The sequence below is a fragment of the Physella acuta genome, unplaced genomic scaffold (assembly GCF_028476545.2).
Source record: "Physella acuta isolate Inbredline_101_S28 unplaced genomic scaffold, ASM2847654v3 ptg000115l, whole genome shotgun sequence".
In the NCBI taxonomy this organism is placed as follows: Eukaryota; Metazoa; Mollusca; class Gastropoda; family Physidae; genus Physella; species Physella acuta.
The window spans coordinates 461,818-575,282 of record NW_026731635.1 but is presented as its reverse complement, the minus strand read 5'-3'; the positions used below and the strand labels follow the sequence as shown (position 1 = coordinate 575,282).

The 113,465-nt window shown below is 35.4% G+C and overlaps 3 protein-coding genes across 9 annotated transcripts in view; 2 read left to right on the top strand and 1 right to left on the bottom strand.

Annotated features, from left to right (window-relative positions):
- Window positions 1-2,661: 2,661 nt before the first annotated feature.
- LOC131934658 (uncharacterized) lies at window positions 2,662-6,406 on the bottom strand. 4 transcript variants are annotated; one of them, XM_059290733.1, is made up of 4 exons: window positions 6,242-6,406; window positions 5,736-5,818; window positions 4,893-4,955; window positions 2,662-4,125 (listed from the first exon to the last, which is right to left on the bottom strand). In XM_059290733.1, the coding sequence occupies exon 4, from the start codon at window positions 3,869-3,871 to the stop codon at window positions 2,942-2,944; it is 930 nt and encodes a 309-aa protein (XP_059146716.1). In that variant the 5' UTR covers window positions 3,872-4,125; window positions 4,893-4,955; window positions 5,736-5,818; window positions 6,242-6,406; the 3' UTR covers window positions 2,662-2,941. The 4 variants fall into 3 exon arrangements, with proteins under 4 accessions (XP_059146716.1, XP_059146719.1, XP_059146718.1 ...); XM_059290735.1 differs by having other exon boundaries at window positions 2,662-3,954; XM_059290734.1 differs by having other exon boundaries at window positions 4,893-5,818.
- Window positions 6,407-11,172: 4,766 nt separating this feature from the next.
- Window positions 11,173-92,946, top strand: LOC131934657 (cadherin-23). Of its 4 annotated transcripts, XM_059290729.1 has the most exons (93): window positions 11,173-11,259; window positions 24,727-24,955; window positions 25,171-25,379; window positions 25,834-25,947; window positions 26,407-26,529; window positions 26,769-26,874; window positions 27,313-27,448; window positions 27,814-27,994; window positions 32,321-32,439; window positions 33,101-33,244; window positions 33,419-33,497; window positions 33,851-33,951; window positions 34,270-34,386; window positions 34,881-34,977; window positions 35,584-35,713; window positions 35,897-36,011; window positions 36,433-36,547; window positions 37,230-37,478; window positions 37,604-37,749; window positions 38,142-38,238; window positions 38,566-38,700; window positions 39,298-39,489; window positions 39,670-39,842; window positions 45,547-45,768; window positions 46,114-46,273; window positions 46,740-46,900; window positions 47,518-47,672; window positions 48,679-48,788; window positions 49,068-49,184; window positions 49,829-49,980; window positions 50,303-50,477; window positions 50,780-50,963; window positions 51,200-51,305; window positions 51,467-51,698; window positions 51,925-52,081; window positions 52,395-52,553; window positions 52,819-53,041; window positions 53,166-53,241; window positions 53,547-53,687; window positions 53,942-54,106; window positions 54,661-54,834; window positions 55,128-55,247; window positions 56,312-56,448; window positions 57,135-57,330; window positions 57,870-58,018; window positions 58,304-58,516; window positions 59,015-59,227; window positions 59,598-59,676; window positions 59,828-60,022; window positions 60,199-60,423; window positions 60,762-60,834; window positions 61,251-61,360; window positions 62,000-62,122; window positions 62,467-62,618; window positions 63,098-63,272; window positions 63,637-63,820; window positions 63,985-64,090; window positions 64,280-64,517; window positions 64,828-64,984; window positions 65,567-65,728; window positions 66,459-66,684; window positions 67,035-67,095; window positions 67,268-67,408; window positions 67,556-67,723; window positions 68,055-68,231; window positions 68,879-68,998; window positions 69,495-69,631; window positions 70,205-70,400; window positions 70,808-70,956; window positions 71,281-71,493; window positions 72,380-72,592; window positions 72,911-72,989; window positions 73,216-73,419; window positions 73,876-74,100; window positions 74,849-75,067; window positions 75,538-75,768; window positions 76,402-76,728; window positions 76,857-76,981; window positions 77,183-77,422; window positions 78,176-78,237; window positions 78,560-78,848; window positions 79,197-79,571; window positions 79,936-80,184; window positions 83,477-83,643; window positions 84,242-84,399; window positions 84,719-84,881; window positions 85,358-85,501; window positions 85,806-85,951; window positions 86,417-86,597; window positions 87,114-87,199; window positions 88,324-88,397; window positions 91,187-91,251; window positions 91,503-92,946. In XM_059290729.1, exons 1-92 carry the CDS (start codon window positions 11,214-11,216, stop codon window positions 91,229-91,231), a joined length of 14,619 nt encoding a protein of 4,872 aa, XP_059146712.1. In that variant the 5' UTR covers window positions 11,173-11,213; the 3' UTR covers window positions 91,232-91,251; window positions 91,503-92,946. The 4 variants fall into 4 exon arrangements, with proteins under 4 accessions (XP_059146712.1, XP_059146714.1, XP_059146713.1 ...); XM_059290731.1 differs by lacking the exons at window positions 11,173-11,259; window positions 24,727-24,955; window positions 25,171-25,379; ... (1 more) ...; window positions 26,407-26,529; window positions 26,769-26,874 and adding an exon at window positions 27,031-27,045; XM_059290730.1 differs by lacking the exons at window positions 11,173-11,259; window positions 24,727-24,955; window positions 25,171-25,379; ... (3 more) ...; window positions 27,313-27,448; window positions 27,814-27,994 and adding an exon at window positions 29,480-29,495.
- A 19,227-nt stretch (window positions 92,947-112,173) lies between these two features.
- LOC131934663 (U3 small nucleolar ribonucleoprotein IMP4) overlaps window positions 112,174-113,465 on the top strand; it is a 3,943-nt gene continuing 2,651 nt past the window's right edge. Inside the window, exons 1-3 of the mRNA XM_059290741.1 lie at window positions 112,174-112,319; window positions 113,052-113,160; window positions 113,322-113,405. Of these exons, the coding sequence (XP_059146724.1) occupies window positions 112,317-112,319; window positions 113,052-113,160; window positions 113,322-113,405 (196 nt within the window). The 5' untranslated portion in view covers window positions 112,174-112,316. The remainder of the gene's footprint in view (window positions 112,320-113,051; window positions 113,161-113,321; window positions 113,406-113,465) is intronic.

The window sequence follows — 113,465 nt, the reverse complement described above, 5'->3', positions numbered from 1 at the left end:
CTACGCCCCTGCTATCTAGTTACTGATCTTGAAAGCTGGGTACTAGACTAGATCTACTAAAGCTAAAAGGTGAAATATGTGTATACTTCCCTTGTCGACTAGGAAGTACCGTCTTCGACAGTCAATTGTACTAAGGCTGCTGGGGACGGTTGAATAGTTGACATCATTCGGATTCTGCGAGGACTTAATAGTTTAACGGCGTCGACAAAGTTGGGGGACATCGTAATATTGAATTCCGTATTGAGAGTTAATACACCTTTGAATTGGCCTTTCCTGATGCCTTCAGTGTTATCTTCTTGTATGCATCGAGGTATAATTATGCAGTCCCCAGGATTGGTCTCGTTTAAAGGTATACATGCAATCGAATGTGTTGATAATCTGTTAGGGCAGTGGTTCCCAACCCCGTGCCCGCGGGCGCCATGGCGCCACCGAACGATTCGTATGTGCCCGCCTCTCACTATTCGACAGAGACAGAATTATTTTCAGAAACATTATTGAAAGATTGAAGGGGATGGAAATCGAAAGTTTGAGGGGGGGGGGATGCGGGTGGAAATAAAAAATTTGAGGGGGGGGGTGCAAATCGAAAATTTGAGGGGGGGGGGGGGTGCAAATCGAAAGTTTTGTCCCCGGGTGACGGAAAAAGTCGCTACGCCTCTGGAAGGAGTTTGTCGATTTAAAATAGGTGGTGCCCGCCACCCTACCGATCTTTTAGAATGTGCTCTAGAGTAAAAAAAAAAAAAGGTTGGGAACCCCTGTGTTAGGGTGTCCTCATCTATTGCGTGAGCCTCAGAACGAATGTTTTAAGTTACACTCAAATTCGAGGGTGTTAACTGTTCACGCATACAACCATCTGGGCCCAGGTGAGTTTCTGTTTAGTTTAAAAAGGTATTACATCTTAGAGTGTGCTGAAAAACATTCAAGCATGCTCAGAATAACTCCACCAAAGCCTGTCCCAAGCCAGGTTGGAAGAGGAGGAGGGCTATTGAGCATGGGGGCCACGGCCACCCGTCTACATTGTACAGAACACCATAACACACCAACCCGGTGCCAGCACATTTCACAAGGATAACCCGGACCACTAGTCCCGACATCGTACAAGAACACCACAACACACCAACCCGGGGCTAGTAGTCCCACATTGTACAGAACACCACAACCAACCAACCAGGGGCCAACAGTCCCACATTGTACAGAACACCACAACCAACCAACCAGGGGCCAACAGTCCCACATTGTACAGAACGACACAACCAACCAACCCGGGGCTAGCAGTCCCACATTGTACAGAACACCACAACCAACCAACCCGGGGCCAGTAGTCCCACATTGTACAGAACACCACAACCAACCAACCCGGGGCTAGCAGTCCCACATTGTACAGAACACCACAACCAACCAACCCGGGGCCAGTAGTCCCACATTGTACAGAACACCACAACCAACCAACCAGGGGCTAGCAGTCCCACATTGTACAACCAACCAACCCGGGGCTAGCAGTCCCACGTTGTACAGAACACCACAACCAACCAACCCGGGGCCAGTAGTCCCACATTGTACAACCAACCAACCCGGGGCAATTGATTTTCAACACACTTCTAACGCAGCAATTTCATTTTACCTTTGAGATATATTATTATAAAGTTGTTTTTAATTAATATTTTACTTCTCATTTAAGGAGTACAGGAAGTAGTGCAATTGCGCAAAAAAAAAAAAGAAATCGAGATTTTCACAAATTTTATTTCACACCTTCAAAAGTAGGTAAACCCAGTTTTGCAATCTTGTCTGTCTCTCTACCAACCTTCTATCTCTATCTCTCCGTATGTGTGTGTTTGTGAGCACGGTAGCGTCAGTACTGTTTCAGTAAGGTGGGCAAAGATTTTTATTCTATTTATAGTTAGGTAAACACAATTGTATATACAAGTATTAGATTGTATCAACTTTTGAACAATTTCCGATAATCGGAAGTGATTCTTTGCTCTATTTTCGTGAGAACACCATAATTTGAAAATTGTTTTAGTTACTTAGACGAAATTTCATATATAATTAAAAGATCTTATATTTGGATCACTTTCAATTTTTGAGTGACTTCCAATATCCGGGAGTGGTACTTTACTTTATTTCTAGTTTTTAAAAATACTAAAATGCCAAATAACTTGAGTACTGTTTCAGTTAGCTAGATGAAACTTCATGCATATGATTATGTTCTCCGTTTCCATTTTCTTTAAAATTTTGAGTGATTTTTGGTAAATGAGTAGTACTTTAAGGGGGTAGGCTCCAGTAAAAAAAAACTTTTTTAATACTCGTTAGGAAACAATTGTTTCTCTATAGCTTTCTATAAGGCACAAATTGGTAGAAAAATCTTGATAACTATGACAACGGCGGCCATCTTGAAAAATTAATACCTTCGTAGATTTCCACCATTTATAAAAGCTCAAATCATAATCTTCTACCATATTTTGGGGTACTAAGCTAAACATTTTAAGTGCATGTCCTCAACCTAATTTATTATGAATTTTCAAATTGTGGGTCCGTTAAAAACATTGGTCTTAATGTCCTGAAATTCCCCCAAATTTTGTGTTTTTATATATCTAATACATTCAGACGATTCATTCACACTATATTCTGCTAAACTTTTCAAAAGAAAACAAATCCAGGATACACTTTATATAATACGAAATTACTTTAATTACCATTTATACAATATAACACATTGATTATTTTAACACAGTTTTGGGATTAACATTTCCCACAAATTAACCTGGTGTCATTCCCATTAGTCTGTTATACTTTTCATCCTGTTAATTTAGAAGCATTTTACCGCGAACAATGTATAAATAGAAGCCACTTTAGACCTAGTTATTAAAATAGAAACGTTATTATTTACAGCTTCCCACAATTAAAATTGTGAACCAAGTTGTAATCTACCCGAAATGCGTGTTTATTAATTTTGGACTATAGCCACGCCTGCTCCGAAAATCTGGCCACGTCCAAGCTCTGATACTATGGAGTTACATCCTGAGGCGTTACTCAGCACCCTAGGGGAGTGACACCCTTCGTTAGCTGAGGATCTCTGATTAAAATTGTAATCGACATTTTCCCATTCCGTTCCACTTTCACCGATACCATCGGGATGATATCCTTTGTGTACGTGAGTGGTCCAAGTATTTTCTTTCCCGACAAAATATACGGGCGCGCCACTGCTTCCTCCACATGTCTTGGCTGAGTACTTGTAATACGTGTAACGCCTATAGTTATTTATAGGTATCTCAACAGTCTCGACTCTATATCCAAATGTCACATGCTTATCATACCCGTGTGGGTGAGACACGATTATAAAAACCTTCTTTCTCTCACTAGGACCGTACATGTTCTTAGCCTGCTGGTCTAAGCTTCTGAAACTATAAATCTTACCAATAATGGCGTTAACCAAAGACATATCATGTGTTACACAAATCAATTCAGCTCTGTCATGTTCAACGTTGACAGAGTACAAGGAGTAGCCTTTGAGGGTTCCCTTGAAGTGACCAAAATGGTATTCACAAGTTGTTCCTGCCACTTCTTCATAGTTGTTTACGACGTGTGCTGCCGTTAAAATTTTTATCTCAGCCCATTCGTACACATAGTTACCGGTAGACAGACAATCAGGACATTGGCATTGACCTCTGAATTTCTTGGCGAAAATTATTCTCCCACTACCATTTATCTTAGAATTTCTAGGGTAGGGATCATCCGTCCCGGGGAAAACTTTGGGTCTTAGTGTATGTGTTACGACCGACAAACGCACCACTAAATCGGAAATGGCCCAAACCAAATTATACATTGTGTTATTTTGGTAATTTTCAGGCAAATAATCTCTTTTGAAAACAGACATGGGAATGAAATCTTTGTGCTTAGAATGTTTACGACACCCAGTAAAGTTGCTGAGATCTTGCTTGTCATTCGTCGCTGGGAAGCCTAATTGTAAGAAACAAACATTGAAAAAAGTATGATTCAGTTGTTAGCAATGTGGTAAAAATTTAATGACAATGTAATGGACCGCAGCAAGTGGCCAGATTTTCCTCACTCGACATACTGCAGTAAAATTGCGATCGAAGTCTCTCCGGTTAAAGTGTGTATTAGCCAACACTGCAATAATGATACTCAAAAACATATCTATTGTAGTGTTTTTAAATAGAGGCCCTGATTTTGTCATTGATAGCAAAGAAAGAAATAATTAAGCTAATCATTAAAATTGGCTTAATAAATCTTATTCTATTTCTTATACCTACACAACAGTTAATGTTTCAAGTTAACAGTTGACAATTTAAAAATCTAATTAGCTTCGCTGTTTTAATATTTGTAGGCTATTTATGAACAATGATAAAAATACTAAAAACAGTGAAAGACATGGATGGTAGTTTTATTTGAACTAGTGTGTGCTAAAACAATAAAAAAAGAACATATACATTTACCTTTCTTTTATACTGGAGAATTTCAGTAAGAGAATAATTCGAATTTTTAAAAATAAAAATATAACAAAATAATAGATAAAAATAATCTATAACCAGTAAAGCAAAAAAAAATAAATAATATAAAACTAAATAAAAATAAACAAATGCAAAAAATGAAAAGAAATAAAAACAACGCATTAACAAAAGTACTTGCCGCTGCTATGCTTGTTATAAAAAGAAAATTCAGTCATTGTAATTCGTATAGTTAGATAATATATATATATATATATATATATATATATATATATATATATATATATATATATATATATATATATATATATATATATATATATATATATATATTTATATATATGTATGTGTGTGTATGTATGTATACTTTTATATTCTATTATACAGTGAACTAAAAACAAGAACTAAAACGAGACTGTGTGTACTTACCGTCAGTAACATCGAATGTAAAATTTTCTCATTTTCGTTTTCTTGATTTGAGACATCCTTCATCTACAATACAACTTATAAAAATAAGGGTAAGGGTCGTCCATAAATGCTGGTTCCCCCTTCCCCCTCCCACTTCGACCACATTAGCTTTAGCCCTTCCCAACAGAGTTTCGTTTCTTTCAGGCATCTCTTCGAAAGGGCCGAAATTTCCAAGTTTCACCCCCCCCCCCTACCCCGGAGAAAAAAGTTTGAAAGAAACACTGCTTCCCACTCACCCAACACCAGCAAACTGGCTTTTTTCAAACTACTATTCGTTTGTTAAAACCATGAACCAAGTTTGACAATGTTAGGTACATAGCTAAAGTTGTATCCTACTTCACAACAATGTTAGGTACATAGCTAAAGTTGTATCCTACTTCACAACAATGTTAGGTACATAGCTAAAGTTGTTTCCTACTTCACAACAATGTTAGGTACATAGCTAAAGTTGTATCCTACTTGACAACAATGTTATGTAAATAGCTAAAGTTTTATCCTACTTGACAACAATGTTAGGTACATACCTAAAGTTGTATCCTACTTCACAATAATGTTAGGTACATAGCTAAAGCTGTATCCTACTTCACAATAATGTTAGGTACATAGCTAAAGCTGTATCCTACTTCACAACAATAAATTGAGCTAACCCGAAACGACCACAACATTCCCAGCATTCGGCGCCTTCAAAGTGACAGTTAACAATTACAGTTGGTCCCATATTCGCACTTTTGATTTTAGTTTTAAGCCACAAAATGTAAACAAAGATACTAACGAATTTAATAGATATTTGTAAATTTGACACACCTTTGCCTTGTTATTATTCAATGATTCAATGTAGGCGACCTTTTTAGGCTTGACGTCTGCATCATAGGGATTGTCATCCACGGCTGTTAGAGTAAGATAAGTTAAATCACTTTGAAATTTGTAGACCATACAAATACACGTACAAGTATTCATATTTTTTTTATTATAAAAAAAAAACAGTAGAATGACCAGCTTCATTGCTCAATGCACCTAATCTTGATTTGCTAAAATGTTAAGAGTTTAATAACCCTTAGATCTAGAGTAAAAATTTCCATTTTTTTATTTTTGTTTTAAATCTTAGACGCGAAGAGGGTGTGCATATCATCTGCCAAAAAGCGTAAAATTAAATAAAGAGCACCTAGTTAAACGAGGGATCCATGCTGATTTACATGTAAAGAACAATTCATGACTAACATCATCCTCTTCCATCTCGGCTAGACCGTAATCACACATGTAATAATTTCACTCGGCATGTTATGAAATAAAATTAAACAACCCAGTCTTACCTTTACGTTTGTGACTAGCACTTTTCCTTGTATTATAAAAATCATTTACGACTTGTGACGACATTTTTAATGTTTTTAAAACTTGTTTTGTTTGCAAGACACAAACACGTAGCTATCGATCAACCGCTAATCGACGATATGACTCCAATGAAGTAGAACTTTCTACACCTGCGGTTCTAGAAAATCTATATTTAGAAACAAGATTTCCATTTCGTTATTGGAAAATACCGAAATCGGAAATTCCACAAATGAATTATTAAACAGGTCGCACTCTCGAAATTTATTTTATTATTTTTTTTTTGTTTGTAAAAAATGATTTGCTTTCTGTAAGACTTTTGTTTTAAACTGAAGTATCTTTTGTTTATTAATAATTTAGGTAAAAGAGGTGGGTGTGGGGGGGGGGGGGCGATGTTTTCTTTAAGAAAATGAAACAAAAGATTTGTGGAAATTCCGCAAAACTGCGCGCATAAATATTGTTTTAAGTAGAATTTTTATTATTACTCCGACAAGGAGTATACAAACAATACATTCAAAAGCCATGAATCAACCACTTTATCTTTAAAATATAGCACAAAAATATTGGTGGTCTGGATTAAATAGCAACTCAAAGTTTGTATTTCAAAGGTGATTAGACCAAGATAAGACCAAACAGTCACAGCTATATAGCTACTCTTCTGGGATGGTAAAAAGTAAACAGAAATTTAGCTGCTAATCAATCTCATCGTGAAAAGTCTTGACTGTCCCATTAAAAATATTTTAAACATCATGTGTCGTGTAATTTTCGGATTTAACTATTTAACCTCTTCTACAAGCTTTTATTTAACTTGAATCCTCGTTCTTTTGTCGGTCTACCTATCCTTCACCACAACACTCCTACACTACAACACCCCTACACTACAGCACCCCTACACTACAACACCCCTACACTACAACACCCCTACACTACAACACCCCTACACTACAACACCCCTACACTACAACACCCCTACACTACAACACCCCTACAATACAACACCCTTACACTACAACACCCTTACACTCCAACACCCGCACACTACAACTACAACTACAGCACCCCTACACTAAAACACCCCTACACTCCAACACCCCTACACTACAACACCCCTACACTACAACACCCCCTACACTACAACACCCTTACACTACAACACCCTTACACTCCAACACCCGCACACTACAACTACAACTACAACACCCCTACACTAAAACACCCCTACACTAAAACACCCCTACACTCCAACACCCCTACACTACAACACCCCTACACTACAACACCCCTACACTACAACACCCTTACACTACAACACCCCTACACTACAACACCCCTACACTACAACACCCTTACACTACAACACCCTTACACTCCAACACCCGCACACTACAACTACAACTACAACACTCCTACACTAAAACACCCTACACTACAACACCCCTACACTACAACACCCCTACCCTACAACACCCCTACACTACAACACCCCTACACTAAAACACCCCTACACTACAACACCCCTACACTACAACACCCCTACACTACAACACCCCTACACTACAACATCCTACACTACAACACCCCTACACTACAACACCCCTACAATACAACACCCCTACACTACAACACCCCTACACTACAACACCCCTACACTACAACACCCCTACACTACAACACCTGCACACTACAACTACAACACCCTTACACTTCAACACCCCTACACTCCAACACCCCTACACTACAACACCCCTACACTACAACACCCCTACACTACAACACCCCTACACTACAACACCCTTACACTTCAACACCCTTACACTACAACTACAACACTCCTACACTACAACACCCCTACACTACAAGGTCGCGTTTGCTATTTTGTTAACATGTTTCCTTCTAGTTTGAAAAATAGCATAATACTTTATCTACACGCTGTATTCATTATCTTTTTTCTAATGCAAAGTTGGTAAAATGTCTCGTTTTTAGATACCAAAGTTAGATAATAAATAAAAAAGATAACAGTACAAAAAATATTAATTTGAGTAGCTTCCCTTAAACTTCTTGGTTTCAGGTTAAATTTGCTGATTTCTTTTTAAATCTGAAATGATAAATATTAATAAATTCCGCGACTAAGTATATTAAAAATGTGAGATGGTAGTCAAATTTTTTTTCCAGGCATCTCCATATAAATTGAATTTATATAGATAATATATACTTTTAACAGTGTCCTCCCCCAGAAAATTTTAGTCCGACCCCCTCCGTCCCGAAAATTTCAAGTGCCCCCCCCCCCCCCCCCCCCTGGAGAAAAAAGTCTGTAAGAAACAATGATGGGTGTTCATATCACGAGCCTATTTTAAACTTTGCACCGGCGGACTTTTAAAGGTGTTATGGTGTCATTAAAAAATAAGAATCAAAGTGTTTATATTTTATAATTTACTCTGTAACCGCTTGTCAAATATTTCATAACTAGTACGCATGTACAATATTTTATTTAAAAAAATTATAATAACCTTTGTGTGTGTGTGTGTGTGTGTGTTGTGCGAGAGGATGACGTGATGATTCATTATATCGTCACAGAAATGTGCACTTATATATTATGCTTAGGGGATCGATCAAATTAACGAGACTGACATGATACTAGCGGAATCAATAATAACTTAAACTAGCAAAACTGGCGTCATCATGTTGTGGTTTTTCATTTACTATTAGTAAAACATTTAAAATATAAGTCTTAAAACAATGAAGGGACATAACCGATGAATAGTGACCGTGGTCACGCTAATATTTAAAATTGAGCGGCCCGATAACCACAAGTTAAATTCAAGATTTACTACCGCCAAGTGGAGACTTTAAAAAGTTGCACACAACTCTTTTACTGTTGTCAATTTTATGTTGCAAGTAACTTGTTCCAAGTCGTTACTTTTATTGCATTCAACTTGTCCTCTATCACCACTCGCAGTATGAGTGTCCTCAGCCCCATACCATTAACAATCAAATAACTGCACTACAGAGAAACCAGCGAAACATCAAGGCATTCAACTGCACGTTATGGCTATGAAATATCTGTATAAAATCGCCCTAGTGGCTCGGCTATACACTAGTCATAATGAAAAGGGTGCTCGTATTCTTTATGGCCATCACTGGAACGACCCAGTTTTTTTTCCCTCTTTGATAAAGATGACATGACAGGGGAGGGGGGGGTGTGGAGTAATAAAGGAACCGGTTAGAGGAATTTTCATGCATGAAAAACTTGTAGAACCCGACCTAACAGCATCATCGGCCATATTTTTTAGGCTTACATAACGATACATCGTTAATAATTTAAGTTGATAGTTTTTAAATCTCTTATTGCTTTGATTGTTCCTGAGCTTAACTTTAAGCTAAGCCCACGTTTGCGTTATTTTTGTATAAATTAATGCTTATTTGCTTAATAACCCATACACGGATAGAATCCGTTTAGGAATCGGTCTAAAGCCAGAACAGGATTCATAGAAATACTATTTTACGTTGCAATAAAAGCGGGTAGGGGTGGGATTCGAAAATGTCGCATAGTTTATATCAAAAGAATGGCGGGTGGGGGATAAATTATTGCCCTTGGTTTATGAAAAGGGTGCAGTCATAACTCTATAGTGAACCACTTAACGTATATGGCGCTTCTTTACTGGGCGTTACTGGGTCGTGACTATAGAAAAAATAAACCAGTCCAATTAGTTGTTACGACTTCCGGGTCAGTCATGAATGGACACTTCCTGGTTAACAGTTGGGTTACAAGGTCAAAGTTGTGGTCAACTTTAGTTTGGATGACGTTGTGGTCAACTTTAAATTGGGTGACGTTGTGGTCAATTTTTATCTTTGGTAACGTTGTGGTCAATTTTTATCTTTGGTGACGTTGTGGTCAATTTTTATCTTTGGTGACGTCGTAGTCAATTTTTATCTTGGGTGATGTTGTGGTCAACTTTAGTTTGGGTGACGTTGTGGTCAACTTTAGTTTGGGTGACGTGTTGACAACTTTAGTTTGGGTGAAGTGTAGTCAACTTTAGTTTGAGTGCCTTTTTGTCAACATTTTCGGGAACTCCCCTGTTCAAATGTTAGTTAACAGCAGCTTTAGCCCCTAAAACCTCAGAAGTTGGAACCATCTAGCCAAGCTATGTTTGGGAATACCAACACTGAACATTGTACATGTTGTCCGTTTATGGTGCATGAGAATACCAACACCGAACATTGTAGAATTGTCCCATGTTGTGCAAGGCCCACTTTAATTTGACGCTCGTGTATCTTTGCGTCCTCCCCACATAACAGGCCTGTTTCACGGTAGCTGCACAAAGTTCCCTTTGTAGTCCGCTTGTGTTCCACCCTGCCCTCTAACAGCTTATCGCGGGGCATTCATTGAAATCAGGAGCACAATTAAATCTGAATGAGTTACTGCGAAACATTTTAATATATGTGGCGTTTTTGAAATAAAACAAGTTTCTTACTTCACGTCCAAGTTCTTTAAAAAGGGCGGGGTTCTTATTTAGTAGGTGAAACTAAACACCATAAAAGTACCGTCGTATTTTTTTTCTCAAAGAGCTTGAAAGATTTTTAAAATTTCAGACCAAGGGAGAGAACCGCATTTGTCTTCTTCCCCTTGCGAGGACTCGCTTTGGTTAAAGTTTTAGTGGGGCGCGGAACTGTTGAATATTCAAACACTGAAATAATTTAATATACCGATGCACCGCAAGTCTGGAGACAGTATTGCTTGAAGGAAATATTTACTATTTAGAAAAACTCATTTTCCGAGGTATTTTAACTGCGAGCATCGATAATTTTAAACATATTTCCCGTTTGCAAACATTTAACCTCGAAAATTTGGATGAATTAAAATTTTTCGACAATGGTACCTTTGTAGCTGTACTTCAGTTTAAAGTTAGATAAAGGCGTTGGTGTAAATTAGCAAAGACGTTTCGTGGACAATTGACCATGTGGGTCCTAGGACTGCTGCTGTTGGTGGTGACATGTGCTCAAGGTAAGATGGCCAGCATTTTTTAAATTAAAGACATAATTATGTACTCGCCTTTAACTGATTTGGCTTTCAATAGAATATCTGGCATAATATTGTATGCACTTGATTAAATCTGCCACTATTCAACTAAATCACCAACTAATTCTTAATCTTCTTTGCTTGTGTCTGTGTACTGTTAAACTCAGCTATTCCTATAATCCCGTTCTAAAGTTGGTGTAATGACCGTTTTCTGATATTCTTTGTTGATAAGAAGTAAAAGGAGTAATGATACCACAGCAAAAAATTGATAATGACGAGATTTATTGTGTGTAATATTTGCGTGATGTTCTTATAGACTTCTATACATGACGTTACTTTCTTAGGGGAGTGTAGGAGGAGAATGTTCAAACTTTTGTGACGATGTGTTGCGATGGGCAGGGGGTGAAGAGTGTGACGATGTGTGACGATGGGCAGGGGGTGAAGAGTGTGACGATGTGTGACGATGGGCAGGGGGTGAAGAGTGTGACGATGTGTGACAATGGGCAGGGGGGGGTGAAGAATGTGACGCTTTGTGACGATGGGCAGGGGGTGAAGAATGTGACGTTTTGTGACGATAAGCAGGGGTGAAGAGTGTGACGCTTTGTGACGATGGGCAGAGGGTGAAGAATGTGATGCTTTGTGACGATGAGCAGGGGTGAAGAGTGTGACGCTTTGTGACGATGGGCAGGGGGTGAAGAATGTGACGCTTTGTGACTATGGGCAGGGGGGTGAAGATTGTGACGCTTTGTGACGATGGGCACGGGGGTGAAGAATGTGACGCTTTGTGACGATGGGCGGGGGGAGGCGTGAAGAATGTGACGCTTTGTGACGATGGGCAGAGGGTGAAGAATATGACGCTTTGTGACGATGGGCAGGGGGGTGAAGATTGTGACGCTTTGTGACGATGGGCAGAGGGTGAAGAGTGTGACAATGTGTGATGATGGGCGGGGGGTGAAGAGTGTTAGCATGAAAAAACTCGATTCATGATTGATCTTTGGAGAATATGTTCAGTATTAGGACTTTATTATACATAATTTTTTTATGAATGCGTTCGTTTCTAAACACATTAAAAAAGTGTTCGGTATTCCTATAAAAATAAATAAATAAGTGAACGAGTCATTAGATTAACTTCTTGATAGAAATTAGATAAGTTTTATTTTTTTTTTTTTATTCAGTTATATCTTTTAAAAATATTTTAAAAAATAACTAAACAATGGACATAAGGTTTAATTTTCTGAAGCTCTGCCGATTAGAAAGTCGGGTTTCTAAGAGGGAAAGGAAAAAAAAAAAAAAAAAGAAAGAAAAAAAAAGAAAGAAAAAAATGTGTAGAGGGAAAGTTAGCTCATATTTTAGTGAATTATTTCTTTATTCTAAATGACTCAATTAGGATTGATGTTAAAAATAATAAGTATAAAAATACATAAATAGTATTATATCACGTGAAGATGATATATTAAAAATGTAATCATTAAATTATTAAGTAGAAAAAAAAACTGCTAATTTTACAAGACAATCTTCACATACTAACAGATGAAGATGTGCAGGACGGCTTTAAAAATTGAAAATCATCATCATCATCATCATCATCATCATCATCATCATCATCATCATCGTCATCATTATTATCATCATTATCATCATCAATCACTGCCCGTCCCCCCAGCTGGGGTATGGGCCGCCAACCAAAGATCTCCAGAGTCCTCTGTCCTGCTGGGGTATGGGCCGCCAACCAAAGATCTCCAGAGTCCTCTGTCCTGCTGGGGTATGGGCCGCCAACCAAAGATCTCCAGAGTCCTCTGTCATGCTGGGGTATGGGCCGCCAACCAAAGATCTCCAGAGTCCTCTGTCCTGCTGGGGTATGGGCCGCCAACCAAAGATCTCTAGTCCTCTGTCCTGCTGGGGTATGGGCCGCCAACCAAAGATCTCTAGTCCTCTGTCCTGCTGGGGTAAGGGCCGCCAACCAAAGATCTCTAGAGTCTTGGTAGTAAGTTTTGGTTAAGTTTTGTCTAGTTATGTGAGCTTTGGTGCTGTTTTATCAAGTTATGTAAGCTTTGGTGCAGTTTTATCTAGTTATGTAAGATTTGGTATAGTTTTATCTAGTTATGTAAGATTTGGTGCAGTTTTATCTAGTTACGTAAGATTTGGTGCAGTTTTATCTAGCTATGTGAGCTTTGGTGCTGTTTTATCTAGTTATGTGACATTTGGTGCAGTTTTATCTAGTTACGTAAGATTTGGTGCAGTTTTATCTAGTTATGTGAGCTTTGGTGCTGTTTTATCTAGTTATGTGACATTTGGTGCAGTTTTATCTAGTTATGTAAGATTTGGTGCAGTTTTATCTAGTTATGTAAGATTTGGTGCAGTTTTATCTAGTTACGTAAGATTTGGTGCAGTTTTATCTAGCTATGTGAGCTTTGGTGCTGTTTTATCTAGTTATGTGACATTTGGTGCAGTTTTATCTAGTTACGTAAGATTTGGTGCAGTTTTATCTAGTTATGTGAGCTTTGGTGCTGTTTTATCTAGTTATGTGACATTTGGTGCAGTTTTATCTAGTTATGTAAGATTTGGTGCAGTTTTATCTAGTTATGTAAGATTTGGTGCAGTTTTATCTAGTTAAGTAAGATTTGGTGCAGTTTTATCTAGTTATGTAAGATTTGGTGCAGTTTTATCTAGTTATGTAAGATTTGGTGCAGTTTTATCTAGTTATGTAAGATTTGGTGCAGTTTTATCTAGTTATGTAAGTTTTGGTTAAGTTTTATCTAGTTATGTGAGCTTTGGTGCTGTTTTATCTAGTTATGTAAGATTTGGTGCAGTTTTATCTAGTTATGTGACATTTGGTGCAGTCTTATCTAGTTATGTAAGTTAAAGTTCTAATTCTCTACCTTCTATCAAATTTTGAGTAATTTCCGTTGACCGGAAGTACTAATTTTCGCTATTTCCGATTTCTCAAAAAACGCATGTAAATTTATAAAGAACTAATAATATTGCGCACTATTATGCGCTTTTTGCTTTGGCGTTCACTTGGTGCGCAATTCTTTTTTCTACTAGATTTTATTCTATTTTTAAAAGTTTAAGTAAACAAAAATCATGTCTATATTCCGAGTTGCCATCCCACGTAGTGTTATATTAGAATATTCGAGAAAGTTTAGGGGAGATCACTCCCGGTTTATTTTGTTTTATCGTTAAGTTTTTGTACTTGAACTCCTAACCATTGCTCAATAACCATAACTCTACCAACAATCCTAACAGAGAACTCCAGATCAGCCAACACCCAAAAATACCACGCAGATTATGGCACATGTTACTTTTAAACTTAAAACGCATTAAGAAAAAATTCTGTCACGTTTGGCATTCACTTTCACAACGGTAGACGCGTCACTAAAACCGGTTCAAAAGACGACGGAAAAACGGCTTGACAAAGCTCCGAAACAATTATTGGAGAGTTTTCTTTTGGTCGCATATCTGTCGGGTGGAGACTGAAATCTTTTGTCGTGGGTGGGTGGTGTTAGATTAGATTTTTTCTGTGGGACACAGATGGTATCTTCTAAACTGTGATTGTAGTACAGTGGTGGTGTCGTGTTGGTGATTGTAATACATTGGTGGTGTCATGTTGGTGATTAGAGTACATTGGTGGTGTCGTGTTGGTGATTGTAATACAGTGGTGGTGTCGTGTTGGTGATTGTAGTACAGTGGTGGTGTCATGTTGGTGATTGTAGTACAGTGGTGGTGTCGTGTTGGTGATTGTAGTACATTTGTGGTGTCGTGTTGGTGATTGTAATACATTGGTGGTGTCATGTTGGTGATTAGAGTACATTGGTGGTGTCGTGTTGGTGATTGTAGTACAGTGGTGGTGTCGTGTTGGTGATTGTAGTACAGTGGTGGTGTCGTGTTGGTGATTGTAGTACAGTGGTGGTGTCATGTTGGTGATTGTAGTACAGTGATGGTGTCATGTTGGTGGTTGATTGAAGTACAGTGGTGGTGTCGTGTTGGTGATTGTAGTACAGTGGTGGTGTTATGTTGGTGATTGTAGTACATTTGTGGTGTCGTGTTGGTGATTGTAGTACAGCGGTGGTGTCGTGTTGGTGATTGTAGTACAGTGGTGGTGTTATGTTGGTGATTGTACTACAGTGGTGGTGTCGTGTTGGTGATTGTAGTACATTTGTGGTGTCGTGTTGGTGATTGTAGTACATTGGTGGTGTCGTGTTGGTGATTGTAGTACAGTGGTGGTGTCGTGTTGGTGATTGTAATACATTGGTGGTGTCATGTTGGTGATTAGAGTACATTGGTGGTGTCGTGTTGGTGATTGTAATACAGTGGTGGTGTCGTGTTGGTGATTGTAGTACAGTGGTGGTGTCATGTTGGTGATTGTAGTACAGTGGTGGTGTCGTGTTGGTGATTGTAGTACATTTGTGGTGTCGTGTTGGTGATTGTAATACATTGGTGGTGTCATGTTGGTGATTAGAGTACATTGGTGGTGTCGTGTTGGTGATTGTAGTACAGTGGTGGTGTCGTGTTGGTGATTGTAGTACAGTGGTGGTGTCGTGTTGGTGATTGTAGTACAGTGGTGGTGTCATGTTGGTGATTGTAGTACAGTGATGGTGTCATGTTGGTGGTTGATTGAAGTACAGTGGTGGTGTCGTGTTGGTGATTGTAGTACAGTGGTGGTGTTATGTTGGTGATTGTAGTACATTTGTGGTGTCGTGTTGGTGATTGTAGTACAGCGGTGGTGTCGTGTTGGTGATTGTAGTACAGTGGTGGTGTTATGTTGGTGATTGTACTACAGTGGTGGTGTCGTGTTGGTGATTGTAGTACATTTGTGGTGTCGTGTTGGTGATTGTAGTACAGTGGTGGTGTCGTGTTGGTGATTGTAGTACAGTGGTGGTGTCGTTTTGGTGATTGTAGTACATTGGTGATGTCGTGTTGGTGATTGTAGTACAGTGGTGGTGTCATGTTGGTGATTGTAGTACATTGGTGGTGTGTTTGTAATTGTAGTACATTTGTGGTGTCGTGTTGGTGATTGTAGTACAGTGGTGGTGTCGTGTTGGTGATTGTAGTACATTGGTGGTGTCATGTTGGTGATTGTAGTACAGTGGTGGTGTGTTGGTGATTGTAGTACAGTGGTGGTGTCGTGTTTGTGATTGTAGTACATTGGTGGTGTCGTGTTGGTGATTGTAGTACATTGGTGGTGTCGTGTTGGTGATTGTAGTACATTGGTGGTGTCAAGTTGGTGATTGTAGTAGATGGGTGGTGTCATGTTGGTGATTGTAGTACATTGGTGGTGTCGTGTTGGTGATTGTAGTACATTGGTGGTGTCGTGTTGGTGATTGTAGTACATTGGTGGTGTCGTGTTGGTGATTGTAGTACATTGGTGGTGTCGTGTTGGTGATTGTAGTACATTGGTGGTGTCGTGTTGGTGATTGTAGTACAGTGGTGGTGTCGTGTTCGTGATTGTAGTACATTGGTGGTGTCAAGTTGGTGATTGTAGTAGATGGGTGGTGTCATGTTGGTGATTGTAGTACAGTGGTGGTGTGTTGGTGATTGTAGTACAGTGGTGGTGTCGTGTTTGTGATTGTAGTACATTGGTGGTGTCGTGTTGGTGATTGTAGTACATTGGTGGTGTCGTGTTGGTGATTGTAGTACATTGGTGGTGTCGTGTTGGTGATTGTAGTACATTGGTGGTGTCGTGTTGGTGATTGTAGTATTTTGGTGGTGTCGTGTTGGTGATTGTAGTACATTGGCGGTGTCGTGTTGGTGATTGTAGTACATTGGTGGTGTCGTGTTGGTGATTGTAGTACATTGGCGGTGTCGTGTTGGTGATTGTAGTACATTGGTGGTGTCGTGTTGGTGATTGTAGTACAGTGGTGGTGTCATGTTGGTGATTGTAGTACAGTGGCGGTGTGTTGGTGATTGTAGTACAGTGGTGGTGTTATGTTGGTGGTTGATTGTAGTACATTGGTGGTGTTATGTTGGTGATTGTAGTAGATGGGTGGTGTCAAGTTGGTGATTGTAGTCCATTGGTGGTGTCATGTCAGTGATTGTAGTATATTGGTGGTGTCGAGTAGTACAGTGATGGTGTCGTGTTGTTGATTGTATTTACTATTTATCTGAAGGTAAATGCTACATTTTCTAAAAAAAGTAGTACCAATATTGTGTTTCTTTCTTTGTCGCGCGCGCTTTGATAGGGTACCACACTTGTGGGTGGGGGGAAGGGTGGCACTCGTGTCTGATGACGTTACGAAGCACGAGCCTCTCCCATACTTAGGCCACGCCCTGTATAATTTTTGCTGTAATCTCTACCAGATCAATCAAACCCAGGACTTTGACAATGGTAAATGCGTTTTATGTCACTGGTTTTAATACGGGATGTTACACATCTTACCCTTGACCTGATTGATCGTGCACATATTAAGGACAATAACACCAAGTAGGTAGATTAAGGAGTTGTGTAGAAGACATTCTGGGATGGGGGACCAGAAATGTCTCTGTTGTCTTAAATAATGTGTAGTACACCTTATTTCAGACCCTTGCCAACAGCGATCCTTTATAAAAATAAAAATAAAAAACTAACGCTAGGCCTCAGCTGCATACATCATACCCGCAGTCTATCCAATTACTTGCCGACTGGTTAACATTTTTCTTTTACAAAAACTTTTCATATCCTGTTTTTTTTTTCCTTTGTATGAAATGTAGCCGACAAAACTTTATTATGTACACTCATTTTTCACCACAATACCGGCAACCCAGTTTGCTTTAATAACTCGCTAGTCGTCTCCCTTAGATCAGCGCAGTGAACGATTCAATATTTTGAAACGTGAAGAGCTAAAGAATACAACAATAGAAGTGAAATGAAGTTAAAAGTAAACAGAAGTGGCACCCGGACTGTTGACATTAAAAAAACGTACGGGAAAGCACCTTGAGCAAAACACGATATCTTTACAACGTGAAGCAACATAAGAACACAATGTTAAATGTGAAGTGTTTTTATTAACTTGAGTAAATAAACCGGGAGTGATCTCCCCTAAACTTTCTCGAATATTCTTATATAACTTGGAATGTAGACATGATTTTTAATTACTTAAACTTTTAAAAATAGAATAGAATCTCATAGAAAAAAACATTGCGCACCAAACAAACGCCAAAACAAAATGTGCATAATAGTGCGCAATATTATTAGTACTTTATAAATTTACTTGCGTTTTTTTGAGAAATCGGAAATAGCGTAAATTAGTACTTCCGGTCAACGGAAATTACTCAAAATTTGATAGAAGGTAGAGAATTAGATCTTTTACTTACATGTGAAATTTCATTTATCTATCTGAATTAGTACTCAAGTTATAGGCTTTTGAAAAATTCAAAGTAGAAAAAGTACCACTTCCGGTTATCGGAAATCGCTCAAAAGTTGATACGGATCTACGATTTTGATATAATACTTATATATGAAATTTCATCAACCTAGCTGTAACGGTACTCAAGTTATCGTGTTTACACACAGACACACAGACAGACAGACACACAGACATACGGACAAGATTGCAAAATTATGTTTTTCCGTATCAGTGAGGTGTAAAACGTCGAGATTTGCAAAAATATCGTTTTTTTTTTTTGCACGATTACAAGACTTTCTCTATACTTCGTATATACGAGAAAGTAAAAAAAACAGGCGAATAAACATAGATAAACAAATCAACAGACATATACAAGCATACAGCAGGGGCGGAACTACAGTGCCGCCAGACCCCGCAATGCGGGGGGGCCCACGCCATTTAGGGGCCCATAGCCGACCATAGTAAATTTTTTATAGTTAAAAATTATAATTTTCTTGCATTTTTGACTTGACGGTAAAAGCTTTTGTAAATAACACACAGATCTACTACAGTTGTGATGTTATACAGTAGCAAACGCATGCTGTTGCGTTAAAAAAACTATATGCCTGTGCTGTAGTGTGAAAGATAGGCAAACGTTCAAAACACTTCCATGACTTATTTCCCTTTTTTAAATAGTTAAATTGGGGTGCTCCTAAGCTCATTTAAATATATTTGTACTAAACAAATTAAAAAGCAATTACTTCTTGCAATTATTATTTAAAAAAAAAACACATACTAAAGAATGACAAGCAGAATAAGGAAATAAATTTGAAACAAATAATATAAATACAAAAACACATAAAAATAAACATAACACGAGAAACCATTACACATACAAAGCTTTCACGTTTTATATCCTTTGACCGGCTAAAAACTCTGGGATAGGCAGGTTTACGGCAACATTTTTAAATAAACTAGTTCTAAATCTAAAACAAAAAAAAATTCAAATTCACTCACACACATCACATTATGTAATTTGGTATATATATATATATATATATATATATATATATATATATATATATATATATATATATATATATATATATATATATATATATATATATATATATATACACACAAGGGGGCCCAGACATTTTTTTTGCGGGGTGGCCCTTTTTTTCTAGTTCCGCCACTGGCATACAGACAAATATAGAACATACAAATAAACATTTTATGTGAGAAGGAAGGAGGAAAAAGAAGAGATGGAATCAACAATCAGGTAGTCGAGTCCTCTGGGTGTCCTTGTGACGCCGAACTTGTGTAGATTTCTCTTATCGCGAGACATCTTAAAGTCCTTGTTTGTGTCTTGTACAAAGCTCGGCTTGTGTTGCTAGTGTTTTCATCTGATGTGTCTGGGTGCACCCAGCCAGTGACGGTCTGGGAATGAAATGTCTGGAGTGACAGGACACACTTAATCATGTGAATAAAGTGTCTTTAGGACACACTTAATCATGTGAATAAAGTGTCTTTAGGACACACTTAATCATGTGAATAAAATGTCTTTAATAACAAGACACATTTCATCATGTGAATAAAATGTCTTTAGGACACACTTAATCTTATGAATAAAATGTCTTTAGGACACACTTAATCATGTAAATAAAATGTCTTCAGGACACACTTAATCATATGAATAAAATGTCTTTAATAACAAGACACATTTCATCATGTGAATAAAATGTCTTTAGGACACACTTAATCTTATGAATAAAATGTCTTTAGGACACACTTAATCATGTGAATAAAATTTCTTTAGGACACACTTAATCATGTGAATAAAATGTCTTTAGGGCACTTAATCATGTGAATGAAATGTCTTTAGGACACACTTAATCATGTGAATAAAATGTCTTTAGGACACACTTAATCATGTGAATAAAATGTCTTTAATAACAAGACACATTTCATCATGTGAATAAAATGTCTTTAGGACACACTTAATCTTATGAATAAAATGTCTTTAGGACACACTTAATCATGTGAATAAAATGTCTTTAGGACACACTTAATCATATGAATAAAATGTCTTTAATAACAAGACACATTTCATCATGTGAATAAAAATGTCTTTAGGACACACTTAATCTTATGAATAAAATGTCTTTAGGACACACTTAATCATGTGAATAAAATTTCTTTAGGACACACTTAATCATGTGAATAAAATGTCTTTAGGACACTTAATCATGTGAATGAAATGTCTTTAGGACACACTTAATCATGTGAATAAAATGTCTTTATGACACACTTAATCATGTGAATAAAATGTCTTTAGGACACTTAATCATGTGAATAAAATGTCTTTAGGACACACTTAATCCTGTGAATAAAATTTCTTTAGGACACACTTAATCATGTAAATAAAATGTCTTTAGTGACAGGACACACTTAATCATATGAATAAAATGTCTTTATGACACAATCATGTGAATAAAATGTCTTTAGGACACACTTTGACTTAATCATGTGAATATGATGTCTTTAGTTTAGGACACACTGAATCATGTAGATAAAATGCCTTTAGTTACAGGACACACTTAATCATGTGAATACCCGGTTCTATTTTTATGCAATATATATTTACCCCCACCACAACATATCTATACATTTCCAAAGAGCTTAAATTTCACCTGCTCGAGATCCTCAATATTTTATACCCAGTAAACACAAGCTTACCGTTTGTATGGAGATTAAAATGTCAGTTTATTTCAGGCTATTACTGTGTTTCATGGCGCGCTTACAGAACGTGAATTTGGGACCAGCACCTGGATGAAAGTCGCGGTCGTCTTACATTCAAAGAATTCTTCTATCGCTTTCGATGTATCTAATCTTTGTTCCGTCTTTCATCATGGTGTTGGAATACCGTAAAAAAATTATTTTTATAAACAGGGATTGGAATTGGTGGTATTCGTTTGATACAAAGACCCAACAGGAAGAGAGGCATAAGTGTATCATGTTTTCTAAAAGAAAGATTTTTTTTTAAACGTAGGCTGGGATCCTGTTTGGCTACACATACATACTAGTCAGAGTTTCTTCCCCCCTACCCCCCCCCCAAAGAAAGTATACCGCCCCCCCCCCCGAACGAGATGGATTTTATAGAGTAAACATACACTTTTACTAGTGTCCGCCCCCCCCCCCCCCGAAAATTTCCAGTGCCCCCCCCCCCCCCACCCGTAGAAAAAAGTTTGGAAGAAACACTCATATTAGTTTGTACTGTGAGAGCGTTCACTTTCTGACATTCATAGAAATAATTAAAGTTTTAAATATATTTGACTATTATTTTAACATTCCCACTCCATTACACATTCTATCACAAAGCCACGATGTGAAGATTGGAAAGACAATCCTCGCAGCACCAGAAGGTTATCGCACCCCCCCCCCCCCCCCCATCGTTAGTTTGACAGTGCCACATCATGTCGGAGTTTACCTCCCTTTCAGCGGAGACAAGGTTACTCGCCCTCTAAGTCACGGTAAAAAAAATGTAACGAATGATGGACGATACACATGTCTCCAGAAATCAAAGGCCCCAGATGTGTATTTCACACAAAGTTGTGCTTGTTTCTAATGTGTGGTTCACACAAAGTTGTGATTGTTTGTGATGTGTAGTTCACATAAAGTTGTGATTGTTTGTGATGTGTATTACACACACAGTTGTGATTGTTTGTGATATGTAGTTCACACAAAGTTGTCATTGTTTTATTGTTTGATTTGTCATTTAACATTCCATTACGCTGGGTCCTTGCTTGTGAGAAAAGCTTGGATCTAAAGCTAAACGGTACGGACACGTACACATGTGCACATGTACACGTGTACACATGGCCGCGTGCACTAACACGTACCCGTACACTTAACACGTACCCCTATGAAGCCATTGTGACAATGTAACCGTTTGTCCGGAGGCACCATTAGATTTAGAATAACCGTCGTGTCGCCTGTTTAAATGCGACACCATTTAACTCCAGTGACTGTCTTCTACATTATTGAGCACACATTGAAGCCAGTGATTCCACTGTCTCATCCATCTCGACCCCCACCCCCTTTATTAAACACATATCAACGCCAGTGACTCCACTATTATCTCAACGCTAGTGATTCCACTATTATCTAAACGCTGGTGACTCCACTATCTCATCCACCTCGACTCCTCCCATCATTACACACATCTTAACACTAGTGACTCCACTATCTCTACCATCTCGACCCCTCCCTCCCAGTATGCATCAACACCCTTGAGTGAACAATCCCCCCCCCCCCCCCCATCTAAAACATTCCTAATCCCTGTCTAGACCAGACCGCTATTTCTACCCGTTACGCAAGATTGATTCCCTAAAGCATTCATTTTCTTTTCTATGGGGAGTCAACACAATTGAATGGAAACACCCCCCCCCTTCCCGTTTACTCTTCGATGGGTAGGCTACACAATTGTATGTACACCCCCACCCCTATCCCCCCCCCCCCCCCCCCGACTTTGTGTCATGAGTTCCTGTGTACCAATGCACAATTTTACAATCAGAAACTTACCCTGCGGACCAAGTGGGCTAGTTTATAAAGCTAAGTTAACTTTTATTTTATTTCTCATACACTAGATTTCTAAATGTCGTTTATTGCTGTCTTCGTTTGACCACAGTACAAGACTCGTTTTGACTGAACTTTTTAAAAATCGTTATAAATGTGTACTAACATACATATTATGAATGTGCACAAACATGCTTAAATTTTTATGTAATAACATATTAGTTATTACGGTGTATTAACATACAACAACAGAAGTAGGACAATGTGCTCCAATGCATAAATTTGTTAAAAACTAATTTATTTGTCAAGTCGTGCGTTGCGAACTTTGAACTCGCCAGTGTACGTCCAGCAACTCTTGAAGATTTTTTCCAAGAACGACAACCCAAGCTCTTTATTCAGATTTATAGACCTACCATATAGATCTATACCATTGTATTAACCACATTTATTTTCATTCTTAACCAACTTAGTCGAGGTTTTGCTTTCATATATTAACGTATGCTTACAGCTTTAATATATAGATATATGTATAACAGTAAGTAACGTCAGTATATATCTCTCCTAAAGTAACGGTGACTTCTGTAGACGGTGATGTATGTGATGTATGTGTTATGTCTGATACGTCACATATTGCTACTATGTATGTGGTATTATAAGTACCATACACGCAGATATACCAGTATACCAATAGTATGCAGTTGAGGTTGTATATTTACGTTTTAAGCCTACGATCAAACACCTCTTATCTCCCAGTTCAGACGACACAAACTCTCGCCATCTAACATCGCGTGTTTCTATGTTTGTCACGGTGTGGTCGGGTGTGAACGTAGTCCGTCATGTTTTGTCGATTCCTATCTGTTCCCGGCATCTTTTTATGTAACACTGGTGTTTCACCTACCTGGGGATCACGTGACTTAGTTGGGCGTAGCTCGGTTAGATGGAAGACTTTTCTTTCGGTTTCTTTTTCTTTGTATCTGAGCAACAAAAATGTGTTGTTTACACAAACACTCACAAAAAATGACAACACATTTTTCAATTCAAACACCTAAAATACAAAAAAGTGACTTTTATAAACCATTGTTAACAAATCAATATTCTGAAATATAAGCTGAAATCTTATTTATATTGCTCTACTAAAATGTTATTTAAAACATTAAATAGTTGATTTTTACATTTCTCTATGCCTAAGCATTATACAGTTTCATAAGCTAACACTGTAAACGATGAAATACATTTAATACCATTGTAGTCAATTTCTTATTAACAAATCTATCTAGTATTATATCTCTCTAACAAAACCAAATGCTTTTAATAAGTTTTTGGCACGATACAGACGTTGAATGTCGACAGATGTTGTGTTGATAAATGTGGTGTTGATAAATGTGGTGTTGATAGTTGTGATGTTGATAGATGCGGCGTTGATAAATGCGGTGTTGATATATATGGTGTTGACACATGTTGTGTTGATAAATGTGGTGTTGATAGTTGTGGTGTCTACATATGTCGTGATGCTTGATGATATATTGATGCTTTTATAAGTTATTTATAAATGTAATCTTGCCGTTTCTACCAGCTATCAAGTTTACAAACGTCAACAGCTCATCTGTCTTCCAAGTACCAGAGGACTCTGCCATCGGATACGTCATCGTAGAGCTACAGACAGACTCAAACGATACAACATTGCAATATATTTTAGAAAACGCTGGTGGCGGTCCGTTCAAGTTCCCAACAGGATCCAACAATCTGACTCTGACAGGACCTCTCAACTACGACTCGATAAATTCATATCAGCTCACTGTCATGTAAGTCAACTGAACACTGAAGTAGTTGGTTGATGTATGCTGTTCTCATTGTTCTGATATTTTTCTCTCTAAATAAAACCACAACGCAATCCCAATTGAGTAATTATTCACTATGTTTGAGCACACGTACAGTAAATCAATTGATTTTTTTTATTCATTTGTTTCAAACATTGTCTTTTAACAAGTCAATAAACAAAGTTAATATTTTTCACCAGACTCAAAACAGGAACTGGATCTCTTTTAGATTATGTCTCATTCTTCATAAGCGTCGTGAAGGTGGTAGGGTCACACAACCGACCGAACATCACCGTGTACACCGGTGACGTCACGATTGACGAGGAACTACCTGCTGGCACCAGGATACCGTTTAACTTTACGGTTGTTGACCCTCTGGGCAGCACAGTTGCTTACACCTTGTCTCCAGGTAGATCTTGGTGGCTTCCCTTTTGTTAAACATTTTTGTACAGTGTGTGTAAAGTGTATTGTAGTTTCGTCTTAACTGTTCAATTATCTTTGATTGTACCGTGTTTTTTTCTATTTCATTTCTTGTACCTACTGTACCAGGTACAGCGTCACAACTAGGTGTCACCCGCATCCTGTGACACCATCCAAGTGTGATAACACCAAATGATAAATAAATGCCTTAATGAGAAGGTCTCCTTTTTCAAAATAATTTAACAACATATTAAATGTATTTATATACCTTTAGGCAATGATTGAAAACATTCTGGAATGATAAACACATCAAAATGTCTAAAATTTAATACATCACCTATGTTGTCATTAGTGGGGATGAGGGTGACACGTTAGGTCAGCTGACTTAGTGACACCACCACTGGTTTGGTACCTGATATGAGAGTTTGTCTTTTCTATTCCAGGACCAGAAGTTTCCACTGTGAGCATCAACTCTATAACAGGGCAAATCACTCTCAACAGTAAAATTAACTTAGACCCTAATGTCGTATCCAGGGCTTACTCCGTCGTTGTGTTCGGTAAGTAATTTTTTAAACACATATTTCATATCTTCTTATTAGACGCAAAAAGGTTGTTTGACTTGGTTTTTTTATTATTTTTTTTTTATTTTAGATGATTGACATGTAATAAAGTATATTTAAATATTAAGCATTTCTTTGAGATTGAACAAAAACAATACATAATTACACAACAGAAACTGTAAAAATTGGAAATAGTTTCCCCATTAGTTAACACTCACATGTGAGTTATCTAACCCCTGTTCTTCAGTCAGTGTCTAAGTAAAATACCGGCTACTTATTGCCCGTGTATCTGATCGCGTCTATCCCTCCCTGTGTGGTCGAAAATACGGGCTACTTATAATATATCCCTGGTATCTCAACGGATTTATCCTCTGTGTGCCCAACATATGAATATACTATCAATCAAGGCTGAGAAATTCTAAATATTGTTTTCTTTATTTTAAATGTCGTGTCCAGCGGTCGCGAATGGCACCAGATCATCGTCCATGACGTTGTCTTTTACTGTCAGAGATATAAATGACAACGATCCTGTCTGTACACCTTTGGTCGCCTATACAAACTTAACTGAGGAGTTAGCAGGTAAGTCATTTTTTGTCGCATGGTATAAATTTAATTGAGGGTATGGGTGGTGGTGTGTAGATGGATGTGTGGTGTGTGTGTGTGTGGGGGGGGGGGGGGTTAATGAAAAGAAGAACTAACCAATCCAAATGTTGTTTGAGCACAGATATCTTAACCTAATCTACAATTGTAGGGCTGGGTACTAACATCGTTAAATTGTTGCATTATTTTTTTTTTAAATATTTTGTTTTTGACCACAGCCCCTACGGCAGTCTACACGTTAAACTGTTCTGATGACGACAGTGCATACAACGGCTACAACCGTCTCAGCTACACTCTTCTTGACGGAAATTCTTCGGTCTTTAGGTAACATTTTAAAACATCAATACATCATATTTTTAACGGAAATTCTTCGGTCTTTGGGTAACATTTTAAAACATCAATCAAACATATTTTAAACGGAAATTCTTCTGTCTTTAGGTAACATTCTAAAACATCAATCAAACATATTTTAAACGGAAATTCTTCGGTCTTTAGGTAACATTTTAAAACATCAATCGAAAATATTTTAAAGAAGCGTTATTATGTGCTCTAAGAGAAGACTAACTAGAATTATTTCCTATGCGTCAGAAAACATCGACTACATCATCTGTTCTGACTGACATCATCATATTAACGTCTGAAAACATTGACTTCATCAATTGTTCTGACTAACGTCCAACACGTTTAGTCATTTATGACAGTCCATCACTCTGTTAGTCCTGATATTTCTCAAATCTCCTGTCATTTGTTTCTGTATTTCAGTGTGGACAACTCAACTGGTCAGATCACCGCCATAGCTGCTGTGGACTATGAGCAAATCTCGACAAAAACATTATCGCTAACAGTTAAAATACAAGATGGCGGAAACAGAACAACCACGGCTACCGTCTTTGTTGCGGTAGGTTGAATAGCCACTTGAATTAACTAGTGGTTTCAAGACCCCAAGGGTGATAAATCAGTCAGGACTGCGAGTTTTAAAAAATGCATTAGTCTGAAAAGTAAAAAAAATAACTTAAATGGGAGCAGAATCAAAATTAAATAGAAAAAAATTAATAGTTTTATTATTTTTTAAAAATGAATTCACTTTATAGTTGACCGAGGCAACCAAATTATTGTTTTTCTTCAGAATAAGCCAAAACACGTTTGTTAATGTTTTAGTAATTTAATCATGTGACTTTTGTATTATGTCCTTTAGATCGACGCCGTTAATGACAACGCCCATGTGTTTACTTAATCATGTGATTTTTGTATTGTGTACATCAGATTGACCCCATCAACGACAACTTCCCTGTGTTTAGCACCTGGTCCCCACCTGTACCAGCTGATGGAGTTTACTCAGTGCCAGAGAACACCTCGATTGGAACCAGTCTGTTCACAGCTCGTGCCACAGACGCTGATCTAGTTGTGGGCAACACCGTCAAATATGGCATCACAGTCACACAAGGTATGACATCACAGTCACACAAGGTATGACGTCACACAAGGTATGACATCACAGTCACACAAGGTATGACATCACAGTCACACAAGGTATGACGTCACACAAGGTATGACATCACAGTCACACAAGGTATGACATCACAGTCACACAAGGTATGACGTCACACAAGGTATGACATCACAGTCACACAAGGTATGACATCACAGTCACACAGTATATGACATCACACAAGGTATGACATCACAGTCACACAAGGTATGGCATCACACAAGGTATGACATCACAGTCACACAAGGTATGACATCACACAGGGTATGACATTACACAAGGTATGACATCACAGTCACACAGTATATGACATCACACAAGGTATGACATCACAGTCACACAAGGTATGACATCACAGTCACACAAGGTATGACGTCACACAAGGTATGACATCACACAAGGTATGACATCACACAAGGTATGACATCACACAAGGTATGACATCACAGTCACACAAGGTATGACATCACAGTCACACAGTATATGACATCACACAAGGTATGACATCACACAAGGTATGACATCACAGTCACACAAGGTATGACATCACACAAGCTATGACATCACACAAGCTATGACATCACAGTTACACTAGGTATGACATCACAGTCACACAAGGTATGACATCACAGTCACACAAGGTATGATATCACAGTCACACAAGGTATGACATCACAGTCACACAAGGTATGACATCACAGTCACACAAGGTATGACATCACACAAGGTATGACATCACAGTCACACAAGGTATGATATCACAGTCACACAAGGTATGACATCACAGTCACACAAGGTATGACATCACAGTCACACAAGGTATGACATCACAGTCACACAAGGTATGACATCACAGTCACACAAGGTATGACATCACATTCACACAAGGTATGACATCACATTCACACAAGGTATGACATCACACAAGGTATGACATCACAGTCACACAAGGTATGACATCACAGTCACACAAGGTATGACATCACAGTCACACAAGGTATGACATCACAGTCACACAAGGTATGACATCACACAAGGTATGACATCACAGTCACACAAGGTATGACATCACATTCATACAAGGTATGACATCACACAAGGTATGACATCACAGTCACACAAGGTATGACATCACAGTCACACAAGGTATGACATCACAGTCACACAAGGTATGACATCACAGTCACACAAGGTATGACATCACACAAGGTATGACATCACAGTCACACAAGGTATGATATCACAGTCACACAAGGTATGACATCACAGTCACACAAGGTATGACATCACATTCACACAAGGTATGACATCACAGTCACACAAGGTATGACATCACAGTCACACAAGGTATGACATCACAGTCACACAAGGTATGACATCACACAAGGTATGACATCACAGTCACACAAGGTATGATATCACAGTCACACAAGGTATGACATCACAGTCACACAAGGTATGACATCACACAAGGTATGACATCACACAAGGTATGACATCACACAAGGTTTGAAATTACAGTTACGATGACCAGAAAGATGTGCAATGGAAAAAGCGCACAAAAAAAAATGCGCAACGGAAAAAAGCACAAATCGAAAATTGCGCACACAGAAAAATTCTCACTCAGAAAAATGCACAAATAAGAAAATAAAATCATGCAAACAGAAAATGACACACAGATTTTTCATCAATTATGAGTGTGACAATGTGTGTATATATTATTTTGTGTGTGTGTGTGTGTTTTACGTTGGTCTGTGTATGTGTGTATATACATAAACGTAATTTATTTAATTCTCATCTATATATATAATTCTCCTCTTCGAGCCGTTAGAAAACAAGCTGCAAACGCTCTCCCTACCTCCCCACCCCTACATGGTTTTAGTGAGCTGTGTTCACTCTAAATGTTTACAAGCAGAGCCAACGATTTTAAACGTAGGGGGGGAGGAGGGGGGAGGGAAGGAAGGGGGGGGGGGGTTATGGTCCTTAACGAGCTACTTAGTGTTTTAAAGAAATATTTTCAGTGTCAGCGTTGGTACTGTCGAATTCACAAATTATGAATTATTGAAAATTAGAAACAACTAAATAGCGGCGTATGTTATGCCGCGGGCCGGCTCGTTACTCTATATTTGAAGTTTTAAAAATGCCACCGTTCTTTTTAAATTGCATAAATTAGTAATATTTTCCGATCATACACACATAGATGCTGTTGACCGAAGGTGCGTCGACCATAGATGATTGGCCCACACGTTGTTTGGCAATTTGTAAACCAGGGCTGTGTAATCACAGATGATGTGACCAAATGTGGTTTGCACGCCAACGCCTACGCCCACACCTACCGTCGACTTACCGACGCACCCGCCTGTCTGACTGTCTGTCTGTCTTTCCGTGCGTCAGTCAGTCAGTCAGTGCACCTATCTCTCTTTCTATTTCTCTACAGTCATAAAAGAAAACGGGGGGGGGGCTAAGGAATTAAGAGTAATAAGGAAGAGTTTGTTAACGTTATGTGTCAGTCCGGCACTGTACCTAGGTCAAATTCACGAGTCTTGCAGATGTGTGACTGTGTGGCAGAACGAACAACATTTATTTTACCCAATAATTAAAACACAGACTGCGGTCTCTAGTACACTGAAGTCACGCATTAGTGGCGATCCCTGCAAGTTATTACATGAGCTAACCATCCGTCCATCCTGATTATTTTTCGACATGTTCAAATGGAGGTACTTTTTTGCGTATAATTGTACCTCTCTCTCTGTTATTTGACCGAAAAACTGTTATTCCAATGACAATATAATTTGCATGATATTTAGATGTATAGACGGACGATTGGATAGACAGGTAGGCAAGGTCTGTGGGTGGGTCATTCGGTCCGTTGGCAGGTGGGTGTTGGTGTAGTTATAAATGTAGGTATATATGTAAGTGTAGGTACAGGTGTAGCCTTAGTTATGCAAATCACCAATTGTCAAATAACCTGTGATAAACACTCGCAACTGCCTGTGGACAACCGTTGGCTGTGGTCAAACAAAATGTGGGATTATCACCTTTGGTCAAAAAGAATCTGTAATCGAAAAATCTTAGAAATGTATAATTCTATTTATTTTAGAAAATGATGTCGCTTCTATTATTGAATAAAAATATACAGACGTTAAAATAAAATATTTCTGTCTATGTATGCACATAGGCACGTGCAAACTCAAACATGCACGCACAAAACACACGCATATTGCCATAATATTTATTGGTAACCAACTTGTGTGTAGTTTTCTGTTTGGGTGTTTTCTATGTGCGCACATTCCTCTTTGCACATTTTCTGTGTACGCACTTTTCTCTTTGCGCCTTTTTCTGTGTGGGTAAATTTCTGTTTGTGCTTTTTTTATGTGTGCTCATTTTTCTCTTTGCGCATTTTTCTGTGTGTGCATTATTCTGTTTGATCATTTTTCTGAGTGCGCAAATTTCTGTTTGCGCTTTTTTCTGTTTGCGCTTTTTTCCGTTGCGCATTTTTTTGCGCTTTTTTTCCGTTGCGCTTTTTTCCGTTGCGCATCTTTCTGAGAACCTACAGTCAAACAGGGTGTGACATCACAGTCATACGAGGTATGACATCACAGACACAAGGTTAGTTCTAGCAGTGACAGCTTTTATGTGTTGAAATAGATCCATTGTTTGACCAGGATAGACACCGTAGTGTCGATACGTCGGGGGACACTCAGTGCAGAAAATCAGGGTTCACCCCTCTCCCCAAACGAATAATTGTAGACCTGAATGATGTACTAAAACTAGAAGCAGTTTGGTCCCACCTTTAGATCTATTTACTAATGCTATGTAATAAAATGTGTAGAATAAGTTTAATTGACTGTAATTTGTAGTTTTTCTTTTGGATGTCAACTCATCGGAACTTGCCATCCGGTATGGGTCTACACCCCCCTTCCCCGCCTTGTGACACTTTAGTATAGAAACACAGACATAGTTCAGTCCCTGAATCATCTTTTGGAGTTAAAGATCGTAATGATATAAATAGGGCTCATTCATATCTTAATGGCCATTGGCCATGCTAGATCTATACTAGCGGAAAAAAGTCGAGAGCAGAGTTTCTTCCAGGCATCTTTTCTGGAAGGAGGGGGGGGGGGGAGGTTGGAATTTATATAGAAAACATACATTTTTACCAGTGTGTGTCCCCCCCCCCCCCCACCTTCCCCTGGCCCTGTCTCTGTAGGTTTAACCTCTTGGACGTGGATATGTTGAATCTGTTGTTAGAACCTCGTATATATACATATCTATATTTTGTAGGTGGTGTGGCGGCCAATGATGTCTTCTTCATACATTCTGACACCGGGCAGGTCACTCTCATTAAAACAATCGACGCAGACACGAGTTGTCCTACAACACTATACAACATTACTGTACAGGTATTTTTAAATCATCAACTTTTTCTTGCCGTCAATCAAATTACATTTTTAGCCTTGATGGCAAAAATATCAAATGGTAAAATTGTATTGTTATCGAACTGTAGTTTTTAAAACTAAAGACATTTTAAAAAGTTATAGGCTTACCATTTGTGTTTTTTCTCACAAGTGTCCAATGTATGGAATACTTTGTAACACTTTGTTAATTAAACTATACCAGTTCGCAACTAGCCTTCTTGTTATAGGGGAGACAATATTGTCAAAAAGTCAAAATTTAAATAGGACAACTGATCTACTTAAGCGCATATAAAATTTAAGTAGGCAAATCTTATAGTCAAATCAAACTAAAGCATTTATTTCAGTTTTAGTTATAATAAGCATAGTTGGTTTGGCTAACTAAATAATTAGTTTAGAAACTAAAGTATGAACACAACATTTTTTAAAAACAAACATAAGCAATAAAGTAGGCCTACATTATTTCAACCTTTGTTTATCTAGATCTAGACGGTCCGGACATATCGTTTTACATTTTGCATCTCATTCAGCTAAAAAAAAAAATCAACTCAAGGCCAGTGTTTCCTTTGAATGTTTGAAATTATTCAAATGATATTGATGTTGATGTGCTTGCTTTATATTGAAAATAAAATATATTAAAAATCATTAGGCTAGTGATGGCATGACCAACGTGCCTAGGAATGTCTCTGTGGTCATCACAGATGTCAACGACAATGCTCCCACGTTTCAAAACACCCCATTCAATGTGACCATTAATGAAAGCTACGCTACTCCAGGATATGTTGTCATTACGGTAGGAGTTATCCTTCTTTTAAAAAAAATCTTATCCAAGTGGCTTGTTTTAAAGTTGTTTTGTTAGGAGTCAGTTGAACATTATAATTATTAACCTTCAACGTAACAAGTCCAATTTTTAACTGAAAAATTTACTAGAATGTTTTGTTTTCATTTTGAAATTTTTGACTTTCAGCTTTCTGCAACTGACAAAGACTGTACTCAATTAAATTTTCTTTACTCAGTTAGCAAGATAATATATGGAAATACTACTGGTGAGATACAGGGTGTAAATAATTGTTCACAATATTATTAATATTTGAAAAAAAACCACTTAATATTTCGGCCATATATTCTTAATGTGTTAGGTACACATAGGATCTAGATCTAGAATCTAGATCAATGAGAAATTTAATCAGTTTTTGTTAATGCATTACAGAAGAACATTTTTTCATATGTAGGCCTATTCATAGTAGGCCTTGCCTAGTTTTATTTAGGGGCTACAGAACATTTAATTTAATTAAATTTTAACTTCCGCTATTTTTTTCCCTACACAAATGTAGTTCCTGTTATTGAAGTTTAAATGTTCAAATTGTCCTGGCCTATATGTTTATTTATAACTTTGCAGCTGGCCAGTGGCAGTTCAACTCTTCAGTGCCTGGACAACTGGAGTTAAAAAGTTTGATTGACTTAGACACACCAGGAGCTACAGATTACATGCTAATTATGGTAATTAAAATTATTGTGATGTCCTGTAGTACTGTGTAAGACATGATGTGACATTAAAATAAACTACAAAGTCCATGACGCTCTAAAGCAGCTAGTTTGTTTAGAGTCAAATAAAGAAATGATTTGTTAGTTTTATACCACAGCATTTATTTATTTACTAGCCGCTATTATAACAAATACAGATTTGATTAAATATGCTTTCAGGTGACTGATGTTTTTAGTTATTTAAAAAAAAAATCATATTTTTTACTAATGGTTTTATAAATAACCTTACTAATGATCTTTGGTGTGAATTTACAAATGTTATTATACATTTAGCTGACTGTACAAGATCAAGGATCACCCCCTCTCTCTAGCAGCGCCATCTTGACAGTACACATTTTACCTGACAATGAATTTCCACCCAATATCACCTTTACACCTGGACCAATCAATGTAAGTTGTTGCCAATATTACCTTTACACCTGGACCAAATTTATATGTAAGTTGTTGCCAATATCACCTTTATACCTGGACCAATGTAAGTTGTTGCCAATATTACCTTTACACCTGGACCAATCAATGTAAGTTGTTGCCAATATCACCTTTACACCTGGACCAATAAATGTAAGTTGTTGCCAATATCACCTTTACACCTAGACCAATGTAAGTTGTTGCCAATATCACCTTTACACCTAGACCAATGTAAGTTGTTGCCAATATCACCTTTATACCTGAACCAATCAATGTAAGTTGTTGCCAATATCACCTTTATACCTGGACCAATCAATATAAGTTGTTGTCAATATCACCTTTACACTTTTTCTTTTTGTTTATGAAAATAGTGAACCTTTTCATAATGAATAAAATTATATTTTTGTTGAGGTACCATTAACATTCATTAAAATAATTTTCAAATTAAATTTTTTTGAATATTTTTATCTTCTCAGATCTCTGAAAACATAGTGGTAGGGCAATTGATTGGTAGTCTGACAGTCGAGGACAGAGATTACGGACCGGAGGGAAAACTAAAATACAATATAACAAGTGGGTTCACAATTTCTCATTTGGTTCTTGATTTGTAACACTTAACGTCAAAATGATGATTGGTAAATGTGGAGCCTCGATATATACTAACATAAAGTGTTCCAATATTCATGTTGTTTCATTGATATAATATTTCAGCCTACATCTATTAAATATAATTTTGCTATTCATTTCATTTTATATTTTTGAACATGTCATCTTTATATCAACTGATACAGAAACTTTTCAAACTGTTTAAAAAATAAAAGATGGAAGATCTCACTTTAATCTTTCTGAAGTAAAAAAAAACTTACCTCAATAATTCAACTACAAGCAAGAGAAATTTAGATGGGAAAAGCTATGTTTTAAAAATCTTATAATTTTAGATGGTTTTATTTGTAACTGGCTATTGTAACTGGAAAAACAAACAGTTTAAAAATTCATTTCCCCCATTTATAATTTTACTTTTTCTTTTAAAAAAGTATTAATTATATTAAAACTGAATTTAATTTGATATTACCAACAAATAAAACTTGAGTTGACCATGTGCTGCTGTTAATGCCCTGTCTGTGATGTTAATCCAGGAGCAATTGTACTTTATTGTTTAATAAAATAACTCTTCTGCAGGTGGAAACACAAACAATGTTTTCATGGTAGACAATGTAGGGAACATAAAAACAGTGTCCAAGCTGAATGCTGCCCAACATCCCAGCTACCAGCTGGTTATCCAGATCTCTGACTCAGGAGTTGATCCAAGGTTAGATTTATCTCCCCTATTAGAGTTATTTCTTGTTAAAATCTGCAGCATTATTAATTTAATTTAAAAACAAGTATTTCAATTTTAAAATGTTCAATCAAATTTTATGGATTTTATTATGTTTTAAAGCAAATTGGCTTCCCATGTGTCAAATATAAAGAAAAATTAAATATGTTCCTATAGAACTGCCACTGCTACTGTTGTTGTCAATGTGACTGCTGTTGATGAACACATTCCTGAGTGTGTTGATCCATACATAATAATAGATCTGCTAGAGACTTCTGCAATCAATTCCTCAGTAAGTTTATAGTTTTGTGTAGGCCTACATTACATATGTTGAAAAATCTATCAGGTAGATCTATAATAGATACAGTTAATAACTTAAATGAAAATGGATATCACTTACATGAGGAAAATTAAGCAGTTTGTGAACATGTGCTAGGTGGGCCATTGGTGGTTTTAATAATGTGATAACCGACAAGGTGAAATTTTACAAACGTTAACATTGTTTTACAATTTATTGGTTTTATCATGGGATAGGAGCAATGTGAAATTATATTGTATGTATGAGACCAATCTACTTTTTTTTATAATGATAGGGTGGGAGGGGGTGTATTGTCACTTCATTGGTGTATGAAATAAGTAGGATAGTGGTGCAGCATTGTTTGTGTAGAGACCAAATGTAACTAATTTATTTCTTCTAACATCTCTACCTCTAGGTGGCCAACTTAAGTTGCCATGACCAAGATGGAGACATCCTGATCTACACTGTAAAAAGATTTAACGAAACTTTTGGTTTTATAAATGGCACAGCTGATTTGATTTTACTAAGTGGTTAGTTGGATTTCTTTTCTCAAATATATTCAATTTTTGTTTTTGAAATATTTAGTATTGTAAAGCAGTGACTCTCATTTTGTGTTGTGAGTTACCACCCCTGCCATCACCTTGCATTTGTTTTTATGAAACAGAAAAACTACAAACTACCCATGGATTATAATCAAATGAAAATATGTATAGGCTTATCTTAAAGTATAAATTCAAAGTCTTTAAAACTATGGCTATCTATAAAAAAAAATTAATATTGAAACAAGGATTTTTAAAAAAATTTTACTACAAAATATAAAATGATAATATAGTAATAATGAAATTTGATAGCCATATCCTGTGTTGTACTCGTCTTCCAGTGAATATCTTTCTAATTCCAATTTTCATTTAGAATAATGTCTTTGTCATATTAAAAGAAAGATGTAAATAATCTCATAACATAGGCTGTGTAAACCATAAGTTGATATTTTACTTAAGTTTGCTTTAGATAAAAATGCTGTACCATAATAAATGTGGTCAGAATTGATGTAATAAATATGTTTCAATGCTAGAGACAGAAAACTTTTGGAAAGAAAATTTATTGCAATTTAATTCAAACCAAATTCATTGCTCATAAATGAAAATAAAATGTGTGTTTATTGTTAATTAATAAGTTCATTAACAGCTAATTTTAAATTTATTTGTTCTCCAGGTGTAGACTATGACTCCAGTCAACAGAATTATGTTGTTGAAATTGAAGTCAGTGATGGAATCTTTGGAATCACTGTTTTAGTCGTGGTCAATCTCCTGCCAGTGAATGAATTTCCACCTGTATTTAACCCCTCCATTGTTTCTATCAATGTGACTGAGAACAAGATAGTCGCAAACCCAGTTTTAGTATTCAGTGCTACTGATATGGACTATAGTCCACACAATATTTCAAACTACACAATATATTCAGGTATAACATAGAAATATCAGTATGCTTTATTTCTGTTTGTGTACTTAACTCTAGAATTGAAATTTTATGTAATTTATTTTTAGATGTGAAGATGAATAAAGCTAATTGTGAACTTACTTTTTCAGTTTCAAATAATGGGAGACAACTTTTTGAAATTGACCATCGCACTGGGGCTCTAAGTGTATTGTCCAAACTGGACTATGAACTTCTTCCTTCTAATGACACATCATACACAGTAGTGGTCATTGCTATGGATGGTGGAGGATTAAATGTAAGCTTGGACTTGTATTTCATTTATAATGTTTATGTTTTACGCGAAGGAATAAATTGCACAGTTCTATATGTAGTTGAAGGGGTGGTTTGTGGCCTCCATTTTTTCAACTTTTAAGTGAAGCCAGTCTTATAGAGAATGATGATTTAATTAATGAGGATATTTTAAAAATAATTCCTAAATTACTTAAATGTTGTTTCATTACTATCTTTTATTTGTTTTTCATAGACTAACAACAAGTTGGTTATTTTAAAATTTATAAACCTAGTTTATTCAAGAAAAAACTTTTTAAAAAGTCATGATATATTTAGATCTATATCATATTTTATATTTGTTCTAGTAATTTTAGTTATTTCATTTTGTTGTGACACTTATACACATCTTTTCCTTAGGCTACTGGTACAGTTACAGTTAATGTTCTTGATGTCAATGACAATGCACCAGCTTGTTTGAGATCAGTTTACACGAAAAATGTCAATGAAAAGCAGAGTAAGCACAAACAATTTTAATGTATTTCTGTTACAATCAGACAAAATTTAGACAAACATTATCAACCCAGGGATTTATGTAAATTTAAGTAGTTTAGGCTTATATTCCCAAGTGAAAATTGAAAAAAAACATATTATAAATAGATTTTGAAATTTAATTTTTAAAAAATGATTACATAGTCATTAAAACATTTGTTTTAAAAAAATTTTTACATTAACATATAGAGCTGTCAATGTTTCAATTATGTTTACTTAAAAAAAGGGTTGAATTTGATAAACCAAATCCACTTTTTGTGTTAACACAACCATTTTGTTTCTTCGCATTTAGATGGCAGTGGCCCCTATAATTTATTAACTCTGGGATGTTTTGATGCTGAAGATAAAAACAAATTGAACTACACATTGGACCAAACACCTGGCAACCATTTCTCTATTGTCAATGATACTGTTGAGCTTGTGAATGGTAGGTTCAGATTTCTGTGAGAACTGACATTTTGTATGCGCTATTGCTAAAAGGTTGTTTTTAGAGTCTACATATGTTTCATGTGTACATAAAATTGTATGATGAAGTATTGATTTATAAGCCTCCTCGATATCATTGTGATTAACAGGTGTTACTTTAGTAACCAATAAAAATCATTGTAATAAGGTTAATTTTTAAAGGGCAGGAGGAAAAGAGCTTTCCATAACCAAATCATTGTTTTTAATATCTTTGAGTGACTTCCAATATTACTATTGGATAGCTGATAATACAAAATGTAGTCATAAATTTCATCTCAGTCTGCAAGAAAGGTAACAATATAATTTGTATTAGAGACCCCCCCCCCCCTCTTCCAAATTTAAATGATCTAATGTGGCCTATACTTAAAATGTATTCAACATTTCTCTAGACATAAGCTGACAATGTATTCAACATATCTCTAGACATAAGCTGACCATGTATTCAACATACCTCTAGATATAAGCTGACCATGCATTCAACATTTCTCTAGACATAAGCTGACCATGTATTCCACATATCTCTAGACATAAGCTGACCACATATTCAACATTTCCCCAGACTCTCTAGACTATGAGACAGCCACTGGACACAAGCTGACCATTGTGGTCTCAGACTTTGGCAACCCTGTCCAGTCTACAACTGTTTTTGTGTTTGTCACCGTGGTCAACATGAATGATGGCCCACCAGTGTTTCCTGTCTACCCTGATCAGTTGGTTAATGAAACAGAGACTGTTGGTCACCTTATATTAGGTAGGTTGAACATTGTGTTTACTTTTATTTAATGTAAATATTATATCATCATAATGTTTTCACTTTTATGCCCCAAACACATGGGGCCATTACCAAAAGCTGTATTTAAAACACCCCTTCAATTAATGAAATATGATTTAAGAGACAGCTTTTCATTCTTTTCTCTGTTTTGTTGTTTAGTTGTAAATGCATCTGATCCTGATGGCAAAGATCCTGTGTTTGGTGACCCACAATACACCATCATCAATGGAGATAGTAATCAGCAGTTTACAATTGGGGCAACAAATGGTGACATTTCTCTACGTAAACCTTTGGATTACGAGCAAACAAAAAACTACACACTTACTATTCAAGTAGGTATTTTACTGTCTGTAGTCTCTTCTGTGTATTATTTTGTATTGTGTGTAGCTACTTACAAAAAGTGAACATTTCTATTTCAATGGAACTATGACTGCAACTTCCAACTTGGAGGTGCCCTCCCTGGAGAGTTATGATCTAGTGCGATGGAGGCACACTAATTGTACAAAAATGTGTGAACAATATAAATTTTTTAAAAATCATGCAGCATAAAATAAGTAAATACATATATCATAAAAGTAATTGTTTGTTTATAAAGACAGTTTAAACTGACCTATGCAATGAATAGTGGGACGGAGTGGTCTAGCGGTAGAGAGCTGGACTGCTAACCCGTAAGTCTCGAGTTCGAATCCGGGTTTAAGTCAGTAGACCGTCCCTGAGTCCACCCAACTCTGATGGGTACCTAACTCACGTTAGGGAAAGTAAAGGCGGCTGAGCATAGTGCTGACCACATTATCTCTTCATATGCCGAGGTCACAGAAACAAGTGAACTCTACTTCACTTGCCCCATAGACCATCAGGTTTGAAAGGGAAACTTTACTTTTTTTTTTATGCAATGAATAGGCTATCCTATTATCAATTTTGTTATTTCCTATCTTTCTTATTTTTCATAATTGTAATAGATTGAAATAATTGTGAGGTCAAGGGAACTCACTCTTCTGTATTAGTTATATTTATAATATTGTTATCTTGAGTGATGTCCCTTGTGTACTTCCTCCCGTCCTCTCTGTGTGTTACCATCGTGGTAGTTAGACCCAATTAAATGTGTTATATACAACCACAGGCTTCTGTCGTCAATCTATTATAACTGGCGACGAAGGATAAACATCGACTAGAAAGAGCACCTACTTACGCAAAAAAGAGGTTTGCTAGAGCTTATTAGCTAATTATTTCTAGAATTATGGCGCTGTATGGCCAAATAAAAGAATTTGATGCGAATGATGAAATCATTCAAGATTACCTAGAGAGGTTAAGCTTTTACCTAGAAGCTAACAACGTGACGATAGAAGCCAAAAAGAGAGCTATTTTGTTAACAGTCATAGGGCCTCAACAATTTAGGCTACTAAAAGACTTATGCGCACCAGCCAGTCTAACTACCAAGAGCTTTAACGAGCTGAGCAAATTGCTAACAGACCACCATGCGCCTACCCCATCAAAGTTTTTATGTAGAGCTAGATTTGACAGTAGGACTCGTCAACCAAACGAGTCAATATCAGAATATGTTGCTGCCTTACGTCATTCAAGTAGATTCTGTGAATTTGGAGAAACGCTGTCTGACAGACTATGTGAAAAGTTTGTGACAGGTGTAAACAGCCCTGATATTCAAAGAAAGTTGCTGCTCGAGTCAGATCTAAAATTAGAAAAAGCAATACAACTAGCAACTTCATTCCAGCAGTCATCTGATGCTGCGAGATCTTTAGCACCTTCAGAGATCCATGCAGTAAACAGCAGGTTAGTCAATAAACATCAACCCCATCAGAGCATTCCAACTTATGCTAAACAGCCTGCTCGTTCAAATCCTAGATCTAAATCTAGTAATAATTATCAAAAATGTCATCGATGCAAAGGTCCCCATGCATCTCATCGATGCAAGTTCAAGTCTGCAACTTGTTATAAGTGCGGTAAGCAAGGTCACATTGCCAAGGCCTGCTTTGCAAAGTCTTCGTCTGTTGCTAAATCTAGCCAGTCAAGACAGTACCGCAACCAAAAGCAGCACTATGTTAACTCTCACCAAGACTACCTAACCCAACCAATGAACCACTCTACCTGTGAAAATGCTCAAACTGATTCGCAGCCGGATTTCAACCTGTTCTCTGTGAAATCAATAAGTCATGCTCCCATCAGTGTACTAGTTAATATCAACGGTAAGAGCATCAGCTTCCAACTTGACACTGGAGCATCTCTAACAGTCATAACAAAGAAAGATTTTGAAGCTGTCACAGGAGGATCAGTGCCTCTACAGCCATGTCACAAGTGCCTAACAACATACACTGGTGACAATGTTCCGGTAATAGGAGAGTGTATGGTTCATGTAAGTTATAATGGTCAAAGTGTTAAACTTCCTCTTCTTGTGGTTGAAGGAAATGGACCGCCATTACTAGGTAGGAACTGGTTAAGTAATCTTAAGTTAAATTGGGAGAGTATTTGTTCATTGAAGAATGTAAAAGAATCTAGTCCTACTTCACTAGATAAAGTTATATCTGAAAATAAATGTGTTTTTGGTAATCATGGATTACTAAATGATAGAACAGTGAAGTTAAGCATTAAAGACACAAATCCAAGATACTGCAAAGCTAGAGTTCCACCTTATGCAATGAGGAATAAAATTGAAAATGAGCTAAGTAGATTGGAATCTAATGGCATTATAAAGAAGGTAGACTATTCCGATTGGGCGACACCCATTGTGCCAGTGTTAAAGAAGGATGGTTCTATAAGAATTTGTGGAGATTATAAAACTACACTGAATAAGCAAATAGAGCTAAATAGGTACCCTATACCTAACATTGAGGAAATTTCTTTGAATTTGGCAGGAGGAGACAAATTCACTGAATTAGACTTTAGTCATGCTTACACTCAACTAGAACTGCATCCAGATTCAAAAGTCTATACGACAATAAACACACATAAAGGACTCTACCAATATGAAAGACTATGTTTTGGCATATCATCTAGCCCTGGAATTTTCCAAGCTGTCATGGACAGTATTTTTAAGGATATTCCAAATGTTTGTGTGTACTTTGACAATGTGTACATAACTGGTAAGAATGACACTGAACATCTTAAAACACTAGATAAAGTCTTGAAAATTGTTGGTGAAAAAGGTTTAAAGATAAACAAAGATAAATGTCAATTCATGTTGACAGAAATTAGTTTTCTTGGTTATTTATTAAGCAAGCAAGGCATCAGACCTCAACCTGAGAAAACAAAAGCCATTAAAGAAGCACCCAAACCTGAAAATACCCAACAACTAAGAGCTTTTTTGGGCTTGATAAATTACTATGCAAAGTTCATAGGGAATCTGTCTGGTAAACTATCACCACTGTACAAGCTGCTACAGAAAAATGCAACTTGGCACTGGGGTAAACAACAAGATACTGCTTTTAATACAGCAAAAGAGGCTTTGTCTGCTGACACCTTACTAACTCACTATGACCCAGGGAAAAGACTTATATTAACATGTGATGCTTCACCAGATGGTGTAGGAGCAGTCTTGTCCCACATGGATGAGAAGGGTGACAGACCCATTGCTTTTGCCAGTAGATCTTTGAACCAGGCTGAGAAAAATTATTCTCAGTTAGATAGGGAAGGCTTAGGCATCATTTTTGGTGTTAAGAAATTTCATAAGTTTCTGTTTGGTAGGAAGTTCACCATCTTTACAGATCATAAACCATTGCTAGGTTTATTTGGAGAAAACAAAACCCTACCTGAGCATGCCTCACCAAGAATTCAAAGATGGGCTATCACACTAACTGCATACAATTATGAATTGAAATACAAACCTGGATCTGAGAATAGTGCAGATAGTCTTAGTAGTTTACCTTTAAAAAACCAAAGCCTGAGCTATGTACCAGAAGATGTATTTGTTCTCTTCACTATCATGGATAACTCCAATATAAATGTGAATGATATTAAAAGAGAAACACAAAAAGATGAGTGCTTAATAAAAGTATATGAGTACTGTAAGAATGGTTGGCCTGAAGAGTCTGTGAATGATGACTTAAGGCCATATAAAATAAGAAATAAAAACCTTTGTGAAGATAATATAAAAGATGGAGAAGATGCAGTCCATTATCAGTCAGAGTTGCCTAAACAAAGTATTTGTAACTTAATAAATGATTATGGTGATATGGCAATTTCAAATACATTAGTAAGAAGGAATGTGATCATCAAACAACTTTGCTAACATCATTAGCACTTACAGAAACTAAAAGGGTAACATCGAAAGAAAAAAAAAAAGATTTTTTGCGATTTAATACTTTCAGATGCCAATTCAAAAATAGTTCCATTAAATCATGACAACTCATGCATTGAAAGAGAATTTGGTGTTAATGAGAATGTGTATCTAAGAAATTATGGGAGAAAGGAAAAATGGATACCAGGTCAAATTGTTCAATGTACAGGACCTGTGTCTTATAAAGTTAAAAATAACTTGTGCAGATAATAAGTGTGAATCTGTCAATCCCACCAAATCTGAACAGTTCACACCAACTCAGTTTGTCCACAACCAAGTTCTGTTGATATGAGTGAACCAAGTTGTCTGGAGTCAGAAAATGTAAATTCTGGAGTTAATGATTTAAATCCTAGACCTCCTGAGATAGAGAATCCAGATGGTCAGAATATTGAGTCACCAAATCAAAAGCCACTGAGAAGGTCAAGCAGGACAATCAAGGTCCCAAATAAGTTAGACCTATGATTCTAAAGGTCAAAAGGACTTTGACATTATTGTTTTGTATTTTGATTATGTTGTAGCATATTGTGCATTGTTTGTAAGGATGTAATCTACCATAGTGTTCATGTTACAATATAATTGGTGATTTTAGGATACTATCAATTGTTCTATTGAGAGATGTGTTATTGTGTTCTAAGGGTAAAGGGATGTAATAGATTGAAATAATTGTGAGGTCAAGGGAACTCACTCTTCTGTATTAGTTATATTTATAATATTGTTATCTTGAGTGATGTCCCTTGTGTACTTCCTCCCGTCCTCTCTGTGTGTTACCATCGTGGTAGTTAGACCCAATTAAATGTGTTATATACAATCACAGGCTTCTGTCGTCAATCTATTATAATAATTGTAGGTCATTTATGGTTATGGTTATTCTAGTATTTATATAGGGTAAAAAGTATATATTTTATGGGAAGACAGGGGACAGGGAGGTGCCTATTTTTTTTAGCGCAATTTCCATTCTGGAGAATTGCGTTTATTAACCCGTCATTTCTGGATGTATGAATGTATGAATGAATGGATGGATGGATGGATGGATGGATGTATGTGTGTCCGCAGCTTTAAGTCGTATCTCCTCCTCAACGAAGCAATATCGATGACTAGTTCCAAAAGCAATTATGTTAAGCAAGTTACGAGGATGAACATAGCCCATAAAAATTCCGGGTTTCTTTCATGGATTTCCTGGAAAAATCCAAAAAAAACTCGAAAAAAAGCAGTTTTTGGCCCATATCTCGGCAACCAGACCACTTAGCGACTTGAAACATGTACCAATCGATTCCTGCCATAATTTAGAACAATATTGCCGAAGAAAGATTTCAAAAATATCCTTTCGTTCGGTCACAAAATTTTTTTTGAATTAATTAAAATTTGGACCGAATTAGTAAGCATTTTATCCAACCACACCACACGCGTCATCACGTTCAATAGCTGCGCCATCACGTTCAATGGCTGCGTCATCACATTCAGTAGGCGCGCAATGGTTTTTAGTCATGTAACTCTATTGTAAATAAAACATGTAAAATACTGACAAAAAAAAAATTTAATAAAAAACGTTTTAATAACTAACCAATGGTTTTACTAACCCTGCTCTTGATTTACGCTACGACAGAGCTATTTTTAGATAACATAAGGAAATTGCGCTTAAATGTCACTAGACTTTTTAATTAACTTGTTTTTCTAGATAGGTGCCAAAATTTTTTTGCATTGTCCAGAGACAATAAGTTTGATAATTATTTTTTTAAATTATTTACCAGGCCAAAGAGAGAGGTGGAGAGTTAAGTGCGACAGTGTCGATAAATATTCTTGTCCTGGATGTCAATGATGAGGTTCCTGTCTGCAATCCAAGCTTTGTTCTAGTCAATCGTCCTGAGACTCTCCCCATCAACTCTGTCATTGCTAGTGTGTCATGCACAGACAGGGATGATAACTCTGTGCTGACCTACAACCTGACCAAGGGGAATAATACACTTTTTCAGGTGGGAATATATGTATACTCATTACCTGAAACAAGTCATAATGACATATAATGAAAAATTATGTAACTATAAAAACTTATTTTCGAATATTCTTTTGCATTTAAAAAACATACATATGTGTCGTAACTTAAAGCATTTAATTTTAATTTTTAAAAAAGCATTATTGATTAAACAAAATGCTTGCTTTATTTTATTGTCTATCAAAACTTTTAAAAACAAACCATACATTTTTGATCAATTACGAAATTTAATAATATATGGTATTCAATATCAAGTACGTCATCCTAAATTTTAAATTTGTTTACAGTAAAATAAATTTAAATCAAAGCTTTAATTACCCCTTAGATAAATGGATCTACAGTAATCCTGGGATCAGCGTTGGATTATGAAACAAAGACATTCCATGATTTGGCTCTGTCAGTTTCAGATGGTGTCCACACCATCAACGTTGATGTTGTGGTCAATGTGGAGGATGTGGACGATGGCCCTCCTGTTTTTGAGCAAGGTCCTGCCAGATAAAATTTCTACTAAATGTTTTTGTTCATTAAAAATATTTTAAGAACTTACTAACCAGCTTTAAATAGTATCAAAATTTAATTTTAGTTAGAATGTTTCAGTGTTTATATTTCAATGATGAACTTGTGAATTAAAAATTAGCCATCTTGCTCAAACTAGTGTAGCCTGCTGCACTAAAAAGTTTTTGATTTGTCTTAAATGTGACAGAAAGCTCAAGAGCTACTTTGCCCATCTATCTAGTACTGTGGTGTGATAAAGTGTATTGATAAGAGAGCTCTCTTGATTATGGAGTTAGTTTAGTCTCAATTTAGTCTTGACTTTGATATAATCTTGGACACTGTCAATATGTACTGATACAGATTAACTATTTCTCTGCACTTGTCTTGTTAGTGTGTTGGAATAACACTGTATACTAATAATTTTTAATTTGTTTTACAATTTATTTTTGTTTTTAGATCTATATCATCTGAATGTTAGTGAAGCAACACCAATTTCAACTGTTCTGGTGACAGTCAAAGCTAATGATCCTGACACCCCTACAAGTAGAAATGGTATGGTCAGATATTCATTTGTATCCAGCGATCCAAGATTCCGCATTGATCCCAAAAGTGGCAATGTAAGTATGGGATCATGTTTATAGCACACAACTGGTGGGGGTGTTTTATCATTTTGATAATACTTTATTAAAAGGGGTTGGGTTTCATATAGAGAGCAATGCTAAATAATAATTTATTATTATTATTATTTTTGCTAAATTTTTGATGCTGAGAATCTTAGATAAATAAATTTGCATGTCTGACTTTAGATTAATTTCTTTAAACACTATTTAAGGCTTTTAGGCTTTTCTTTTAGATTTTCTTTAGATTTAACATGAAATTTTTTCACTAAAACTGATGTGATTACTGTTATTGGCTTTAGTAATTCATAGTAAACAAAGTTATATTGAGTACTGGTGAAGATTGTGGGGAGGGTTCCAAGAGAGTGTTATGAGGGGGTTAGTTGATGGAAAGGTTTTATAATGGAGTGAGCTATGAAAAAACCAAATCTTATATTTCTGTGTTACATCACAAGTACACATTATGTGTACAATATGTGTCTTTAACATAGTTCAGCTTTGTCAAGTTTATAAGGGGTCAGTAATAAATAGAGGTGGGAGTTGGAGGAATTCATTAAATTGTTAAAACTTGTAAACTATCCTCTCTCTTTAATCTATTAACAATATTGTTGTGTCAGATATCTTTGGCTGAGATGTTAGACAGAGAAACAGTGGCTACATACACACTGATTGTGAGAGCAGCTGATGCCTTGAATTCTACCAATTCAACTGTGTTTATTTCTGTAACTGATGTCAATGACAACACACCAGCATTTACTTCAGACATTTACAAGTAAAGTTTTTAATATTTAAATAATCAACTCTTACTAGCTAGAGTTACAATTTTAACTAACATTTTTTTTTATCAAAATACCTGCATCAAATAAATAAAAAATGTTTTACTATGCCTTTTTAAAATTGGTAATTAAGATCCAAATATATAATTAAAAACATGAGTTTGAATATGTTAGGAGGTAGGTGGAGGGGGAAGGGGAGTAGATGCCTTTGATTTTACCCACTCTCTAGTACCTGACAGGAACGAAATACAATGAAAAAATATTTTGGTTTGATCATAGCAACATAAAATAAAATACAATGAAAAAATATTTTGGTTTGATCATAGCAACATAAAAAAAAATACAATGAAAAAATATTTTGGTTTGATCATAGCAACATAAAATAAAATACAATGAAAAAATATTTTGGTTTGATCATAGCAACATAAAATAAAATACAATGAAAAAATATTTTGGTTTGATCATAGCAACATAAAATAAAATACAATGAAAAAATATTTTGGTTTGATCATAGCAACATAAAATAAAATACAATGAAAAAATATTTTGGTTTGATCATAGCAACATAAAATAAAATACAATGAAAAAATATTTTGGTTTGATTATAGCAACATAAAATAAAATACAATGAAAAAATATTTTGGTTTGATCATAGTAACATAAAATAAAATACAATGAAAAAATATTTTGGTTTGATCATTGAACCAAAGAATAAAATGCACAATAAGATGCAGAAGTTGATAAATATTGATTAGATAAATATATTGCGTCAACAATATTTAATCTTTCATGCAGTTTTTGAGTATCCTCAGCAATTGATCAATTATTCAACAATATTGAATTGACTAATATTAAAAAATTTGATAATAAAACTGGTTTTTAAGAGTGTTTCCAAAGGTTAAAAGCATACACGAGAAGAAAAAATATTTAAGGAATACTGTTTTATCATTTCTGCTTTAAGAAAAGACTAATAAAGTAATTAATTTTTGTAATAACTTACAGAGGTACCTTAAAGGAAACAGATGGACCTGGCACTTATGTACTGACTGTCACAGCCACTGATAGGGACGACCCAAATTTTAATGATTATGGGGTTGTTTCATATGCTATAGGTAAATCTGTTTTTTTTTTTACAATGTAAATGTTTCAAAATAAAAATGAAAAAAAAAAATAGTTTTTTTAACAAAAAATGTATTATTCGATCACTAAAGGAACAATATGATAAGCTCATTCTGTATGAGAAATTATGTACTAAATTATTCTTTGTGAAAAAATATCTTCAAAATTATTCTGTATGATAATCTATGTACCACATTATTCTGTATGATAATCTATGTACCATATTATTCTGCATGAGAATACTAAATAATTTCTACTTGAAAATGTTTCAGTTGGAGGCAGCCCATACTTTGCCATCAACTCAACAACTGGTACCATAACAAACTCTAAGACCCTGTCAGTTGACACTAGCAAAAAATCTGATTACACTCTGGTTGTATCAGCCTCAGGTAATCTCAAGAATCTCATCAAAAACAATGTGTTGACACATTTTCAAATTAACCCTAAAATGTCTGAATTATTAGACTAGCCTTAATCTAAACACAAAACAAGTTTGTGCATTGTAAAATGACAGCTAAAATTTATATAGCATGGTATTGGATCAAAATTTACAGAATGCTTTAGTCACTCCAGTCAACTTTTCTAGCCATTTCAAACATTGTTTCAATTTAAAAAATCACAATAGCCATTAAAATGTTAAGGAATAAGTTGTGTAAATATTAACCGCTGGTATTTGCCCATCTTCAGCAAAAAACTGCCATGCCATATAACAATTGAGCTTTAGAAATAAACTCTTGAAATGTGTTAACAGTAAAATATAATAAATAACAGTTGTGAAGTTAACATTTATTTGTTAGTATTTTCTTATTTGTTAGTACCATGTTATATTAAAAAGTTAATTTTTTTTAAAATCCTCAACTTTTAAAAATATTGATTTAATTAGAAATCAACTCATCAAGTCAAAATTAAAATAAAGGATCACATGACATTTTCTGGGCTAGCAGTCACACTCTCCACATCTCAACCACACCACCCAATAATCCAAAACTGAATCGTTATTTTTTCAAATTTATTTTAAAATATTTTTAAACAGATGCAGGAGGCAGAACAGACTCCCTGAACTCAACAGCTGTAGTCACAATTGTTGTGACAACAGTCAATGATTACGCACCACAGTTTTTACCCGGGCCTTACAGCATTGTGATCAATGAAACCCAGTTTAAATTTGGGGATGCTATTCTGATGGTAGGCCTACACTTTACTTTCACATAGAAGTTTAAATTTGGCTGTGGTATACTATTGATCTCTCAACTTAAAGTTTAAATGCATTATGAAATTATTGCAATTGTATTTTAAATTTGTATTGTATTTAAATTTGTATTGTAAAATTATGACTTAAAAATATAAAACCAAATTTAGCCTGCACATGACATATATATATATATCTAAACAAACAATACTATAATTTCAATTAGCTATTTTCCTACTTTCTATTTTTCTGTTAATGTATCATTTTTCAAAGATCTAATATAATTTTGAGATTACTTTATTAATTGATATTTTATAGCTAACAGCCTATGACAATGACACAAGTAAAGATGGAGAATTCACATTTGCCTTCCAAAGCCCCCAGACTAAATTTTCAATTACACAAAATGGATCAGTCTGTGAAATTCGCCTGAACGATAATTTGGACTTTGAAAACAATGACACACGATATGAACTGGTTGTCATAGTCACAGGTAAACAATGTTTCAACAGCTGTTTGTTATACATAGCTATAAAAGTGACTTTATTGATGAATGGTGAAAAAATGTTTTAAAATTACTTTAAAAATTATATATATTTATAAAATTAAAAATATAAATATTGTTAGATAAGATTACATTGTAGGAAAAATAGAAAATATTCAGAAATGTGAAAATAAAAAATTAATTTAAAAGGCCTCCCTCCCCCCCCCCCCCTCCCCAAGTTGATACTAAAATTCACATCTTAATCTAATTTATTCACATTCACTAAAATTAAAAACAACTATTGTTTACAGATAAAGGTGTCCCGCCTAAATCAGGGTCAGGAACTGTAACAATAATTGTGAATGATGTCAATGACAACCCGCCTGTCTGTGGCAGTGTCATCAATGTAGAGCGGAAAGAAGGTGCCACTCAGATAGCCACACTGACATGTTCGGACAAAGATCAGAATACAAAGCTGAATTATTCTCTCATAAGGTAAGGAGCATTGCTTCTGAGATTTTCTTGGACTTTTAAAGAAAAATACAAAATAAACTGGATAGAAATGTTAACATTGCAATCAAGCAATATAAATTATGCAGTGCAAGATATTGCTTTATTTCAATCCTTTTTTTTGTGTTTTTAATGTATTTTTTAATCAACCAAAACAACACTAAAAGGTCTAAATAATTATTTTATTTAATCAATTGTAATTTTTTGAAATAACTTTTCAGTGTTGAGCCAAACAAGATTACACTAGTTATCTCCCCTGCTGGAGAAGTCAATGTATCAACACCCTTAGATTATGAAGTAGCTCCCTTCTACCATATTCTGATTAAAGTAATTGTTTTTCATTTATTTTTCTCGTTTCATTTAATGTCAAATTTTAAAAAAAAAACAATATTGTGATCATAAGTTAGATTTCACTTTGTAGCAAAGATAATCAAACTGAAAACTATTCATAAGTTTTTAAATTATTTTTTTAAAATTGTACATCCCAGGTGGAGGATACTTCACAGCCATTTTTCAACACAACAGTCAGTATCAACCTGAAGTTGATAGATGTCAATGACAATGACCCAACCATCTCAGGGCCTCTTGTGTTTGCTGTGAATGAGACTGACACTATCAGCAACCGTGTTTTGTATCACGTCAACGCTTCATCCAACGATGGACCAACAGATGTCCTCAGATACTTTTTGCTTGACAAAACTTACTTTGATATAACGGAGGGTAAAGAAAAACTGTTTATGACTAATTCACTTTTTTAAAAAATGTAACAAATTATTTTTGGCAGGACTTTAGAGTTGAGAGTCAAATATTTAATGTAATCATCAACATCAAATATGTCGCAAAAAACATTAGATAAGAAATTATTGAAATTTTAATGATTTTATTTACTTATCAAACATTAGTATACAATTTAGTCTCTGTGACTATTTTCACAATTTTGTTTCAGCCACTGGTGAGATCACATTGAAAAACAATGCACCAGATTATGAAATGGTTGGAGGCATGTATTTGTTGCCAGTTTGTGTAGAGGACTCACCAAATCCAGTCAGGCGCAAAGATTGCAAAAATATTACTGTCACTATAATAGATGTCAATGATATGAGGTAAGAACCCTTAAAAGCTGACATAATTCTAACTATTTTATTAATTTAGGAGTCAGTTAAATTATTTTGAATTATTTTAATAGAATAAATACTTTTATTACTATTACTTTGCATTGTTAAAATATCATTTTACTTGGCAAATTGAAAAATGCATTATTAAATTTTATTTTTAATCTTTATCCACAATCAAATATGATTTTTATCAAGCATTATTAATTTATACTTTGAATATTATTCTTAATGAGTAGCCTAAACAATACATCTTTAACAAAGTCTTTCTTTTAGAATTAATTTTTTCCTTTGTATATTCCAGTCCTATTTTCAATCCATCTGTGTATGCTGCAGCCGTGCGTGAAAATATTTCCCAGATCACATTGTCGCCACCTGTGAGAGCCACTGATGGAGATGCTACACCTGCTTTTGCCAACATCACCTACTCCATTGTAGCTGGAGATCCATTAGGAAACTTCAGGTAAGTTGGGCTTACATTCAGCCACCATTCAATAATTTAAAAATCATGGCGATATCATAAATCTTCTATATATCATGCTAACATACTCAGTCTGAACCTGTCTTAGCTCCATGAAAATTTGAAAATGTTGATGGTTTAAGACAACTTTTATTAACTTTTTACAAAGAAATACATTTCAGTCTGTAAACAAGTATCTACTTCTCTTTATTTATTTATCCTTTATTGTCATCCCACCTACTTTTATAAATCCAAAATATATTTTCAGAATTAGTCAAGATGGAAACATCACAGTGATTTCCCCTTTGGACTATGAGAAAATAACAATGTATGATCTTATCATACAAGCATCTGACTCACTCAACACTGCAAACGCAAGCTACAACATCATAGTGCTACCTGTGAATGAATTTGATCCAATATTCAACTCAACTAATCAAACATTGAGCATAAAAGAAAACACACCAGTAAATTCCAATGTTACCCTACAAGTGAGTACTTACATGTATTTTTTCATATCTTTTTTAATTCTTGTTTTACTTTTACATTTCAAATTGTATACGATTTATAAAACTGTTTAATGTTTTTTGTTATAAATCTTAATTTTGTTTTTAGGTGTTTGCAACAGATGATGATAAAGGGCCAGACGGAGATATCTACTATTCCATTTCATCTGTTGATAATAAAGCAGGTCAGACTCTCATTCGACCTCTCACCTTTAACTTTACAATAAGAGTTTTTTACAGGCATCTCTACCCTAACAAAATGGAATTTATTAAAAAAAATATACTTTTATCAGTGTTGTCATCATTCCCCCTTCCCCCAGAAAATTTAGTCCCCCACCCCCAAAAATAGCAAGTGCCCCCCTCCCCCCATTAGAGAAAAAAGTCTGAAAGAAACACTGCTAACATTTACATTTTATTTATAATGTTACATTTTTTATTGAAACAGTTGTGAACAAAGTTAAATACATGATTCAAAAATTTATTTTGGCAGTTCCTTTTATAATTGATCCAAAATCTGGGGAAATCCGAGCCATTGCAAACATCGACAGAGAAGTTGACCAGTCCTTTTTTCTGTTGGTCAAAGCAACTGATGGCGGCAACCCAGCAAGAACAGGGACGCTGAGCTTAACAGGTGAAATGTCTTGCACAAATTTCAGAATTTGGGAATTAATAATACAGGATCAAATTGTTATACACAATTTTCAGAGGACTGTTACATAATAACACCTATAGACAGGGAAATAACTTCACAATGATGATCTAAAACAATAGAAATGTTTAAAATATGTTTCCATTCATTGATAACACAATAATATTTTTTGTTTTTATTTTTTAATTGTGCTGTTTTATGTGTATTCTTTAATAAAAAATGATGCCATTTTTCAGTGTCTGTTACTGACGTGAATGACAACGCTCCACACTGCAGCTCTAACTTCTACCCAGCATTTATTTCGGAGGCTGCTGGCGCCAACACATTGGTCGCCACTTTACGCTGTCAGGATGATGATAATGACCCATATAAACTCAACAACAATTTAACATACTCATTTGGTAAATTAACCATTGGACGTAATTAATTTCATTCAATCAGTATTAGACTTGGTATTTAACAACTAGTACAAGGTTAAAAATGTTAATTAATTCTAACCTACATTAAGTATAGTGCACAAGTTAATTGAAATATCTAAAATGTACAAGTGTTGTATCAATTTGTTATATTGTGTTATGTACTATTGGAGTTTCATTAAGAGAAATGTTATATACTTAAATAAATATATAAAAATACTGTTTCTTTTAATTTTTAATATTTTTGTAGCTTAAAATGGTTTGATCACTATGTTATTTCAACTGGCTTGTACTTTCTTTATTTTATACGATACAAAAGTTTTAAAATATATTTAGCTAGCAATCTTCTCTTAATCTTCTCTCCTAACATTTACTTGAAATAAATTTAAATAGAAGGTGGGAGAAGGGATTTCTAGAAATGTTATATGTATACAGTGGAAATTTGCATAATATAGGCTAATAAAGTGAATAAAATCAATTATCATTTAATTAGATATTTTCTAATTAAGTACTTAAAGATTTTTTATTTATTGTTGTAGTATCAGGGGAGACTGATGCATTTTTCATTGATGATGCTGCAACCTTGAGGGTGAAACCCAACATTGTGTTAGACCGTGAGACGGACGCCAGCTATAAATTGATAATCAAGGTGGCTGACAGTTCACCAGTACAAAAACTGAGTGTTACTGTAACAGTTTTTGTTACCATACAGGGTAAATAATGGTTTATTTTCATAAAAGTAAATATTTAAGTTGGATGTCAATGAGGTAGCCTACGTTAGTTAGTTTCTAACTAGGTGAATATTTGGTCAATTTTTTAAATTAGGTAGGCCTAAATATTGGTCAGTTTTTAATTATGTAGGCCTAAATATTGGTCAGCTTTTAACTTTTGATAATGCCCCAGCCCCAGTTAGTTTGACATTGATATTATTCCTTATTCTCCAGATGTGAATGACAATGCCCCAGTATATGTTAGTTTGACACTGATGTTATTCCTTTTTCTCCAGATGTGAATGACAATGCCCCCATGTTTTCTACTGTCATTGCACCTACAATTGCTGAAGACACAAACGTTGGAGCAGAAGTGGCCACAGTGTCTGCTGTAGACAGGGATGCTGGAGATAATGGTACTTCTAACGAGCTTGTGTTTAGTTTAGTGTTGTCTGCATGTCAGGTGACTATTCAAAAGATAATGGTACTTCTAACGAGCTTGTGTTTAGTTCAGTGTTGTCTGCATGTCAGGTGACTGTATTCAAAAGATAATGGTACTTCTAACGAGCTTGTGTTTAGTTCAGTGTTGTCTGCATGTCAGGTGACTGTATTCAAAAGATAATGGTACTTCTAACGAGATTGTGTTTAGTTCAGTGTTGTCTGCATGTCAGGTGACTGTATTCAAAAGATAATAGTACTTCTAACAAGATTGTGTTTAGTTTAGTATTGTCTGCATGTCAGGTGACTGTATTCAAAAGATAATGGTACTTCTAACGAGCTTGTGTTTAGTTTAGTGTTGTCTGCATGTCAGGTGACTATTCAAAAGATAATGGTACTTCTAACGAGCTTGTGTTTAGTTTAGTGCTGTCTGCATGTCAGGTGACTGTATTCAAAAGATAATGGTACTTCTAACGAGATTGTGTTTAGTTCAGTGTTGTCTGCATGTCAGGTGACTGTATTCAAAAGATAATAGTACTTCTAACAAGATTGTGTTTAGTTTAGTATTGTCTGCATGTCAGGTGACTGTATTCAAAAGATAATGGTACTTCTAACAAGATTGTGTTTAGTTTAGTATTGTCTGCATGTCAGGTGACTGTATTCAAACTTGGCTACATGGTGTCACAACAGTGTTGGTTGTGTCCTAGTGTCACAATGATGACAGGTATTTCATAGTGTCACAATGAGATTAGGTATCAGTGATCAGTATGACAACTGTGTCACATGGTGTCATTATAATGTCAGTTCTGTCAGGTCATAGTATTTAACCAAACAACTTTGTCACAATATGTCATAACCTATTACATTTTTAATCTGCAGATTTCAATTATAATTCTTCTATTGATCATAATTCGTTCTAATTGTATTGCTAGATTTTAAACTCTAAAACTAATCTACTAGCACATAAAATGTTGCAGCAACCTTTCTCACAGTTTTAGAATCCCTGTTTTCCCACGAAATATTTCCTCTGTTATTCCTTAAGCTGCCGTGCTGTACAGTATAACCAGTGGCAACACAGATGATACCTTCACAATTGATGTCCTAAAAGGCACAGTCATATTACAGAAAGCCTTGGACTATGAAACTACAAAAAAATATGTGCTTCTCATTACTGCACAGGTAGTTTTATATTTCGTTTACCTTCTGTAAGCACATGTGAAGTGAAAATTTATTTTTGTATAGCAACTTTTGTGTAGTGTAATGTATTTTTTTGGTTTATCTTTCTAACACACCTACTGACAAGTAGCATAATATGTAGGTTTTGGAGGGCTTGAATTCCCCCCCCCCCCCCCCCCCAAATAAAATAGACCCCAAAATTTATTGCTGTGGTACAGCTGTTGATGATGGCCTGCTCATATCATTTTCAATTTCAAAGTTTTTATATTTTTAAAGTCATTTTGATATATATATATATATATATATATATATATATATATATATATATATATATATATATATATATATATATATATATATATATATATATATATATATATATATATATATATATATATATATATATATATATATATATATATATATATATATAGATAGATATAGATATAGATATATATATATGTACATTTGTATGAAGCTCCTTCCTGTGCCACCACATCTGATGTTTTATGTTCAGTTATCATGTAACAGACTGTAGACAGACATAAGAGTAGGATACACTAGGTCACTTCTTCAACAGCCTCAGAAATTTTCCCATCCCTAATTCTTGTGTATTGTGTGTTAGTATCACAATGACGTCAGTGATCAGTATCAGATAGTAGATTAACTTAAAGTCCTCTCCACACCAGGACAAAGGGACCCCTGCCCTGTCTACAACTGTCAACATGACAGTTGAGGTCAAGGATGTGAATGACTCACCACCTGTCTGTGCTACGAGTGTGTACACCTCAACTCAGGTAGAGAACACGCATGATGTCACCATAGCAACGGTCAACTGTACAGATGCAGATACAGTTGGCGTCGTCAGCTATAGTATAACAGATGGTGAGAAGTTTTCCTCAATTAATTATTCCCAACAGGAAACTTTTTCACCTATTTCTATACTTGTTACATAATAGTACTATGAGAATGAACTCCGGGAAAGTTATGGGCCTTAGAGCAGAATTATGTAAACTTTTGCTTGGGGATTTTGCCAGGACAATTTTCTATTAGTAAATATAAATGTCTAGTTTGTTCACATATACAAAAAGTAAAGTACGCTTTTTCCTGTTTCTTTGACCTCAGCATATTAAGGGATAGTGTGGTCAGCATTATGCCCAGCTGCCTTTACTTTACCTAATGTTAGTTAGGTACCAATCAATAGTAGGTGGACTCAGGCTCAGCTTATGGTCTTGAGGCCATTGTCCTCATGTATAGTTGTTTTTTAAATTGGTCACTAAATTTTCAAAAGTTAAAATTTGTTAGGTGGAATTTTTAAAAACATTTTTGATAATAGATTTTCTATCACGGCTTAAATTGAAAGCTTATTACTTTGTCAGCTCTCCACACTGAAAGTTTAAATACCAGCCATTCTATTGTTGCAGGCAATGACAACAATTCATTTAACATCAACTCAAGCTCTGGCATTGTCAAGGTCAATGTCAACGCCACCTTGGACTATGAGAAAACACAGTTTTACACTCTTGAAATAACTGCATCAGATGGGGTTCATACTGCTAAGACTTATGTTAAGGTTAGTGTTTCTGTGTGTCTTATCAATAAACATCTGCTATTTGTAAACAAAGTGTGCACATGAAATAGACAAAAGTTGAGTGTTGCTAATTATGTTAAAATTATTTCTAATTATTGATAGAATAATGTGTATTTCATATAATAATAAAATTATGCCTAGAAATGATAAAATAAAATTATGTTACTAGAGAGGGGAGGGGGGAAGGGTATGTCTGACATCTCACAGTTTCCCGTTATATGAAAACCTGGCTATGCCACTGTAACAGTCATGTTATTTGAATTACAGGTTGCAGTTAAAGACGAGGATGAGTTTCCTCCACAGTTCACTCCCCCTGGGCCCTTCAATGTGTCAGTTAAAGAAAACCTGACACTTGATAGTCTGCTCATTAAGTTTAATGCCACTGATGGTGATATTTTTGACAACATTAAAATATTCACTATCCAATCTGGCAATGAAGACAGGATCTTTTTCATCGATAAAATAACTGGCAGCCTGCGGGTGAGTAGATGCTGTAGCCAGTTCAAGCAATAATTAAACAATATTTATTCTACTTTATTGATACTGGATGCTTTAAATGGACTAATATTATTTTTAATTAATTTTTATTTTACTTTCTTCATATTTAATATTTTTAATGGACTTATTAATATGTATTCTACTCTGTTGATATAAAATGTTTAAATTGACTAATATGTGTTTTTGTATTAATATTTATTCTAATTTATTAATTTTAAATGTTTTAAATGGACTAGAAAGTTTTGTTTTTTTAAATTATTATTTATTCTAATTTGTTGATGCTAAATTATTTAATTGGACTATTAAGTGTTTTCTTTTAATTCAATGAAACTTGAACTACATTAAATTATCTGAAATTTAGCAATGATATAAGTATTTTGTAGAATGATTAAATACACATGTAGTCATAATTAAGTAGAAATTACAAGCTTAACCTAGGCCTACATTATGGTTAAATTAAATGTACAACATCTGTCTCAGCTCCAAAATCCTCTGGACTATGAAACAAGAACAAACTTTACCCTGCACATCCAAGTGACTGACTCAGGGAACCTCAGCAGTGTTGCTGTGATTGACATAGTGGTGGAGGATGTGGATGACAACATCCCAGTCTGTCTAGACACAGTTGTTGTGGTCAGTGTGGATGAGAATGTGACCACTGCCATCCCCTTCACACCAGAGTGCAGTGATAAAGTAGGTGTATATTTTTAACTGCTACCTCACCATAACAATTATCAAGTTTATTGTTTCATATCAAAGATGAAGTTTTTTTAAACGTGATCCAAGAATCACATAAGGGCCTATTTTTTTCCAGATTTAAGAAACAAGATTTAACAGACCCTTAATGTATATATGAGCAAATAATTAGCAGAAGCTTGCTTTTTATATTTGTTTATGACATTTTTCTTGTTTACATTAAGTACTAAGAAATCACTTGATGTTTACTGAGAAATCACTTGATTTTTACTGATGTTCTAAAAGTCACTAAAGAGTTAGCATTAAATCAAAGTGTGACAAAATGCTGTAAACCCTCATAAAATATATTTCTCCTTAAATTTTTCAGGACACTGTCATTCCTTCTGATGGCAGATACACATTACAGTCAGGAGCTTTTCCAGAACTTCTATTTAACTCTACTACAGGTCTAAACTAAATACTTTTCTTTTTTAACCCTTTATGTATTTAAAATACTAAATGGTATAAAGAATAAAAACTTAGATTTTGTGTGTGTAATGTTCATATTGTTTTACCATGCCTGCAAGTGTCAAACTATCTGTATGTTAAATTGTATAGGTCAGTTAGCTTTGAAAGCCCCACTGGACTATGAAAATATGACCTATCATGAAGTGACCATTAAAGCTTATGGCGGAGGGACACCAGACCTGGGGGTGATCCTTATGGTCAGGATCAACGTCAGACCAGTGAATGAGTTTACACCTGTCTTTGTGAATACTGGACCTTTTGCTGTTCCTGAAAATGCTACCATTGGTAAATATAATTTTTTATTTTATTGTTTGCTTTATGAAAACTCATGATAGATTCAATAAATAAATATATAAATAAGTATATAGATAAATCAATAAATAAATAAATAAATATGTATATTTATATACATGTATATGCTTTGTATATATGTATATAATTTTTTTTCAAATGACCACCAGGCACATTAGTTGGCCAGATAAATGCTACTGATCAAGACAAAGGTTTGCTACAAGGTACTGTCAGGTACTATATTGTGGGCGGTGACCCGGACGAGCAGTTTGATATCAATGAGATGACAGGGGAGATAAAAACTACAAGCCCACTAGATCATGAGGTCACAGCTAATTACACACTAATTGTAGAGGCAGTTGATGACCTACCTACATCAGCCAATCAAAGAAGAGGTCAGCTTTACTTCTCAAAAAAGTTATTTATAAATATGAAACAAAAAAATATTTGTAATTCTTTAAAAATCTTTAATTTAAAAAAATAAATAAATATATATATAAATAAATAAATATATATATATATATATACATATATATATATATATATATATATATATATATATATATATATATATATATATACATATATATATATATATATACATATATATATATATATATACATATATATATATATATATATATATATATATATATATATATATATATATATATATATATATATATATATATAATTTATGGTTGCACTAAATAATTTTAAAAAAATTTAACAGTGAATGCAACAGTCAACATTACCATTGAAGATGTCAATGACAATCCTCCAGTGTTTAACTCCTCTATTTACAGGTAGTTAATGTTTTCATATATCCATTAGCAACTTTTTATTTTTATCTTTTTTTACAGGTATGATTGCTTTAGATGGTTAAACATATGATGTTTCTAAATTATTTGACTTGGTGTTTTATTTTATATAATATAGCCTCTTACTAGGTATTAGGTGTAGAAATAAACAATAATGGCTAGAAAAAAAAAGAATTAACTTAATTAAGCTTGAAGCTATTAAAAACTAAAATAAAGATAATGATTAATAATATTAAATATTTTTTTTTTCATGATGAAATCATACTGTACTTGATTTAGAATGCAGGGTTATAAAAGTTTTTCCCTGCTGCAAAAAAGAAAAGCTCACTAAAAAGTTTATTTTATTATATGCCTCACTATCATTTGAAAGATTCATAATAAAAACTTGTGTCCATCCATAGAGGGACTTTACTGGAGAATGACGCAGCCAATACTCTGATTGTTACCGTCACGGCTACTGACAGAGATGACCCCAACACTAATGATAATGGCAGGGTCAAATATAGAATAGGTAAGACATTTATTTTTTCATCAATAAAAGTAAATGGATTTTATTTACAGTCAACATGTCGACCAGCTTAGCATTTATTTTACAGTTCTTTAGTTACATAATGATTGAATTTTTCCCTGCACACAGTCTGACAGCAAAGTGCTTAATCGTGGTTGAAAGATTATATCTGTTATGGCTTTTAAACTTTCTGTTACGACTAGTTATCTGGTCATTTATCTTATTCCAGCAGAGTTTTAAAATTTTTGTATTGAGACATTTTTCTTGTCTGATCATTCATCTAGTACCAGCAGTTTTAAAAACATTTTGTATTGAGATATTTTTCTCATCTGAGCATTCATCTAGTACCAGCAGTTTTAAATTTTTGGTATTGAGATATTTTTCTCATCTGATCATTCATCTAGTACCAGCAGTTTTAAAAACATTTTGTATTGAGATATTTTTCTCATCTGAGCATTCATCTAGTACCAGCAGTTTTAAATTTTTGGTATTGAGATATTTTTCTCATCTGAGCAGTCATCTAGTACCAGCAGTTTTAAATTTTTTGTATTGAGATATTTTTCTTGTCTGATCGTTTATCCAGTACCATTAGTTTTAAATTTTGTGTATTGAGACATTTTTCTCATCTAATCATTCATCTAGTACCAGGAAGTAACAGCTCTAAGTTTTCCATCAATGAAACAACTGGAGAGATCAGAAACACAGAGGTCCTTGATGCTGACTTGACTGGGGTTACACTCTATAAGCTCACAGTAACTGCCACAGGTAACGTATTGATTGTGATATTATGAACAAGTGACATTATGAAGTTGTTATATATATAACATGTGCGATTTTGAACAATTTCTATTTTCCGCAAATGACATTTTGGATAAATGATATAAATAATTGTCTTTCAAATCAATTTAAAAAATTAAAACTTTTATTAATTGAATACTTCATCACATGGTAAACACAAAAAACGTTTTTGCTTCTTTAAAATTCATAACATCTGCAGAATTATAGAAAGGGGAAAGTATAATAAAGATTTAGTTGATTCTTAACTCAACATACCAGAGAGCTCCTTTGTATGGTTTAATGAAATCACTATGGTAAATTTAAAATTTTAGACCACAATGGTCAGTCAGGTGCCCTGACAGCAACAACTTTAGTGGCTGTAGATGTGAAGACGGTCAACGAGTTTCCCCCTGTCTTCAACTTGAGCCTTTACTCTGTGACAGTCAATGAGACACAGCTGAAGAATGGGGACACAATCCTTCTTGTGAGTACAACACCATGTTCACATTGTATCAACTACAGCAGGCTACTCATTATAACAGTCCTACACCACTTTCACACCCTGTATTAACTACAATACTCACCATACATTTTTAAACTCCTTTTTATATATAGGACTATGTAATGTGAGCTTCAAAATTTTCAGAATTTTTTTTAAAATTAGTAACTTCGGTTACCACTAGATAGAAATATTTGCACAAGAAAAAACTGCAATAGAAAACTGCAAACTGAAAAATGTGCAAATACAAACTTATCATACTAATGCACTTTAATTTTGTAATATTTCATGGAAAAGTGTTTTATTATGCTACAATGTACATGTGGTCATAATTTCTAGTGTCTATAAATGCTCAATTTAAGAAAACAAAAATACCCTTGCATTTTTCTGTTACACATCTTTCCTGTCACTGAATGTAACATTGTGAGTTAACAATGTGATGACGTAGATTCTCTCACTCACAGATATCTGCCATGGACAATGACACAGGTCCAGACGGGGACTTTGTGTTTAGCTTTGTTGTGTCACAGCCCAAGTTTTCGCTGGTCCAGAGGGGTCGCCAGGCGGAGATTCTGCTTGATGGAGTGTTTGATTATGACCAGAATGACACATTATTTGAGTTTCAAGTTCAAGCCATTGGTCAGAAAAAAATTTTTGTCTTTAAAATTTGTTTTACATTTTAAGTTATTTTAAAAAGACTTTTGTTAGACACAAAGAAAAGGAATGAAAAAAGTTTTTGTTTATTTTATTTTGTTTTTTCTTTAGTAAATGGAACAGACAAAATTTTATATATTTTATTAATGTTTTGATGCATTGTAGGCCTACAGTAAATGGAACAGACAAAGTTGTATATATTTTATTAATGTTTTGATGCATTGTAGGCCTACATTAAATGGTATGGAAAAATGTATGGTACATTTTATAAATGTGTAGTTTCATTGTTCAGTAAATGGAATGGAAAAAGTTCATGTATATTTTATAAATGAATTGTTTTGTTGTTCAGACAAAGGTGTCCCAGCCAGAAGTGGCGCAGCCAAAATCTCCATCAGAGTGACAGATGTCAATGACAACCCACCCATGTGTGTCAGTGTCATCAACATTGACAGGCCAGAGAACACAGACAAGATTACAAACATCACCTGCACTGATGTAGACACCAATACACAGCTGGCATACAATGTGACCAGGTGAGTTCTTGTCTTGACCAGGTGAGTTCTTGTCTTGACCAGGTGAGTTCTTGTCTTGATCAGGTGAGTTCTTGTCTTGACCTGACGAACTATAGTTAAAGTATATGATCATGATCAAGGGACGTAACTGATTTTAAAGATTGAAATAAATGTGTTTCTACTAGTGTGACGCCAGCCAACATACAGCCAGTTGTCTCCCCTCTAGGGGAGGTCAGTGTTTTGACAGCCTTAGACTTCGAAAAGGGGACTGCATACACCATTGTTATTTTGGTAAATAATATTTTTAATATTTAAAATAAAGTATTAAATAATAATTTTTTTATGAATCATTTCACTGCCACTATTCCATCATAATATTTTGTAGTATTTTTGGTTACATACTGTTATACTCACTAAACTAAACTAAAGATGATACTATTTATTTTATTTTTTTAAAATGAATTTCATTTAATCAACCAGGTGATTGACAAGTCATCAGGAAACCCTGTACAAAGTGCCAGCGTCACCATTAATTTGAGAGTCACTGACATCAATGAAAGCCCTCCTTCCTTCAGTGGGCCCTTCAGTTTTACAGTGCATGAAAATGACAGTGCCAGCAACGTAGTGCTGTACAGGTGCAATGCCTCAGGCAATGATGGACCCTCTGATGTTGTCACGTTCTCTTTAACAGATACAACATACTTTGCTGTTGCACCAAGTAAATTTTTAACTCATTTCTTTAATGAAGTTATACAATGATGGTTTTTCATAATATAAGAGGGAAAAAAATTTACATTTACTTGATGAAATATTGATAGTGTAAATATTTTGATATATTTTAAAAATCATACTTTTATACTTCTTAAACTGTTTTTGAATACATTTTTAAAGGTAGAAACAAAGTAAATAAGTTATAAGTGTTAGGCATTTGCATTGTGTCTACAAGATTTAGCTGAGTTATTAATCAGCAGAAATATCAACAAAAAGAAATATAAAGCTAAGTAGTATTTTTAACTTTTGTTTTTTAGAATCAGGGGAGGTAACTCTCAAGACAAAAGCCCCAGATTTTGAAACCGTTGGTCCAGTTTACAAGCTTGAGGTCTGTGCAAGAGACACAGCAAACCCTGTTGCCTTCACAACATGCCAGAACATTACAGTTAATGTTATTGATGTTAACGATATGAGGTTAGTTTTCAATGCTAGTCAATTGGATTTATACACACAAGTGTATGTTAAACAGTTCTTACTATAAAGTTCAGTCTATCAAATAGGGTAGGTAGGGCAATACTGTTTCGATATGAATAATAATTTTTATTATTTTGATTAGACAAGCATTGTAACAGTGCTATATGTTTAATGTTGCTGTTTCTGTGATAATATATGTTGAATTATGAATTATTTATTGAATGATATCAGCTTTTCAAAAATGCTTCTTACATTATAATCTTTACATAAGTTGTTTGGATATAATAAAGAAATAAATCTTATAAAAATATTTTGATTAAAAATTATTTTTAAGTTTCACTAATTAAGGTTTTGATCCTTTCTAATTATCATTTTAATTTTTTCTAATTAGGCCTACTGTTTTAATTTTCTCTAATCAATGTTTTTAATTTTCCATAATTGATATTTTTATTTTTCTCTAATTAATGTTCTTAATTTTTTCTAATCAATATTTTTAATTTTCTCTAATTAATTTTTTGAAAATTTTCTGTAATTAATGTTCTTAATTTTCTCAAATTAATAATTTAAATTTCCTCCCCCCAGCCCGATATTTCGCCCTGAGGTGTACACAGTGTCAGTGCCAGAGGATGCTGTGGTGGGCACTAGACTAAAACTGGCAGTAACAGCAACAGATGGGGACACCACACCAGCTTACCACACGGTCACATACCAGATCCTTGCTGGCAACATGGACGGCAAGTGGAGGTCAGTCTTCAATGGTCAACCTACACCTACTCATTAACTCCCTTTTACTAGTTCAACTTGTGCTTTATTTTTTATTTCTGCCACTAATCAAGCTTGATCTTAATTAAAGCTCTTTAAACAAGATATAATCGGAATTTTAAGAGCATTTTTCTAAATTTAAAAAAAAAACCTAAAGATAATCTATAGAACTTTGAAGGATTTTACTCTGTAAACAATTTTTTGTCTTTCTGCACAAGATGTTATTTATACGACTAAAGAAAAAACCCCAGTAATCACAATTTGATTCAAGCTCTTAAAGAAAAAACAAATAGTTTCATTGTTTTTGCTGTGTCTATTTTGCTCTCAGTTTCAAATTTGCTGTGACTATCTTGTACCCATAATCAATTTTGTTGTGTCTATCTTGTACCCATAATCAATTTTGTTGTGTCTATCTTGTACCCATAATCAATTTTGTTGTGTCTATCTTGTACCCATAATCAATTTTGTTGTGTCTATCTTGTACCCATAATCAATTTTGTTGTGTCTATCTTGTACCCATAATCAATTTTGTTGTGTCTATCTTGTACCCAGAATCAATTTTGTTGTGTCTATCTTGTACCCAGAATCAATTTTGTTGTGTCTATCTTGTACCCAGAATCAATTTTGTTGTGTCTATTTTGTACCCAGAATCTGTGTTGCTGTGTTTCTCTTGTATCAAGAATCTGTTTTAATTTGTCTATCTTGTCCCCAGAATCAACAGCAGCAGTGGTGAGATTGAAGTAGCTGGAGGTCTGGACTATGAGAATGTGACAAGTTACTCACTGGTGATCCAAGCAACTGACAACACCTACACTACCAACGCAAGCTACACCATACAGATACAATCTGTCAATGAGTACCCACCAGAATTTTCAGCTGCTGCTGAGAGTGTCACAATTTCAGAGGATACTCTGACTAACTATACCTTCAAACTTAAGGTGAGAATAAATATATTTATTATGAAATTAATTAAATATTGTGTAACAGGCTTTACCTTTAAACTTAAGATAACATTAATCATTCTTTGTATCAAATTAATGTAAATATTGTGTAACAAACTAAACTTTCAATCTGGATGTTAAAACAATCATTTTGAAATGAAATATTGTGTGGCAAATCAAGCCAATGGCTACTGGATTTTTTTTAAATTATAAACTATTAAAGTGTTTATAGCACAATGAATATCTAGATAATTAATTACTAATTTCTCAGTTACTTGACAATCTATCAAGACTATGGAATTAATCCTGAACTTTGTGTTCATTAATGATTAATTTTGTTGCTGTAGGCCACTGTGACAGATGGAGATGCTGGTCCAGATGGCATGTTTACATTCAGCATAGACTCAGGTTGGTGCCAGTTCTATTTATGCTATACAAATTGTAATTTATAGTTCTACTTTTTTGTAAACAACTCATTAAAAGTATCCTAAGTTTATCATAAAAATACATTAAAAAATGTCTCACAGTGCTATACATTTTCTTCCATCCCCTCTACACATTTACATTTTCTTTTGAGCAGGTCCATTAGCCATCGACCCAGTTACTGGACAGCTGAGTTTGGTTACTTCCCTTGACAGGGAGACAACCCAAACAATCACTTTAAGGGTCATGGCAACAGATAAAGGCAAACCTCCTAAATCAGGGGTTCTCAGTTTAACAGGTAGGTCTCTTAAATCAGAGGTTCTTATTTTAACAGCTTAGGCTCCTTAATTCAATCTCTTGCTTTTACAGGGCTCATAAATCATGGGTTCTTATTTAATTATTTGATTTTTTTTTTAATGTCACGCAACATTTTAAAACTTTCCAGTCAATGTGGGAGACGTGAATGACAATGCACCAGCTTGTGCTAAAGGTTTTTCCACAACCAGTTTTCCAGAAAACTACCAGGCAATCAACAGTATCATCGCTGTCTTGGACTGCAAGGATGCAGACAAGGATCCAGAGATGAGGAACAATGCCATCAGTTATACACTTGGTAAGATATTACTGGGAGGGAGGGGGGGGGATGCTATGTCAGGTGCCTTTTTAAAGTAATATAGAGGGGGGGTCTAGGTCAGATGCCACCCTAAAGAAATTAAAGCTGAAAGCATTTGTTAAAAATTTAAAAACAGAATAATAATAATTTTTTACCTAACTTCATTATAGTATAAGTATTTGTATGTTAGATGCTGATAGCAACTTAAATAAATATCTGACTGATACTTCTAATAAACATCCCAATAACAAATGTGTTTAATAAATATTTGACAGTTTTACATGTTTTGAAAGCATATGAGTTTTAAATTTTTCTATTAAATACTCAACAGCTTCAAACATTTCTGGAAAATTTGAAGTGAACCCAACAACAGGCGTGGTCAAGGTTAAAGACGGAGAAGTGTTTGACAGAGAGGCTCAAAGCTTGTATAAAATTGTGATACTGGTGGCGGATAATGGTACCAGCATAAGACTCAGCACAACGGTCACAATAGATGTTGCCATTGCTGGTCAGTTGAAATCTGGATAATGCTGGATATAAAAATACAGTATATTTAATTTAGTTGTTTACTCATGCAGAATAAATACAAAGTTTTAATGCAAAGGTTGATTTATGGTTATTGGGAATGTACAATATTTTATGAAGCAATGAATCCAATTATTTCTTACAGACTGTAATCATAACCAGCCAATGTTTAGTAATAAAGCAAATTGTCTTATAATTTCTAGCAGACTCTAATAATAATCCTCCATACTTAAATATTATATCCAATAATTTCTTGCAGACTCTAATGATAATGCTCCATACTTAACTATTATATTCAATATTTTCTTGCAGACTCTAATGATAATCCACCATTCTTAAGTATTATGTCCAATGATTTCTTGCAGACTCTAAGGATAATCCTCCATACTTAACTATTATGTCCAATGATTTCTTGCAGACTCTAATAATAATCCTCCATACTTAACTATTATGTCCAATAATTTCTTGCAGACTCGAATGATAATGCTCCATACTTAACTATTATGTTCAATAATTTCATGCAGACTCTAATGATAATGCTCCATACTTAACTATTATGTCCAATAATTTCTTGCAGACTCTAATGATAATCCTCCATACTTAACTATTATGTCCAATAATTTCTTGCAGACTCTAATGATAATCCTCCATACTTTACCTATGTCCCACTTGTAACTGTGTTGGAGAATGTGACAGCAGGAACAGTCTTAGAGCACATCATCGCTAAAGATAATGACACTGGTTTAAATGGTGAGTTGGCACATTCTAACTAATGACAATAAACTCTTTATAATTGTTCTATAACTGACTTTCTCAAGAGCCAAGCAACCATGTCTAAAGTTCTGAAAAAGAAAACAATACTAAGTACTAATCTCTACCCACCCTCAACACATATTACACATTGTCTATAATTGCATCACTTATTTTATCCAGTTAGATAATGTTTTTAAAAAACTCTCCCTATATCTATAAGTCATTAACCCCCCCACCCTCAACACATATTACACATTGTCTATAATTGCAACACTTATGTTATCCAGTTAGATAATGTTTTTAAAACTCTCCTTATATCTATAAGTCTGAGTATAAGTCATTCACCCCCCACCCACACACACACACTCACTCCCACACTCCTATGCAAATCTCCATGCCTATACATATTTCCCCCTTCAAATCTAACAAGCATAAAAAACTTTAATATAACATTTAAATCTTCTCAACTCAATTGACCTACTCTATCACTTAGCTCAACTGACCTACTCTATAACAAGTGGCAACATAGGAAATGTGTTTAGGATTGACATGGTGGATGGGACTCTACTTCTCCAAGGCAGCTTGGATTATGAAACTATCCCTCTATATCAGTTAGGGATTTCAGTAACTGTAAGTTATTGGATTATTTCTAGATATATTAGTTAAATCTCTGACTGTTGAAATAGCACTCTTTTGGACCTGAAGTTCAAATATAGCTAATCACTTTCTGTGATATTGACTTATGAAGCATTTCTGTGGTCGAGAATCTTTACTTTTCCATACCTGAGCCAATTGGGTAGACTCAAGGATGTCCTAATGCTTCAAGTCCAGGTATAAAACTACTGCAGCTGTACACTAGTTATGGGAATGTTTACAGTTTTCTATTATTTTAAAAACCTAAACATCTTAGATAAATTACTACCTCTTGCAACTGTGATTGGTTAGATTACTTTTTAAAAATTCCAAACAAATTTGTTTGTATAATTATGACTTATCTAAAGTTATTAAACTTTTATGTAACTTTCTTAATTTATTAAACCTTAACGTAACTTTCTTAAGTTATTAAACCATTATGCAACTTTATTAAGTTATTAAACCTTTATGTAACTTTCTTAAGTTATTAAACCTTTATGTAACTTTCTTAAGTTATTAAACCATTATGTAACTTTCTTAAGTTATTAAACCTTTATGTAACTTACCCAGGACAAGGGGTCACCCAAGTTGTCAGCTACTGCCACAGTGACAGTGTCAGTTCAAGACGTCAATGACTGCCCTCCTGTTTGTAACTCAACACTCTATGTGGACGAGATACCAGAGAACTCAAAGGGCATAACTCTAGCTGTCATTTCTTGTAGGGACCCTGATACTGTGGGTACTCTCACGTACAGCATTACAGATGGTGAGTTTTTGTTTTTACTGTACTCTAAAGCATTACAGATAGTGAAATTATTCTATATGCTGTATCTACAGCATTATAGATAGTGAAATTATTACAGATAGTGAAATTATTCTATATGCTGTATTTACAGCATTACAGATAGTGAAATTATTCTATATGCTGTATCTACAGCATTACAGATAGTGACATTGTACTTAAATCATTATAGTTGGTTATTTATTGTACATAGCATTTTAAACATTAAATTATTGTGCTACCTGTGACAGCAATATAGGATATTACACAGTATTACACAGTTGAATGTTTGCTTGTGAGTCTATGCTATTAGTACTATAATAGTAAAAGAAAAACTTATTAAATTCAGATGTTACAGATTTTTTTACTAACTGTTCTACCTTTGTTTCCAGGCAACCAGAATAACACTTTCAATATTAACTCTACCACTGGAGAGGTCATCTTGCCTGCCAATGCTAACCTTGATTATGAAGAGGTTCAGTCCTACACATTAGAAGTGACAGTCTCTGATCAATCACATTCACTAAAGATATACCTCAAGGTCAGATTTGTTTGATTTAAAAAAATTTGAAGTAGAAATACAATTATTTATGACACTATTTTTAAACAGGCTGTAGGCCTATTTGATAGAAAAAAGTTTAAAATGTTGATCTGCTGATTTTTTAAAAATGTGTGCCTTGTAGATGCACTTTTGCATGGTTGATTTTTGTTTTACTATTTCAGGTAATTTTAATTTTTTACAGTCCGTACATTTTCATTTTACAATAATTTTGTTTTACATTTACGTGTGATGAAACTATTAAATAAGATCTTAGTTACCTATAACAGAACACCATTGACAACCTTTAAATTATTTATTCATTAGGTGGAGGTCACAGATGTTAACGAGGCGAGTCCAGTTTTCACCCCGAGTGGACCCTACACAAAATCTGTGCCAGAGAGCATCAAAGTTGGCAGCGTGGTGTTTGACGTGAATGCCACGGACGCTGACAAATTTGATCTGGTCAAAATCTTCAGCATCATCGCTGGAAATGCTGAGGGCAAGTTCTCAATGGACCCTGGGTCAGGGATAATCAGGGTGAGTAGGTGCTGCTCCAGGTTTCTATGGTCACTAGTGGCTAAATTTGGCTTCTGGCAGTGGTCACTTCAGCTCAATCTATTCCGCTGTATTTTTTTAACTATTTATATGTGTGTGTGAACAAGGGTTTTTGACAAACATTCCCATATAGCCTATATGCAGTAATAGGGGACGATGTGGTCAAATGGTAGATCCTTTGACTTCCAACCCAAAATTCGTGAGTTCAGATCCTGGGCTTGTCCATAAAATGTCCCTGATGATCAGCCTTACAATATGGAAGGTAAAGGCAGCTGTACATAGTACTGACAATCCTATTCCTTCATATGCCGAGGTCACTGAAACAGGTGAACTCTACTCCACCTGCTCCATAGCCCATAAGGTTCAAAAGGGAATTTTCTTTTTTATAGGTTAAGCAGCTTTGGAAAAAAAATCTTTGCTTTTTAAATTTTGCCATTTTAATTCTAAATTTTACTTGGTTCACCATTTTACATATGAGTGTCACAACATTTGTTTACATCAAATACATTATTGTTTTAGAAGAAATTGATAAATATAAGTTAAAATTAGTTTATCATTATAAAATTTAATGGTAAAACTATCTTAGTGATTAATGTGCATTAAATTTATACCTAAAACTATATTTTCACTTCATATTTAAAACTTCCAAGCAAAATTGATGGACAAAACTAGTATCTATAAACTGTTGCAGATGTTATTAATTCTTTCCAGAGCAAGTGGTGATCTATGAACATTAAAATAATTAAAATGTGTAATTACACAAAAGCAAAAATTTAAACATAACATGATGTTTGTTAATTACACAAAAAGTTAACTTTAAAATGATGTGTGTTTGATATTATTTTGATTCTGTCATTTACCAATACAGACACTGGCACCTCTGGACTATGAACAAAAAACTTTCTATACTCTGACTCTGCTTGTACAAGACTCCACTGGGCTCAGCAGCAACACAACCCTGAATGTCACTGTCACTGACGTCAATGACAACCCTCCTGTCTGCACTGATCTGGCAGCTGTTGTCAGTGTGGATGAGAATGTCAACAGTAGGGTCCTCTTCACTCCCAACTGTACTGATGCTGTGAGTGGTGTAGTCAATGAACAGAGACATTTTACTTCCAGTTATGGGAATAGATACACTTTTGAATGTCTTGTTAACTTCAAAACCTGAAGAGTTCTTCGCTTTCATTAGCTTATATTTTATTTATTAAAGAGTTGCTCTTTGTAATTATTGTTTTTATTTGTTAAATACTAATATTAATTCTAATCATTTTTGTTTTATTTTGTTAAATTAAGTTTTTTTTCTGTTATGTTTTGGCACTAATCTTTTCAACACATATCATTATACTAATTATATTTATGATTATATTTGTTTTATTAAGCTCTATTTTTACCACAGGATAAATCAGCTTCCCCTGTACTTCAGTATTCCATTCTGTCAGGGAACAATGTGGCTTTAGCTTTCAGCAACACTTCAGGTGAGCCAAGTGAAAGACAACAAAATGTTTTGCAAATTTTCCTCTTTTTATTATAAGTTTATTTTTTTTTTACAATTTGGTCTATATGTTTGCTTATGTTTCTACAAATAAATAATTTATTTGAATTTTAAAAATTGTTTCTGTCAAAAGTCATGTTTTATTTTTATATAAACTTTATTTTATTTTATCACACACTGATCCTCACAATTCTTGACTCTAAATTTAGGCCAACTGTCCCTACAAAGTGCATTTGACTATGAGAAAACAACAGCTGTGACCGTTGTGATGAAGGTCTCAGACAATGGGTCCCCAGAGCTCTTTGTCTTGATAAATGTGACCATCAACATCAACCCTGTCAATGAGTACAGCCCACAGTTTGTACCAGGAACAGCCATTGGACCTTTCTCAGTTCCAGAAAATGTAACACTAGGTATCCACGTTTATTTCAATTTTTTTACATATTTACTTTAATGATGACAATAAAGAACAATTTTACAAATTCAAAAACTTATTTATTTTAAATTGTAAAGATGAAATATTCAGTTTATTTAAAGTTATTTATCAATTTAATTAAAAATCTATACTCACTTTGTTAGTTTATTTGTGATATTTGTTTCCTTAAATTTTATAAATAAAATATTGTTTTTTTATATTCACAAAACACATTTGTTTCACAATTTTAAACATTTCTTAAATTAAAATGTTTGTACTAATCTTGGAATTGATTAATAATGTAGATTAATAGATTATATTTGATATATTCAAATAAATAAAAAGTAGAGAACAAAAGATAAAATTATATTTTTGACATAAAGATATTTATAATGTATTTTCTAACTAACTTATCAGTACATTGCTAACTCTCAAATGATTGTATTTCTCCAAGGCTATTTGGTGACAAAGTTAAATGCTACTGATGATGACAAAGGTCTGCTACAGGGGACAGTGCGCTACCAGATCATCAGCGGTGACCCCCAGCAATTCTTCAACATCGACCAAAACTCTGGCGCCATCAAGGTGATCAGGGCTCTGGACAGGGAGACTACCCCAAGCTACAATCTTACAGTCAAGGCCAGCGATGACGAGCCAGGGTCTCCCAACCAAAGAACTGGTCAGTGTGTCATTTGGTTTGGTTTCATATACAAAAACATATGTAAACTGCTGCATTTTATACAATGTAACTTCCACTTTTGGATCTAATTATGAATAAAGTAGATGAAGTAGAGTACACCTGTTTTCACGACTTGTAGCTTAATAAAAGACTATTGTGATTATATATCCAGCAGCCTCCAATATAAATAAGGCTTTTGGTCTTTTTTAAAGATGTGCTTAACCAAGCTTGTTTTTTTTAATTTCATGTATACCAGTAGAAATAATATATTTAGCATGGATGTAAAATTGTTTTCAAAACGTTAATTTAAATACAGCACTGTAGCCATGTCTAGAGGGACAACGAATGTGTCTGTGGTTGTTTTTAAATACAATTTATTGCTACAGGCATCAACAACTCAAATGTTTGTGGCTGTTTTTAAATACAATTTATTGCTACAGGCATCAACAACTCAAATGTTTGTGGCTGTTTTTAAATACAATTTATTGCTACAGGCATCAACAACTCAAATGTTTGTGGCTGTTTTTAAATACAATTTATTGCTACAGGCATTGACAACCAAAGTGTCTGTGGTTGTTTTAAATACAATTTATTCCTACAGCCACTGAAAAACTCGTGTCTGTGGTTGTTTTTAAATACAATTTATTGCTACAGCCACTGACAACTCAAGTGTCTGATGAAATTTAAAAAAAAAAATATTTTTACAGCCACTGACAATGAAATGTTAAAATAAATTTTATTTTTACAGCCACAGCAACAGTGTCCATTAAAGTGTCTGACATCAACGACATGACCCCAGTGTTTACCCCCGCCCTGTACTTCCAGACAGTGTCTGAGAATGCCGTTGCTGGACCTAATGTGAACATTGTAGACCTGACTGTCCAGGATGAGGATGAGCCAGGTGTCAACAGTCAGATGACCATTACAATTACTGCAGGCAATGGGGAGAATAAGTTTTCTATCAATGGTAGGTTTTGTCCCCTAATGGACCATACAAATATAATAGCTGGCATGCTGTAATAAGTGTTGTTTAATCTTATAATCTCTGTTGAAATGTATACATTTAATCTTAATGTTGAATAGAGTGTAATAAAAAAAATATCAATAAGCATTATATTTATTAAACTTACAATCAATAAAAACCATAGTGACATTCAAAACTTTTTTGACATGAAAGAAACACCTAACACCCCACCACTTCCCCCACATTTTAGTGGAATGTTTTTTCATCCAATGGATAGTTACCTTAGCTCTTCACTGATTGGTCTACATAACACCAAGGGCACACCAATTTAAAACTGAAAGTAATAGAATACATTTCCATCTAATTTTGTAAACTTTTTTGGAATATTATAGCATTATGAAACATTTTTGTAATTGTTTATAGAAAATGATAGCAAGTTTGTAAGAGTTAATGCAACAATCATGTATTTCCAGGCACTCATCTGGTACTTCAGAATGGCCTGGACTATGAGAAAACAAAGAGATATGAGTTGACCTTGACAGTGACAGATGGTGGCTCCCCTCAGCTTAGCTCTAGTGGTCTGGTGGTCATTGATGTCACACCCTTCAACGAGGCAGCACCTCTGATGAACATCTCATCACTGACCAAAGAGATTCCAGAAGACACACCTGTAGGGACTCTGGTTTTTGATGCTGATGCCTCAGGTCAGTCTTACCTGAAAAATCTTTTCTTGTTCGTGCCTAAGACACATGGGGCAGACGAAGTAGAGTTCATCTGCTTCAGATATCTCAACACATGAAGGGACAGTGTGGTCATTACTATGCCCAGTCGCCTTTGCTTCCCCTAACTAAGTTAGGTACTCATCAGAGCTGGGTGGAATCAGGGACTTTAACTCTGATTCAAATTCAAAACTTTTGGTTTAGCAGTCTAGCTCTCTACCACTAAGCCAAGCCACGCCATATTGAAACAATATGTTGCTTAATTGAGTCTTATCTAAATTATTGTTTCACAATCATTTTGATTTAAGCAAACTAATGTGATGCTAAATGATATATCTTTCTTCTAATAACTGTCAAATAATATTATTTTAATTCATCAGATTGGCTCTTTGTGTGTGTTTCAGTTATTCAACATAATATTTAACCACAACTACTATAAAACAATTTATTTAAAAAACCGATTTTTTTTTTTACCATAAATAACCTTAACTTCAAAAAACTTGAAACTTTTGAGTAAATAGGTCTTTAGTTTTATAATTTTTTTTATATTTTAAAAGTTTTTGTTATATATACCATATAACAATAAGCAATGTAATCAAAACTTGAATCCCTCTTCAGACCTGGATGGTGGGATGCAAGGCCAGATAGTCTACAGCATAGAGAGTGGTGTCAGCAACAACGACTTTGTCCTTGACCCCACAACTGGCAGGCTGTATGTCGGCTCATCTCTGGACTTCGACCAAGGACCTAAAAGCTACTCCATCATCATCAGAGCAACAGATGGCGCTGGGAGTTCCAGCAAAACCTCCACAGCTTCCCTCAGCGTCATCCTGAGCGACGTCAATGACATCAGTCCTCAGTTCTCCCAGAGCACATACTTGTTTAATGTGAACGAGAACATGGTCAATGGCACGACAGTCGGGACCCTCACTGTCACTGATGGTGGTCAGTAGTCGAGGAAATATAAACACATTTCTAATTAAATACCCAGAATAATTTGAAGTAAACTACACTTGTTAATTTTGGAGAAAATTTTAAAATTGTTTTTTAATGAAAATGTTTTCACTCTTTAGATTCAGACCTCAATGGTAAAATTTCTCTTGTGATTACTGGAGGAAGTGGCCAGAACATGTTCAGGGTTAATGGTACAACTTTGGAGATTGTGACCAATGCAGTCTTTGATTATGAAAAAGATAAGGTAATTTATTCAATTAAATATGTTCTAAACTTTCATCAAATACTCACTCACATATCCATCAAAAAACACATCATCTGTCACTATTAAGAGAAAAAATATCTGTTTCATTTTTGGTTAACACTCATAAATTTATAGTGTATTTTAAAGTAGAAACAGTTGAACAATGCAGAAACTTAAAATTGCTTATTTTTATCATGACAGATCCTGTCCTTATCTGTACTTGCTAGAGATGGTGGCACGCCTTCACGTAATACAACTTGTTTTGTTCAAGTTGGCATCAACAACATGAACGACAACCAGCCTGTCATTGTCCCCATGGACTTCACCACTCAGGTCTCCGAGGGCCTGGCTGTAGGGGCTGTGGTCCAAACTTTTTCAGCCACAGACCTGGACAATGGTGTTGACACTTACAGCATTGTGGGAACCAGTAGCTTTTTTGATGTAAGATTCTTGTTTCATGAACTTTTTGATGTAAGATTCTTGTCTAATGAGCTTTTTGATGTAAGATTCTTGTTTCATGAACTTTATGATATAAGATTCTTGTCTAATGAACTTTTGATGTAAGATTCTTGTTTTATGAACTTTATGATATAAGATTCTTGTCTAATGAACTTTTGATGTAAGATTCTTGTTTTATGAACTTTTTTATATAAGATTATTGTCTAATGAACTTTTGATGTAAGATTCTTGTTTCATGAACTATTTGATGTAAGATTCTTGTTTCTTGAACGTTTTGATGTAAGATTCTTGTTTCATGAACTTCAGAAAAAAATTAATCAATTTACATCAAAGCTAAGTTAATATGTAACCTTAACCTATACTTTTGATGCTACACTCTAAGCTTAACTTATACCCTAACAGTAGAGTTATAATAAAACCTAAATATGATACGCTTGCTGTATTGCTTTGGAAGCCTTTAAATTGAAACCTGCATTCTTTTTTCAACAATAGCAAAGATCATAGATATTTCAATGAAGTATCTGCTAAACACATTTTAATTTTTAAAAAATCAATAATGAATTTACAGAGTTAATTAATTGTTTTATAAATAAAAAATGTCTATGTTTAATAATTTCACAATATATCTTTGTATTATAAATTCAGTTTTATAAATTCACATTGTATCTCTGTACTATAAATTCACATTATATGTCAGTTTTCACCTCAGTTTTATAAATTCACAATTTATCTCAGATCAACCTCAGCACTGGTGAAGTAACTTTAAAATCTGCACTAGATCGGGAGAAAATACAAAAGTGAGTTGGTGACTAGAAATATCAAATTAGCTCCTATTAAAAAACTGCTACAACTTCAGTCTTAACTTTCTCACAAACTGTATTAACCCTTAAAGAGCTATAGTTGTACATGATATGCATCCTTCTTTTTAAACATTTTTATTGGAAGGAAATCATTGCCTTAAGGTGCAACACAAATTGTAAGACTATTATAAGTGCTGGCAAAAATAGTTCATATTCAACATTCCTTTTTTCCTATTTCTTCTGTCTTCCAGGGGAGCAAAGGTGATTTAGTAATACCCCAAATATTCTCTAATTATTCGTCTCATCCAAACATTTCCAGCCACACCCTGCAAGTTCAAGTGGTTGACAAGCCAACCTCAGTAGACACCAGCCTCCACACTGCCACAGCAACCCTCACAGTTCTAGTGGGAGATGTCAATGACAACCCCCCAGTGATTGCAACCATCCCCCCTACAACAATCCCAGATACTCTGTCCGTCAACCGACTGGTGCTGAGAGTACAGGCGTCAGATCTTGATGAGGGGGTCAACGGCCTGATCACTTACTCCATCAACGCGGCCGGAAATGTTGGAGGCGCTTTTAAAATAGACTCGGCTGGAAACTTGTTGGTATGGTCACCATTCCAAGTGTTAAACTTTGTTTTGTTGTTGAACATGGGGTATATAAATATATAATGTATTGATATCATGTCATGACTACTTGAGTCATCTCTTTTATTTAGTAGACCATTGTATTTTGTTTTGTTATTTAAATTATCTGTTTCTTACCATTAATATAGTCATAACCATAATCTTATATAGCTAACATCATCACAGATGAAAAATGTTTTTAAATCTAGGGTTTAGTAGCATCATTCATATTTGTTTTATGAATAAGTAAATTAAAGAAGTTAATAACTTGGATGGGAATGTTTTTGTACATTCAGGATGTGATTAAAATTTAAAATTTGTTTTCAGGTTGCTAATGCCCTGAATGCCAACCAGGTAAACCACTACACACTAACCATCCAGGCCATAGATAATGGGGTGCCCCAGCTGGTTGCCACGGCAACAGCAGAGATCACAGTCATCAGCCTGAACAGGCCGCCCGTTTTTGACTCAAGCAGTTACCTGTTCACTGTGAGCGAGAACAGCCCTGTTGGAACAGCCGTGGGCCTGGTCAACGCTCAGGACATTGACCTGGGGGCAGAGGGTCATGTGACCTACAGTTTTGTGACCTTCACTCTTGGAAACTTTGCTCATTTCAAAATCAACTCCACCACAGGGGAAATAACTGTGGCTTATTCAAATATTGACAGGGAAACAGACGCCCTGTATAAAGGCATAGTTCAGGTAAATAAATTACTCTGTCTGGCTTTTCCTGTTTAACTAAATAGAGCAAATTAGATCAAACTGAACATTTTATCTAGTAAAAACTATTTTTGTTCTTTCACTAAATGTTATATTTACTCATCTATTCCTTATATTAAATTTTGAATTGGAATATATATATGAAAAAATAATTCATGTTAAAATTTAGATTGGAAACAAATTGATATTGGTAAAGTTATCAATTTTTGTAATACAAACTATTAAATGAAATGGATAGTGGGAGTCAGGGTCAAACAAACATTAGTATTTCAATTAACTACAAAAAAAACATGGATTGGAAATGAATTAGTTTTTAAAATAATTAAAATACTTGACTTTGACATAGGCCATGGATGGTGGAAGCCCTGGACTGACAGCTACAACAGAAATCTCCATTAGCATCACAGACGTGGATGACAACGGTCCAGTCTTCAGCCCCAGTGTGTACAGGATGGAGGTCAAGGAGAACCTACCCCTGGGCACCAGCGTCCTGCAGCTCAACAAGACAGATGCTGACACCTCAGCTAACGCTGGCGCCATCTACAGCATCATCACCACATTATCTGATGGCTCTGTTGCTGCCCAATATTTTCAGGTACATTTATTTTCTACATTGTTTTTATTCATTAGACACACAAATATATTCATATAAGGTGTAAAAAACAAGGTTTCCTTCTCAGACCATGCAGTCATAGGGCAGGTAAGGTAGAGTTGACCTGTTTCTTTGACCACAGAAATTATACAAAGGTCAGTTTTATGTCTGGCCTCTTTTACTTTTCCTAACACACAGGTACCCATCAAAGCTGGGTGAACTATGTGATCTCTTATGCCCTTAAGTCTGGCATCCAAACTCCAGACTTTTGGTTCAGCAGTTGAGTTATAAAAAATGTATTACTGATTAAAAGCTTACTACACTTTTAAAATCATAATTATCCTTATGACTAGGGATTTGCTTTAAAGTTATGATACGCTATTATCAGTGTATGGTTACTTGCCAAGCATGTCTATATGTTAGACTTGATGTATGATGTAGTTCTACTACGTACAAGCAACTGTTGTTGTATGATGTAGTTCTACCACGTACAAGCAACTGTTGTTGTATGATGTAATTCTACCACATACAAGAACCTGTTGTATGATGTAGTTCTACCACGTACAAGCAACTGTTGTTGTATGATGTAATTCTACCACATACAAGCAACTGTTGTATGATGTAGTTCTACTACGTACAAGCAACTGTTGTATGATGTAGTTCTACAACATACAAGCAACTGTTGTTGTATGATGTAGTTCTACCACGTACAAGCAACTGTTGTTGTATGATGTAGTTCTACCACGTACAAGCAACTGTTGTTGTATGATGTAGTTCTACCACGTACAAGCAACTGTTGTATGATGTAGTTCTACTATATACAAGCAACTGTTGTATGATGTAGTTCTACCACATACAAGCAACTGTTGTATGATGTAGTTCTACCACATACAAGCAACTGTTGTATGATGTAGTTCTACCACATACAAGCAACTGTTGTATGATGTAGTTCTACCACATACAAGCAACTGTTGTATGATGTAGTTCTACCACATACAAGCAACTGTTGTATGATGTAGTTCTACTATATACAAGCAACTGTTGTATGATGTAGTTCTACCACATACAAGCAACTGTTGTATGATGTAGTTCTACCACATACAAGCAACTGTTGTATGATGTAGTTCTACCACATACAAGCAACTGTTGTATGATGTAGTTCTACCACATACAAGCAACTGTTGTATGATGTAGTTCTACTATATACAAGCAACTGTTGTATGATGTAGTTCTACCACATACAAGCAACTGTTGTATGATGTAGTTCTACTATATACAAGCAACTGTTGTATGATGTAGTTCTACCACATACAAGCAACTGTTGTATGATGTAGTTCTACCACATACAAGCAACTGTTGTATGATGTAGTTCTACTATATACAAGCAATTGTTGTATGATGTAGTTCTACTATATACAAGCAACTGTTGTATGATGTAGTTCTACCACATACAAGCAACTGTTGTATGATGTAGTTCTACTATATACAAGCAACTGTTGTATGATGTAGTTCTACCACATACAAGCAACTGTTGTATGATGTAGTTCTACTATATACAAGCAACTGTTGTATGATGTAGTTCTACCACATACAAGCAACTGTTGTATGATGTAGTTCTACCACATACAAGCAACTGTTGTATGATGTAGTTCTACTATATACAAGCAACTGTTGTATGATGTAGTTCTACTATATACAAGCAACTGTTGTATGATGTAGTTCTACCACATACAAGCAACTGTTGTATGATGTAGTTCTACCACATACAAGCAACTGTTGTATGATGTAGTTCTACCACATACAAGCAACTGTTGTATGATGTAGTTCTACCACATACAAGCAACTGTTGTATGATGTAGTTCTACTATATACAAGCAACTGTTGTATGATGTAGTTCTACCACATACAAGCAACTGTTGTATGATGTAGTTCTACTATATACAAGCAACTGTTGTATGATGTAGTTCTACTATATACAAGCAACTGTTGTATGATGTAGTTCTACCACATACAAGCAACTGTTGTATGATGTAGTTCTACCACATACAAGCAACTGTTGTATGATGTAGTTCTACTATATACAAGCAACTGTTGTATGATGTAGTTCTACCACATACAAGCAACTGTTGTATGATGTAGTTCTACTATATACAAGCAACTGTTGTATGATGTAGTTCTACCACATACAAGCAACTGTTGTATGATGTAGTTCTACCACATACAAGCAACTGTTGTATGATGTAGTTCTACCACATACAAGCAACTGTTGTATGATGTAGTTCTACCACATACAAGCAACTGTTGTATGATGTAGTTCTACTATATACAAGCAACTGTTGTATGATGTAGTTCTACTATATACAAGCAACTGTTGTATGATGTAGTTCTACCACATACAAGCAACTGTTGTATGATGTAGTTCTACCACATACAAGCAACTGTTGTATGATGTAGTTCTACTATATACAAGCAACTGTTGTATGATGTAGTTCTACCACATACAAGCAACTGTTGTATGATGTAGTTCTACTATATACAAGCAACTGTTGTATGATGTAGTTCTACCACATACAAGCAACTGTTGTATGATGTAGTTCTACCACATACAAGCAACTGTTGTATGATGTAGTTCTACCACATACAAGCAACTGTTGTATGATGTAGTTCTACTATATACAAGCAACTGTTGTATGATGTAGTTCTACTATATACAAGCAACTGTTGTATGATGTAGTTCTACCACATACAAGCAACTGTTGTATGATGTAGTTCTACTATATACAAGCAACTGTTGTATGATGTAGTTCTACTATATACAAGCAACTGTTGTATGATGTAGTTCTACCACATACAAGCAACTGTTGTATGATGTAGTTCTACCACATACAAGCAACTGTTGTATGATGTAGTTCTACTATATACAAGCAACTGTTGTATGATGTAGTTCTACCACATACAAGCAACTGTTGTATGATGTAGTTCTACTATATACAAGCAACTGTTGTATGATGTAGTTCTACCACATACAAGCAACTGTTGTATGATGTAGTTCTACCACATACAAGCAACTGTTGTATGATGTAGTTCTACCACATACAAGCAACTGTTGTATGATGTAGTTCTACTATATACAAGCAACTGTTGTATGATGTAGTTCTACCACATACAAGCAACTGTTGTATGATGTAGTTCTACCACATACAAGCAACTGTTGTATGATGTAGTTCTACTATATACAAGCAACTGTTGTATGATGTAGTTCTACCACATACAAGCAACTGTTGACCATTCCCAGGTGGATCAGACAGGTGTGGTCAGCACCAGCGTCAACAAACTGGATTACGAGCAGGTCAAGAGCCTAAACTTCCTCATCCGAGCCACTGGGCCCAACACTCTGACTTCTTCGACTGCCTCTGTCTACATCACTGTCACTGATGAGAATGACAACGCTCCAAAGTTCAAGTTAGTATTTTATGGGAACCCTGTCTTGGTTTGATTCATCAATAACAAAACCATATGAGTCTTTAAACACTAGTCTTAAAATTTAATGGATGATATGCTTCAATTTATTTTTACAAATTAGACACTGGTTCATAGTAATAAAAACACTGTTCTCCATCCAACCATAAGGTGATTTTGTCAAAGACAAATAATGTATTAGTGCATGGATGTTTATGTTAAATGGTCAAGGAAGTGTGGGCGGCAGTATTCTATCAGTAATTGGTCAGTCACTTACAAAACACTGACTAGTTTCTGATAGCTACTGTCTTGCAACTTGATATCTCCCTGTCAAAAACTCTTGATGCCCCAAAGCTTTAATACCAGCTGAGGCAAAGTTAATTAGCTTATAGAAACAAACCAGTAAACAAAAGTATGAGTTAATATTTACAGGTAAAAAAATGCAGTTAATAAAAGCTTGAGTTGATATTTACAGGAAAAAAATCAGTAAATAAAAGGCAGAGTTAATATTTACAGATTTAAAAAAATATTAAACAAAAGCATGAACTGAAATTTACAATTAAAATAATCAGAAAATAAAATAATGAGTTGATGTTTACAGGTCAGAGTTTGTGAATGGTGAAGTGGCCTACAACAAAGAGTGCTCCACTAAAATAACAACAGTCACAGCCACTGATGCAGACACAGGGGAGAACGCTAGAGTTACCTACACTTTAGACAATTCAAATGGAGCTCTATTTTCAATCAATTCATTAACTGGTCAGTACCACTCTTTGTTCCATGGGTCACTCCTTTGTTTGATTGGTCACTCCTTTGTTCCATTGGTCACTCCTTTGTTCCATTGGTCATTCCTTTGTCCCATTGGTCACTCCTTTGTTTCATTGGTCATTCCTTTGTCCCATTGGTCACTCCTTTGTTTCATTGGTCACTCCTTTGTTTCATGGGTCACTCCTTTGTTTCATGGGTCACTCATTTGTCCCATAGGTCATTCCTTTGTTCTATGGTCATTCCTTTGTCCCATTGGTCACACTTTGTTCTTACAAATGACTCTACTAATAGTTTCCTGCTACCTTTACAGGGGAGCTAACCTTGGATGGCACAGCCCTAGCCAACAAGAAATACACTGTCCTTGTGAAGGCTAATGACAACGGTGTCCCACAGCTGACCTCCACAACAACAGTTAGGATTGACACTTTCATTCCTAAAGAAGTTGCCATTTCTTTTGCACTTTCTATAAGCAGGTAGGCTTTACTAATGCTTCTGTGCAATTTATATCAAAATATCATTACTGGTAGGTTCCATTTGATTATTAGTTCAAAACATGAAGAATATATATATATATATATATATATATATATATATATATATATATATATATATATATATATATATATATATATATATATACACACACACACACACACACACACACACATTAGAAAACATGATTTTGTGCACACAATTAATTTTGAGACTGAAGTTATCAGTTCACTTCTTGGGCTCAAGTCTCTAGGAGATCCTTGAGTCTAACCAGCCCTAATGGGTACCTGACATGAGTGCGCACAACACAATCCCCTAATATGCTGACACCTAAGAAACAGATAAACAATCTATTTCAACTGCAATAAGTGCCACAATGTCTTAGAATCTAGTGTTTTTTTAAACCAGTATTAACTGTTCTTGTGATTCATTCTGAAATTTTGTCTGAACTTTTCAGAGCCAGTTTTGTGGCTCAGCAGGATACCTTCATCAAAAACATGCAGGACGCCCTCCGCAAGAAATACCCTCAGGCTGTGCTCAGACTCTGGTGTGTTCAGGAGCGTGACGGAGCCATTGCCAGACGCAAACGCCAGACCACCAGGTATGAAATTTCAAATTAGTTCTGGCACTAAGTTTAGTTTTGGATATTACACTTTTTATTGCAGTATATAATATGATTTTATTGTGTTAGTTTTTCTCATGTTCTTGTCACATTACTTTGAAACAAAGTTATGAACTAAGTTTGACTTTGTATACCATGTACCTAACATCTTCACAGAATGCTTGGTATTTTAACACTTTGTCAGATCATATATTCTTAGTATTTTGCCACACCATTCTTCCATATTTCATATATATTTTAACAGAAATATATTTTAAACATTTCTTTTGTTAAAATTTCCCAGCAAACCTGTCACAGTGTCAGTCTATTCCCTGAAAGATGGCACCACAGAATCAGCAGACCAAATCACTCAGGATAAAATGTATCTCTCACAATCGGAGCTCCTGAGTGCTGTGTCTACTAATGGTGTACCCAACAGTGATATTGCAGGTGAGACCCATCGTGAAATCTCTGCTGTCTCATGGTTTGGTATTTATCTTCTTTTCCCGTTTATGTCCAAGACACATAGGGTAGTTGAAGTAGAGTTCATCTTTATCAATAACCTTGGCTTACAGGCGAATGGTGTGGATAGTATGCCCTGCCATCTTAGTTTCTCTAATGAGACTCTAGTACATATCAGAACTAGGTGAACTAAGAGACATCCTACTGACTCGAGTCAGGAATCGAACTTAGACATTTTGGTTAGCTGTCATGAGCTCTACCATCTTACCCCACCACTTAATTAAAAAAACAAATTTAGAGAAGTTTTTTTTATTTTATTATCTATTATAAACGATACTGCAGTCAATTTTATTTATGTTTCATTTAACCTGAATGATTTTTTCTGAATTTTTTTATAAGATATTTTTCCCCATTCTCACTCATCTATAAATGTGTCATCAATATTTCTCCTAGGATCAACATTTGCATACTTCAAAATAAATGAGGTGCAGAAGTACAGTGAGACTTCTTCCTCCAGCTATGACTGGTGGGATACAATATATGGACCAATCATCACAGCCATCTTGATAGCACTGGGGCTCATTTTGATCGCCATTGTCATTGTGTGCTGCTGGCGCTACCATCACAAGAAAAAGTACAATGCAATCTTTTTTACAAACATTTAGATTTAGAACTATCTTACCAGTACAAACTTTTGATAAAATACATGTTTTCTGTACACACCATTTATACAATCAACCTATTCCAAAAAGTACAATGCAATCTATTTTACAAACATTAAGATTTAGAACTATCTTTCCAGTACAAACTTTTGAGAAAAAGCATGTTTTCTGTGCATACCATTTATACATTCAACCTATTCCAAAAATTACAATGCAATCTATGTTACAAACATTTAGATTTAGAACTATCTTTCCAGTACAAACTTTTGATAAAATACATGTTTGCTGTACACATCATTTAAACATTCAAGCTATTCAATAAGTATTACCATTTTTATTTCTTTACAAATCATTAAAATACATACATCTTTAAATATAAACCATATTTTTATCCATAAGATATATAAACAACCCCAAATGTCATGAAATTAGCTTTATATCATACCCCAACAACAAGGATTAAGGTTTTAAACAAACTTTTTACCCAGGTCATCTGAGGACAGTTCCCTACAATCTTCCAGTCATGAAGCTTCCAACATTCCAAACCATCATCCAGCTCAGAGACATTTCAGAGGTGAACACTGCTTTTATTACATGCAGATAAAATAATCAATTCTTAATTAATAGCTTTTATTACATGCCAGATAAAAATAATTAATTCTTAATTAATAGCTGTTATTACATGTCAGATAAAATGTATTCTAATTATTAGCTTTTATTTTTGACAGGTAAAAATATTTGATTCTTAATGTCCTTCATATCAAAGGTCTCTATAAATGTGCAGTCCTTTGGCAAAACCTGCTAAGTCACTTACAATTGAATTTCTGGAAATCATCTTTTTAAAATATTTCTTTGTAACAAATCTTAAGGTTTTTTATTGTTCAATGTTAAAATATTCATTTTTAAATTTTGAAGTAGATCTATACCTGGTACAATAGTGTGGTTGACTTAGTGATTTTTGCAAATGGACTCCTCAAATGGTCAGTGAACTTTGCCATATTTGCACTCCCTGCTCTTTTATCACTTGTTCTCACCAGGATCCCACCCCCTCCCTACCCCAGACATTTTGCAGTAATAAAAGGAAAAAATATAATGCTGGGTCTCTTTTTAAAATACCATATTCTACAAAGTTTCTTTCAGACATTTCTTTTTAAGGGGGGGGGGGGGGGGGGGTTGGGTTCTGGCCTCTTGTAGCACCTCTTCTCACCCAAAATAAAAATCAAAAGAAATATCATTTATATAGAAAATGTATACTTTAAACAGTGTCTGCCCCCTCTCCTCCACCTACATGGAAATTAAAGTGCACCCCTCTAAAATTTTCAAATATCCCCCTTGTGAGTTGAGTTATACAAAAATTTTGTCAGTGTTGTAAAAAAATGTCTATGAGTAGTACAAAAATGTTGTCTGTGAGTTGTACAAAAATGTTGTCTGTGAGTTGTACAAAAATGTTGTCTTTGAGTTGTACTAAAATGTCTGTGTTGTACTAAAATGTTGTCTGTGAGTTGTACAAAAGTGTTGTCTGTGAGTTGTACAAAAATGTTGTCTGTGAGTTGTACAAAAATGTTGTCTTTGAGTTGTACTAAAATGTCTGTGTTGTACTAAAATGTTGTCTGTGAGTTGTACCAAAATGTTATCTGTGTAGTTTGTGAGCTATAACAACACATTTTGTCTAACAACTGTACCAAATTCTATTTCAAGGCTACAGAGATGTTGAATTTTATCCCACCTATCCCATGCCGTACCCAGTTAGAATGGTGAATGAAGAGTCCGAGGTGAGTTAATTTCTTGCTTGACACCAACTATAAGGTAATACAGTGGCATAGGCAGGCATTTCAAGGACCCTACTATTTCTAACATTTAAAAAATTAAAAAATTAATTTGGCTTAATTAATAGCATTAATTATTTTTATTTAATCTAGAGTATATTAGTAATTGTAAAATAAGAATTAAATAAACTGCAAGTGATCTCCCCTAAACATTCTTCTATACTTGTGTATAAAAGTAAGGGGTTGAGATAACACTACCAGAGGGATCAGGCTATAGAAATGGTTGGGATAACACTACCAGTAGGATCAGGCTATACAAATGGTTGGGATAACACTACCAGTAGGATCAGGCTATAGAAATGGTTGGGATAACACTACCAGTAGGATCAGGCTATAGAAATGGTTGGGATAACATTACTAGTGGAATCAGGCTATAGCAATGGTTGGGATAACACTACCAGTAGGATCAGGCTATAGAAATGGTTGGGATAACACTACCAGTAGGATCAGGCTATAGAAATGGTTGGGATAACACTACAGTGGGTTCAGGCTATAGAAATGGTTGGGATAACACTACCAGTAGGATCAGGCTATAGAAATGGTTGGGTTAACACTACCAGAGGGATCAGGCTATAGAAATGGTTGGGATAACACTACAGTGGGTTCAGGCTATAGAAATGGTTGGGATAACACTACCATTAGGATCAGGCTATAGAAATGATTGGGATAACACTACTAGTAGGATCAGGCTATAGAAATGGTTGGGATAACACTACCAGAGGGATCAGGCTATAGAAATGGTTGGGATAACACTACCAGTAGGATAAGGCTATAGAAATGGTTGGGATAACACTACCAGTAGGATCAGGCTATAGAAATGGTTGGGATAACACTACCAGTAGGATCAGGCTATAGAAATGGTTGGGATAACACTACCAGTAGGATCAGGCTATAGAAATGGTTGGGATAACACTACCAGTGGGATCAGGCTATTGAAATGGTTGGGATAACACTACCAGTAGGATAAGGCTATAGAAATGGTTGGGATAACACTACCAGTAGGATCAGGCTATAGAAATGGTTGGGATAACACTACCAGTAGGATCAGGCTATAGAAATGGTTGGGATAACACTACCAGTAGGATAAGGCTATAGAAATGGTTGGGATAACACTACCAGTGGGATCAGGCTATTGAAATGGTTGGGATAACACTACCAGTAGGATCAGGCTATAGAAATGGTTGGGATAACACTACCAGTAGGATCAGGCTATAGAAATGGTTGGGATAACACTACCAGTGGGATCAGGCTATTGAAATGGTTGGGATAACACTACCAGTAGGATCAGGCTATAGAAATGGTTGGGATAACACTACCAGTAGGATAAGGCTATAGAAATGGTTGGGATAACACTACAGTGGGTTCAGGCTATAGAAATGGTTGGGATAACACTACCAGTAGGATAAGGCTATAGAAATGGTTGGGATAACACTACAGTGGGTTCAGGCTATAGAAATGGGAGGTAAGTTTGTAACAAAACCACTGCTTGTTTTCTGAGAAATCACAGAAGCAGGCAGTTCTTAGAAAGAGAAAAACGCTCAAGAAAAACCTAACAAAAATGTGGGCTAGGCTAGGGCATTTATTTTCTGAAACAATTTTTTCTATGGTCGTTAGCAAAGAATGACTACATGTATATTTTAGCATAGTAAAACATTTGACCACAAAATATAACAAAATTAAGGTGTATTAGTGTAGTTAGTTTGCATTTTTCAGTTTGCCCAGTTTTCCTTTGTGCATTTTTCTGGAAAATGATATAAAATGTTTAAATTCTGAATGTATTTTGAGAAATGAGAAAAAGAGTAAAGTACCATTTCCATTTTCCAGAAATCACTCAAAATTTGACATGTGATTTAATATCTGTATAGGAAATTTCACAACCTAATAGAAACTACTCAAATTGTGGGTTGTTCTTTTTGAGAAACCTGACATAAAGTACCATTTACTGTAAACGGAATTGCCCAAAAGTTGAAAAAAAAACTAGGCTTAGTATTTAATGCTTATTTATGAAATTGTTTCCAGTTTATTGAAATGGTATACATCAGGGGTCGGCAACCTGCGGCTCGCAAGCCGCGTGCGGCTCTTTTGATATCAAGATGCGGCTCTCCAGCTCCTTGAACAAATACTAATAAACTTAAAAAAAAAAAAATATTTGAAATTAAAAAATGTTAGTGGCTCTTTAAAACCAGTGAAATATTGAAAATTGTAACTTTTGGCTCTTCCACCTCAAAAGGTTGGCTTCATAAGGTTGCCGACCCCTGGTATACATGAGGTTTTATGTTAAACCACATATATGCAAGACCCCTGGTATACATGAGGTTTTATGTTAAACCACATATATGCAAGCCGTCAAAATTGCTAAATTGGGAAAAAGAACTGTCAACCAGGACACAGGGATTAAAATATTTCAACTTCATTACATTATTATAAAATTACCTAAATCTGCAAATTTAGTATTTATTAATGCTATTTGAACAATACTAGAAAGATAATTTTAAAATTTAAGAATTTTTTAGAATAAAAAATAGTAGGTTTTTAATATTATGTTCTTTATTGCAATAAACATCGACTTATATTGTTTTTTTAAAATTTACTATTGAATTTATCTTTATTTTTAAAATCATATTACAACATTGTTTTAGGTTGTATCCCTTAGGTAAACATATTTTTCAAATGGGAAGTAACTCAAACAATTAAATATTCAATGTGAAAAACAAAATTTTCAAAATGTATTTCAGTATTTTGCTTCACCTCGACTGGCTTACAAGCAATACAGAGTGTAAATAAATTGTTGTCACTAGAAGTAAGTTTTTCCTATCATTAGCAGTACATTTTTTGTTAATGCCGTATGGACTTTGTGCTTAAAACCACTAGGTTTTTTGTTGTATCTTGTACTAAGTAGCAGTAAGTTTTTAAAAGTAATATTTCTATTCAGCTAAAATAGGATTCCTATTGTCTACATATTACCAGTATTTTGTTAGTATAAATCGAACTGATTAGTAGCCAGTGTTTTGTGATTACACATATTGCATTGTTTTATATTTTATATTTCAGCCCAATACTACCACGATACAATTCTCTCCGATGTTTTGATAATCATTTGATTTTTAAGCTTATTTATTTATTGACCACATTAAAGCATAGCAACAATATTTGATGGCAGCTTGCGTAAATAGTCACAAGCTTTGGGGGGTGGGGTGGTGCAGAAGCTTGATCAAAGTTGTAACATTACAGAGACATGCCTTTGAGTGTCACTTGTAAAAATGTGTGCCTCGTATACAAACTGTTAGTATCTGGTATACAAACTGTTAGTATCTGCTACACAAACTGTTAGTATCTGGTATACAAACTGTTAGTATCTGGTACACAAACTGTTAGTATCTGGTACACAAACTGTTAGTATCTGGTATACAAACTGTTAGTATCTGGTACACAAACTGTTAGTATCAGGTACACAAACTGTTAGTATCTGGTACACAAACTGCTAGTATCTGGTACACAAACTGTTAGTATCTGGTATACAAACTGTTAGTATCTGGTGTACAAACTGTTAGTATCTGGTACACAAACTGTTAGTATCTGGTACACAAACTGTTAGTATCTGGTACACAAACTGTTAGTATCTGGTACACAAACTGTTAGTATCTGGTACACAAACTGTTAGTATCTGGTACACAAACTGTTAGTATCTGGTATACAAACTGTTAGTATCTGGTGTAGAAACTGTTAGTATCTGGTATACAAACTGTTAGTATCTGGTACACAAACTGTTAGTATCAGGTACACTAACTGTTAGTATCTGGTACACTAACTGTTAGTATCTGGTACACAAACTGTTAGTATCTGGTACACAAACTGTTAGTATCTGGTATACAAACTGTTAGTATCTGGTGTAGAAACTGTTAGTATCTGGTATACAAACTGTTAGTATCTGGTACACAAACTGTTAGTATCAGGTACACTAACTGTTAGTATCTGGTACACTAACTGTTAGTATCTGGTACACAAACTGTTAGTATCTGGTATACAAACTGTTAGTATCTGGTACACAAACTGTTAGTATCTGGTACACAAACTGTTAGTATCTGGTACACAAACTGTTAGTATCTGGTACACAAACTGTTAGTATCTGGTACACTAACTGTTAGTATCTGGTGCACAAACTGTTAGTATCTGGTACACAAACTGTTAGTATCTGGTACACAAACTGTTAGTATCTGGTACACAAACTGTTAGTATCTGGTACACAAACTGTTAGTATCTGATACCTAACTGTTAGTATCTGGTACACAAACTGTTAGTATCTGGTATACAAACTGTTAGTATCTGGTACACAAACTGTTAGTATCTGGTACACAAACTGTTAGTATCTGGTACACAAACTGTTAGTATCTGGTACACAAACTGTTAGTATCTGGTACACTAACTGTTAGTATCTGGTACACAAACTGTTAGTATCTGGTACACAAACTGTTAGTATCTGGTACACAAACTGTTAGTATCTGGTACACTAACTGTTAGTATCTGGTACACAAACTGTTAGTATCTGGTACACAAACTGTTAGTATCTGGTACACAAACTGTTAGTATCTGGTACACAAACTGTTAGTATCTGGTACACAAACTGTTAGTATCTGATACACTAACTGTTAGTATCTGATACCTAACTGTTAGTATCTGGTACACAAACTGTTAGTATCTGGTACACAAACTGTTAGTATCTGATACCTAACTGTTAGTATCTGATACCTAACTGTTAGTATCTGGTACACAAACTGTTAGTATCTGGTACACAAACTGTTAGTATCTGGTACACAAACTGTTAGTATCTGGTACACAAACTGTTAGTATCTGGTACACAAACTGTTAGTATCTGATACCTAACTGTTAGTATCTGATACCTAACTGTTAGTATCTGATACCTAACTGTTAGTATCTGGTACACAAACTGTTAGTATCTGGTACACAAACTGTTAGTATCTGGTACACAAACTGTTAGTATCTGGTACACAAACTGTTAGTATCTGGTACACAAACTGTTAGTATCTGATACACTAACTGTTAGTATCTGATACCTAACTGTTAGTATCTGGTACACAAACTGTTAGTATCTGGTACACAAACTGTTAGTATCTGATACCTAACTGTTAGTATCTGATACCTAACTGTTAGTATCTGGTACACAAACTGTTAGTATCTGGTACACAAACTGTTAGTATCTGGTACACAAACTGTTAGTATCTGGTACACAAACTGTTAGTATCTGGTACACAAACTGTTAGTATCTGGTACACAAACTGTTAGTATCTGGTACACAAACTGTTAGTATCTGATACCTAACTGTGTGATAAATGTGGTGAACACAGGCAGTGATATCCAAAGGAAGAGACTTGTGTAAGAGAATGCCTGAATGATTTTCTTGAGTAAGGAGTGAGGGAGCTTATTGGTGGGCTTGATATGAAAAATACCTATTCATTAAAGTGTTCATGTACTGTGGTATGTTGGGTCCTTAATGGTAGAAATGGTGGTGATTGCGATTGTAGGAAAAAAAGTCACAGGAAAAAAAAACACAGGAAAAAAAAACACAGAAAAAAAGTCACAGGAAAAAAAGTCACAGGAAAAAAAGTCACAGGAAAAAAAGTCACAAATATATATTTGCATGATATTTGTTAATACTTTTATGTATTAAATATTTAGAGAGTGCAAATTAACTTAGGATTAATTAAATGTAATGTAATGTGTGTAGGCTGTATACGCATAGGAATTTTTATAATTCATCTAAAAATATTTATTATGAAGTATGTAGATTGTAATTATTTTAAACTTACGATTAGTAGTCCACGTTTTTCATTGTGTTTTTTTTTTAAATTACCATGAAAAGGTAAGTTCATCTGACTTGCTGCCCTCAACTCATGGCAACTATAGTTATGTTTAGTTCAACCACCTTTACTGCCCACATTTATCACGGTCATTACATAACAAAACTTAGGATCAAAACAGAAAGCCGACAAGGTTCAAATGCTGGCATTGACGCATAACGTCAACAACACAAAATAAGTTCGGACAACGCCTACTGAGGAGAGGCCGACCAGAGAATAGCCTATGGCAAAATGTGCCTAAGTTTCTTTTATAATTAACTTTTCTACCGCGTATTTAAATAAATACGTAACAAAAGGTGAGATTGTTGCGTTAATTATCTTAGAGTATTTTTACTTATAATTGTTATAAATCATAATGCTTTTAACGTCTATAAATAATTTATGCTATAAAAAAATACAACCCACAACAATAAACATACACAATTTTATAATTCTTAAAAAATTAATAAAAATATTTCTAAAAAGATTTTTGTGACTTTTTTTCTGTGACTTTATTTCTGTGACTTTTTTTCCGATAAAATTTTTCCACTGTGACTTTTTTTCTGTGACTTTTTTTCCTAGCAAAAACTGTGACTTTTTTTCTGTGTTTTTTTTTCCTGTGACTTTTTTTCCGTTTACCGGTGATTGCACCAGTCTGGTGAAGTCATGTGTACTGTAGGTCAGCTTGGTACCGGTGGTGTCACTAGATTAGGTGTCACCCAGTTATTGAGGGTGTCACCCCACCCTACTCCAACAATTGTACATTTTGGTGTCACCACTTCCAACCCTGGTGGTTGTAGTGAGTGGTTGCTGGCTGCTGACAAATACAACGTTAAACACAGTTTAAACCCAATCAAACAAATAGCTTAAAGTGCTGATCTGATGGAACTTGTAGAGGTCTGGCATAAGCTGACACCTCTGGGGTGGTAGGGGGTCCAGAATGGAAATTTTTTTTTAACAATGTGAAATTTATGGAAGCTGCCAATCTGTGTACATTTTAGATAGATTTTATTTTGTAACTTCTTTAAATATTTGATAAAATGTTTTCAAACATTCCATTGTAATTGTTGGCTGTAATTATTACTAATGCTCATTGTTGTTCACAAAGTTTATTTTAATATTCAATGTATGTGATCCTTTTTTATTTTATCCAGTGTGTTCATATGTTATTTTTTATGATCTAAATATCTTATATCTACCTGTATGATGTACATAATAAAAATATGATGTACACTAAGCATAATTTTATATATATATACACATGTTTCTCTATTAAATATTTTCATTGTACACAATTGATTTTTATTTGTTTTTTTACTGACCTATGTTGTGTAACGTTTGAATAGATTTATGTTGTGTATTGTTTAGGGGGTACATCTGACTTCTCTACATCTGCAAGTTCATTTAATCAGTATCAAGATTAAATGTGGAAAAAAGAGTTGAGGTAAAAATCATCTGTAAATGACGTCGAACGGCGGAGTGGTAATAAACGGGGGGGGGGGGGGGGGGGGGGTGGGGTTGTAAGATATTTTTAACAATGGGAAGGGGAGCTAAAAGTTGTGGACCCAAACTTCAGCATTTTTTTAAAAATCTTTGTTTAAACAAATTTTAGAAGTTAGTTTTGCATTTCCACAGAATTGATCAATGTAGATCAACCGAATATTGAACTCATTTACAATCTTTGTATCATAATTATAGTCAGAGTTTCTTCCAGGCATCTCTTCGGGGAACAAAGTCTACCGTGCCCCACCCCCGAACGAAATGGAATTTGTATAGAAAACATATACTTTTACCAGTGTCCGCCCCCCCCCCCCCCCCCCCCGCACGAAAATGTTGTACCCGAAAATATAAAGTGCCTCCCTGGAGAAACAAGTTAATTAAAAAGTCTAGTGACATTTAAGCGCAATTTCCTTATGTTATCTAAAAATAGCTCTGTCGTAGCGTAAATCAAGAGCAGGGTTAGTAAGACCATTGGTTAAAATACATGTTTTATTTACAATATAGTTACATGACTAAAAAACCATTGCGCGCCTAGCTACTGAACGTGATTGACGCAGCCATTGAACGTGATGGCGCCGCTATTAAACGTGATGACGCGTGTGGTGGTGGTTGGAAAAAATGCCTACTAATTCGGTCAAAATTTTAATTAATTGAAAAAAATTTTGTGACCGAACGAAAGGATATTTTTGAAAACTTTCTTCGGCAATATTGTTCTAAATTATAGCAGGAATCGATTGGTACATGTTTCAAGTCGCTAAGTTGTCTGGTTGCCGAGATATGGGCCAAAAACTGCATTTTTTCGAGTTTTTTTGGCTTTTCCGGGAAATACATGAAAGAAACCCGGAATTTTTATGGCCTATGCTCATCCTCGTAACTTACTTAACATAATTGCTTTTGGAACTAGTCATCGATATTGCTTCGTTGAGGAGGAGATACGACTTAAAGCTGCGGACACACATTCATACATCCATCCATCCATCCATTCATCCAGAAATGACGGGTTAATAAACGCAATTCTCCAGAATGGAAATTGCGCTAAAAAGTCTGGAAGAAACACTGAATATACAGATTTGTGATATTTTCTTGAATTCATTCAGCTAAAGATATTAGTATCATATTGTGATTAGCGATGTTTGTTTCAAATAAGAATAACTGAAATAATCAGATTACTTTTTTTAAATTTCTAAGTGTGACATCACACTTTTTATATTCCCGTCACCCTCGTCACACATGGTCACAACCTGCAAACAAACATGTTTATGGATATCCAAAATAAGTTATTCTCAGATGAAATCACGGAAGCTCAGTATGGTGGAACTTTAGGGTGACCGTTGGTGGGATGAGGTAAAGGATAACTGTGCATTGAAATGTATGGCCACGGGATGCCAAATCCGAAGAAAAGGGTCTCCAAGTTCGAGTACTACGTTACTGGATCTCTGACCGGAGTCATTCCAGAGAAGGTGTGTGTTTATAGAGCGTTCACGTATTACATTACCGGTCATGATCGCGGTCTCACAAGAGAAGGTTCGTGTCTATAATTAGGAAGTGAACCACGTGACAGCCAGCTACACCTTATTTATGAGTTTCCCGACTGCATGTTGGGATTGTCGTGAATGCCGGTATTTTAGACGTGAGAGAAATCAGGACAACTTTACAATAAAGCGAACTCTGCCCGATGTATCAAAACAGTACAGACTTCAAATTTTTTTTTTAGAATCCATACAATGTTTTAAAACCAAAATCATTATGGTCTAACTATTGTAAAGGGTATTCCTCCAATAAAAAATATGTGCTGAATCACTCAGTAAATGCCTTTATAGTTCAACAAATTCAACGATCGCGTTTATTAGGGGAATATCAATGACTACCTAAACACTACCCTTCAACGATGCCCCTTCCTACCATTGGTAGAGGATGTATATAACAATTTGGATAAATTCGGTAAATTAATAATTCTGTTTTGGAACTGATGAATCCTTAAGATGATACAAAATGGCAACACTTTTAACTTTCTTCCCGAAAAATAAAATAATAAATCACTCTTTTGGATGCCCACCTGATGTGAATTCCCAGCCCCCCCCCCCCCCCAACAAGAAAGTCAGGCCTAGCGTTCATAAGATCACTAACTGTCTACTACAGGCATCCCGTCTGCTCACTAAATAAAACGTCTTCATCGGTCCTCATACAATAGGGTATCTGTTTACGTGTTTCCCAAATTTACATCCCATGTCAGGTCGGGGGCTAAATCGCATCCAACTATCTCCAGTCACCTCAGGTCAAATGCAAGGCGACCGTACCCTGCACACAGCGAGTGTGACACTGTTTTTTATCGAATTACGACCTGTCCCAGTTCAGGTGGTTGATTACTCACTAACATCAACCATGGTCTCAGTTATAACAATCAACAACGTCGGCTTTCGACCATTTGATTTCTCCCAAGTGAATTCAGCTACAATTATTTAAGTTTACTAACTAATTCAGATTAACAGTGACGGTGCTGAAGTGACGTTCACCACCCCCCAAACGCCGGCTCTGCCCACATAGGAGATCATTGAAAAAGTAGGATAAGGGCTGGTCTATTACACCGATATTTTATTTTTTTGGGCGATCATAAAAAATGGATTCCTCTTCCTTAATGTCTTTCTAGCCGTCTCAGTAAAACAAAACAAAACCCAATTAATGCACCAAGATTTCAACACATTTTTTCCCGTCACTGTTGGGAGGGCTTTTATCAACAACACCCCCTCAAGCCCCAACGAGGCCCGCCCTTGAGCAGAGGCGTAGCGACCCTTCCCGGTGCCCGGGGACAAACTTTTCATTTGCACCCCCCCCCCCTCAAACTTTTGATTTGCACCCCCTCGAACTTTTCATTTGCACTTGCATCCCCCCTCAAACTTTCAATTTGGCGCCCCCCCTAAGGTCGGCGCCCGGGGACATATGTCCCTCCCCCCCCCCCTCGCTACGCCTCTGCCCTTGAGTGCAGTAACCAAACTGTCATCTCTACATCCTTGAGTTTTGCGGCCATTTTCAAAGGTGCTTTTTTAAAAACTTAAGTCTTCTACAATACTTGACATCGCCAGCTTTATCGAAACATCTACACTGCATTAGAGGTTTAGCAGTTCTTCTCTGCATGACTAAGTGTTAAATTTAGATAAACAAAAATAAAACAGTTTGAAAATGATTCAGTCTAGATGTGAAAGTGGGCAGATAGGATGATGGCATGTTATCGGAGTTCGATCTGAAGCAATCAGAAGTGCACGATCCGGTTTCTCGTCATCCTTGTTCGTGGGTTCTGAGGGATTTTTTTTTTACTGCAAGTAAAATCCATTCATAGATCTATGTCTCAAGATGTGACGCAACAAGACAGTGGGAACTTGGCAGCTGATTGGGCAAGACGACGCAAGGCCGAGTACCACGCTAGTCCGGAGTTAAATAAAGAAAATGGCGGTTAGCAAAGTGACAAGGAAGAACTTAGAATTTTTGGGAGGGGGGGGGGAGGCTGGTGTCTAATGAGATTTAGTAAGATAGCATCGCCCAGACGGATTTTCAAATCAAAATTGATGTATGCGTGTTTTTAATTAACACTTCCCCATAATCAATGCTAATTATTGTTAACGTTTGTTGAACACTTATGGTAAGATTTTTCTTGAGAATCACGCGGTAATCCCCCCTGGTTAACACAGTTCTAGGTGAGCAATCACAGTGCTGCCAAGCATGCAGAGATCTCACAGAAAGATCTTTGTCCTGAATACCATACAAAAATACACGTCACCTATCGACAGATGTCATTACACTACGTACAAAATAGATGCCATCAATCCAAGCCTCTCTCATATAGACCCCTCCCCCCATATAAATCTCCCACAATAGAGGCCCCACACCTTTTATTTTAAAAGTGATTTTTTTTCGGTCTCGCTCTCGGTTATAGATAATGTCATTGTTTTGTTAATGGTTTAAGTATAAATTATTTCAGTTTTTATTTGTTTATGTTTTCCCTTAGGCTGTTGAAAAATGAGAAACTTTTGGCCCAATGCAGGGGTGTAGCTAGGGTGGCGGGGGTGCGGACCGCACCGGATGACACCATTTAGGGGGGTGACACCAAGGCAAAAAATAGCAAAATATATACAGAAAAATGATAATTCCACTTAATTAAGTGATTAATTCGAGTTTAAATAGTCTTTTAAGAGGTGCAAATCAAAAGTTTGAGGGGGGGGGGGGGGGTTGCAAATCGAAAATTGAAAATTTGTCCCCGGGAAGGGTCGCTACGCCTCTGGGGGTTACACCATTAAGTGCCGCACCGGGTGACACCCGACCTCGATACGCCACTGGCCCAAAGTAAAATTACCCCCCCCCCCCCCCTTTTTTTTAATTAACTCTAAATGAAAGAAGAAAATGCTACATTTGTTATAGGCTTTTTATTATATTGTAACATTAAATTTATTTCATGTTTCGTAATGACAACCCGATATGTAAACAATTCCATTGACAACTTCCCTGGTAGCCACCTCCCCGCCACCCACAGCCGAAAATTTACACATGAAAGTTATGAATGTGAGCTTCGATTGTCTTCACACGTAAAGAATACATCGTGAGAGAAAGTGAGCGCGATATCACGTGACCTCCTCACTACACCGTGCTTGACCTTACGTCACCACGAGAAAAATTAACCTGGCTATAAATAGAATCTCTTGAGATTATGCGTGGACGCAAGCGATTTGGGGGAAAACAATATTCAAAATTATCCCACAAAAATACGTTTGTTTCAATGAAATCGGAAAGATGTTATCGAGTAAATTTTAGTATATAAAGGTTTAAAATTTCATGGTACGATAGTTGAACAACAGCAATCGTTTGAATTGTTTGAAACAATTTTGAATAGCAAGAGAAATCGTTTCAAAGCAAACAATTAAAACGCGATATTTGAACGCCGATTTTAAAAACGAAATCCCAAACACAAGTTGTATAGCCCTTCAAATCAACTACTAAGTTATCAGACTTTAACGCCGTTACTTCAAATATGAAAACCTCACAGCTGTTCTTCGTGATCGTTTGTATTGTGGCTATTGCAAGAGCCTCAGTCATTCATGGGCCTACGTTAGACAACCCCTGTCAGTTAGATTTACACGCTCAGCATGAGTTCCCACCCTTGGGAGAGCTCCTCATCTCGGCTGTAGCCGCTTGCAACACCGCAATATCCGAGTTCGAAGAAGTCTCCGAGAAGTTTTTACAAAAACTTAGACTTCTCCCAGATTTCGTTCAGAGAGGATCGGAAAATATTCCAACCAGACGAGACACGACTACGGGAGACCTAACCAGCACACTACAACAAGACTACGCCAATGTTTCTACCATCATCCGACTCATTCAGCAGACGATCAATAACCAAGCGACTCTAGACTCGGGCCGAATAGTTCCGGAGTTAACCGATGCCAAAAAAGAAGCCTTCACAGTCCTGTGCCAGATGGACATGATCCTGAGAAGCCAGGGAACCCCAGTCGCCAATGTCGTCACATCCGGAGCTCTTTCTCCGTGTCGAGGAAAGAGGAATGTCTTTCATCGCTATGGGTGCGGCAACCAGCTCATGTTGAGGGGTGTGGAGTACATGAGGGGGTTGGGGAGTTTCCTCTCTAGGAGCATCTAAGGACTACCCCGTGTATAAGTATTGATGGTAAAGTTTCACACATAGCAGTGAGCAGATATTTAATTTATTCGTGTTTTAAATGCAAATCAAAGAAAAAAATATTTTTTTTTCTAAACAGACTGGGTAAAAATTTCGTGTTCGGTTGCTACTTAACGAAGAGAAAACTTTGTTTTTAAATTGATAATTTTGTTTTAATTTTAATCACAATGTGTTTTAGGAACTTTAGCCTTTTTTTTATAAACAAAACTTGTGCTAAGAATATATATGTGACTGTCTCTGAATACATTTTTACAAAATGACAAGATTTTACTGCATATGTGACTGTTTCCTGGATTTTTTGTTTTACATCAAAGTGACCTCGTTTTGATATAAGATTTTTAAAGTGAATGCTAATTTTATTTTTAAAAAACAACAAATATAAGCCAATTTGATTTTGATATTTAAATGTGTACCCAATTTATGCCTTATGACAATGTGAATAGTATAATCAATTATTTATTATCTTTTACACAGTATATTGTCTCAATAGATCCTGTTATTTTCCTACAAGCAACGTGTGATATGGTGATATGACTTCTTATTTTCATTATTTATTTCCAAAAATGTTAAAATGTTGTATTGATTGTGACCTGTTAGATGTAAGTTATCTCAACTTTCATTTAAAAAAAACAATTTATTTCTTTAGAAGCAAAAAATAAGTTTTTACAGAATTTGACATTGTTATGCCGTGTTCATGTTATGCATTTTTAACATTTGGATTTCAGATTTATCTTTATCTTATAGTTAGAGTGAATTTTATAAATTAATTTTAAATATTGATCTATTAAATGTACATTTGATTGAAATGTATGCTGCTTCTACAATGATTTAATTGGATCGTTTACAGTATGTAGACTATAATGTAATTACAATGTAATTGATTATTTAACTAATAACTACTATGTAGTATTCTATCTGTAACATTGACATTTTGAAATTTTCTGTTTTGATATCTAACTTTACAACTTGTGTGTATATCTATTGTAAATTATGGTTTTTTTTTTAATGTTTGAATATTTTGAATCATAATCAGATGCTAGTTTCCCATTAAAGCTAATCAAATTATATATTGTTTGACTTTGTTTTTACAATCTGCTTAACTTTAGTTTCTATGCCTACTCTGATAAATTAAGGAATAATGTATGATGTTACACCAGAAGTATTACCAGTAGCATTACAGCAGGCCAACGATGTAGTTGATGGTGCTCGACCTCGAAATAAAAAGCTGCTCATGTTGAGTGAAGGCAATTAGCGACATTGAGCTTGTGTATGTTTATAATTTCAAACTTACGGATGATTCGATGCGTAGCGCAACATATAAGACAAACAACCACAAACTGGATACAAGACTGAATGAAAACAAAGGCTCGTTAAAACTAAAATAATTAAATTATATCTACACTATCTCAGTGGCGTAGCGAGGTCGGGTGTCACCCGGTGCGGCACTTAATGGTGTCACCCCCCCCCCCCCCCAGAGGCATAGAGATCCTTCCCAGGGACAAACTTTCAAATTTTCGATTTGCACCCCCCCTCAAGTTTTCGATTTGCACCCCCCCCCCCCCCTCAAATTTTCAATTTGCACCCCCCCTCAAGTTTTCGATTTGCACACACCCCCCCCCCCTCGAGTTTTTCTCTATATATTTTGCTATTTTTTGCCTTGGTGTCAACCCCCTAAATGGTGTCACCCGGTGCGGTCCGCACCCCCCACACCCCCCTCGCTACGCCCCTGCACTATCTACATCTAACGCAGTCTATTCTAAACACAAAATACACAATGTAGTAAAATTACGATACAGTGTCTAAAACTAGTATAGACCTAACCTGTACTAACCTTGGAGATCTGGACTAACAGTGTTTCTTCCAGACTTTTTTCTCCGGGGGTGCACTTGAAATTTACGGGGGCGGACGGAGGGGGGGGGACTCCCCCCCCCCACCCGACCCCCCCCCCCCTTAAAGGGATGCCTGGAAGAAACTCTGTGGACGAAACTGAGGCAACCACACACGTTTTCATACACCTTATATACCCTTTCATAAACTGGTACAAACCGGACTATTACAACTCACAGCACGAGAACTGAACAAGGACGAACGGGATAGGGTACTTAGTAACAACAACATTCACCCCCATGCATCCCTTTCTCTCGTTCACTACAACTATGTAGGCTATGTAGGGGGGTACTTGATTTTTCCTGGAGGGGGCGGGGTGGACAATGGTTAAATGAGAAGAACTGCATGGAAGAAACTCGGGTCTCACCCCCTCCTACTGGGGACGGGGACCAGAGGTACGTTTAGATACAAACAAAGATAAACTTGGTTTTACTGGTTTAATGAATGTATAAATGAATAGGTTAAATCTTGTCCAGTCTTATGAATTATATTAAGGGTTCAAGTCTAACAAATAGACTTTAATATATAAAATGTGTTGCTAATACTAAAGCCACTATCTATATATTTAGGGGGCGCAGTGATCAATGATGATTTCTTCATACATTCTGACACGGGACAGGTCACTCTTATTAAAATAAGCAACAACATGAGCTACCCTTCGGCACTATACAACATTACTGAGAGTGGCTGGAGTATGCCCCAATAGATAAATCTAATCCTAGGGATTAGATTAGGAGCCCCACCCCCCCCCCCCTCCCGTCAGGGCTTATATATAGAATCAATTTTATCAATGTTATGACTTCTGTATTTCATTGATCTTTAGGCTGTCTTTTGGTCCGCAGCCGCCTTCTATCAAATATTACCATCAGGGTCAGCACCTTGTAAACTTCAACTTGCAGGGGAAATCACTCCAGCTGCCCAAGGAAACCTTCAAAATTTACAACCAATTTAACTATGAGTCCCTTAATGTGGTTTACGTCATCCAATGCAGGCGATGCGACAACTTTTATAATGGACAAACGGGGAAAAGCTTATCTGAAATGGTCAGCTAACACCTACGATCAATAAAAAATGAAGACAGTCCTCCCGTGGCCAACCAATCCAATAACAGTCAAATAATATTAAAATCGACTTTGGTGTCAGTTTTAGCCATAATTATAAAAACCGCTTGAACACGTAGACACTGTTCATACTTGGATTTGGCACTTGAGCATAGGAAGGCTTAAATGATCTACACCCCTCCCCTCCATAGTGCGCCAGGCCCCCAACCCCCACCGCTACATTTTATCCCCTGTATATTGTCCAAGCGTCCTGTAACACGTGGCATTTAGACCAGACGTATTTTTACTACTGAGTTGCCCAAAATTATGTTACTGTCTTTTCGTCTAATCTTTAACCACACTGCTGTGTGTTGCCGAAGACCTAGGGTCACTTCCTTTAGGCAAGTGATTGCATGACAAATGTGTACACGAAAATCTCTGTTGTTGTCTTAGATGTCAACGACATTTTTTAAAATGTCTACGACAAAGCTCCTACATTTCAAAACACGCCGATGGTGAATGAAAGAGACGCAACGCCGGGATATGGTGTCCTCAAGGTAGGGGTTATCCCCCTTTCCAACCTTAGGTGATTGAAATTTACAGTTATTAAAAATTTGATTAAAACTATTGCTTACTGTTTAAATGTTTAAATAAAGTATCTATCAGACAAAATAGCTTAATTTTTTTTTTAATTTCTTGGTTATCTTGTATATAATTTTTTTTATTTAAAAAAAATGGTAAAGGAAATGTTTTATTTTTTTTTTCAGCTTAAAATCAATCTTCAATTAAACGTTATTTCTGTTTTGTTCTTCTCAATTGTTGCGCGTAAGATTAAAGCATCAGCATTTAATTTTAATTTCTAAATTGCACTGTACATTACATGTATAGTACAATTACTATTATTTTCAAGACGTGTAACACATTATTTAAAAATTTTCGTTTCACTGACTTTATTTTATTATTTTATTATTTTTTTAAGAAAATAGGTGGAGGTAAAAATCATCATCATTGGAGGTGTGACCACAGAAATTAATAAATAGCAGCTTTTCTTTCCATATAAAATAAAACATGTTGTATTGCTTGTTCTCTGATTTTAATGTTTTTATAAACACATTCTATATTCTTCTTTTAACATTTTATTATAAGCACGTTCGTGAAGAATAAACAGCTGTAGGCCATATGGTATATAAGTGATATTGATTATGTCAAGTTAGGTCTACCTAAACAGACAGATTAAATATTTTTGTATTAGGATGCCTATACCAGACATTGTTGAAGTAGTTGGTGTGAAATCCGCTGAGGGAGGGTTAAGGAGCTCGTTAAAAATTAATTAGGAGAGGCTGGAGAGGGAATGGGCAATTACACCAATGTTTTTTTGGGGCGATCGTCAAACAATGGATTTCTCTTCCTTAATGTCTTTCTTGCATGATTCAGTAAAACAAAACCCAAATAATCTTAATTAATGCACCAAGATTTCAACACATTTTTCCCCGCCACTGTTGGGAGGGCTGTCATCAATAACACCCCCTCAGGCCCCAACTAGGCCCGCCCATGAGTGCAGTAACCAAACTGTCATCTCTACATCCTTGAGTTCTGCGGCCATTTTCTAAGGTGCTTTTTTTTTTTTTTTAAACAAGTCTTCTACAATACTTGACATCGCCAGCTTTATCGAAACATCTACACTGCATTAGAGGTTTAGCAGTTCTTCTCTGCATGACTAAGTGTTAAATTTAGATAAACAAAAATAAAACAGTTTGAAAATGATTCAGTCTAGATGTGAAAGTGGGCAGATAGGATGATGGCATGTTATCGGAGTTCGATCTGAAGCAATCAGAAGTGCACGATCCGGTTTCTCCTCATCCTCGTTCGTGGGTTCTGAGGGATTTTTTTTTACTGCAAGTAAAATCCATTCACAGATCTATGTCTCAAGATGTGACGCAATAAGACAGTGGGAACTTGGCAGCTGATTGGGCAAGACGACGCAAGGCCGAGTACCACGCTGGTCCGGAGATAAATAAAGAAAATGGCGGTTAGCAAAGTGACAAGGAAGAACTTAGAATTTTTGGGAGGGAGAGGGGGCTGGTGTCTAATGAGATTTAGTAAGATAGCATCGTCCAGACGGATCTTCAAATCAAAATTGATGTATGCGTGTTTTTAATTAACACTTCCCCATAATCAATGCTAATTATTGTTAACGTTTGTTGAACACTTATGGTAAGATTTTTCTTGAGAATCACGCGGTACTCCCCCCTGGATAACACAGTTCTAGGTGAGCAGTCACAGTGCTGCCAAACATGAAGAGATCTCACAGAAATATCTTTGTCCTGAATACCGTACAAAAATACATGTCACCTACCTACAGATGTCATTATACTACATACAAAATAGATGTCATCAATCCTAGCCACTCTCACATAGATACCCCCCCCCCCCAATAAATCTCCTACATACAGATCCCCCCTATACATCTCCTACATATAGATGCCCCATCTCAATCTCCCACAATAGAGTCCCCACACCTCAGTTAAAGTTATTTTAAAAGTGGTTTTTTTTTCGGTCTCGCTCTCGGTTATAGATAATGTTATTGTTTTGTTACTGGTTTAAGTATAAATTATTTCAGTTTTTATTTGTTTAAGTTTTTTCCTTTGGCTGTTATAAAATGAGAAACTTTTGGCCCAATGTAAAATTACCCCCCCCCCCCCCCCACTTTTTTTTAGGTTAACTCTAAAAGAAAGAAAATACTACATTTGTTATAGGCTTTTTATTATTTTGTAACATAAATTTATTTCATGTTTCGTAATGACAACCCGATATGTACACAATTCCATTGACAACTTTCCTGGTAGCCACCTCCCCGCCACCCACAGCCGAAAATTTGCACATATAAAGTTATGAATGTGAGCTTCGATTGTCCTCGCACGTAAAGAATACATCGTGAGAGAAAGTGATATCACGTGACTTCCTCACTACACCGTGCTTGACGTTACGTCACTACGAGAAAAATTAACCTGGCTATAAATAGAATCTCTTGAGATTATGCGTGGACGCAAGCGATTTGGGGGAAAAATTATCCCACAAAAATACGTTTGTTTCAATGAAATCGGAAAGATGTTATCGAGTAAATTTCAGTATATAAAGATTTAAAATTTCATGGTACGATAGTTGAACAAGAGCAATCGTTTGAATTGTTTGAAACAATTTTGAATAGCAAGAGAAATCGTTTCAAAGCAAACAATTAAAACGCGATATTTGAACGCCGATTTTAAAAAAGAAAACCCAAACACAAGTTGTATAGCCCTTCAAATCAACATTACTAAGTTATCAGACTTTAACGCTGTTACTTCAAATATGGAAACCTCACAGCTGTTCTTCGTGATCGTTTGTATTGTGGCTATTGCAAGGGCCTCAGTCATTCACGGGCCTACGTTAGACAACCCCTGTCAGTTAGATGTACACGCTCAACATGAGTTCCCACCCTTAAGAGAGCTCATCACATCGGCTGTGGCTGCTTGCAACACCGCAATATCCGAGTTCGAAGAAGTCTCCGAGAAGTTTTTAAAAAAACTTAGACTTAAGAAAGATTTTGTTCAGAAAGGATCGGAAAATATTCCAACCAGACGAGACACGGCTACGGGAGACCTAACCAGCACACTACAACAAGACTACGCCAATGTTTCGACCATCATCCGACTCATTCAGCAGACAATCAAAAACCAAGAGACTCTAGACTCGGGCCGAATAGTTCCGGAGTTAACCGATGCCAAAAAAGAAGCCTTCACAGTCCTGTGCCAGATGGACATGATCCTGAGAAGCCAGGGAACCCCAGTCGCCAATGTCGTCACATCAGGAGCTCTTCCTTCGTGTCGACGAAAGAGGAATGTCTTTCGGCGATATGGGTGCGGCAACCAGCTCATGCTGAGGGGTGTGGAGTACCTGAGGAGGTTGGGGAGTTTCCTCTCTAGGAGCATCTGAGGACTACTCCAACTGTGTACAAGTATTGATGGTAAAGTTTCACGCTTAGCAGTGAGCAGATATTTCTAATTTATTCGTGTTTTAAATGCAAATCAAAGAAAAATATGTTTTTTTTTTCTAAACAGACTGGGTAAAAATTTCGTGTTCGGTTGCTGCTTAACGAAGAGAAAACTTTGTTTTTAAATTGATAATTTTGTTTTAATTTTAATCACAATGTGTTTTAGGAACTTCAGCTTTTTTTTTTATAAACAAAACAATGTGCTAATATATATGTGACTGTCTCAGAATACATTTTTACAAAATGACAAGATTTTACTGCACGATCATCGAGCAAACTGTTTTCTGGATTTTTGTTTTACATCAAAGCGACCTCGTTTTGATATAAGATTTTTAAAGTGAATGCTAATTTTATAAAAACAAATAGATCTATAAGCCAATTTGATTCTGATATATTTAAATGAGTACCCAATTTATGCCTAATGACAATGTGAATAGTATAATCAATTATTTATTATCTTTTACACAGTATATTGTCTCAATAGACCGCGTTATTTTCCTACAAACAACGTGTGATATGGTGATATGACTTCTCTGTTTATTTCATTATTTATTTCCAAAAATGTTAATATAGAAGTTAAGCAAATTTAATGTTGTATCGATTGTGTCCTGTTAGATGTAAGTTATCTTAACTTTCACTGAAAAAAACTATTTCTTTAGTGGCAAAAATAAGTTTTTACAGAATTTGACATTGTGATGCCGTGTTCATTTTATACATTTTTAAAATTTGGATTTCAGATTGATCTTTATCTTATAATTAGATTGAATTTTATAGATTAATTTTAAATATTGATCTATTAAATGTACTCCTGGTTGAAAAGTATGCTGCTTCTTCAATGATTTAATTGGATCGTTTACAGTATGTAGACTATATGTAATTACTATGTAATTGATTATTTAACTAATAACTACTATGTAGTATTCTATCTGTAACATTGACATTTTGAAATTTTCTGTTTTGATAATATCTAACTTTACAAGTTGTGTGTATATGTATTGTAAATTATGGGTTATTTTTGTAATGTTTGAATATTTTGAATCATAAGCAGATGCTGGTTTCCCATTAAAGCTAATCAAATTATATATTGCTTGACTTTGTTTTTACAATCTGCGCAACTTTGGTTTCTATGCCTACTCTGATAAATTAAGGAATAATGTATGATGCTACACCAGTAGTATTACAGCAGGCAAACGGTGTAGTTGGTGGTGCTCGACCTCGAAATAAAAAGCTGCTCATGTTGAGTGAAGGCAATTAGCGACGTTGAGCTCGTGTATGTTTATAATTTCAAACTTACGGGTGATCCGATGCGTAGCGCAACATATAAGACAAACAACCATAAACGGGTTACAATACAAGACTGAATGAAAACAAAGGCTCGTTAAAACTAAAATAATTAAATTATATCTACACTATCTACACCCATAGGCGTAGCGAGGTCGGGTGTCACCCGGTGCGGCACTTAATGGTGTCACCCCTCAGAGGCGTAGCGACCCTTCCCGGGGACAAACTTTCAAATTTTCGATTTGCACCCCCCCCCCCCCTCAAACTTTCGATTTGCACCCCCCTCAAGTTTTTCTCTATATATTTTGCTATTTTTTGCCTTGGTGTCCCCCCCCCCCCTAAATGGTGTCACCCGGTGCGGTCCGCCCCCGCCCCCCCCCCCTCGTTACGCCTCTGTCTACACCTAACGCAGTCTATTCTAAACACAAAATACACAATGTAGTAAAATTACGATACAGTGTCTAACCTTGGAGATCTGGACGAACAGTGTTTCTTCCAGACTTTTTTCTCCGGGGGTGCGCTTGAAATTTACGGGGGCGGACGGAGGAGGGGCGGACTCCCCCCCCCCCCCCTACCGACCCCCGAAGAGATGCCTGGAAGAAACTCTATGGACGTTACTGAGGCAAACACACACGTTTTCATACACCTTATATACATTTTCATAAACTGGTACAAACCGGACTATTACAATTCACAGCACGAGAACTGAACAAGGACGAACGGGATAGGGTACTTAGTAACAACAACATTCACCCCCATGCATCCCCATCTCTCGTTCACTACAACTATGTAGGCTATTTTTTTTCTCCTTATAGATAGCTGTAACAAATTGTTATGATTAATTGAATATCATTAATTTAAATATTTAACTAATAAAATTCACAAACTTAAATAAAACTGATTAACAAGAGCACTGAGTCTTTAAAATATAACTATAAACTAAGAGATCGCGCCCTCTTCAAATCTTAAAGTTGCCATTAAATTCAATACTCTTTTGTAAATTTATTTAAATTCCAAACCAATTTGGAATAAATGTGGTACTTAAGCCGCAAAAATAAATAAAAATATAGCGTCTAACCTACTTAGAATGACATGACCCACTAACACGGAAGTAGGTCATGCAGGGAAGTGGTAAAATATTCTCATCGTTCGACTTGTCTGGACGTCAAATCTGCTTTAGGTCAACTTTGTTTACTGTCACGTGACAAGAGTGTCCACTACAAATATAACCAACAAATATAACCATGACAACAGATGACAACGCATGACAGCCCAAGTGTAACGAAGTGAATATTGTGTGCTTCAATGAGAGTATTGGTGCATGGAATGATTATGTGTGCAGAATTAAGTAGAGAGTGGGCTGTGTGATAGGGGTGTGAAATTTGTGTAGGATCCAGTGGCGAAGGCGGGGGGGGGGGGGGTTAGGGGGTAACAACCCCCCCCCCCCCCCCCAATGGATCCCTGGAGAAAAAAAAATACTGTCATAATACCACTGTTACTTATTTAATTTTATTTCTGAATCAGTATAACTGTATATGCATGTTTAGAACAGTCATCTAAAAACGCTAGGTATACGCTGGGTAGGATAATTGACCTAAAGTGACCGAACAGCGGTGAATGAAGTTGAAAAAAGAGAATTGTTACAGTCTAATGCACTGATACAGGTGTTATAGAAATCTTCGTTCTTAATTTTTAGTGTTGGAAGGGATCGAGCCTTATCTGCCAGATGGTTTTGAACTAGTGACTTTTTCGAATTTATCAACCATGAGCGTTTTGCCGACTCGACCACGCCTCCATCACAATTATGAATACGTTTCAACTGGTTATGCGCCATTGAGGCCATTGACTCCCATTTCAGCCTGCTTTTATTTTTGTCCTGTCAAGAACAGTTTCTTCCAGGCTTCTCTTCGCCCCCCCCCCCCCCCCCGAACGAAATGAAATTTATATAGAAAATATATACTTTTAACACATCATTTATACACAACAAGATACATCAGTTTTTAATCTATAAATGTAGATCTCAGTATAACATTTCAACACTTTGATTGAAAAATGCTATAGAAATATACAATGAAAACGTATTAAAATTTTCGTTATTATTATTATCAATTCTTATTAAGGATCTAACTGAATATAGTAATGTCTTGTCTAATCAAAGCTAAAATATACCAGAAAATCCGATGAAATATTAGGGTATTTAAATTTACAAAGCCTAATTAATTATAGATCTATCGAGAGCGATTATCTTGTAGGCTGTCAGGTAGGCCTGGGAATAAACATTTTTGATTATACACAGCAGCGTCATAATGTTAAGTTGATTAAGAGCTATATATCTTAGTTAATTTGTTATATTTTAATATTTTTTTTTTGATTTTAAAAAATTATAAAAATATCCGAAAAGTAAAAAAATACTTAAAAAGCGAATAAATGATATTACTCATTCCGGTTTCGTTTTTGTACTGCTAGCGCATGCGGCATTTGTTTATTTTATTTTTAATGTTTTCTTGATTACTCCAGATTTCTAGACTATATAATCTAGATCTAGATTTCTAATCTAATTCTTATCTTGTCTAGGTCTAATAACAATACAACATGGTACGTATTAATATCCACTAATTTATTAAAGTCATTAAAACGCTTTTATTTAAAATTTACATGAGCAGCTTCACAGTTTGCTTGAGCAACTCCAACTGACTCGCAGACTCACACTAACTGCACCCTAGGACAGTTGAGTTGCACACTGACTCAGTCAGTGTTTATTCCAGACATTTGTAGCACTTGATATTTCCGGGGGGGGGGGGGAAGGGGGGGCGGACTAAAATTTTAGGGGGAGGGAGGTGGACACTGTTAAAAGTTAAAAGGGGACGCAGTAGGTAGATCTAGTAGAAAGTTAAAAGTAGACTTATTCGACATTCTTCGTTGTCGTCGTCCCCGTCCCCCCCCCCCCCCCCCCAAAGAGATGCCTGGAAGAAACTCTTCTCACAGTCACAAAAACAATAAATTCACAGATCAGTGAGACCATTAATCAATCAGCTTTCACTGAATGAGAATGTGACTGATACAATTCACTGGCAACATCTGGCTCTTCTTATTTTACCACTCAGGCATTGTGCTTGGATTTCTAATGCTCAGTCCAATGGTCTATTAGACTGGGAAGCCGTGTTTATTTATATAAAATATAAGACACCAGACTAGACATGTAAGAACTATTTGTTAGTCCAGATATAACAAATAAATAAATAGAATACACTTAAAATCATTTGCCTGCAATTAGGTTTCACATTACATTAAATTAGTTTTAATTGAATTATTCTTCTATTTTAACAGATTCGTCGCCAGGCTCGACTACGGAGAGAATATATTTATAGAAAAACTATAGAAGAGCGTGAAAAAGCTATTCAAGAAAAGAAACAAAAGCTCAAAAGTGCAGTTGAAGGTTACAGAAAATTCACTGTTTACTAATTTTAATATGTTGGCTAATTTACTAATAGTCTCATTTTATCAACTTTAAATGTATTTGGAATTTATTTTAAAAGTAGTTATTTTAAAGAGCTTTAGTTTGCTTTGAAACATTTTTTTAACTTCATTGTATTTCAGAAAATAAACAGATACCTACAGATCTCAGGGCAGATGCCATCACATTACACAAAACTTTAAAATGGGAAGATGACGGGGCTGATGGTAAGTATTTGTTTACATTTTTGAGATTTTATTGTATGAATACAAACGTCTATTTTTTTT

What these genes read in the sequence shown, in the direction of transcription:
- LOC131934657 (XM_059290729.1), top strand. Translation starts at nt 11,214, where the DNA reads ATGTGGGTCCTAGGACTGCTGCTGTTGGTGGTGACATGTGCTCAAG. An exon ending in TGCCATCAGTTATACACTTG is followed by an intron (nt 67,724 to 68,054) that starts GTAAGATATTAC and finishes AATACTCAACAG; the next exon opens with CTTCAAACATTTCTGGAAAA. An exon ending in AGCTTTCAGCAACACTTCAG is followed by an intron (nt 72,990 to 73,215) that starts GTGAGCCAAGTG and finishes CTCTAAATTTAG; the next exon opens with GCCAACTGTCCCTACAAAGT.
- LOC131934658 (XM_059290734.1), bottom strand. Translation starts at nt 3,871, where the DNA reads ATGTCTGTTTTCAAAAGAGATTATTTGCCTGAAAATTACCAAAATAAC.